Source organism: Eptesicus fuscus, chromosome 9, assembly GCF_027574615.1.
Source record: "Eptesicus fuscus isolate TK198812 chromosome 9, DD_ASM_mEF_20220401, whole genome shotgun sequence".
In the NCBI taxonomy this organism is placed as follows: Eukaryota; Metazoa; Chordata; class Mammalia; order Chiroptera; family Vespertilionidae; genus Eptesicus; species Eptesicus fuscus.
Window position 1 is genome coordinate 25,756,298 of NC_072481.1, and position 142,776 is coordinate 25,899,073.

At 47.4% G+C, this 142,776-nt stretch overlaps 5 protein-coding genes, 1 long non-coding RNA gene and 3 other non-coding genes across 12 annotated transcripts; 2 read left to right on the forward strand and 7 right to left on the reverse strand.

The window, feature by feature from the left end:
• Window positions 1–5,554: 5,554 nt before the first annotated feature.
• LOC103294892 (non-histone chromosomal protein HMG-17-like) lies at window positions 5,555–5,827 on the reverse strand. Its single transcript, XM_054721040.1, has one exon. It carries the CDS (start codon window positions 5,825–5,827, stop codon window positions 5,555–5,557), a length of 273 nt encoding a protein of 90 aa, XP_054577015.1.
• A 7,207-nt stretch (window positions 5,828–13,034) lies between these two features.
• Window positions 13,035–27,070, forward strand: PPIE (peptidylprolyl isomerase E). Of its 4 annotated transcripts, none has more exons than XM_008151176.3 (10): window positions 13,035–13,083; window positions 14,085–14,183; window positions 15,498–15,541; window positions 16,012–16,038; window positions 17,212–17,293; window positions 18,018–18,118; window positions 20,089–20,212; window positions 24,894–25,079; window positions 25,905–26,047; window positions 26,245–27,070. In XM_008151176.3, the coding sequence occupies exons 1-10, from the start codon at window positions 13,053–13,055 to the stop codon at window positions 26,311–26,313; spliced, it is 906 nt and encodes a 301-aa protein (XP_008149398.1). In that variant the 5' UTR covers window positions 13,035–13,052; the 3' UTR covers window positions 26,314–27,070. The 4 variants fall into 4 exon arrangements, with proteins under 4 accessions (XP_008149398.1, XP_054576595.1, XP_054576596.1 ...); XM_054720620.1 differs by having other exon boundaries at window positions 26,251–27,070; XM_054720621.1 differs by lacking the exon at window positions 13,035–13,083 and adding an exon at window positions 13,094–13,248 and having other exon boundaries at window positions 16,012–16,135.
• Window positions 27,071–29,509: 2,439 nt separating this feature from the next.
• BMP8B (bone morphogenetic protein 8b) lies at window positions 29,510–57,347 on the reverse strand. The gene is made up of 7 exons (XM_054720619.1): window positions 56,636–57,347; window positions 45,514–45,703; window positions 44,986–45,134; window positions 36,736–36,936; window positions 35,942–36,021; window positions 35,294–35,404; window positions 29,510–33,082 (listed from the first exon to the last, which is right to left on the reverse strand). The coding sequence occupies exons 1-7, from the start codon at window positions 56,967–56,969 to the stop codon at window positions 32,933–32,935; spliced, it is 1,215 nt and encodes a 404-aa protein (XP_054576594.1). The 5' UTR covers window positions 56,970–57,347; the 3' UTR covers window positions 29,510–32,932.
• On the reverse strand, window positions 41,637–42,656 carry OXCT2 (3-oxoacid CoA-transferase 2; the record flags this gene model as incomplete). The annotated part of the gene is given in 8 exon segments (XM_054720641.1): window positions 41,637–41,758; window positions 41,761–41,856; window positions 41,859–41,891; window positions 41,894–41,991; window positions 41,993–42,218; window positions 42,221–42,532; window positions 42,535–42,584; window positions 42,586–42,656. Coding segments are annotated over 8 exon segments (1,008 nt in total), but the record flags the coding sequence as incomplete, so codon positions are not given.
• A 35,757-nt stretch (window positions 57,348–93,104) lies between the features above and the next one.
• On the reverse strand, window positions 93,105–137,080 carry TRIT1 (tRNA isopentenyltransferase 1). Its single transcript, XM_054720805.1, is given in 12 exon segments — window positions 93,105–94,806; window positions 97,049–97,166; window positions 97,490–97,599; window positions 100,624–100,701; window positions 100,952–101,064; window positions 101,437–101,548; window positions 103,836–103,978; window positions 106,012–106,157; window positions 106,859–106,950; window positions 111,479–111,560; window positions 111,562–111,738; window positions 136,907–137,080. Coding segments are annotated over 12 exon segments (1,515 nt in total). The 3' UTR covers window positions 93,105–94,636.
• LOC129150402 (U6 spliceosomal RNA) lies at window positions 110,477–110,587 on the reverse strand. Its single transcript, XR_008557153.1, has one exon. It is a non-coding gene; the product is annotated as a U6 spliceosomal RNA (small nuclear RNA).
• On the forward strand, window positions 124,530–124,636 carry LOC129150425 (U6 spliceosomal RNA). Its single transcript, XR_008557168.1, has one exon. It is a non-coding gene; the product is annotated as a U6 spliceosomal RNA (small nuclear RNA).
• Window positions 128,540–136,739, reverse strand: LOC129150215 (uncharacterized). Its single transcript, XR_008556939.1, has 2 exons — window positions 136,678–136,739; window positions 128,540–128,846 (listed from the first exon to the last, which is right to left on the reverse strand). It is a non-coding gene; the product is annotated as an uncharacterized LOC129150215 (long non-coding RNA).
• A 5,177-nt stretch (window positions 137,081–142,257) lies between the features above and the next one.
• On the reverse strand, window positions 142,258–142,361 carry LOC114235068 (U6 spliceosomal RNA). The gene has a single exon (XR_003621249.1). It is a non-coding gene; the product is annotated as a U6 spliceosomal RNA (small nuclear RNA).
• Between the last annotated feature and the right edge of the window lie 415 nt (window positions 142,362–142,776).

Genomic DNA, 142,776 nt, shown 5'->3' on the forward strand with positions numbered 1-142,776 from the left:
AAAAATCATTCTAGTATTTCAAAGAAGGAATTTAATACAAGAGATGGGACGCAAAGCTGGTAAAGGGGCTAAAAAAACACACACACAAAACACAGGGAGGTTACCCAGATATTTCTCATCGGAGGAAGCCACTACCACCCCTAGGCTGGAGGGGCAAAAGGGACAAGGACACATCCGGAGCCCATGCTCATTGCATTGCTAACTCGATTGGAGCACCTGCTGCCTCCACAAGAACCGCCAACCGCCGCCACTGCTGCCCTGCAGGAAGCCGGGCGCTCCCACTCTTGCTGCAGTCTGGAAGTCTGAAGTCACGTGGGCCTGTTGTTGTCACCGCCAGAGCTGGAGTTCATGAGTGCCATGCTGCTGAGGTTGCTATAGTAACTGTCATGGCTCCTACTCTGGAAGAGTACTGCTTGGGCAGGAACCCAGGAGTCTGCACTCACCCATTGTTTCTGCTTTTACCACTTCGGGGAAAAAGGGAAAAAGGCTTCTCCCTCTGCCTTCCAAAGTCCCACCAGGGCCTCTCATTGGCAAAACCTAATGGGAAGCCAACGGACAAAGAAATCCGAGAAAAGCCTCCAGCCCCTTGCTATACAGAGGACAGCATAATAGGATGAGAATAGAGTTGAGAACAAGCAGGTAAGTGACTGGTACTGTACATTCAGAGCACTGAAGGTTGTAGTTTCAGCCACCTTTCTGCAGAGTTTGCTGAAAAAGGCTCAAATTCAGAACTAGCTCAATCTCTACTCTCCCACTAGATTTCTATAAAGAGGATGGAGACAGGAAGAATACCACGACTGTAAAGGGAGATGTATTATCCTTGCCCCTCATTATCTCTGGGTGTATTCAAATGGTTCCCTTCCCCAAAGCTCTCCCCTAGGAATTAGCTCATTAAGTTTTGAGGGATCCCCAGAAAGGGGAGTCTGACTCCTATTTCCCAGTTCGATCTCAGCGGACCCATGAGGTATGCTGATCTGCTTTGGTGCTGCCATAGCAGGGGTTGCACAGGGTAGGAAAAAGCATTGGGTAGAGAAGATGTGGTGGCAATGCCAACTGGAGAGAGGGTAAAGATTGTGCCCTTGAGTGGTCAATGCCTGAGAGCTGCAGGAGATAGATCCTACAGTCCAGCACTGACCAACAGCACTTTTTGCAGTGATTGACATGTACTACATCCAGGCTACCCCATAGGACAGCTACTATCGCTTATAGATATTGAGCACTGAAATGTGGCTCGTGTGCACAAAGAACTGAATTTTACATTTTCATTCATTTTCATTTAGATAATCACCTATAAGTTGTGCTTATTAGACTGGACAGCACAGGTATAGACCCTGAAGTTGGGGGTAAAGAGGCTAGAGAAGATCAGGAGCTATAGGCTTGCTGGGTCCACCAAAAAGGAGCATAGCATGCTGCCACATGGAAGCAGTTTCCCAACGCCTAGAAAAAAATCCTAGTTTCTGGCCTAGACTAGAGGGAGATGGGGCTGAGAGATCTGGGCTGGGTCTGCAGCCTCACTCACCCCCTGATTTGCAGATAGAGCTGGTTGCGTTGGGCCATCTGGTCCTAATGAGTGGGCTGGAGACTGTGGTTCCAGAGCTGGAAGGCAGAAGTAGCCTGGGGCCGGGGAAGGGTGCAGCTCACAGTGCCCTGGAGAATATCACACTGTCTCAAAACTGGGAGCTCTGGGGTGTCTAACTAGAAATCTGCATGTTGTGTACATTGAAGTTGGAGGACTACTGACTTCTCCATCTTATTTTAAGTTCAGGGAAACTGGAGGCCAAAAAAGGAGAAGTAAAAGCAGGGTAGTGGGTGCACTTGGGTGGGAAAGAAAGGGTCCCCAGAAAAGTACCCACTTCCAGTTGTACTATCAATGTCATGGGCTGTCATGTACCGCATGGTGTCTATAGGTAATAGTACTGTATTACATATTTGAAAGTGGCTAAAAGAATAAATTTTAGCCCTAGCCGGTTTGGCTCAGTGGATAGAGTGTCGGCCTGTGGACCAAAGGGTCCCAGGTTTGGGCATGTACCTTGGTTGCATGCTCCTCCCCAGCTTGGGCCCTGGCCAGGGCTCGTGCAGGAGGCAACCAATCGATGTATCTCTCTGTTTTTCCCTCTCCCTTCCATTCTCCCTAAAAATCAATGGAAAAATATCCTCAGGTGAGGATTAACCAAAATAAAAAAGAATACATTTTAGGAGTTCTTATCACAAGAAAAAAAATTCTGTAACTATGTGTGGTCATTTTGCAGTGTATATAAATATTGACTCATGCTGTACACATGAAACTAATAGAATGCTGAATATCATTTACACCTCAATTAATATACATATATATGGATTTTAAAAAAGAGAAAGGACCCCAGAATGAGGACACAGGGTTTGGCTGCCTAAGGAAAATGTGTTGTTTTTTTTTCCTGTTTAAAAGAACAAACAAAACACTTCTACAATTTGAATTCTGAGAGGAAAATTTGCAGGTAGGGAAAGACCTCTCACTAAATCACCCAACTGGTCCCACCTTCCACCCCCAGGCACTGTAGTACACAGGCCTGCTAAACGGGTGGGCATGCATCGTTAGGATGGGGACGGTTGATGAAATATTGACGTAGGGGTATACTAGTAGGCAAATGGCACATAGCAACTGCAATCAATAGTACAATTAATTATTTAGAAATATGTTATAATTTAAACTCATTAGTTCACTGGATGCCGTTGTGAACATTGATACAGGGCCTCCTAAAATAGCCTCTCCCGAAGAGCGCGGAGGACACTGCCTGCTACGTCCCCCACGTCTCTGCAGACAGCGCACACTGCATTGCTCATTCTTTATGAAGCACTCTTTGCTTTAGAGGAATCATCAGTTTATCTTTGTCCACTTAGTTGGTGCCTCTAAATAGTGTACCTTTTAGCCCTAACCGGTTTGGCTCAGTGGATAGAGCGTCAGCCTGCAGACTCAAGGGTCCCAGGTTCGATTCCGGTCAAGGGTAAGTACCTTGGTTGCAGGCACATACCTAGTAGGGAGTGTGCAGGAGGCAGCTGATCGATGTTTCTAGCTCTCTATCCCTCTCCCTTCCTCTCTGTAAAAAATCAATAAAATATATTTTAAAAAATATAGTGTACCCTTTAGTTTGGTTTATCATTGGTGTATTAGAATATTTGTATAAGTAGTAAATGGGCAGGGTTTTGTTTTCATAAAATATCCAGAACTGACAGAAAAAAAAAATTTAATGATGAATACTCAAGATAAAGAGACAATGATGTTGGGATAGTGTTTCTTTTAAATATCAGAAATGAAAACCTCCTGAACCTGGGAGAGACATTTAAAAATATTATATAATAAAAGGGTAATATGCAGGTAGACGAACGGCAGAACAACCAATCAAAGTGTAATATGCTAATGATATGCTAAGACTGCTCAACTGCTCGCTATGACATGCACTGACTACCAGGGGGCAGATGCTCCGACCAGTAGGTTAGCTTGCTGCTGGGGTCTGGCAGATCAGGACTGAGTGAGATGGGCCAGACATGCCCTGGAGCCCTCCTGCGGTCCCTCCCCGGCCCAGTCATGCACCGGTGGGGTCCCTCAGCCTGGTCTGTGCCCTCTCACAATCTGGGATACCTTGGGGGATGTCGGAGAGCCAGTTTCAGCCTGATCCCGCAGGCCACTCCCCTGAAGAGGGTGCCAGACGCAGGGCTCATGGCTGGCGAGCACTGCTATGGCAGCACGAGCCTCTCCCGATCAGGACTGATTGGGCGCGAGCCCGCGGCAGGCACAGTGGAACCAGGATGAGCGGGAGCGGCAGGTAGGAGCTGCAGGCAGCATTGGACTGCGGATTTCGGCCCAATCCCTGCAGGCCACCCAGAGGGACTCCACCCGTGCACGGATTCGTGCACCGGGCCTCTAGTATATTAATATTTGAAGGTGCTTAACTTGTGTGGCACTTGTACCATCCAGAATGGCAATTATGTCCTGTTAAAGTTCATGGTTTATAGCAGTTAGGGTTGGATCAGACAAGCAGAAACACTATGAATAATATAGAAAGGAGGAATTATCAAGGGATTAGAATTTATGTAATTGTAGGGATTCCTTCAGGGCATAGCGGGGGCAGCTTATCTCTGTTCCTCGATGTCTGGGCTTCACCTGGGAAAATTTGACAGCTGAGGAAGTCTCTTCTGGAGACTTCTTTACACACACGTCAGGTGCTTAATGCTGGTGTTGGTGGGGACCTCAGCTGGGGCTCTCGAGGTGTAGACAACAGAATGTGATATGGACCTCCTCCAGCCTGGCCATACCAAGCTCCCATGCATGATCATGCATGATCCGTTCTCTTCTCCGTGTGTCAGCTGAATGAAGAGGACTTCCTGGACCTAGAAGAAGGCGAACCGTAAGGTGGAAGAAGTCTGAGTCTGGGAATGACTGCAGAGAGCAAAGCCCTCACCAACCTGCATCAGACTGTGACATGAGTGAGAAATTACTTTTATTAAGTTAAGCCAGCCATTTACATTTTTGAGTTGTTTGCTATAGCAGCTCATGTTAATTGTCCTAAGTAATAACCATTTCTGGTCATTACTGAAGTTACAAATCACTAGAGATATTCACCTGGTAAGATCTGGAGTTGCAAACATCTGTGGTGATTCTTCTCACCATCACAACTGTTTCATACGCCCTTTTTATGGTTACGATGTCAAGGGTTGGTCTTGTAGCTCATATTGCCTACAGTGTGTTGGATGGGCCTTCCCCCCTCCCCAACCCAAACTGTATCCAGCTTTATTAAAGATACTTTTCATAAACAATCATGGTATTTCAGGCAGGACATGGGCAGACGATCGTTAACAGTATACAACTTTCACACTCCCTTCTTCAATGAACTACCAAAATCAGAAAGCCACTATAAAACCCAGTGAAGTCTTCATCTGATGCTCTGAACAGGGAACGTTCAGAGTGAGGGTTGACGTTTCACATTGAGCATGTTAACAACTTTTCACAAGCCGGCCCTGACTTTCAGGAAATGAAATGAAAACGACAGAGAATATCCATCGGTCGATCCACAATCTAAAAAGGAACTGCTGCTCTTTTGAGGGATGCCATCTCAGTGGTGACACTGGAAAGTCCAGATTGCCCAGCATACTGGAAATCAACTTTTTGGGGTCAGGTCCCAATAGGTCTCTGGGCTTAAGACAGCCAAAGTCTATGCTTAAAGTGGTGAGGGAGGAAAGGACATAAAAACGAATTTTAGTTTTCCCACACGACAAGGTGTTTGTGCCAAGATGGCTAATGTGGGTCAACATCAAGAGATCCCTCCTCCCAGGAACCAAGAGGAAGTTTCTCAAAACTAGAAGGGAAAGGTATTCCCCCCATGTCAGTCCAGCTTTGGAGACATTCTATTAGTACTATATGTCCTTCCCCCAAAAAATAACAATGAAGTGTTCTGTGTGCTAACTACATAGCTTTTTAAAAAGTAAAATAAAATTCTGCATTTTTATAAAACTTGATAAAAAATAGTATTTCAAACTGTACAGTCACCAGAAACACACAGTTATCAAAAATGCACACACTTCACTCGGCATCTCCAGCACCTTCGGCTTGCTGTGCCTGGGCTGTTTTGGGGTTTCCATTTTCTGCAGGGTTATTCCCATCTTTGCCAGCATCAGCTTTCCCCTTTTTCCCTTTCGGTACCTTCTCTCCCTCCTTTGCAGGGGCCTTCTTAGGCTTGGGCTCTGGCTCTGGAGGAGCAGGTTTAGCTGATAACCTGGCAGATCTTCTCTGTGGTTCGTCCTTCACCTTGGCTTTATCTCCTTTAGCATCCCCTTCAGCCTTTCTCTTGGGCATGACGGCCACGGTGGCGGGACGACCGAGCGGGGATGCAGCAGCGCGCGGGCTTTGCTCAGTGCTGGGTCGATCTCGTCTCCTCTCTCTGCTCTGGATGGACTTTTGATGATCTCATATGTCCTTCTTGACTAGTGGTCATAACTCATGAGGTCATTTTATTGACATTTTGTGAGAAAAAAAGAACTTCATTGTCTTTCTATCACCAAGTTTACAAACCACTCGTGTCTGAATCCATCTCTCCTGCCCCCATGAAAATGGAGAAGTGTTCATCTCCTACCTAAAGGCAGCTTCCTGCAAGCCCCCCACTGGGGATCAAGCCTGCAACCTGGGCGTGTGCCCTTGACTGGAATTGAACCTGGGACCCTTCAGTCCGAAGGCCAATGCTCTATCCACTGAGCCAAACTGGCTAGGGTGCAAGTTGACTTTAGAGGCACATTTAACGACTTTGCTATAATTCATTCATGGAAAAGAAATTAGGGGGGAGGAAGAGGAGGAGGAGGGGGAGGGAGGCTGAGAATATAGTGTTTTAAGATCTAGGTTAAAATCCCAGATTTGCCTTATGCTACTTACAGCTACCATGAACTAAGCAAGTTTCACGAGAACTAAGGCTCAGTTTCATCATCTGTGAAGTGTGAAAATAATACATATCTAAATGGGCACTCCTTTAATATACTTTAGGTTATGGTTTTTAAAATAGCATGTCTATTTATGATCCAAGACTGCCGCCCAGAGGTAAAATAAGTTAAATACAATCCCCCAAAGCCTTTTTCTTCTCAAACTGTCCAGCCAAAAACTCAGTATTTGGAAAATCAAATGGCCTGATAACAACTGATCTTTAGTGTCTCCGATGTCTTTGAGTCACAAGATCAGGCTTCCTCAAAGGGAACCAGGAAGGCGTGGCCCAGTTGGTTATTACAGGGCCAAATGGCACCAATGAATTGGTTCCCGGGAAAGGCAAGTTTCTCACCACCACCAATAACACACACACACACACACACACACACACACACACACACACACACACGGAAACCCAAATAGCTTTACAAATAAGTTTTCCACATTTTAAGAAAACAAATTATCCCCTATATTATGCAAACTACTTCAAATAACAAGGTGGGGGGAGGGAAAGCTGATCAATTCATTTTATTAGGTTAACATAGGTTCACAGTCCTTTATCTTAAGCATTTTGGGGGTTTGGGAGTTTAGAAAGATTATGCTGTGTGTAAATTGTATATAGCGTCCCCTCCCCAGCACAGCCTGGACCAGCCTCCGCAATCAAACATGTTAATATTTCTGCAGCAAAACATACTAAGTGGGATAAATAAAAACTGGGGATAACTTCATATCAGTTTAGATGAGGTTTTGCTTCCAAATGAGTTTACTCCACCCCTAGAAAAACCCTATTGCTAGTTGTCAGCACCTTCTAAAGTTTTGGAATTACAGATAAGGATTGTGGGCCTATTAACCAATGCCAAACGAATCTCGGATGCTGATATGAGAAAACAAAATTTACCTCAAACTCGTGAGAATATTTGCAAAAACCCTAAAATAAAATACTAGCAAACAGAATCCAGCAGTGTATAAAAATTACGTCATGACCACTGGAACAGAAGGTGCAGTGCCACGGCTGTGATTACGGATTCAAGTTGGCAATCAGACCCATGAGACACAAGTGAGTTAAGGAGGAGATAAGGCAGATGCTGTATTTTCATCTCACTGGGAGGTCCAGCAGCTTCTCAAGTAGACAAGCTCTTTTGTCACTCACCCGCAGGACGTGTACAGCTACCAGGGGGAAAGCATAGGTGTTGGGGCGGGGGGCGGGGTCACCTTGACTTACAGAAGCTGCGGCCTCTATTTCCCACCAATATTTTATATGATTCTGGCTGTGTAGGCCCACAGCCTATGTGCCCCTTGACAACTCCTCTAAACCCAGGCACACAACAAAGGAGCCACACACAATATCCCCCATTTCTCTTCACTCTGCAGTTTCCAAGGAAGCAGTATTGTGGAAGACCAAGGTCAGTGTCAGGCAGGCATGCATCATCCAGGGCTGAAATTAATTTTCCCTGGACTCACAGAAGGAAAATTTAACATTAGTTAATCTATCACTGTGATTTGGTGATTACTATCACTGGTAAAGGAGAAAAATCATATGATCCTTTCAAAAAGCAGAAGTACAAAAGTAAAGTGGGCTCATAATAAAAATTATGAAGTTAGGAATAGGAGGAAAAATTTAAATTCATTAAAGGCTATCTACCCCAAATCTAACCTTTATACTTAAAAGGAAAGTTTGAAAGTGTTTCCAATAAGTCAGGAACAAGGTAAGATTGCTCTGTATCACTACTGTTCACCATTATTCTAGAGTTCCTGGCCAATGTAATAAGAGAAATAAATAAGAGGCATAAGAATTAGAAAGAAACAACAGTGTCTGTATTTTCAAGTTATATTACTGTCAATTTGGAAAAATTCAAGAAAATCTAGAGAAAAAGTATTTGAACTAATAAGAGAGTTTGGCAGAGCCAGTAGGTACAAGGTCAATGTACAAAAATCAACAGATTACTGTATAAAGAAATAAGAAACTAGGATATACCATTCTCAGTGTCAATTAAAACTATAAGGTATCTAGGGATATAGCTTATAAAAGATGTGCTAGACCTTACGAAGGAAAATACAAAATATTTGTAAAATATAAAAAGAATATTAAAGAATAAATGGAGAGGTATAACATGTGTATGCATGGGAATACTCACTGTCATAAAGATGTCACTTCTTGCCCATCCAGTGTGGCTCAGTGTTTGAGCACTGACCTATGAACAGGAGGTCATGGTTTGATTCCTGGTCTGGGCACATGCCCCGGGTTGTGGACTCAATCCCCAGTAGGGGGCGTGCAGGAGGCAGCAGATCAATGATTCTCATCATTGATGTTTCTATCTCACTCTCCCTCTCCCTGCCTCTCTGAAATAAATAAAAATATATTTAAAACCTCACTGCAGAAAAAAAGATAACTTGGAAAAGAAAAATTACATGCAAAAGAAAAATCACATATGCTTAAAATATATATATATATATATATATATATATATATATATATATATTTATTTATGCTACTTAAATGCAGGAATCTGTAGTAACAGAAGGGTTAAACACAAATTGTGCCCAAACTGAGTTTGAAGGAGCTCAAACCATTCTGAACCACCAAGAACTTCCTCTCCAAATATTTGTATGTAGTGAGTCTAAGTGCGTTGGGGACTGACTGCATAAATAGAGTCCAAAATTAGCTTTTATAGAGGATACAATATTTATAAAGGCTAAGTGATAAAAATCTGCTAATTTGAACCATATTCAAGAGTAGTCACAGGACTTATTTCAACTTAGACCATTGAAAGTTTTTTTCCAGGAAGGGTATTTTGTAATTCATATTGTTCAGAGTTGCCTGCACATGATGATGATGATATAATATGATCAATTTTCTAGTTGTCTTATTATTGCTTGGAAAATTTTTTACAGACAACACACCTCTTTATTGTTTGTACCCATAATACATTGCCTATACTGCCCTGATCTTTTTTTTTTTTTTTTTTAGATTTTTAAAATGTTTGTTTTTTTAAAATTGATTTCAAAAAGGAAGGGAAAGATAGAAATACCAATGATGAGAAAAAATCATTGATTGGCTGCTTCCTGCACTCCCCCCAAACTGGCAATCAAGCTGGCAACCCAGGCATGTGCCCTGACAGGGAATTGAACTGTGACCTCCTGGTTTATGGGTTGATGCTCAACCACTGAGCAACACTGTCCTGGCTATACTGATATGTCATAACTTTTCTTGGAAAAAGTGGTTCTCAAAGTGTGCCTCCCCAGCCAGAAGCTTGTGTCACTAGTTCCCAGTTCCACCCTGGACCTACTAAATCAGCAACTCTGGGAGTGGAGGCCAGAAATCTGTGTTTTAATAAGCCCACCAGATGACTCTGATGCTTGCTCAAGTTCAGAGCCACTGTCTGAGAATTTGGAACCTGCCATAGCTAGGGCTGGAGTCTAGGTCATTGGTGAATCCAGTGCTATGATAAGATGATAGTGAAAGGCAGGAAAAGTGACCACAGGCTCTAGGTCCTGGCACACCTGGACATCACTTTCTCCTGTTACCAGTGAAGAAAAGTGTCCCTGGCCAGCAGAGAGAATGTCTTACCTTCTAGCCCCTCAAACAGTCTCCAGGGTTCAACCACTGAATCAAAGGGAGGAGGACTCCTGGAGGCTGTGGTTGCCGAGTGATGGATGGGCTTTAATTTGGCTCGTTCTTTTCTTCAGGGGGTTCCACTGCTTGCAGCACTTAGCACCTGCTCATGCTCCTTGGGCTGCTCCCCACATAAATGCACCTCCAGGGGTGGCAGCCCACGCCCTGTGATTCAGCCTCGGCAAAGGAGGATCAGGCACCCAATGTGCTATTAATAGAATTTTCCATTTCAACATTATTTGAAAGGAGCTTTTCTCGGCTTCATTCATCAGATATTAACACTCCACTAAATGCCAAGGGATTGTGCCGTGTGGGCTGGAGCTACAGTGGTAAACACATTGACAAGGTCTCTGCTCTCAAAATGCTTCCTCTAGCAGGAGAGAAGGGGGTTTTTAAAAATAGATACAAATTGTACGAAGTGTGATCATGATGTCTAACTGCTCCCGTCAGAAGCCCATGTGTCCCACTCCCCCACTCCTATCACCTACCTAACAGTCTCTAAAGATGGAATTTCCAAAACTTAATGGATTTTTAAAAATCTTTTCTGTAGCCTCAGGAACCTGCTTTTAGGCTTGAGATCATCACTGACCTCAAAGAATCATCTAGACATTGACGTCTAGGAACATCGAGGGTTTCTAGAACATTTTATGAGAGAGGTAGGATGGTTATAATAATGATAACTGTTTTGCTATGCATCCCCTTTGGACCAGTCACTTTGGGGAATCCCTCTGAAAGGGATAATGCAGTCTTTAGAAAAGAGCTGTGCCACTGAAGTCAGCTATTGCAGTTTTGTATATTCAATAAATAAACTCAATACTCAGTCATTATTTGCTAATGTGAGCAAACTACTTGAGCTCACTGGGCGTGGTGGGTCAAATGGGATGATAATCTGTCCCTGAAAAAGTTCGTGAGGACTACACGTCTGTGAGTAGTTGTCCAGCACTAGTCCTGACACAGAGCAGGTGTTCATTTCACCTCCTCCTTCTGATCATATTGCATTTTATTATATACCTGAATATATACATATGAGGATTTATATGGTTGCTTTATAGTCCCACCACTCCTCTCTCAGAGGACTGAATTTGCTCAGAGACTGTTGCCGCTCCTTCCCCGCCCCTGGCATTCTGAATGGTAGCATTCAGGTATTGAAGGGTTGAACTGTCCTCACTTCGATCAGGTTAGGACTGGAGGGAGACAGCCACCATCAACTCTTCCTTAGTCTACGGCATCAACCTCCTGATCTCCACAGCTCAGCCCTCTCCAGCTGGGCAGTGGTCAGAGAGAGCACATTTTATTATTTATTTATTTATGTTTAAATAATTCTTTATTGACTCACTCCAGAGAGCACATTTTAGAACATAAATGTGACCATGAACTCCCCCAGTTACAACCTTTGGTAGCTTCTTCAGGCTCCCAAATCCTCTGCATGGCTTACAGGGCCCTGCATGGTGTGGCTCCTGCCCACCTTCCCTGCCAGATGCCATGTGCCCCACGTTCTGGCCTTTCGATCCTGAGTGTGCAGACGCTGTCTCCTCTCCCTGAAATCCTTTCCCCTGCTTCCTCCTCTCTCAGGCTCCCCTTCCTCCAGGTTTCAGCTTAAATGGGACTTCAGGGAAGTCATAACCCACTGCTCTGTCTAAAACAGGTGGCCCCATCATTTTCTACCACGTATGTCTATCTGTGACTTATGTACAGTAGGTCCTCGGGTTCCGTCGGAGATCCGTTCCTACGGCGCCACCTAACGCGATTTTCGCCGCAAGTGGGAACCCACCTACATAAGCACCTACGTCACTCACATGGAGCACATACACAGCAGTAATGCAGTGAAACAGTAAAAAAAATTTAAAAGAAAGATAACAATTCCTGACCTTTACTTGTGGTAAGTAAATAATAAAAAACATAAAGCACATATGTACATACGTCGAAATGACGGAACTTTTTAAAAAAAATAAATACTGTAAATGGGAGATGGCGACATAACCACGGAACAACATCCGTGACGTAACCCGAGGACTGCCTGTATTAGCTAGTTTACACCAAGAGTCCACACACTTTTCTCCTAAAGAGCCAAGTGTGGGCCATAGGTCTCTTGCCCTTGTAGTGTGAAAGCAGCCACAGACAACACTTTCAGGAATGAGCACGACTGTGTGCCCATAAGCCTTACTTGTGGACACTGAAAATTGAATTTCATACATTTTCATGTGTCACGGGCCATTCTTGTTTTAATGTTTTTCTCAAGTGTTTGAAAATGTAAAAACCAGCCCTAGCTTGCAGGTTGTCCAGGGTTGGCCCGCGGACCATAGTTTATTTGTAGTAGTTTCGTTACAGGAAACCGGAATAAATCAAGCAATGCTCCGAGAGTTTGGAGTCACACTTTATTCACCGCGGTGGGCTCAGAGAAAATGAATTCAAATTCTAAGCAAAGCTACAAGCAGAACTTCCCTTTTCATTAAAGAGCCAGCCCTATGTGTGCTTAGTGGTCATCTCGCTGCTGGCCTTGAAAACAACACAGTTCTATCCAATTAAAAAATACACCTGGCATGGCATTGAGAGTATGGGCCTATCTAGTCTCTGGCCTACAAGGTCAGGCAGCTAAGTTTATCTTCCTCATTATCCAAGCAGGCTAAAGCGGGCTAGAAAGCAAAGTTATTTTTTTTAGAATAAGAGGCTGTCTAAAAAAATAGCAGAGAATTTCAAACAGTAGTTTTACAAAATGATGGGTTCGCCTTCTCAGTTTATTATTTGCGGACCCGGACGGATTGGGCCCAGGATTGTTTCCAGCAGCACTGAGCACCCGGCGGCCCGGACCACGCAGCTCTCCCACCCGGGTGCACCTGCCAGGGCGCCAGACCTTCCCCAGGAGCCCGAGGCAGCACGGGCGCCCCGCAGTGGGCGGGGCCTGCGAGCGCCGAGACGCGGGGCGGGGCCAAGCGGGGGCGGGGCCTGGGAAGGGGGCGGGCCGGGCGCCGGCTTCCGGGGGAAGAGCGCGGGAGCAAGATGGCCACTACCAAGCGTGTGCTGTACGTGGGTGAGCAGGCGCGGGCACCAGGCAGGGTCTGGGCGCGGGACCAGACGCGGAGGGCGGCGAGGAGCTGTCTAGGAGGGATCTGTGGCGGTTCTGTTTTGCTTCAGGGGTTAGCCCGAGACATAAAGGTCTTTCTGGTTCCCTTCCAAGCCCGCTAACCTCTCACAGGTACCCCTTTACCTCCTGGATCCGGAGGATTGGTAGAGGAATATTATGGGCTTCCAGACCCTTGCGCCCATTTATTTTACCAACTTTCGCTTGCAACGGGGCCTCAACCCAGGCCCCAAAGGAAGGGTCCTCAGACTAGCCAGGTAGAAGTGAGAATCACTTCAGTAGCACAGTTTGGTGGGGACGGACATCGATGACATGGGTCTGGGTGCGGGGAGAAAGGATCCCTCCGTCTGGAGAGGTGAGAGCAAACTTTCAAGATGCTGTGATGCTGGAGCTGATGATCCGGTTTTAGCCAGGTAGTCAAAATAGGGGCAAGGGTATTTACTGAAAGGGAGCAGCAAGAGCAAAAGCCCAAAAGTGTGAAATAGCCTTACACTTTATGAGCAAGTGGGTCTTTTTAGGGAACCCAGAGAATTGGGGAAGCAGAGGGGGGACAGCTGAAGAGGTGGGGAGGGCTCCAGTTATGAAAAGCCTGCAGAAGAGTTTGTACTTTATCCTGAGGACAGTAGGAAACCTTTGAAGGAGTTTAAGCAGGGAAGTGATGGGTTAAAATCTGCACATTCCCAGGATCCGTCCAGTTGACTCTGTGGAGGAGAGGAAAATCAATTAAGCTATTGCAATAATTCTGGGACTCGATGAGGGTCTGCAAGAAGGGTGAAGAGAGCAGTGTAATTTGTAAGTGTGGGTGAAGGAGCAGTTGAGAGGAGTACTTATGTACCCAAAGGACTGGATGGAAGGACCTCTCCCCTTAGCTATAGGATGCTAACTGGGCTGCAGGGACTTCTCGAGAGAATAAAGTTCAGTGGCTCAGAAGGCCCTTGGCTTCTTTGCAGGTGGACTTGCAGAGGAGGTAGACGACAAAGTTCTTCACGCTGCTTTTATTCCTTTTGGAGATATCACAGATATTCAGATTCCTCTGGATTATGAAACAGGTGAGTCCTTTTAGTGTCTCTGACGGTCAGAATCCTACTGAGAAAATAACTTAAACATTTTTGTAAGTCCTATCACAGTATACGATATGGTTGGTATGTAGGAAAGTTCTGGAGGGTGCCTCAGTAGGGTAGCATGACAGTGATCTTGATGCAGAAGGAATGTTCTGAGGCTGTGGTTGTGAATGGTAACCTAACTCTGCAGAGTCCCATCTATGGGATTTGAGATAAAACTATTTTCAGTAGCCCAGTAGGAGGATAGATTTTGAGTAGGAAGTTAGATTTGGGGCTCTAAGTGGACCTGAATGTTGTTTCAAACTACCTACTGGGGACCCCGCCACAGCTGCTCCCATCTTGGCAGCTGTGCTATAAACAGGGCAGCAGGAAAGCCTGCCCTAACAATGGGGGCTTGGCCTCTGTGCACCTGGGTAAGTTTTCCTTTAATAGGTATCACAGTTACAGTTCACTTTTCTATTTTACCTTTGTTGTCATTTTTAAGATTGGAGTTTTAGGCCCAGCTCTATCATCGACCCTGCATGGTTGTTAAGCAAGGTCTTTAAATCTTCTGGGCATGGGATCTTTATCTGTAAAAAACAATAAGGCTTTATTGATTCTCTAAAGTTAGTTGGTCAGTTAAATTAACCCTGCTATGCTTGGCCTTTCTAGATAGATCAGCATTTTCCTGAGGATAAAGAATTAGTATCCTTATCCAGGTTCATGCTTTATGTACAGTTGATGCTCAAAATGTATATTTGGCCCTAACTGGTTTGGCTCAGTGGATAGGGCGTCGGCCTGTGGACTGAAAGGTCCCAGGTTCGATTCTGGTCGAGGGCATGTACCTTGGTTGTGGGCACATCCCAGTGGGAGGTGTGCAGGAGGCGGCTGATCTATGTTTCTCTCTTATCGATGTTTCTGACTCTGTTCCTCTTTCTTCCTCTCTGTAAAAATCAATAAAATATATATTTTTAAAAATGTATATTTGGAATGAATAGTTTAAATGGCTTCATTTTTCTAGTTGCCTTGCATGCAAAGGTTAAGGTTTTAATTTGTCTTTGGTAGAAAAATTGGAATACTTTACTTGAAAGATTAAAAGTATAGTTCATTATTGAGCTATGTTCACTAAAAAACAACTTGTAACATAGCTTGAAATGTTTAAACTAGGAAAAAATTAAAGAATGAGATTTCTTCTTCTGAAATAGGGATTGGGTAGAATTTCTAATGTCTGGATATGGCTTGTAACTGGCTTCACTTTCCTTGTGATCATCTTCCTCTTGCCCTTCAGGGTAATTACTTGTTTTTGTTTTCCCTTTTTTTCAGAAAAGCACCGAGGATTTGCTTTCGTTGAATTTGAGTTGGCAGAGGTGAGAAAATTCCGTTAACCTGTGTTTCATCTTGGGCACGTGTTAGTGTTATTGCTGATTACAAAGGGACCTGTGCTCCATTTGGTTGGGTTTCTGGGCCTCATGCTGATGCCTCCAGAGGACAGGAAGTGCTGTCTGAAGAAACACTTCAAATCGTAGACTGTGGTTAACGCTGCAGACCAGCCAGGTCCCCCGTCTTGCTCTGCAGAGCTCCTGCAGCCCCGCTCATTGAGCCTCCTCGCCTGGCAGCACTGGTGGTTATTTCCTATGCCTTCCACTAGATGGCAAAAGGCCGCCCACCAGCCCTGAAGCCAGCCAGGAAGCGCTCTGTCAGACACACATGCAACCTAGGCAGGAACTATAGGGGTGACTTTTTCCTGCTGTGATTTTTTGTGGGGGTTATTTTGGCTACTGAGCGTATGTTTAGACACCACAAGAAGCTAAACTTGTACTTTGTCTTTTCTTGGCAGGATGCTGCAGCAGCCATCGACAACATGGTATAGCCCGGAATCTTCATTCTTACTGAAGTTGGCTTTGGTGGCACAGCGGGCTCCTTGTTCATATATTGGTTTGCTGAACCTCCAAAGTTACAAGGTTGCATGGGAAAGTAAAAACGGTCATCATATGAAATATATTCACTGTGAATTAATCACTTATAAGGTTAATCCTCACTCAAATATCTGTCCCCATTAACAATACTATAAATACTAATCATCCTTATTGGCCAATCTTTCACTGACTACCCCATGTCCAGGGAATAAATTGCAAACACTATGCAATCTGATTGCACAGTGAAGTTGCATATTTTGCAAAAGAGGCAGGATTCCATGAAGTGTTAGACCAGTTAACGATGATCAGAGAAATTCAATAAGGATAATGACAGGGTGTGCTACTGATGCAAATGATTTGAATGTCCTGGAGAGGTCCTTGGGGAAAATGATGAAGTTCTGGAGTTTTTGTGCCCTCTTTGAGATCCCTGTGCTTTTAATGTCAGATACACAGTGCGAAGGTGTCCTATCATCCTGTGGTTTAGAATTTTGTTGGAAAATATACTGCAAATTAATCAGCACCCGCTGCATATGTGTCCTGCAAATCCGTGCATAGTTAAACCTGAATTTGAACTATAAGAAATTTATTTTCATTTTTAGTTTCATCACAGGAAAGTCCGAGTCAAACCTTTTTTTCTTTACTTTTTATGATAAATTTTTCTTCACTGCTTTAAATGGATTCATGTTAAGTGTCCTTTCCTGGGACCAGTTATCTTTGGATGTAAGATTCTCCTCTATTCCTGGTCTCTGTTCGCCGAACATATTCCTCAATTACCAGAGAGCGATCATTTCTCACCATTTCAAAGCTGATCTTGACTTTTGAAGGTGAACTCGGGTACTTGGGAACCGCATTTACCCTCATAACTCTGAACCCGGAGGTACTATTGGTAGCACAGTTCTTTGCTGGCGTTGAAAGGAAGGAGGTGTGTGACGGCTCCAGGGAGACGTCTCCCTGCACCCCAAGGGCTGCTTTGTGGTGGGTGCAGAGCTTGCTGTTAGGAGCTCAGGGATTCAGGGAGAACAAATTGGAGCACGCCTCTGGTATCTGAAGTACATGGAAAACCTGTCTGACTCTCTGTCACCCTAACAGAGTTTAAGCAGCTGAATTTTCCATCTTTTCAGAATGAATCTGAGCTCTTTGGACGGACAATTCGAGTCAATTTGGCCAAACCAATGAGGATTAAGGAAGGCTCTTCCAGACCAGGTGAGTGGGGCCACCACAGGCTCCCCATCATGTCTCCAGTGTGGCCTTAGTTGCATTTCTGTCCCTATTACCTGGAAGTGGGTGCTGAGTGCCACTCCTGGTGAACAGGAGTAGACGAAGGGCACGCGCCACCTTTGTGGGGAATAAGAAGAGTTTGAGCTTCTCAGGGCAATTGTTTCCTTTATGGAGAAACCCTGCCTGCTCCCTTACCTTTCCCAGTTTTCTCGTTCCTGGGGAGTTCCACCAAGGGCAGAACTGGCAAGACTACACTTTTCCCTTTGACGTGGCTTTGTCCCTTAGCCCTGCTGAGCGCTGGACCTCAGGGCTGACACTCCCGGTGGGAACTGGCCTTACCTTGGGAGTTCCCCAGGCGGAATCTGTGGCTGAGAGGGCCACAGAGTATGTCCCACTTTGCTGACCAAAGAGCTACTTAGCAGTGGGCTCATCGCTGGGATCTCTGTTGTTGTTGTTAACTTCTCCCGAAGACATTTCCCATTGGCTTTAGAGTGGAAGGGAGGGGGAGAAAGAGAGAGAAACATCAATGTGAGAGAGGCACATTGGTCGGTTGCCTCCTGCATGTGCCCCAATCAGGGCCGGGAATCAAGCCCTTGACCGGAATCAAACCTGGGACCCTTCGGTCTGTGAGCTGACGCTCTATCCACTGAGCCAAACCGGCTAGGACAAGCTTGAGTCTCTCGACATTTGTTTGCTTCTTTCCCTTCAGTTTGGTCAGATGACGACTGGTTGAAGAGGTTCTCTGGGAAGACTCTGGAAGAGAATAAAGAGGAAGAGGGGTCGGAGCCCCCCAAAGCGGAAGCTCAGGAGGTGAGAGGGAGGCTCTCTTCTGGAGGAGAGGCTGGCGCTTCCACAGGAGACTTCTCAAAGTTTTATGGGAACTTGAAAATATGTATACACAAGTAGAGAGGGTGAAAGGGACCTCTAGTGCTTTGGTGAGGGCGCTATGAGGGAACTACGAGAGAGGCTTTAAGCCTCTCGTCCTTGTGCTCTGGGCAATGAACTTGTCCGCTTCTTAGCTCAGCTTAGGTACTGATTTGTGATTGGCAGCTGAGGAGGAGGAGGCCCCCCCCCCCCCCCCGTGAGGAAGAGTAGTGAGTGCTCCTCCTGGTCCTCCCTCCTCCTCCAAAGGCCCACGGTATTCCTGGTCCTGTCCCGACAGGAGAGTGCGGACGGGGTCGTGGTACCATCCCTGCAGCCTCTACACAGGTCTGAGGCTCTCGCTCCCTCGGAGACCCGCCTAGGCCCTTGCTCCTGGTTCTCAGCATACCTCTCTCTCTGAGCATTGCTTCTCAGGCCTTTCCCTCCCTCGTGAATGCTGCTTCTCTCTTGGCTCATGGCCTCGCTCTCTTCCTTCGATCAAAATAGTGGCAGCCAGTCTGATTTTCACAGCCTCTCCTGTGCTACTGCCTCCACGGTCTATTTCTAGTGTTGAGCTTTAGACGTTGTGCTGCAAAGCTCACAGGCAGCTTCAAATTGCTGGAAACTAGCTCCCTAACTAGTCTTCTGCCTAGAATCTTGCTCTCCTCCAGTCTTTCCTAAAGACGGCTAGACTGATCTTTTTAAAGCACAAGGCCAATCATGTGACTCTCCTACTGATAACTTTTCTGACTCCCCATCACCTGTCCCTCGAGATAAAGGTCAAGAGGGACTCTCTAAGTTCTTGACCCTGCCCCCTCCCCTCTCCACATTGCAGCCCCCACTTGGTAAAACCAGGCTTTGTATTTCCCTCTGTGTCTCTGCTTTTGTACAGGCTACTCAAGTGCTTGTTGCCTTTCTCTTTCTAAGCAGCAAACTCTGTGAGGATAGGGGCCTTGTATTATGCATCTTGTTAATTAATAAAAATATCAGATGGGGTGATGTGATTAAGAGCAAGGACTGGGTGTGTTGTGTGTTTAGGTTTGAATTCCAGCTTTACTGCTTACCACCTCTGTGATCTTGGGCAAGTGACTGAACTTCAATGTGCCTCGGTTTCCCCATCTATAAAATGGGGATAGTAGTGGTCCTGACCTAGGGTGGTTCTGAGGATTAAATGAGCTAATATACGTAAGACGTTTAGAATAGTATTCTGTGCATGGCAAGTGCTATGTGAGTATTTGCTGCTACTGCTGTTGTTAGCAGCAAATGATAGAAATAGTATCTTCAGTACATTTGTTAAACTGAACCACGGACATGTTATGAATCTTTGACTTTTCTCTTTGGAACAAATATGATGGCTGTATTAAATGTCTCCTTGTCCTCTGCTTAGCTTTGTCTACTTGGGGATAAGGCAAGGCCCCCTCCACCTCTTCCATTGTCTCTGAGCACTTAGGCCCAAGCCAGAGGGCTGCCCTCCTTGCTTCCACGGTAGCCAGCCTTTGGATGCACATAACTAAGCATAGAAGGAGGGGATGGTGCTACATAAAAGGGTCCGTTTAACTGGAGTAAGGTGAGTGGGCTTGAGCTGGTGTTTGAAGGTGTTGAGAGTTGTGTTGGGCCAGAACAGTGTTGTTCCGTGACTGCAGGGAGGGTGGAGTAAGCCTGTGTCTGAGGCCCAATGTGATGAGATAACGTGCCTGTGGGCTGGAGTTAGACAACGCTGAGGTCTGCTGTCACTGATGTCCAACTCCATGCTGGCCATGGCCTCTGCCTCCTGCAGCCCCCGCGGGGCCCAGGCCGCCCCTGTCGGCACCTCACTCCAGCCTGCTCCCTGCATTTGGGTTCTGGGTGTATATGCAGAAGACTACTCGCTGCCCTGCTCAGGGAGTTCTCTCTAACCTAGTGATTTCTTCTTCACCCAGGGAGAGCGCACTGCCAAAAAGGCCCGGTCAAACCCTCAGGTGTACATGGACATCAAGATTGGGAACAAGCCAGCCGGCCGCATCCAGATACTCCTGCGCTCAGACGTCGTTCCCATGACGGCAGGTGAGCAGGCTCCAGTCGGTTCTCCAGGGCCTCAGTTCTGGTGCCCTTGACATTGTTTCTGACCTGAGTAGTGGATCCGGAAATCTAGTAACAGATAGTGTGAGCAAACGTTTTAAAGCTTTATGAGTGCTGGTTTACTATTATTTAATACTTTTAAAAAAATATTTATTAGTAAACATAGCCCTGGCCAGATTGCTCAGTTGGTTGGAGCATCGTCCCATACACCAAAAGGTGATGGGTTCGAAGCCCAGTCAGGACACATATGGGAGGCAACCTATTGATGTTTCTCTCTCACATCCATGTGTGTGTTTTTTCTCTCTCTCCTCCTTTCCTCTCTCTCTAAAAGCAATAAAAACATTTAAAAATGAAAATAAGTCCTAACCGGTTTGGCTCAGTGGATAGAGCGTCGGCCTGCAAACTCAAGGGTCCCAGGTTCGATTCAGGTCAAGGGCATGTACCTTGGTTGAGGGCACATCCTCAGTAGGGGGTGTGCAGGAGGCAGCTGATTGATGTTTCTCTCTCATCAATGTTTCTAACTCTCCCTCTCCCTTCCTCTCTGTAAAAAATCAATAAAATATATATATTTTTAAATAAAATAAAATCATCTTTCCTCTTTGTCTTTATATAGTTACCATAATTTTGGTTAGGTCTTGGGTTATTTTAACTATGTAAGTAAGCATCAAGCCGTATAACTTCTTTTATACATAACCTTTTGGTTTTCCCGCAATTCAGAATTGTCTTGCTTTCTCATTTGCTTAGTCTTCTATGCATTTCTTCCTGATTGTGTCCCAGATTCTCCTGCCTTTATAAATCTCTCATGTTCAGACACATCAGATATTCTGTCAATTTCGCTTTCTCGTAGTAGCTCCACCTTGAGCCCTGTGGCTGCTCTAGCCTGGACCGGCTGCTCTCCAGGCCTTCTCACAGCAATTGTTGTGGGATCTCCTGTTTCATCTCTTATGTTGCCACCTCTGTTGTCTTCTTTTTTGGTTACTCCCTCGTCTCAGTAGAGGACATACTTTTGTAGCTTCTGCAGAAAAGTACTTGGGAGGTAACTTCTTGGAGACTGATGTCTGAAAAAATGTGCCTTCCCACTTGATTGATAGGTAGGGTGTAGGATTCTAGAGAGGGCTAATGCCATTCTGATGCTTGGTCCTTTGTACAAAACCTCTTTTTTTCTTTTTTCTATCTAGAGCTGTGCTGTTCAATATGGAGGCCGCTAGCCACATGTGACCATTTAAATTAAATTACACTAGCCAAGTGCTGAATAACTGTTAGATAATGCTGGTCTAGCGCCTTGGAGGGTCTGTTTATCCTGTTTTCAGAAACAATGTGCTTTCGGATTTATTTCCTTTTATCCGTCATGCTGACTTTTTGGTGGGTCCTACTGTATTAGTTTTCTTTTGCTGCTGCAACAACTCAGCACAGACTTAGCAGCTTACAAGAACACCGAAGTACTGGCGTACAGAAGTCCGACGTGGGTCTCACTGGGCTAAACCAAAGGTGGCAGCCGGGTTGCTGCCTTCCTTACTGGAATCTCTAGGGGAGGAGCTGTTTCCAGGGACATCAGGTTGTTGGCAGGATTTAGTGTCCTGCATCTGTAGGACGGAGGTGCCCGCTTCCCAGCTGGCCGTCCGCTGGGGCTGTCTCCGGCTTCTAGAGGCTGGCGGCCCCTTCCTCCACCTTCAGAGCCAGCGGTGGTGGATCGGTCGGTCTCACGGTGAGCTTTGGGTGTTTCTCTCTTTCTTCGTGACTTCAGCTGGGAAAGCTTCAGTTATAGGCTCATAATTTATTAGGCCCATCACTGTCCCCATCTCAAGGTCCATAACCGTAGTCCCATCTGCAGAGTGCCTCTGCCCTAGCGTACCTCCGGTTCCAGCGACTGGGGCACGGACATCCTTGGGGAGAATTGTTCTGCATCCCACACTTATCAGTCAGGACAGTCTGTTTTATCCTTTGGTTTGGGAATATTTCCTTGAATTTTCTTTGCTTTTGTCCCCTCTGGTTTCTCTCATTTCTCTCTGTAACATTTCTAAATGTTCTTTTTTTATAGCACCCTGTGATTATGTCATGCAGGTAATAAGTTTCGGGTTTACAGTTCTATAATACATCTGTAGATTGCGTTGTGTGCTCACCCCAAGTCAAGTCTCCTTCCATCACCATTTATATGCCCCCCTTTATGCTGTTCATACTCACCCGACCCTCTTACCCTCTGGTAACCTTATACTGTTATCTGTGTCTGTGAGTTTGTTTGTTTTGTTTTTATGTTTGTTCCTTTTTTATATCCCACATATGAGTAAAATCTTATGGTTCTTGCCTTTTCTGTCTAACTTACTTCACTTAGCATGATACTTTCAAGATCTATCCATGTTGTCACAAATGGTAATATTTCATCACTTTTTATGGCCACATCTTTATCTAGTCATCTATCAAAAGATACTTAGGTTGTTTCCATGTCTGGGCTATTTAAACAGGCTTTCAACAAGACTTACTGCTTTTATAGCTACTTTTGCCCTCTTATCTGAGCTTTTGGTGTTTGTGCAACATAAACTGAGTTGCTTCTTGGCTTGACCAGCTTAAAATTCAATTTTCTTAGGTCTGTTATATCAGTTATGACTCTTCTATTTGTTTTTAAGTTTTCAAAAGTTTTTGTTGCTGTTGTCTCCTTTTTTTCCTTCACTTTATCCATTTTTAAGTGTATAATTCAGTGTCATTACTTGTATTCACAGTGTATACAACCATCACTAGTATTTATTTTCAATTTTTTTATTACCCCAAACAGCAGCTCTGTACTCACTAGACAATAACTCTCCATGCACTTTTCCCCCAGCTCCTGGAAACCTCTGATCTACTTTCTGTCTTTCTGCATTTGCCTACCTGAGATATTTTATATAAATAGAATCATATGCCCTAACCGGTTTGGCTCAGTGGATAGAGTGTCGGCCTGCGGACTGAAGGGTCCCAGGTTCGATTCCAGTCAAGGGCATGTACCTTGGTTGCGGGCACATCCCCAGTAGGGGGTGTGCAGGAGGCGGCTGATTGATGTTTCTCTTTCATCAATGTTTCTAACTCTCTATCCCTCTCTTTTCCTCTCTGTAAAAATCAATAAAATATATTTTAAAAAATAATAATAAATAAATAAATAAATAAATAGAATCATATAATAGTTGTCCTTTATGTCTGGCTTATTCCACTGAGCATAACATTTCCAAATGTCATCTGGGTCATAGCACAGATCAGTACTTCATTTTTATGACCAAACAATATTCCCTCGTGTGGATAGACCACATTCTGTTTATCCATTCATTTTTTGTTGGACACTTGATCATTGCTTTCACTTTCTGGCTATTGAGAATAATGCTGCTATGAACATCCATAACAACATACGTGTTTAAATCCTTGTTTTCAGTTCTCTTGGGTATACACCTAAGAGTAGAAATGCTGGGTCATAAGGGAATTTTATGTTTAACTTTTTGAGGAACTTCAGGCTGTCTTCCGTAGCAGCTGCACCATTTACATTTCACCAGCAGTGTATAAGGATTCCAATTCCCCCATATCCTCGCCAGCATTTGCTATTTTTGTTTATCACAGCCATCCTAGTAGATGTAAAGTGGGGTCTCATTATGGTTTTGTTTATGTTTTTAATCCTCACCTGAGGATATTTTTCCATTGATTTTAGAGAGAGTGGAAGAACTAGGGAAAGAGAGAAACATCGATGTGAGACAAACACATTGATTGGTTGCCTCCTGCACGCGCCCTGACCAGGGCCTGGGCCAGGGCGGAGCCTGCAGCTGAGGTATGTGCCCTTGACCGAAATTGAACCCAGGACCTTTCTGTCCATAGGCCGACTCTATCCACTGAAGCAAACTGCCTAGGGCTCATTATGGTTTTTAAAATATTTATACTTTTATTGATTTCAGAGAGGAGTGGAAAGGGAGAGAGAGATAGAAATATCAATGATGAGAGAGAATCATTGATGGGCTGCCTCCTGCACACCCCCTCCTGGGGATTGAGCCTGCAACCTGGGCATGTGCCCTGACTGGGAATCGAACCATGACCTCCTGGTTCATAGGCCAGCGTTCAACCACTGAGCCATGCCGGCCAGGCCATCTCATATGGTTTTGATCTACATTTCCCTAATGACTAATGTTGAGCATCTTTTCATGTGCTTTGTTGGCTATTTGTATATCTTCTTTGGAGAAATGTCTATTCCAGTCTTTTGTTGAGTTGTAGGAATTTGTTATATATACTGAATATTAAACCCTTATCAGATATGATTTGCAAATATTTTCTCCCATTTTATGAATGGCCTTTTCACTCTTAAGAGTGTCCTTTGATGCATATAAGTTTTTAATTTTGATGAAGTTCTAATTCATATATTTTTTTCTTTTATCAATGCTTTTGGTGTCGTATTTAAGAAACAGTTGCCAAATCCAAAGTCACAAAGATTTGCCCCTCTGTTTTCTTCTAAGATCCTGTTTGGTTTTTCTTTTTAAAAATTACTTTACCAACGGTTTAGTGTGGAATGGAGCTAGAATGCATGTACTCCTCCCTCTGGTTAGAATCCCCTGTAGTCCTTTAAGATGTCAGTATCACAAAACAGAGTGGACAGAGTCTCGTTACAGGGAGGTTTTGTTTGCTTGTGTTTTAACCTGAGCACCTTTTCCTGTCTCAACCCCAGAGAATTTCCGTTGCCTGTGCACCCACGAGAAGGGCTTTGGCTTCAAGGGGAGCAGCTTCCACCGCATCATCCCCCAGTTCATGTGCCAGGGCGGCGATTTCACCAACCACAACGGCACCGGGGGCAAGTCCATCTACGGGAGGAAGTTCGATGATGAGAACTTCATCCTCAAGCACACGGGACCAGGTGGGACCTGATGAGTGGGTGTGCGGAGGGGCCCGGGCCTGGCGGGATGCCTGTGCGGGATGGGGTGTCGCTGTGGTTCTGGCCAGGGGTCGGTGCAGGAGGAGACCCTGCTAGTGAAGAGGGGAAAGGGTTCGCCTGGCTAGAGCGGGCTTTCTTTTCACCACCGTGTCTGGAAAGCAGCTGACACATCAGAAACACACGGTAAGGACGTGAATATTTAAAACACTCGCAGGCTGGCCTGTTCGGTGTCCGACACCCTGCTCTGCTCTGCACTGAGAGTGGAGCGGGACATGCATGGTCCATCCACAGGGCACCGTGCCGAGGCCCAGCGGGCAGAGCGGCTTTCTCACCACCACGCCCCAGCCGCAGCGCCTCGTGCCACACGCCCGCAGCCCACCGACCTGGGCCTTCGACACACTCAGATGGCCCCTCCCCCAGAGAGCCTTCCATGTAGTGCACCAGCGCACGTCACACACACGGTCCCTATGTGGCTGCCTCCGCGTCCGTCCCTGCGCAGGTGTCTGTGTGCCTGGCCTCGCTCTGTCATGGCCGTCGGCACAGCTCTCTCTTCGTGACTCTTTCCCACGGGGCTGAGCTCCCCCAGAGCTGGGACCGTGTCCCCAGGCTGAGCACGGGCCTGGTTACAAAGGAGATAGGAAGTGCTTGTTGAGTGAATGGAAGGTTGAATCCGGCTAAAGTGATTGAACCTGCTCACCGTGTCACTGCCGTCAGTTGAGGGGGAGAGACATCGCATGGTCTGTCCGTCCCCGCGTGGGCCTGGCTGAGGGAGCCGGGTGGAGGGACTGACTGCTCGTTCCCCCCCAGGCCTGCTCTCCATGGCCAACTCCGGCCCAAACACCAACGGCTCCCAGTTCTTCCTGACGTGTGACAAGACGGACTGGCTGGACGGCAAGCACGTGGTGTTCGGGGAGGTCACGGAAGGCCTGGATGTCTTGCGGCAGATCGAGGTGGGTGCCGCCCGGGCCCTCGGTGCACAGCCCATGGGACAGCGGAGTGGCGGCCTGTGGCCTGGGGGGGGAGAGGGGGGCGGCTGCTCCAGGAGGAGGCGGCTCTGCTCAGCCTGGGATTGGGGGGGATGGGTGTCCCTGAGCCCCTTTAATCCTCACCCTCCCTCCCCTTTTTCTCTTCTGTTCCGCCCGCAAAGGCGCAGGGCAGCAAGGACGGGAAGCCGAAGGAGAAGGTGATCATCTCCGGCTGTGGGGAGTACGTGTGAGCCGCTTTCTCCGCACAGCCCGCCATCCGGGACCCGGCCGCCCGGGACCCGCACTTGTGACACGGGGTCTGTGCCGGGGCCTCGGGGTCAGCGTGGAGCAGCTCCTCTGTGGGCGCGGCCTGGCCTTCCTCTGGCTCTTCCCCAGTGAGGCCGCGGGCCGGAGCCCGCACAGGCGCCACCCTCCCCACCGGGACGGCTGCGTGTGGCTTTCTAGGCCTTTGCTGCCAGGGCCTCTCCTGGGCCCAGCAGTGTGGCTCTGGGCGTTTCTTCTGGTAAAATAAACCCGAGTTCCTGTATTGCTGCCTCCAGCTTGTCCCTGGGAGACTGCACCTATGGCTGAGCTGTCACGCTGAGGTAGGCGGGCGAGGAAGTAGGGCATAGTGTCTCCCCCACAGCTTGTCCTTCCTTTCTTGGGCATAGTTCCTGAGATGCCAGGTGATGTATCTTCAAGCCAGATATTCTTGTCAGACCCTTGTCAGGACAAAGGACGTCAGGGACCGTGGAAAAGTTCCCATCTGTTGCCGCTGCTGCTAAACTGAAGCTGGCTAGTCATAGCCAACACGCGTACTTACGAGTCTCAGTGATTCATTTATTTGTTCACTTCTGTTCTACAGAATTTAAAAAATGACATTTATAACTCAACGTGCCTTTTCCATGCCAGATACTATGCTTATTTGTCAGGAGACAGGAGGTCAGCGCATACCTGAGCCTAATCCAGCCTGCTGCCTATTTTTATGAATAAAGTTTTATTGGAGCACAGCCACATCATTTGTTTACTTGGTGTCTATGGCTGCTTTCTCACTGCAGCAGCATTGTTGAATGTTCCCAATATTAGAGTTCTCCAGAGAAACAGAACCAAGAGGACGCTGTAGATCTGCATATGTAAAGAGAGATTTATTTTAAGAATTGTTCTGTGATTGTGGGAGTTGGCAAGTCGGAAATCTGCGGGCAGACCAACAGGCTGGAGACCAGGGGAGAGCTGAGTTGCAGTTCAAGTCCAAAGGCCGTCTGGAAGCAGGATTCCTCCTCCCCTGGGCGAGGCCTTTGCTGCTAGGGCTTCTCCTGGGCCCACCAGCGTGGCTCCTGGGTGTTTCTTCTGGTAAAATCAGTCGGTTTATTTTACCAAGTTCAATAAGTTCTAGAAAGAAATGGGCGGCCGCAGTCCTTTCTCTCTTGAGGCCTTCAATTGATTGTGTGAGGCCTACCCACATTATGGAGGGTAACTGCTTTATTTCAGCTGTGCTGGTTTAAATGTTCATCACATCCGAAATGTACCTTCACAGCATCATCTGGGCTGGTGTTTAACCAAATATTGGAATACATGACCTAACCAAGTTGACACACAAAGTTAACCAGCACAGTCCCCCAAAATTTACTACCTGAACCTTTACAGAAAGTGCTGACCCTGAAGGAGACAAAACCGTCCCACCTCCATGCTGAGCTCACAGTCTGGTCCTACTATGCGCAGCCACTGCTTGGAGCCGAGGTGGGCTAGCTTCTCTCCACTCCCCGCCCATGTTCTGGTTGACCAGGTGGTTTTAAAGGTCCCGCCCCTGTGAAGGCTCTGAGCAGGGACTGAGCTCTGTGGCCACACCACTCAGAATCCACTGCCCTGGTTTTGTTTATTATTGATTTCAGAGAGGGAGGGAGAGGGAGAGATAGAAACATCAGTGAGGAAAGAGAATCATTGATTGCCTCCTGTACACCCCCTACTGGGTACCCAGCCCGAAACCCTGGCATGTGCCCTTGACCAGAATCGAACCCGGGACCCTTCAGTCCGCAGGCCAATGCTCTATCCACTGAGCCAAACCAGCTAGGACAGCGCCCTGGGTTTTTCAATCTTGAGATGTGGCTGCGCCAGGAGGCAGGAGAGGCCTGCTGCTCCCTGGCCCTGTGATCCCGAGGTAGTGCCTCCTGAGGGGCGATGGCATTCTGGCTTCTCCCTCCCATCTACCAAATGGACTCCGGCCTTTGGCTGAGCTCCCTCTGCTGTAACTGGCCAGATTCCTGTCTCCCTGTGGCTGAGGTGAGCTCCCGAAAGAGACCCTCCAAGCAGAGGGCCCGTCAGTGTATACTGACAGCCACCGAGGTCAGTCACAGGGCGGGCAGGCTTTAGTGAAGGGATGATGGCAGCAACTTCAGGGCTTTTACAAGAGCCAGGAAAGGATGTGTGTGAAGAATGTGGCACAGCCAGCCTCCAGAGGAAGGACTGACTCCTGTGAGGATGCCCCTGCCACTTCCTGCTCTTCCCTGAGGCCTAAGGACGTTGAGACCAATTTTCCTAAGTTCGGGAAGCTTAGCAGGTGTGGAGTCATTGGGTGCCACTGCCCCTCCCAGGGTGTCCACGGGTGTTACCTCACTGTGTCCACACTGGGACCCTCTACAGAGGCAAACCAAGGCTCAGGACATGACTGCAGAAGTCACCCAGGACAGCGTGGCAGAGCTGGGGCCAGAAGCTCGGCCTGTCCCCCACCCCCGTCATAACGACGTCCTGGGAGGTTTACCGGGCTCTGGGCTCAGTCCAGGGCAGGGGAGCCCAAGGACCCGACTGCCAGGCAGGAGGAAGACCTCAGCCTGGAGCAGCAACCTGGCTGCCGCGTCAGCTTCTGGGCACAGCACTGACCGGTTGCTCTGCAGGGTCTGGCCTGTGGGAAGAGGACCCCAGGGCACTGTGGGGCCTTTGCTGCAGCCTGAAGGTCAAAGCTGCTTCCCTGGGGCTGCCTGGCTCCATCTAAGGCGCCTCCCTGCCCACGTTCCTGTTGCTCCAGCACCAGGACTGCGGACATGGGGCTGGGTTCTGCCAATTCACTCCCTCACTAGCTCCGTGCGGGCTGGGCCCTGTCCTAGTCCTGGTCTCGACAGCTGCACCGAGGAAGAGCCCCAGGCTGCAGCCCGGATCAGTCCTGTGGCTTCCGGAGTTTCCTCTAGTGCCACACGTGCCTCCAGATGCTGCTGGCATAGACCTTTGTCACAGTCACGGCCTCGCACAACCTCTGGGCGGGACTGTGGGACCTGCCTTTTTAGAGGTGAAACCTGAGTCTTGTAGAGTTCACGGGATAGAAAACTAGAAAGCCATGTTTTTAAAAAATATTTATTAACAGGGAAATTCTCACCATATAAGAAAGTGGGAAAAGCATATATCAAAGTACTTTAATATAGTACTTCGTAAAAAATACCAATTTTGTAAAAATACCTATCTATAATATGTAAACATCTATATTTATATGTATATCCTAAGGGGGAAAAACTAGAAATAAATTCACAAAATATTAAGTGTATTTATCTGAGTCGTAGGACTATGGTGATTTGAATTGTATTTTTTGTTTTTATTTAAACTTCCCTCCAAAACGACATTATGTGTGTAGTAAATGAAAAATATATTTTTTTAAAGGTCAAGTGCTTGCATAAGGTCTTTGCATAAGTAGGAAAACCTGGGATGGACCATCCCTTTCCAAGGCTCAGGGGCAATTGGTGGGTGCTGAGCACCTTCTACAGGACAGTGGGATCCCTGTGTCAGGGAACACAGCCAAGTTCCACAGCCCTGGCCATTGCCAGCAAAACCCAGCACTTGCCTCGGGCCTTCCAAGCAGGTGAGAATTCAAGTCCTGCCCTCAAAGTAGTGCAGTATGTAGTTATTTTAATGGAAAAACCCAGCTCTGAAGTAAATACACTATCACCCCTGGGACACATTCTGGGAGGAGGCTTAGTGGGCAAGCATGGAAGGGGCTCAAAACTAGCAAATTCATTTGTAATAATATCAGCAGGTACCAGTTGTTAAGCATCGATAGGCCAGACATTGTCCTAAATGTTTATGTACGTATCTGGTCCTCGTAACAGCCTGGGAGGGAAAAGCCAGGATCCTGCTGTAGAGAGGAGGAAGAACCAGGATTCACATCTATTTGGTCCCAAAACCTACACTCTTGCTATGCTGCCTCTTTCCGATTTCCTAGGGATTTTTCCAGAACACGAGACTTCCCTGCCTTAGTTAGAAGACCGTGAGCACTAACCTTGTGACCACTGGGTCTCAAGGCCAGGACTGCACTGCACACACCAAGGCTGCCCGCGTCTCTCCTTAGTCTACGTCTCCCCGTGTCCTCCCTTCCCGCCAACTGTCCCCGATTCCTCACTGCTGTCGGTGGGTATGCACGGACCACCCTTATGTATCCTCCTGGTCTGTGACCAGATAACAAGCCCTGCCCCGAGCAAGAGAAAGGGAAGCAGTGGCATCGGGCTGTGCTCCTGCCAGCCTGGCCACCCACCGCAGCTGCCATGCTCGGCTCAGAAATAGATAACTCCTGGAATAAAATGCATGGGCTTCGTGTCCACAGTTATTCCACTGCTTGGGGCTTTTTCTATTTGATTCCATTTGGTGACTCAGAAGTTGGTCTCAGAAGTTGCTGGAAGTCAACGGCCAGGTGGGGAAGCAGTGACTTACTGTTTTTCAATTGTTCCGCACAAAAACAGATTGCAACTCCTATCCATTCCTGCTGTGCACAGCTTGGTTGATAGGGAAGGGATACTCCGTATCTACAAACCTTTGGGTAATTTGACAGGCATTTCTGCTGCACCCCTACCCGCACCAGGTCATTGCTGGGCACTAAAGATACCAGGGGAAGTAAAAAAGTAGTTGCCAAAATAATTGGCTAATTTAGAATTTACAGTTACTTAAAAGACAAACCTTGATGTTGGGAAGAGAGAACCTTTACATAAGGACTAGAATAGCCAATAGGTTCCATGTTATGTACCCATTCGTGACGGCCACCTGGTTCATAGCTCGGATTTGTGATGGCCACCGGCTCCAGTTTCAGGTTATGAGGGTGTATCTGGGCTCAGCACTCAGACACAGATTCCATGACTGAAGGCCCTCTCATGTTAGGGATGGGAAATGGCCCAGAAGAGGAAGCCACCCACAAGTCAGGTCTCCTAACGGCTAGGCCAAAGCTCAGGTCCCTACACTGGCTGATGGGGAACTCAATATCTTCAAGATAGTCTGGGCCCCTGGTAGGGCCTCTTCCTCGGCACTCACTCCCGGAATCCCTCCAAGTCCTGCAGCCTCGCCCAGCCTCCACCCCTGCCCCAGACCTGCTCTCCCGGGGCCCGTCCTCAGGGTGCAGAGTGGACCCCAGGGATGCGCGTCCTTGGGCACACGGGTCGTTCTGCCTCTGTGGGCTTTGCCTGTGGGTTGGGGTGGGCCCAGGATCTGCTATTAACGACACAGTATTTCAGGGTTCAGGCAGCTGGACTGTCTGCTCCAGCAGGTAAATTACAGGGTTAGCAAGTCAGAAATCAAATAAACACTCCCACTGCCTCGGCTGCTCCAAGGAGAACAGTGGTTTCCGGGAACCTTCCCACCCAGCTCACCCTAATTACTGCCTGTCACTCCCCTGGGACAGGGGCCTTTTCTTTGGCTCACAGGCCCCAAGAAACAGGACGGGGCTCCTGAGCAGACAGGGTGACGCAGACTTTGGTGACCAGCCTGTGTTTTGACAACTTCTGGACACAACGGGTGCTGACAAGGCCCTACCGTGGCCCACACCTGGCCACAGGCTGCCCGGTGTTGCAGACACATTGCTCTGGGTGGAATAGATTGCTCCTTAGCAGGAGACGGCACGGTTTCAATTCACATGCCAACGCTAATGTGCTGGAAATGGCTGCCTGGAGTTCTGTGCTGATCACTTGAAATTCTATCCAGATTTGGTAGAAAACAGCGTCAAGGTTGATTATTGATGCCTGACATGCAGAAGAGAAAGGAACGCTAAGTCACCTGTGCTGGGCACTGTCACCCTGGGCTACACCATGTATGCTTGGCTCAGTAAAAAGGTACTTCCCCACAGAGCTGAACTCCCGACGTTCAACACGACGACAGACAGATGGGTCAGTGAAGCCCCAAGATTTTTGTTTCTCCAAAGGTAAAATTTCAATGCGCTGCATGCTGAGAAAGTACACACAGATCCAGGGCAGGAAGACAGAAGAAAAATGCCATTGGCCTGAGCCCTTAACCATGCTGCTCATTCAGCTCTTTCTGGAGTTGCCCCACATGCCTCCCCGTGGCCAGCAGTTTGGTAATTCAGATCCGAAAATATAGAACACACAAGGCAAGCCCATGCTCTTTAACAAGTACCCAGAAATGCCTACTTTTGCCCCTGAGAAGGGTAGGCAACCGGAGGTGGGCCAAACCCTGTCTACACACCCCCAAACCCTGCAATGGAGAGGGAGGACCTGAGCTGGTCACCTTGGGCTCCAGGTGCCTCTCGGGTCATTGCATATCTGCCCACAGCCCAAGCCAGCAAGGAGCAAGGGCAGGTCCTCAGATAGGACTTTTGTGCTGACCCCAAAGACCCAGTCAGCACGTGCCACTGGGGGACAGGGCTGGGGCAGAACCCTGCCTGATGACTCCGCCCACCAGAACTGAACGCCAGAATCTATCACAACCTCAGGCAGGGGAGGGGTGGTGGGGCCTGAAAGGACCCTGCCCTGGCAGGAAGGAGGAAGGGGCATGGACATGTTGATCTGAGGACTCTCTGTGCCAGTCCTATCTGTGGTCTGGCTGGGTTTGAGGGTCTCAGCCTCTGGAGCGGGGCTGACCCCGGCGGGAGGTGCTGCAGCGGCCGGCAGGGCCTCAGTGGCAGCCGCAGGCCTTGACCACCATGTTGCGGTGTTTGCGCAGGATGACGTTGTTGCTGCTGTCATAGTAGAGCACGGAGGTGGCGCTCAGCTTGGTGGGCGCGCAGCACGCCTTGGGCACGGCGTCTGGCTTCATCAGGTGCACCTGGCCAGGGAGGGGGCGGCAGGCAGAGCGTGAGCACTGGGGCCTTCTCCAGGACCCGCCCAGCGCCTGGCCTCCCGACCCTCCCACCTCCAGCCATAGCCAGGGCAGGTGTGATGTGGAAATCTGCTCTCCTTGACCCCTTCCCTGCCCTGGGCCCTTAGGGCACAGCCTGGGCACCTGTCAGCTCCCTGCCATGCCCACTCCCCTCAGACCTGAGGGCCCTGCTGGTCCCCAGCACACAATGCACCTGATGGCAGGTCCCTATGCCTGAGGCCCCTGCAGCACCGCCCCCCCCCCGCCCCAGGACTCCCCTCCACTCTTCCCTCTTCTTGGCTTCTTTAAAAAAAAAAAATGTTTTTATTGATTTCAAAGAGGAAGGGAGAGGGAGAGAGAGGTAGGCACATCAATGATGAGAGAGAATCATTGATCAGCTGCCTCCTGCACGTCCCCTACTGGGGATCGATCCCTCAACCGAGGCACATGCCCTGACCAAGAATCAAACTGTGACCTCCTGGTTCCTGGGTCGATGCTCAACCTCTGAGCCACACTGACCGGGCTTCTCTGGGCTTCTGCAATGACCCTGATCATGCCTTGTCCACGCCCTTGTCTGTGGCCTGTCTCCCCTCCTGGCTGATCCCAAGAGTGTTCATGGAGCAACTGGATAAAGCCTCGGATTCTAGGTTCACCCCTGGGGGTTCACCCCTCCTGACAGCTTCTCGGGCGAGTGTGACTCTGGGAGATGAAGGAACAGCGCACACAGGCCACGGGGCTGGGGCAGGACTCGGACCAGGGGCGGTGAGCCTGCTCCCTCTGCCTGAGCCGCTCCCCCACCAAGAAAGAGCCTGATTGTGGAGCTACTTCGGCCTCCACACAAATATTTATCCTGCGACTTGGCAGGATGAGCTGAGTTAGCACTGGGCTCCGGGTCAGGGCCCCACACCGACGGGCCCCGGGCTCTGGGGCAGGAGAGGAAGGACACCGGCTTCCACCCGTGGGTGTGGGGGCCGCTCCGAGGGCCCAGGCGCGGGTGAAGCCCAGCCCTACGGGGGCTGCAGAACCGGGTGAAGCTTTCTGATGGGGACCCATCCGGCAGTCTGGTCCCTGTTCCCCAAACCCACTTGTCCCGGGAGCCCCAGCTCTGAGCCAGCCTGCCAGGAGCACTGTCAGCGGGCACTGGGCTGGCTTGGGGCCCAGAGCCTCTCTGCAGCCACTGGGGAAGCCGAGGCCTCGGCAGGGATGTCGGCCAGACTGGACAGGGGGCCACTGCTCCCCAACTTCCCAGCCTCCACATGAGGTGTCTGGGCTTGGCATTCAAAGGCCCACGTGAAAGGAACCAGGCAACACCGCCCGGGGGTGCCGGCCATGGGCTCTAAGTGGGGAAGCGGGGAGGGCCTGTCCTGACTTGGGAGCCGGGAGAGAAGCCGGGCATAATAGGAACTAGGAGTCCAGGTAAATGTTCTAGAAAGAAGTGTACACACACACACACACACACACACACACACACACTTAAAACACTGAGCAATAAGCAGCAACGATAGTCCTCAAAGAAACTATTTTTCGGCATTAAAGTTACCCCAAACACCAGCGCATCAAAAGCCACAGCATCTGTGGAAACGTAAGAGCTGAGAGGACCAGGAGGAAGAGCCAGCGGGAAGCACGCGGAAGGGGGAGCCCAAGCCCAGAAGAGCCCTGTGCACAAGGGCTCAGGGGTGACTCTCCCGACTCACCATGAAGAGGGTGGTGAGCACACACGCCTGTCTCTCACCCCGTGTGCACCTGTTGCAGGAGATCGAACAATCCCATGCACATGGGCACACGTGTTCAGAGCACACAGGCACCCAGGTGGGATGCACGTCTGTTCTGTATGTGTGTGCATGTGACCACAAGCAGGCTGACTTTATGGGTCCCACCACATACCTGCAGGTCCCCACGTGCATGTGTGTGTGTAAGTGTGTGTGTGTGTGTGTGGGTGGGTGGGTGTAAGTGTGTGTGTGTGCGTGTGCACCAGCAGTGAGTCTGCAGACGCAGGCTGGCCACACAGGGACCAGCTCCTGCACAGTGTGGGGGTTGAACGACACATGCACTCTGCCGAGGTTCCACGTGAGAACCTCCGAGAGACCGAGCAGGCGCCCCCATTCCCCTCCAGGCTGCCCGAGCCCCTCTCCTCAGCACACCCTCCCCGGGGCCGGGCAGCACAGGCTGGGTACTGACCAGGGACTGCACGATGGCGTGGTTGGTGGCGTTCATGCAGGAGTCCAGCGGGAAGGAGCACTCCCCCTCACAGTAATAGGCTGAGTAGCCTTGGGGGGCGATGACCCAGTCCTGGGTGGGGAATGGAAGAAGGTGAGTCCCACCATGTGGCCCCTCCCACTAGCACCTGTCACAGGAGGATTCAGGGCGGCCCCTCACCCTCCCTCCCTCCGCCTCAGGGACCTGTCACTCACCCTCAGCCCCTCCTGAGCAGCCCCCCGCCCCCGAAGCCTGGCATCCACCCCAAGACCCTCAGCGGACAGGGCTGGGAACAGCTCTGTGGTCCTCGGGGTGGTCCTCCTGCTGCCCCGCCCCACGCCTCCCGCAGCTGCTGTCCCGCAAAGGCACAGAGGCTCGGCCAGCCTGGCCTCGGGGTCCTTTGTAGCCCTGACATTTTATGGCTCAGGAGGCAGGTTGTCTCCATTTTCAGTTTTTACCAAAAAGCACCTTTTCACCAAAAAGTAACACATTCTCCTTTTAGAACACTTGGAAAACCCAGAAGAAAATAATACATGAAAAAACCCAAAAAACCCAAGTCTACCCCCTCCCGGAGACACACTTGACCTTCAGGCGGGGTCGTCATTTAAGAGAGGGGAGAGCAGACATTACCAGCCAGCCGAGGTCCTGGAAGCTGACATAGAGCTCGTGCCGACGGCACACCTGCCGACCGTGGGAGCCGTGGGCGCCATCTGCGGGGACAGACGGTGTGAGGTCTCTCCTGGGCCTGCTCTGTGCTGGGTCCCACAGAGCCCGTCCCTGCGGCTCTGCTGGTGTCGGCCAACTCAAGAGCCTTCGATGCTCCCAGGGGCTCCCGAGGAAGCCCTGCCCGCCCAGCCGCCCGACTGCAGCCTGTGGGCCTCCTGATGCTCAATGAACAGCCGGGGCCTTTCTGCCACCAGGCGGTGGCATCCCCTCCTTCCCTCCCGAGACGCTCCTGCCCTCCCCCCACCGTCCTCCACGCCCTGCACAGGTCCGGTGGCTCATGCTGAGGCCAAACAGGGGGCTGACTCCCATGAAAGGAACAGAGGCACAGGGCCGGGTGAGGCCCGTTCCCCCATTCCGAGGGTCTCGCCTGGTGGGGAGACCTTCGCCTACAATTGTGCATCCCGAAGGGAGCCTGGGAGAGAGCCGCGGGCACGGGGCGGTGCTGCCCGGAGGAAGGGCACCTGATTCTGACGGGGCTCGGGGAGGGCCTGGGGAGCCGGGGGAGGCACGGAAGGGACCTCGGAGGCAGGGAGGCCTGAGAGACAGGGCATGGCCGGTCCACCGGGGGCAGGGGGCAAGGGAGGTGTCAGGAGGGGGCTGGAGGGTGACCACTGGCCTGGCCCCTTGTGAGGGCCAGAAGGTTCTGCCACCACCACTGGTGCTGGGCCTACAGCCTCGGGCCGGCGCCCGGACCTCACCAAAGATCCCCGGGAGCTTGTTGGGCTGCGGCAGCTCGTTGGTCTTCTTCAGCAGCCGCCTCCTCAGGGGCCTCACTGCCCGAGGGGCCCGGATGGGGCTGGGGCTGGGGCTCGCCCTGAAAAACGTGACCATGAAAGGCTGTTTGGCGCGCGGTGCCCGTCGCCCCAGCAGACCGGCCAGGCCAGGATCCACGCTGCGCCCTGAGACAGAGAGGAGAGAGGGGTCACCGAGGGCACGGCTCTGCAGAGGGCACAGCAGCAGCTCTGCCGGGGCCCGGGCGGCCCGAGAGCATGAAGGCTGAGGACCTGAGGCGGCCCGGGCCTGGCTCCCCTCATCCGAAGGCCGGAGTCCACGTCCCGCCCCAGCCCCGGCCGCGCGTCTGAGGAGGCCGCGGAGGAGGCCTCGCGAACCAGGGTCAGCGTGAGTGACGTCAGAGCCACATGGCGGCCTCCCACCTCGGTCTGAGGACTCCTGGGCCTGAGGCCTCCCTTCCCGCCTCCTCCCGGGGATGTCCCGGGACTGAGGACCCCCGGCCGACGGGCGCAGCTGCCAGGCGTGGCCGTGCTCACCTGCCCGAGAGCAGGCCTCCCTGCGTCCTGACGCCGCAGACGGACAGGTCAGTGGGCGGAGACACTGGACCAAAGTCCCGGAGCCCGGCTTTAGCCCGGGCCGGTCTGATCCAGAGCCCAGGTTCTTGTCCACAGGCCCGGGTCGTGGTTAAGAAAGAAGGGTCTGCGGGCAGGGACGTGACTGGGGCCTCCGCCCGCGGAATGGCGAGTCTAGAAACATGGATTTTACCCACGGCCTCCAAGACTGAGGCCGCTGTGAAAAACGCTCCTCAGCCCTGCCCTGTCCACTCCACCGGGACCCCTCTTCCTGGCCTCTTCCTGTCCCTCGTGACCTCGCGATGCTTTCACCGTCGCAGCAATGGAACAGCTGTGGGGAGCCTTTTGAGGAAAACTGTCCCTCACACACCAGAATTCACTTAGAGATTAGCTTATCGCCAGACGTTTAGGTGACTTCCTTGTCTTTGTTACAAAGAAGAGAATGAGATAGAAGCTCTTCATTTTCTTTTCCTGTGGAATGTTAGCAGGAGCGTGAGCACCAACTCATGTTTGTTTCTCAAACACAGTGACCACCCTTCCACTTCCGTGTGCATTCCCCTCAATGCTGCAACACGGACACACACATACATGCACACCCATGTCTGTACATAAACACACATGCATGCACACCCATGTCTGTACATAAACACACATGCATGCACACCCATGTCTGTACATAAACACACATGCATGCATTTACATATACAGTGTGCAGCATTTACATTACAGTGTGCAGATGCACACACACGTAGGTACATACACTTGTCCCATTAGCAGGTCTAACATGACCCTCCGTTAGACACACAGGCCAAGGACATTGCCTGCCCCACCCACACTCCTGCTCAAAGGTCAGCTCTTAAACAGCTGTGCTTTAGACCTGTGTCCAGGGGCCTTAGTGAATCGAACACCTAATGAATCCTAAGACCAACCTTTGACCTATGACATCAGAGGCTCCAGGCAGGACTGAACCTGCTAAGACAGGAGGCTGAAGCTGCCGGCGCTGTTGCTGGAAGGAGCCCAGACAGAAGCATTTGGGAGAGTTTGGGTCATGGCAAGTGGCAGTCAGGGGGACACAGGGGAACCACGAGGACACAGGACACAGGACACATGGAAGCTCTGCGAGCAGAGGGGACAGGCCAGTGAGGCCAGGACAAGGCGGCCACGGAGCCACGAGCAGATGGGCGCCTGTCATCAGGTGGCTCTGGAGTGAGCGCCACGGCCTGGCCGACTCAGGGGGCGCCTGGGGCCCAGCAGCCCTCCAGCCTGTGTGTGCCGCTGCCGGGTCCCTGTTCCCTGGACAGCCCTGCCCACTGGGGCCCGGAGGACATGCCTGGGGCTGTGCTCACTGTTTGCGTTTCTTTGTGCAACTGTCTGTTCGAGGATCTCATTGGGGTGTCCTGGGTGCAGGGAGGAGGACATAGTAGATCAACTAGGCAACGCCACTGAGGCAGCGCGTCACGGAGGCAGCCTGTGTGGGCACGGGGAGCCTGACTGCGGATCCTGAAGCAGCTGATCCTAGTTCCCATTCCACAGAAGCAGACACTAAGGCCCAGTGAGCAGCACCTGTCCAAGGTCCCAAGCAAGCTGCAACCAGCCAGGACAATCCTACCCACCCCCGCACACCCCGCAGAGGCAGGTCTGGGGCAGGGGGGCCGGACTAGGGGACTGACCCCAGTTTTTCAGACGGCCTAACCTGGGAGGCCTGGGAATGGACCCCCGGCCCTCCTTCCAGAGCCCAGAGCTCCCCTCCCATCCATCTTGAGCAGGGCTCCCTGCCTTCTCCTGGCTGTCTTCTTGGTGGGCCCCTCGGCTGCCCAGCTCTGACAGGCCCCTTTCCAGAAAGGCGGAGATGGGCGCTTAGGAGCCTCTGGGGCCCAGGTGCCGCCTCTAGACCTGACCTTGTGAGGTGCCGGCAGGCATGCTGTCCCCTTTGCAGGTGAGGGGGTGGCGTGGCCATGCCTGGAGCTGTGGGCCACGCAGGATGGGAGATGCTGCTGCTCTGAGCAGGTGGCCCCAGGGGACCGCTAGCCTCACCCATTTCTGAGCCTGCCCGTCAGAGCCCGATGTCTGGGCAGCTCACCTGCCCTGTCCTGTCCTCATTCAGGCGCCTCCCCAACTGTGCCAGGCCAAGCTCTCCCCCAGGCTTCCTTCTGCTCTGGGTGCCACCTGCAGCCCCTGCTCCACCTCAGCCTGAAGTCATGGATGTGACCCTGGTGCCACGTTGAAGGTCACTGGGGATGCCTGGTGGAAACCTTGGAGGGAATCCCAGCTGTGGACCTGGTCTGCTTTGGTCCCTTAGGTGACGTCATCGCGTGAGGATGGGAAACTCAGTCCTTTTCCTCCTTTCTACTGCTCAACAGCCTGGAACTTGTCGGCCCCTGGGAACCTCGGCCTGTTCCACACTGCGGCTGGGACGTTCCCCACTCCCAGGGCACATCTGCCCAGAAGCCCCCAAGGTGTCTACTCCATCCCACCCACCCCATCTGGCCATGGTCCCTGGCCTCTTCCCCCCAACCCCGCAGGCTGTGCCCTCAGTGAGCACTGCCTCCCACCTCTCCATCCCAGGACCTGTCCCTTCTGGGGATGAGGCCCTACGAGGCCTCCCTGAAAGGCCTTCCTTGACCAGCTGGAACTTCCTGCTCTTACCCAGGGGCTCATGTTGGTTGTGCGCCCCCTAGAGCCATGCTTAGGAAGTTCAAGTTCCATGTGGGGGGGCGGGTTTAAAGCTGCCGCCAGATTCCCCCTTCTCCCCCTCCAAACACACACATACAAACTCACTTTTTTCTAAGTCTTTGAGACTAAGGAGTCAGGATGAAATACCTCAAGCCCCTCTTGGATTACGGAGAATATTAAGAGGCCGGCCCAGGCTCCACAACAGGGAGGGAGGACAGAGTGTCTGCTCAGGACACAGGAGCACCGTGAGTCAAGGTGAGAAAGCCCACCTGAGTCCATCGGTAGCTTTCTAGAACTCCTCCCATCATCAGCCACAGCCCTTGGTGGACTATTTAAGGAGGAAACCCCGGTGGCACCAACAGCCTCTCCCCGTCAGCACTCCATGACCAGTCTGCCCACCGCGGTGGTCTTCCTCTCCTTCTGGAGGCATCCACTTAGCTACGAGGAGGAGGCGTGTGGGGAAGAGGAGGTGAGGCTACGGGAAACTAAATTTAGCAACAAAATGAAAGGCCCAGCAGAAAAGTCAGAAGGGCCAAAGGAGAAAATCTTTCCTTTAGACAGCATGTCTTCCTGTCACAAACTGACATTTTTTGGGGGGATTGTAATGCCCTGGCCCCGTGGTCGGCAAACTGTGGCTCGCGAGCCACATGCAGCTCTTTGGCCCCTTGAGTGTGGCTCTTCCACAAAATACCACGGCCTGGGCGAGTCTATTTTGAAGCAGTGGCATTAGAAGAAGTTTAAGTTTGAAAAAATTTGGCTCTCAAAAGAAATTTCAATCGTTGTACTGTTGATATTTGGCTCTGTTGACTAATGAGTTTGCTGACCACTGCCCTAGCCGGTTTATAAATTGCATTATTATTACTGTTATTATTATTTCAATCCTCACGTGAGGATGTGTTTTTATGGATTTTAGAGAGAGGAATGGAGGCAGAGAGAGAGAAACATCGATGTGAGGGAAACACTGATCACTTGCTTCCCACAAGCGCCTGGACCTGGGTACGTGCCCTGACCAGGAATCAAACCCGCTGCCCTTCCGTCATGGGAAGACGCTCCAACCAGCGGAGCCACGGCAGCAGGGCGGACCTTCACACTGTGTATCTCCATGGGATATAAAGTGGCGCCTCTGCCCTCCTCTGGGTGGTCACTCCCTCCCTGGACATCTCCCCACGTTCATGGGGGAAGAAACCTTCCTGTGGGTCACCGCCCGCTGCACAGCTTTCATGGAGAATCACAGTGAAGAGGTCTGAGTCCCGGACGCCTGCAGCAGCGCTTTCTGAGGCCACAGAGCACACGGATCAACGCCTGCTTTCCTTCGGTTTTGTTGAAGTCACTTCCCTCTTGAGAGAACCGTCTTTCTGTGGCAGAAAGCCTGAGGGGCCAGGAGGACACGGTCAGGCTGCCTGTGAAATGGACGCTTGTGATCCCGGACTTCCTCCTCCTCGGGATGAGACCCGGAGGCTAAAGTGAAAGACCAGCCTCTGTGAGCAGCTCCTCCCGGTGGGCTGGGAGCTGCTGCAGGGCCTGGCCTGGGGTCACAGGGCGAGGCGCTCCCCGCGCTCTTCCTGATGTCCTCGGTGAGGCCTTCCCAGAGCGCAACCGCGCCAGTCCTCCCTCTGTGCACGTCACCCGGCCTTTTCCATGAGGACTGCGTCCACGCACCCTTCCCAGGCGGGGTATCGAGAACTTCTCCAAGATTTGGGGTTTGTTGGCCTTGGGCAGTGCTCCATGGAGAGCACTACTTCATCTTGATCCTGGACACCAAGTCCACCGCACCCCCATTCCCTGCACCTTCTTTCCGGGGTCATCCGGGTAGCCGGTCACCATACTTGGAAACCTGCGTGGTCCTAGCACAGTTAGGTGGATGTGTCCCCCTCGATCATAGCAGATGAGTCATCGCTGGAGAGAAAACAGCTCCTGGGAAGGATGATGGCGGTTTGCTTGCCAGCACTGATGAGATCTGCATCCACCTCCTCCCAGTGGACATGGAGCCGCGCCTGGGACTCCATCTTCGCTGTGAAGGTGAACAGCTACATTGGGACAGATGTAGTTGCTGGCCAGAAGGGTTCCTATGCCCACGCTGGCATACATGCCATCCTCAAATCCCAGATCGTCCCGCTTGATGATTTGAGCTGTTACATCATCCGAAGACTTAGCTTTTCCATCTTTCTCTTTCCGGATTGTTAACCACTCAACTCTTTTCTCAGACTTTCCCCCTGTACCATGTGACCTACATGAATGTCTTCTGGGGCAAATGACCCCACACCCACCATTTCCTCAACCTCCACCACGGGGGTTCCGGCAGCTCTGCACGTGGGCAGGTTGAACTTCCTGGCGCTCCCCCTGGAGACAGCCTTCCCCCCTTTCACCGAAGCAACATCCGGGTGATGGCCGCTCCAAGGACAGAGCTCCCGTGACGCGCCTCCCCTCGCTGGGCTGACTCCTGACGGCCACTGCCTCCTGGTCGTACCTGATGGGGCGCCTCCTTCCTGAACCAGAGTCCCGCTGGCCCTGGGCGTGTCCAAGGCGGCACCCCAGCCCCGCCTGCATGGATGCGCTCAGCCAAAGGGCCCTGGGGTCACCTCCAGCTCCAGCTCACCCGCCAAGTGGTGCTCATAGAGCGCGTTCCGGCCCACGCGGAGCAGACCACGCGATGCGGGTCATCTGCTTGGCCGCCAGGAAAGGCCCAGCCCCAAGTGGTCCTCGCCCACGTTGCTGCTGATCACAGTCAAGTGCTCACTGGGGTCTGAGCAGCGCCCCTAACGTTCTCCGGAATCGCACCGAGCCCAAAGCCCCAACCATGATTCTCACCCCATCAGAGATGCCCTCCACGGGTCCCTGAGAACTTGGCGCGGGCACAAGCGCTGATGGTGAAGCCGCACAGGCAGCCCTTGGCCCGTGAGGACCCTGAGCAGCCGGTGGGGACACAGCCCCTGAGCACTGCGGCCAGGAGCCCCCAGGAACGGCCCCGCCAGGGACAGGCAGCGGCTGGCCATGTGCGCCCCAGGCCACGCGTCAGAGCAGGGAGGGCTCGGGCTGGGGCCGCCACTCCGCCCAGCCTCCCTCTCTGACCCAAGGCGCCACGCCTCCCCACCCCCTCCCCACTTCATCCCCAAAGGTGGACAGCCGCAGGGCCTGGCCTGGGACTAGCTCCAGGGCCCAGGAAGGTCCCCAGGGGGCGCCCCTCAGGGGAAGACTCAGTCACAGGTCCCTTTCCGGCTCCATCGCTGAACTCCTTTCCCAGGTGCCGGCCCAGTTTCAAGGCTCTAACCCCACGTTTATATTTCACTGGTTCCCTAACCTGTGTCCCCAGCATGCACCTCTCCTGGAGCGACATTTTTATGGACCTCAGCCAGGGCTATCAGTGATATCAGGGCCAGAGAGACCTCTTCATCCCCCACCTCAAACCTGCCCCTCTGCTATTTCCCCAACTCAGGGGAGGAAAAAAGGATATATTTTAAAAACCCACTGGCACACAGAGAGCAGACTGATGGTTGCCAGAGGGGAGGGGAATTGGGGGCTGGGGGCTGGGTGAAAGGGGAGGGATTAAGAAGTGCAGACTGGTAGTTACAGCCCCTGACTGGGTGGCTCCGCTGGTTAGAGCATTGTCCCCATCGGCCAAGGCTTCCCTCCCATCGTCAGGGCACATAGAAGAGGCAACCAATGAATGCATAAATAAGGGAAACAACACACTGATGTCTCTATCCAATGGCTCCGTCCACTTTATTCCTGATCCCTCTACCCACTTGTCTCCATTTCCTCTGCCACCAGCCCATCCCCCCACCCCCCCACCCCCCAGTTCTCCCCGGGACACCGGCTGCCGGGCCTCTCTGGCTTCCCTTCACTCTGCCCCACAGCTTACACCTCTCGCTGAGGTCAGGGTGCTCACTTTATGCAGACAGTAAATAAAGCTTTTACTTCACAATAGTTGAGATGTACAAAAATTGCAAAGGTACTTATACAGAGAATTCCCCTATACCCAGACGCAGTGTCCCCTGGGAAATGTTAAATTTCAATTACTATGGCACATTTGTCACAACTAATGAGCCAATATTGATATCTTCGTACCTAAACAGCATGATTTATTCAGATTTCACTTATTCCGCTTTCCCCAAAGTCCTTTTTCTCTCCAGGATCCCATCCGGGATCCCACAGGGCACTGAGCCATTACAACGCCTCAGGCACCTCTGGGCTGTGGCAATTCTCAGGCTGCCCTTGTTTTTGATGACCTTGCCCGTTCAGGCATTCTGCAGGCTGCCCTTCAATACGGGTTTGTCTGATGTTTTTCTCATGGCGACACTGGGGTCATGAGTTTGGGGAGAAGACCCCCGAGCAGAGCCCTCCCATCCCCTCATATCCAGGGCACACGAGAGCCCCATGAGCTTCCATAGGAGCCTTGATGGCCTGGCGGAGGGGGTGCTGGTCAGCTTTTCCCACCGTCCAGTTACCTCCCCTCCCCCGACACACTGCCCTCAGGGAAGCCCGTCACTAGGGGCTGCCCACACTAAGGGGTGGGAGTGATGCCACACCTCCTGGAGGGATCTTCCATGGAAAGCTAACTCAGACCCTCCGTCCTCCACTGCTGTGACATTCAAGCAGCTCCCTAAACACTCCACCCCTTACGCTGGTTTCCCCTGACGCAGAATGCCTGCTGCCTGCCTCTCTCAGCTCCTCTCCTTCCCACCTCTCCTTCACCTCTCTGCTCCCGCCACGCACGCGGCCCCTGACGTAGTCACACACAGGATCTGGGGCCCACCTTCGGGCTCTCTACGCCCACTGCCTGGGATGAAGGAGGCTCCGCCCCTAAACACCTGTGGATGAGAGAATGCCTGAATGCTCCTCCCACAGGTGAGAAAACGGGCTTGGGGGGTAAGGAACCTGCGAGGTCACAGGTAGAAAGCTGCAGAGCTGGGATGCAACCCGGCCCCTCTGATCGGAGCCGCGGAGAAGGTGCGCGGCCTGGCCCGTCCTTACCGTCCTCTGTCTCCATGTAGAGGCGGAGTCCCAGGTCCTTGCTGCGGTTCAACAACCAGTGGTCACTGGCTGCTGTCACGTCCAGCACCAGCCAGCCCTCGTCCTCAGCTCGGAGCGTCTGAAGATCCAAAAAGAACAAGTCAGACTCCCTGTGGATACGAAAGAACAATTAACCGAAGCCGGCACAGCTGCCTTCGTGCTTCCTGTGCCCACCTGGGACCGCTCCTGGGGCGTCGACCCTCCTGGCCCTGAGCTGGGCGCCTCACTGCCTATCTCACTGGATCTACTATAGGAAGGTGCTGCTGCCCCCGGGGACAGATGGGGAAACTGAGGCTTGGGAGCTCAGTGACCCGTCCAAGGTCCCACAGCCAGGACAGCAGGGAGGGGATTGAAGCCAGGGTGCCAGGGCCTTGGTCCAAGCATCCTTCCTCTCTTTGGGGGTGCTCCCAGGAAACCCCTGTCTGTCCCCCAGGGCTGGGCCGGACACACCCACAGAGTTTGACCGGGAGGCGGGGTGGGGGCAGGCACCTGTTGGCCCGCTCTCTGACCACCTCGAACATGCTGACGTGGAGGGTCCTGTTGAGCAGGTGGGTGCTGGGCAGCTTGTAAATCCGGAACTCAGCAGCTGTGACTGCCTCCCCCGCCGGGATCTGGGTCAGGTCAAAGCGGAACTCCTTCCAGTGGGGCTCCTGGTGGCCCGGGGAGCGGTCGAGCTCCACTGCAAGACAAAGCGGGCTGTTCGCTCCTGGCTCGGGCTCCTGGGTGGCAGGGCCCGGGGAGCCAGGGGCCTGGGCAGCCTGGGAGAGGCATTTCCTCCCTGGGGAATGGGCCTGCCCACAGGCTCTGCCCCCAGTGCTGAGGGCCCGCAGCCCTGCAGGGAGGTGCCCAGCACAGCACCTGATGCACAGGGGGGCCAACAAGGAAGCTCCCATTTCTGGCCCCCAAGCCTCCACCCAGCAGGTCCGGCCCAGCCCCCTCTGTCTCTGGGCCCACAGATGAGGCAGAGAGGACAGGTCCCTCCTTGGAAATGGACTTCAGAGCCAAGGAGAAGGGCCGAGTGGCGGTGGGGGCATGACTGAGTGCACTTCAGAGCCACCCAGGTATGCGGATGGGATGTGGGACGGTGAGCGCTCACAGCTGACATCGGAGCTGGGCCTTGAGGGGTGACAGTGAATTCACCCCGAGGTCATGGGACAAAGATGCTGCAGAGGAAGGGACCACTGTGAGCAAAGGCCTGGAGCTGAGAGCTGACAGCACAGACAGGGAGACAACAGCCATAAAACACAGCGAAGGGCGCACGGGTGCAGGGTCCTCTTGGAGCAAGGTGGAGGAGGAGGGAGGGCAGAGGGAGAGATGGGAGGAACAAGAGGCAAGGTGGGAGTGACAGCTGCTGGGAGGCCCAGTCCGTGCTGGGGAGTCGGAGGTCCTGTGTGGTGGGATCTGAGTGGGCTTCTTGGAGGAGGTGACATCTGAACTGGCCTCAGAGGGTGGGATGACATCTGGGCAGGTGGGGAGGTGGCAGGGAGGGCCTTCTAGGCAGAGGGGACATCGAATGCACAGGCTGAGTGGGCCAGGGCCACCCACAGATCAGAGGGGTGGGGTACGGGCTGTGAGGCTGGCGGTGGCCTGACTGAGGAGCGTTGGAGTTCCGGCCTAGGAGCATGGCTGTGCCTCTGGCCAGTGGGGGGCCAGGGTTCCGGGGCAGCAGGGAGCAGGGTGTGGTGTGGAAGCTGTGCGTGGAGGTGGGGTGAAGCACGGGCTGGAGGGGGACCGGAGGTGGCTCTGTTGTGGGGCCTGGTCCAATACTTTGGGCGAGAGGCCGCTTGTGCCGAATTGATCCCACATCGCCCAGCTGCCGGAAATGCCCAGGACAGTGTATTTAGGGCCGTCTCACTTTAGCCTTCTGTGACTTTCAAACACTAAAAATCTGTGTTTCCGGAAAGCAGGGGCGGGAGCCGCCCAGCACCTTCCCCCAAACCCAACACTGAGATTTTAATTACACGTCTGCGAGTCTTTTTAAAAAGTCTCTCTCTGGCTACTGGGCTCAGCGACCACAAGTCACCAGGCTGGTGGCAGAGGCGGATGTGGGGAGCACGTCCTGTGCTCGTGGCGGGAACCTGGTCCAGGGATGGCCGGGCAAACAGCTGTGCTGGGTGGGGCCAGCAGACACACATGTTTGGGCAGGAGATGAGTGTTTCATTCCCAGACCGGGAGGAGAGGAAAGAGAATGTCCATCGTCCGACAGGAAGCTGGACACGCAGCGAGTGCCCCCGGGAGCCAGGCGGTTTCAGAGACACGGGTGGCACCGGGGTCCTCCCGCACAGGCAGAGGGCGTGGAGGGCAGGTCCCTCCGCAGACACATGCACACGCACGACTTTGGTGACAATTCCCCGATTCAGGGACCGCACAGCCCGTGTCCATGACGTGGCCGTGTAAGAATCCAGGTCCGCGGGGTGGAATGGGCCCCGGCTGTTGGCCGTCACAGGGTGTGGCACAGAGTGAAGGCGTGTCGTTCCTTCACACCCTCCATCGGACCCTCTCCAAGCATCGCTCTGTGCACCCATCCCCAGGCACGGGGGGCGGGGGGGGGGGGACTGACGGGTGGGTCACTGGGACTCTGTCTGCAGGCCGGAGGCTGATTTCCATGTCGGATCCGGGGACTGAGGGAACAGACGCCAACCTGCAGCCCCACGGGGCACCACGCCGCGCGGCCTCCCTCCCTCGCTGGGCGGGGAGCACCTTGTTCACCCGAACGGCCTCTCGTTCCGAACGTCCGGCCTGTGTTGTGATAAACCACCAGTAGCTCCAGCACAGGAAACTGCCCCCTGGCTGCTCCCGGCAAGCCCCGGAAGATGGGACATTGTTACAAAAATGCTTTCATCAAAAGTTGGAGAAATTTCCTGACGTATGGAACTGGGTAAAGAGAGCAGCTCGTTTACCTGACGGTCAGCGGGGAGGGTGGGAGAGGACCCGTGGATTGGCAGCTTTTTCAGCTGCTTAGAGTTAGGAGAGATATTGCCCCAAGGTGGTCTTCTGAGAAAGCATTTTCTGGCCTCGATTCCCTCCTTGTTAACTGTGCAGATCCAGCTGCTTCCACCAGGGAGGCAGCTTCGGCAGCTTGGCGTGCAGGCCTGACCTTGCCCCACCAGGCATGCACTTCCCTCTGGGCTTGCCTCCTCCTCTGTGCACCGGGAAAAAAGATGCTGCCCAGCTTTCCTCGTGGGCCATGGAAGGGCTTTGTAAAGAAGCCATGGGCTGGGCGGAGTGACCACTCCACAGGAGTTTAGGATGAACCTGACGTGAAATCTCCCAACTTTGTGCCAAGATGCGATACTGCCCGGAGGCCACGTCAGAGAGCCCAGAGCCGTGGGGTGGAGGGAAAGGGAGACTCTGAATGACGTTTTTCTGTACTCATTTGCTCATTTATTTATTCATTAATTTATCAAGTTCAATTTATCAGCAAATATATCAAATTCTTACTGTATGGCTCTGGCAGTGTGGCTCAGCTGGTTGGAGCGCATCCCACGCACCAAAGGGTGGTGGGTTCAATTCCCGGTCGGAGCACACACCTCAGTAGCAGGTATGATTGCTGGTCAGGGCCCATGGGGGAGGCAGCCAATCAACATTTCTCTCTCTCTCTCTCTCTCTCCTCCCTCCCTCTCTCTCTCTCTCTCCCTCCCTTCCTCTTTCTCTAAAACCAATAAACATATCCTCGGGTGAGGATTTTTAAAAATTCTTATTGTAGATAAGAGTCTGTCTGGACATGGAATACAGCAGTAAACAAGACAGAAGTCAGGTCTCTGCCCTCACGTACTTTACGGTCTAATGGGGAGGGAATATAAACAACAAAACAAGTAAAAGAGGGGAGGCCATCTATTGTAAGTGGAATGTAGAGGGTTGTGGGGTCAGGAGTAATGGGAAAGGGGTGGGCAGTGCTTTTCTTAGGGTAGTCAGAATGGCATTCCTTTGAGTAATAGGTAAGAGCAGACGTAAACCTTTACACACGTTACTGGTAGGAATGCTGTGGACAGGAACCTGGCAATACCCTCTTGCAATACCTTAGCAAAATTACATACGAATTTATCCTTGGACACATCGATCCCAAGGACAAGAAGGCAAAGGATGGATGAGAGCCATGTGCACAAAGCTATGCGTTGGGCACGAGAGACAGACAAAGCTACGCCTGGCTCAATAGGGACCTCTAAATGTTTATTTTCCACAAAATTACAAAGGCTGCCCAAAATGTTCAAACACTGAACCAGCTTCTGTCTGGGGAAGCAGCACACACATTTAGTTTCTGAATTGCCTTCATGTGGCTTCCAGAACAACAACAGTCATGAGTCACCATGCGCTAATGGGACCCTGGGCCTTCTCCGCCAGCCCAGTTACACAATCCCGGGTCCCACGTTTGCCGGAAGGGCCCCCGTGAGCAGGAGGCAGCCTCCACAGCCACAACCACCGTCAACATTCTGAGGCCCTGCACCTGCCACTCGCAGATGCCACACCCTGCACCCACCAGCCCGACACCAGCAAAGGCTTCAGCTATTTTCGTGCCTGGGAGAAAACTGAGTCACCCAGATGACCTAAGTCTATCTTGTTTCTGTCCAAAAAGTAAGACTGCAAAAGACCCCGTCTTGCTCCAGCCCGGAGAGGCTGTTAAGAGAGCAGAATCTTCCGACCTGCCCGCCAGTCCTTCCTGCCCTCAAACCCTTCCCCAAGCCTGGCAGGGCCCCCAGGAGGGGCGTAAGCTCAGCTCTGTGTTCCAGGACCTTCCTGGGCTGACCCAGCCCGTCCACAGGGCCTCCGGGGCTTTCCAGTTCCCAACACCCTCCCAAACCTCCCGGAAGCCACGGTCTTCTGGGTGGCCCACCCCGTGTCTGAAGGCTGCTCTCCTCTCAGTCCAGCTGTAAAGGCCCCTTGTCCTCCTCTGACCCCACGCAGATCAGCCTGCTGGTCTCGCCCGTTCCCCCATCCCAGGGGCCCCTGTGCCTGGTTCATCTGCCCCCACGGACAGTGAGCAACTCGAGGACAGGGACCAAGCAGTGTGAAGTGGAAGCAGGAGGCTCCGTCCCCTTCTTCCCAAGAGCTCCTGGTCCCCAGGACAGTGGCTCGGGGCCCAGCACCCGGGCTGTGGGCTAGGGCACTGCTGCTGGTCTGGGAGAGGCTTCCTGTCACGGCGTCTCCATCAGAGGCCACGCACGTGTTTCACTTTCCTGTGGGACTTGCTGGCCCCGAGGCAGAGGGCAGGCCCCCCCCACAGGGTCCCGGAGGCGGACAGGCTGGGCCTGTCTGGCTGGTCCTATCGGTAATGGAGGCCTAGGGGCCCACTCCAGACCCGGGTCCCCACGAGGAGCCGAGGAAGTGATCACCTATCGATTCTGCATCCTGAAGGGCTTCCCCCCACCAGAAATCTCAGCGCTGCCGAGAGGAGGCCCAAGGTTGCATGGCTGCGGTATTTTTAGTCAGTTCTCATTACTGACTTTTTTCAGAGCTCTTTCCATAAACGGCTCTGCACACATAATTACCCATCCGGACCTCAGCCGGCTTCAGACCCCAAATTAAAGGGGACACCGCACACTCCACCACATCAAGCCTGCCAAGGCCAAAAATAGGCCCAAGGAGATGGGAGCCAGGGGTGCGAGCCCTCCGGTGCAGACGGGGAAAGCACGGAACTGTGGGCGTTTCCCAGAAAGATGTGGTCTCGGGGACACAGCCTCTCTCCTGTGGGAACGTGTTCCCTGAGGAGGTGGCCGCCTGTGCCCCCACTCTGCGCTCGCCCCTGGAGCAGCCCCCGTCGGGAGGCAGGTGGTGGGCACCTTCTTTGGTCAGAGCTGCAAAAGCCTTCAGGGCAGCCCTGCATCGATGGGGAAACTGAGGCCCAGAAGGGGCAGAGACTCGCCAGGTGCCGCATGTCACATGGACTCTCAGACTCCAGCTGATATAAAAAGAGTGGCCTAGGGTTCCTCTGGGCGGCAACATGGGACGGGGGTCACCTGTCTTCAAGGTTCTTCCGTCAACAGGTGCCCTGAGATGCCGGCTGCAGCCACCCCCCTCCAAGCAGGCCCTGCAGGGACTCAGGACCCAGGACCCGGGACATGCTGCACCCATTGTCAGTGTCTGAAAAGGCAGAGAGGGCGGCCCTGCTCTCCCCACCGGCCAGGCCAGGCTCCTTCACCTGGTCCCGGCCCTGCCCCCCGCTGAATTCCTCTCCTTCAACTTTGCCCACAGAGATGGGTGCATGGCAGAGGGGGCAGGAGGGAACATGAAGAGTCAGTCAGATTTGGTCCCTGCTCTCAGGTGGTTCATGGTCTCCTGGGGAGGAGGATAAAGAGGGTAGACACACCCCTGAATCTACAGGCAGAAAGTGACCAACAACCAGGAAGCATGGGGGCTCTAACCATGGAAGGAGCCTGGCTCTTTGGGAGGAGTGGGGGGTGGAGAGTCAGGTTTATGGAAACCCCTGCCTACCCCCTTTAAAAACAGACATGGAGGTGAGTGTAGTCTATGCAGAGGGTATAACACGAGCAAAGGCACTGAAGTAGGATGTAATGTGTCAACCAGCTCCCATCTATGAAGTTCCGACCATGAGATGGGCATCCAGCTGGCCTCACTGCACATTTCGCTTAGTCCTACTCAACCCGGGAAGGTAGGCCTCGTGCACCTTAAAGGTGTCTTAAGAGTGAGGAAGTGCCCTAGCCGGTTTGGCTCAGTGAAAAGAGCGTTGGCCTGCGGAGTTAAGGGTCCAGGGTTTGATTCCGGTCAAGGTCACGTAACTTGGTTGCAGGCTCCTCCCTGCCCGTGCCCTGGTCAGGGCTCATGCAAGAGGCAACCAATCGATGTGTTTCTCTCACATCGATATTTCTTTTGGTCTTTCCCTCTCTCTCCCACTCTCTCTAAAACTCAAGGGGGGAAATGGATTAAAAAAAAAAAAAGAGTGAGGAAGGGAGGGTCGGAGACTCTAAAAGGAACCTGTGTAAAGTCTCACGGCTCCCAAGTGGCAGAGTTGGGATGAGCACCCCATGGTTTGATATAGCCACGGAGGGATGAGTCCAAGGATGCTCAGAGCAGCTTTATTCATAACCCCAAACCAGAAACAAGCCACGTGTCCATCAGTAAGAATGGGTCCATGTGGTGTGGTCATGCAACGCAATATAATTCATTTGTAAAAAATAACTACAGCCCTGGCCGGTTTGGCTCAGTGGATAGAGCATCGGGCTGCGGACTGAAGGGTCCCAGGTTCGATTCTGGTCGGGGGCATGTACCTTGGTTGCGGGCACATACCCAGTAGGGAGTGTGCAGGAGTCTCTCATCGATGTTTCTAACTCTCTATCCCTCTCCCTTCCTCTCTGTAAAAAATCAATAAAATATATTTCAAAAGAAATAACTACAGATACAACATCGTGGGTGAATCTCAACAATATTATGTTGAGTGAAAAACCACACACAAGACTATGTACCGTATGATTCCATTCACATGAACTTCAAATGAACGTGTGGTGACAGAAATGACAAAGTGGCTGCCTGAGGGGATTGGCTGGTAGGACTCCCAGGGGCACTCATGTCCTATGTGCCTGTGTGGTCTGAATTCTGTGTAATGAGCATGTGTTTTTTCTGTAAGCCCCCAAACAATAGACACTTTAAAAACAGGATTCTCAGTTTACAACATGTACTCAGTCCAGTCCAGGTCAGAGGCCCTTACTGGACCTAATGATGGGCCAGGCCTCGGGGTGGGTGGAGAGGCAGCTTCTATGTAGGAGAAGAGCAGAGGATGTACAGGCAGGGAGACCACCTGCTGTGTGGCCTTGGGAAAATCAAGGACCGTCTCTGAGCCTTATTCTTCTCCTTCACAAACATATGACAGTATCTATGAGAGGGCAGTGAAGGAACAGATGTGGAGGTCTGGGCTGAGGTCATCCCTGGGTGTCATCTCACATGATCCCTGAGCAGCCCCTTATGGTGGGTACCGTGAGCTTCTCGGTTTTACACAAGAGGAAACTGAGGCTCTGAGAGGTGGACTGGAAAGTCCAGGTCACACTAAGAGTAGGCAGCATGCAAATTCTGTCTGGGTCCCAGGTCAGAACCCTGAGCCCAGCCCTGTCTCCTCCCCGCTGTCCACCCCACCCCCTCCTGTGTCCAGATGGGGTGTCACTGTCTAGACATGACAGTCACCCCTGTGGCTCCTGTGTTTGTCATTTGTCTTCCCCACTACAGGACAGGTCCACCAGGGCGGGGGCTTTGCTTTGTTCACTGTCGTATCTCAGTAACTACAACTGTGCCTGGCACACAGCAGGTGCCACATGACCATTTGCTCAGCGAATTAGTGGAAAAAATGAAAGAATTCCCTAGCGAAGAACCAAAGAAAGTGGCCTGGGGCTCATGGAGGTAAAGAGTCAGCCCTTCAAGGTCACAGGGCTGAGCAGGACCTGGGCCAGATCCCTCACTCCCAGCAAGCCCCGCCTCTCCCAAATACCACAGCCTCAGTTTGTCAACACCTCTGTCCTCTGTCGCCAGAGACCCAGGAAGAAATCGGTCTGGTGCAGGGAAGGGTCAGGACAAAAGTGAAGATGGCTTCATTCATTTCTGGTGGACTTCTGCCTACAGTGCCATTCATGCCTCAGTTTCCCAGTGGAAGATGAGCACGGGTCACCTGCTCACATGAGGTGAAAAAGGATTCTGGGAACAAGCAGAGTTGGTCCTTCCTGCCTCTTTGCTCCCTCAGGAGGGGCTGGGCCGACCTGCAGTGCCTGAGGTGCAGCCAGTCACACCTGTGCTTGGAGGAGAATGTGAGAAGGTCTGACCAACAGAGCCATGGGGTCAGAGCTGGGAGGCCCCTGTTTTTCTGACACCATCGCCTTAGATTGGATGGGAGACCAGAGGCCCAGAGAAGAGGAGTCTGAACCTGGGGGTTGCTCAGCTCAGGCTGTCTCCTCCCTAAGCCCAGGGACACCAGGGGAGGTTCTGTCTTCTCCACCTGGGTATCGGCTCCCATTACTGTGTTCTGGCCATAGGAAGCCAAGTTTCTACATGCATGAGATTGCCAGGCAGGCCAGGCTGGGCCGCCATTTCTGGCCACAGAAGTCTAGGAGAGGCCTATGGCCACTGGGTCCCACAAACTGCCACTGATGGCAATTTGGCTTCTCAGGAGCCAGATGAGGCTGAGAGGGAAGGTGGAGCAGGAAGCAGAAGGTGTGGGAGCCAGGGCGTGGGAGCTGATAGCACAGCGACTCTGCTATTAGACTCCATGTGGCTCAGGAGCCTGGGGCCTGGGCCTCCAAACAAGAAAAGAGTCCTGCTAGGTGTCTAATCCCCACATCAGTCTAAGTAATTACCAGTTAAAACCACTCTCACTGAGAGTTCTACTGGTGCAATTAGTATGTCAGAATAAAGAAGTCCCTCTGACAGCTGGCTGAGCCCGCCCACAGCTGGGCTTCCACTGAACAAGGACCAGCTTGTTGCTCCCACAGGCCTTAGATCTTATGAAACACACAGAGATGGTGGAGGAAGAAGCTGGGGTTTGGAATCCTCAGCCTAGATAATGACATGGACATGTTGTGTGGCCTGGGCTGGCGATTCAACCTCTCTGAGCCCATGAAATGAGGCTGGTAAAACAGCTTCGCGTGGTGCTGCATGGATGAAACAAGGAGCTCTAGAGCTATGGATGTTCAAATGTTGGTTTTTATTCTAAAAATTGGTGGAAACACCTTTGCCTGGCTTTTAAAATCTGTTTCTGGGTTTCACATGTGTATAACACACATGGGGACGTTCCTGTCACATCTGAACCAGCGCTGGGCAGTAGTTGGGAGGGACCAGAGTCAGTGGCGAAGCTCAGGTTCACCCTCAAAGAGGGAGCTGACTTTCTGCTCCTCCCAAGTATCAACCAATCACACCACAACTCTGAGGATGCACTGATCACTAGGGGTCCCGTGTATAAGGAGGGGCCTGAGGCTCGGAGAGGGGGGGGGGCTTGCCTAAGATCACACAGCAGTCAGGAGGGGAGCCAGGTCTTCCTGAGCTCAGGGCACTGCTCGATTCACAGCAGCAGCTCCCATTAGGGCTGTGCACGCCTTGACCCAGGGGATGCTGGCTGAAGCAGGACATGGGCTGGGCGGTGACTCACTCTGGTAGATGGCTCCCTGGGGGGCATTTTCCCGGTGACTCCATCCACAGCTCTTCTTGGTCCCGAGCCCTGGGTCAGCTTGTCCCAAGTACAGAGCTCCAGCCTCAGTTCCACATACTCTCTGTCCCTGGTCCCCACCCTGCCCTCTAACCAGGAAGGCAGCATCCAGAACCAGTGACCCAAGTCCTGTGCCTGGCACTGGGCTCTCTGCAGAAGTGAACAGCTGCCTCCTACTGCTCATTGCCCCACCTCAGCCCACCACCAGCCCTCCTTGGCTGTCCCCTCTGCCTGCCCTCCTGCAGGAAGCAAGTGGCTGAGGACCTCACAATTCCCGCTGCTGCTCCATCCCCTGGGTTCCTCTGCCTGGACCACTCGGAAAGCTCCCTCCACCCTGAGAGCCTGGTGCCCTTAAGGACCAGAAGTACCAACCTGGGCCTGCCCTGGCTGGGCACGGAGAGGCCCTGCTGTCCTGGGTGTGACAATGCCTCTCCCAGCCTCACTGTCCTCATCTGGGATGAATATCATGGCTGTTAACTGGGCTCTTGGGAGGACTGGGTGAGGCTGAAGGTGGAGGGAGGCTGGTGGCCTTGGCAAGGGTCCTCTCCCTGCTCTCAGCCCCTCAGCTCTCCCCACCTCGAGCTGAGCTATAGTTCTTGGGTCCCCAGGTCCAGTCTGGTGTCTTTCTGAGCCCAGGCCCCTGCCCATCACTGGCCACAGACAGGAGGCAGAGGGGACGGGGGACAAATAGTCATGACTGTACATTAAGGAGAGTTTAGTAATGGGAAAGGATATTTCTAAGAACTTTAAAAGTAAATGGCTCCAGATTTGGCTGCGGAGAGGAAAGCTGGGCTTTGCCTGGGAGAACAATGAGGGTCCAAGCTGCCCATCGGGCCACTCCACAGGCCTGGACACTCGCTGCATGTGAAGCCGTGTCCCAGGCTCTGGGCGTGGTGACAGGACCAGAGACAGACCCACTGAGCTGAGCCCACGCCTTCCCACCGGACCCTGCAGCCACAGCCCCGCCTACAGGCTGCCAGAGGCTGCCGTGGACTCAGGACACCGGGTTCCCCGCTCCGCTGTCATTTTGGTGATGTGACGGGCGTTCTACCGTGAACTTTGCCCTATCTCAGTGACAGCATCACAGCCTGTTTACTCATCGTCTCCCCAGGACCAGACTGTCTTCCGGGCACTGCCCAGTCCACCTGACGCTACATGATTCCTACCTTTGGGTGTGTTTGGGGGCGGGTGACTGTACTTGCCCTGGGACTCCAATTCCTGCGTCTGCCCCGCCCGACCCACAGCTCACGGACCCGCCCACCTCAGACCTGGCCCCGCTGACCCGGCAGCTCCCACTCCCCTGCGGGGCCCTGTCCTCCACACGGTCACTCCTGGCTCACCGCCGGGCACCCACTGTCCCAGGTGGTGCCCTGTCCCCCGCAGCCCGTGTTCCCGCCGAGGGGCCCCCATGGGAGGGCGCGGACCCGGCTCGCGGTCCCCGCGGATCCCCGCCGCCCACGCGGAGCCCGCACTCACCCATGTTGACGAAGCTCATGACCAGGTCGGCGCGGCCCAGGCGCCGCTCGCGAGGGCCCCCGTCGTCGTCGTCGTCGCCGGCCATGGCGTGGTAGAGGTCCAGCATGAAGAGCGGCGCGGACGCGGGCAGCCGGGCGGCGGCGGGCGGCGCGCGGGGCCGGGGGCGCCCGGGCAGCCCGAGCACCGCCAGGATCTCGCGCTGCAGGTCGCGGCGCTCGCGCGGGCCCAGGCGGCGGGGCGGGCCGCCGGTTGGGGGGCGTGGGCCGGGGCCGCCGCCGCTCAGCGCGCACAGCGCCAGCCCCAGGAGCCACAGCGGCCCGGGGCGCGCGGCCATGGCGGGCGGGACGCCGCGCTCACCCGACGCGCATCCGCTTCGCCGCGGCCCGGGGCTGAGGCTCCCCCGACGGCGCGCGGCGGGCCGCGCTGGGGGTCGCGGGACGGGACGGGCGGGAGTTGCCCGCGGCGGCAGCGCGGTCCCCAGAGAACCCGCGCGGCACCTGTCGCGGCTCTGGGTCGGGTGGCGTGGACGCCAACACCTGAGGCAGAAGCTACTCGGGGACTGCGGACCGCGGCTAACGTGTCTGCCGCCGCCGTGCCCTGCAGTCGGGCTGCGGACGACGCCGTGCAGTCCAGGCGCTCGGGGAGGTGCGGACCCACGAGCTCCGCTCAGCACAACCCGCGGGCTCTGCCGCGCGCCCGTCGGCTGCCGGGTCCAGCGTCCGGCCTTCGGGCCCCGCCCCCTCCGGGCCTGACCAATGGGGGCGCGGGGCGGGGGCGGGGCCACGGCCCCAGAACCCACCTTCCCGGTGCGAGCTGAGCGTTGTAATTGATGTTGTGGGCGGTGCGCCCGGGAGATGCGACCTGGTGGGTGGTGGGCAGATCCGACCAGGGGCACAAGGATCAGCTGTCGGGGTCGTCGCTGGCCACGCCATCGGGGGGTTCGGGGCCGCTGTCCGAGGGCTCCAGGGTAGCGGCCGGGACAGGAGAAACCAAGAACCTGCGCTCCCGCAGGGCGTGTCCCTGAGCGCCCTCCGCGGGCGGGAATCCCGAGTCTAGGTCTGGCCAGCGGGTGACCCGGCAGCCCCGCCTTGGTGCGCTGTGTAGCCCCAGAACCCGAAACGAGGCCTCAGTCTCGTCTGGAAAGGCTCCGTGGGTGCCAGCCAGGCCCGGAGAGTGGGCGCCTGCTTCCGCCAGCACAGCTGGGCCCAGGATCCCCGCCCCCACAGCTCCTGGCCGGCCTCCCGGCGCCTTTCCGCCGTCCCCTTGCATATATTCCTGGGGGCTTTTCCCTCCTTGAGGACAGCTCAGTCTCTGCTCCCAGTGCGCCCACCCACTTGGCTCCCGCGTACCCCAGCCAGCGTCCCAGAAGGGCCGCCTCCGCTGGTCCAGCGGCTGCGCGGTCACCGCCAGCTGTGCCCTCTGAGGATCCCGTGATGATAGAACCAGGAGAGGCGCACCTGCCTCCACCCCTGCGGCGGCGCTCTGGGGCCCTTCCTCGGCGCCTGGGAACAGCCTTTGCGCATCTTAACTGCGAAGGCCCTTGGCGTCTTCCACCCTTGGCAACACTGGGCATTATTGTTAAGTATATAATTGAATAAACCTCTGCCAACATGCAGCTAACACAGCTCCCTGCTGTTGTGATGTGCACGTGGGGGCACTGCTGCCTGCTCTCTTCTTGAACCCTCCCTCCCTCGGCTCCCAGGACACCGCTCGCCTGCTTCTCTTCCTTCCCCCTCCTGCCCGCTTCTTCCGCACTGACATCCCTTGGGCTCTGTCCACAGTCCCGTTCTCCCTGAGACTTTCATCCTGGTGACGCGCCCATCCACCTGAGGCTTCAGTGCCATTAGAGGTCGTGCCCGACTCCCCAATACATCCCAGCACAGACGCCACTCCCGGAGGTTAGACGTTACCTCCAGTCACTGGTTACACATGAGCAGAGCCAGAAACCTGGGAGCCCATGCGGGCGCCTCCCTCCTGGTGGCAGTTTGTCTACCGACTCTACCTTCTAATCATCATGCTTCGTAAATCCCGAGCCTTCCCACGCCCTCCTACACCACGTGGTTCACGTAGCATCTTCTCCACCGGGGAGGGCTGACAGGCTTCCCACTGGCCTCCTTGGTTCTCATCTTATTCCCCATCTCTCCCTCCTTCCTCCCCAGAATGTATTTCTCAATAAAAAATCGGATGTCCATGATCTTTCACTGCTACCAGCAGTTTCCCAAACTGGGGTTTTTGAGGGGTTTCCTACAAAAAGGGGTTTGGTAAACACTGTTTGCCCTTTTCCCCCAGGACAGCCTAATGCAATCAACATTCTGTAAGCTAGGAGAAATCCTGCAGTAAAGAAACCTGCTTAGCTTTAACTCGGTGTCTTCCAAATGCATTTGACTATGACTTTGGGGGTTTTTGAAGATCACATCTTGGGGACCAGGAGGGCACTATGTGGTCAAGTGCCCAGTACTCAGTGGCCTGGCATCCGCCAGCTGGTCCTTGCTGATGACCCCTGTTTACAATCTTTTTGTTTTGTTTTGTTTTGATAATTATTTATTGTTGAAAGTATTACACGTGTCCCCTTTCCCCGCCTTGACCCCCTCCAGCCCACACCCGCCCCCCGCCCCCTGCCTTCACCACCCTATTGTCTGTGTCCATGGGCCATGCATATATATGCATACAAGGTCTTTGGTTGATTACCTCTCCCCCATCTTCCCTCTGAGATTCCGCACTCTGTTCCATGCTTCCATGTCTCTGGATCCACTCTGTTCATTGGTTAATTTTGTTACTTCGATTCCACATATGAGTGAAATAATGTGATTGTCTTTCTCTGACTGACTTATTTCAGGGTGCTAATGTTTTCTTTGTGATGTAAGTATTTATTTCACTTTATGGCTGTGTGTGTGTTTTCATTTTCTCCCATCCACAGATCCTGTTCATAATAAGAGAAGCCATCGTTGATCACTTTAGCAAGTTCGGATTAATTTTTGCCTGAGACATGTGGTTGCTTGTTCAATCTCCTCCAGGATGTTTTCTCACGTAAGGTGGTGTCGGAGTTACAATCAAAATCTTGTTTAAATCCTGGTCATCGATTTCATACTCTGAATCATTACCAGACCAATCAACAAATGTGTGTGTTTTTGTTCTTCTCTTTGTTCCATCTCTTCATCAAATAAAAAACCAAGTTCTTCTTGTTCTTGTTCATCTGAAGGATAGAGTTGATTTCCCTCTTCAGTCTTGTCCAGCCACTAAAGGTGTACACTTTGCTTCAGCCACATGGGATTACCTGGGACCCCTCACCTATCCCGCTGTTGACATTTCTGTTCATCAGCACATGTGGTTTCCTTTACGGAGATCGTCCAGGTCCCCTTTGCCTCCCTGGCCCAGTATTCCCTCTCTAAGAGGCAGTTGAAGCAACAACTTGTCTTCTCAGTGCTGTCTCTAGCTTCATGGGTAATTAAATCTCCCCTCCTCTCCCAACTCTCTCATTTTATCAAACTGAAGGGCATTTATTTGTTCACGTGCTTGCTCCCTCCACTTCCTCTCCCTGCTGTGAACTTCTTGAAGCAATGATTGACCTTTGGACCCAGAGTCAGACTCATGTTTAGGGTCTCAATAAATATTCGCTGAATTTACTCATCTCTGAGAAAGGAGTAGCCTCCAACTGTATGCGTATTTCCGTTGAGAATGTTCATTATTGAGTGGGAGCACTGAGCTGAAGCAGGGAGCTGGGTTGGCGTGTGGGGGTCAGTGGCCAGCCAGGCTCAGTCTCTTAGCTATGTGACTGGTTTTCTTGCATACCAGCCACAAATGCAAATCCACAAATTGTCACTACTGAAACCACAAGGTTACATTCATAATCTCCAAGATCTATTCTATATAGAATATAAAAATGAAACAGCGATTTAAAATAATAGAACAGTTTTCCATAAGAAAGGTACTACAGGAATGGAGATTATCCGATATTATTACTGACAGCTTTATCTGCATCTTGTGATCTGAGGACCTGTTTAATACTATCACAGGATCCTGTCCTGGGTTCCTTTGTGGTTGTTGTTATTGTTCATCCTCACCTGAGGATATTTTTTCCATTTGGTTTTCTTTATTTAAATATGTTTGTATTGATTTTAGGGGGAGAGGAATAGAGAGATAGAAACATTGATGAGAGAGGAACATCATCAACCGGATGCCTCCCGCACGCCTTCTTCTGGGGACTAAGCCCACAGCCCGGGCATGTGCCCCAGGAATAGAACCAGTGACTTCTTGGTTTCTGGGTTATCACTCAACCACTGAACCACACTAGCCGGGCTTTCCATTGATTTTAGAGAGAGTGGACAGGAGGGGGAGAGACAGAGAGAAACATCCATGTGAGAGAGGCACATCGATTGGTTGCCTCCCGCACTCTTCCCGACCCGGGCCGGGAATCAAGCCAGTAAACGAGGTACATGCCCTTGACTGGAATCAAACCCGAGACCTTTCAGTCCAAGATCCGATGCTCTAACCACTGAGAAAATCGGATAAGTTCCTGTCTTAACTATGTCAGACCCAGAGGCCACCATGGGGTAGACGCACAATAATGCCTCATTAAATGACTGCCAAGGGACCTAAAGGGTGACTCAGTTACTTACCTGGCTGGATGTACCTAGGATGTTGGGAAAATCCAGCTCACCATGTTCCCAAGGTGTGCTTACATGGTAAGAAGAAACAAATAAATATAATAAGGTTGTTCTGTCTTCATGGGGAATCTACACCAATGGGTCATGTCTCCTTCTATTAAAGGACTAAATGCTCCAATTAAAAGTCAGAGATTACCCTGTTGGCATGGCTCAGTGGTTGAGCGTATACCTATGAACCAGGAGGTCATAGTTTGATTCCCAGTCAGAGCACATGCCCAGGCTGCAAGCTCATTCCCAATGTGGGGCATGCAGGAGGCAGCCAATCAATAATTCTCTCTCATCATTGATGTTTCTAACTCTCTCTTTCTCCCTTCCTCTCTGAAATCAATAAAAATATATTTAAATATATATATATTTTTTCAAAGTCAGAGATTGTCTGATGAGTTAGGGAGAAAAAAAGAAAGCAAGAATAAATGACTAGCTGTCTGTAAGAAATGCACTGTAAATATAAAAACACAGGCTGAGTAAGAGGGCTGGAGAGGCTATATTAATATCAGATAAAGTAGTCTTCAAGATAAAGAATGCTAGCAACAGAGTAAAAAGGCAACCCACAGAATGGGAGAAGATATTTGCAAATCATATATCTGAGAATATATAAAGAACTCCTACAACTCAACAACAATAAAACAACCAATTTGTAGATGCACAAAGGACTTAAATAGACATTTCTCAAAGAATCTGTATGGATAGCCAATTTGCACATGAACAGATGCTTAACATTAGGGAAATGCAAATCAAAATCACAATGGGATACCACTTTGTACCCTTTAGGATATTATAACAACAACAACAACACAGAAACTAAGAAGTGTTGGTAAGGATGTGGAAAATAGGAACCCTTCTGTATTTCTGGTGGGAATGTAAAATGGTGCTGCTGATGTGGAAAACAGTATGGTGGCTCCTCAAAAAGTTAAACATAGAATTACCATATGATCCAGCAGTTCCACTACTGGGTATCTATCCAAAATGACTGAAAGCAAGGAGTTGCCTAGATATTTGCACACCAATGTTCACAGCAGCATATCGAAAAGATGAAAACCATCCAGATATCCATCACAGATAAATGAATAAGCAAAATGTGTGATGCACACACAATGGAGTATTATTCAGCCCTAAAAAGGAAAAAAATTCTGGCACATGCTACAACATGGATGAATCTTGAAGATGTGCTAAGTTAAAGAAGCCAGATACAAAAGGACAAATATTGTATGATTTCATTTATATGAGATACCCAGAGTAGTTGAATTCAGACAGAAAATAGAATGGTGGTTGCTAGGGGCTGGAGGAGCAGGCAATGGAGAGTTATTGTTTAATGGGTACAGAATTTCCGTTTGGGATGATGAAAAGAGTTATGGAGATGGATGGTAATGGTGGCTGCACAGCAATGTGAATATACTTAATGCTACTAATTATACATTTTTAAATGATTTAAATGTTAATTTTTGTTATGTATATTTTACAACAGTAAAAGTGACCAAGAGTGATGTCTAGACATTTTTACTGAAACCACATTCTGGAATAAGCAGCGTGCAGGAGACAGGTATAGAGCACCTCTAACGTCGTATAGTCCAATGACACACCCTAATGACAGAAAGCCTGCATTGATAACTTTACACACTCCTGCAGGGAGGGCAGTGGAGGAGGGCAAGATAACAGTAAAAAGCACAGGCTCTGAAATCAGACAGAGGGGAGTTCTTATCAAAATTTCACACCAGCCGTGTGACATTTAACTTCTCTCAGCCTCTGACTTCTCGTGTATAAGACAAGATCATAATTGTACCAACCTAGAGAGCTGTGGAAATGGCATGACAGCTGCCCTCATTCACTACAGGGCCTAGCGCCTGGAGTACCAGGACCTACCACTCTCTGGCTGTGGAACTCTCTGAGCCTCATTTCCTCCTCATTAGAACAGGCATAAATGACACATGCCTCCACTGGTTGTTGGGCAACTTGCTATCTATGTATATAAAAGCCTAATATGCAAATTGTCCCTTTGGGAGTTCAACCAGGAGACCAGGAGTTCAATCGCTTGCTATGACATGCACTGACCACGAGGGGGGGTGGTTCGGAATGAAGGAAGGCCCTGGCCAGCAGCCAGAAGGCCCCGATCTGCCCTGGCCACTGGCTAGGCCTAGGGACGCTACCTGTGCATGAATTTTGTGCACCAGGTCTCTAGTTAATAATAAAATAGCAACAACAACAATTATTGAGAACTTCCTCTGCATTGGGTGATTTGCACAAATCCTCACAATAGTCCTATGAGGGAGGTGCTCTTCCCACTTTACAAGAACTTAGTCATGACTTAGGGATCATAAGCCTTGCTCAGGAAATGGCAGCTATATCCTTTCTGTGTGCAGGGCAGCATGGCCTGTGTGAGGCCACTGGTGTGTGTAGAATTCACAGTGGGGGCCATAGCCCAGCCAAAATTCAGAATTCATGCCCACCATGTCTCCCCACAGGTGCTGAGGGCCACCTGAGTGTAGGGCTGGGGTCCAAGCAACTGGGAAGTTGGAGTCTTGGGCCCTGGTTCCACTTCTGCACCTGGGTGGGTCACTCTCCCTGACCTCAGTTTACCCTATCGTAAAGTGAGAAACAAGAGTCATATCCCTCCATCACTAAGATCTCTGACAAAGAAAGGCTAAGGGGAAATTCAAGAAAACATGGAGCCTTTTCTAAATTACCAGATTCTCTCTGCCCCCTGGTGGACACCTAGGGGAAAAGGACAATCTGCATACCGTGAATCCCAGGACTTGGGAACTTTTTAAAAAATATCTATTTTTTTATTGATTTCAGAGAGGAAGGGAAAGAGAAAGAGAGCTGGAAACATCAATGATGAGAATCGTTATTGGCTGCGTCCTGCACACCCCCCACTGGGGATCGAGCCTGCAACCCAGGCATAAGTGGATCCGTGACCTCCTGGTTCATAGGTCCACATTCAACCACTGAGCCACGCTGGCCAGGCAGGACTTGAGGACTAACTTTTTTACTTCTGCCAAGGTTCCCATTCCTCTGAGCCCCAATCCCCATCTTTACATGTGGATAATAATACCTACCTCTTTGGGTTGTTGTGAGGATGCAAAGAGATAACACATGAGAAGTCCTTGGACAGGGGCAGATACAGAAGCCAGATCCTACGATTGAGATGGCAGTCAGCCCTGTCATTAGTGAAGAATGTAATGACTGCAAGCTTATAAAACATGCTTGTTATTGGACTCCAAAGTTGTTTGCCTAAGCTGTAAATGGCTTCATGGTGCCCGTGATAATTAACCCACCACTGGATAAATAAACTCAACAGCCTCATTTCATTCATTATTTTCAAAATACCAAGTTTTACATACTTTTCCTTCTTTTGTTCTCTTTCCTTGGTTTCTGACTTTCTCTTTATTGTTTCATTCCTTCTTGTTTTTAGGGGTTTGTTTTATAGCTTTTTTTCACCATCCTATCTAATAAAGACGGAATATGCAAATTGACCATCACTCCACAACAAAGATGGCAGTGCCCACAGTCAATAAGGAGGGAATATGCAAATTTATGTGACAAAAATGGTGGCAGCTGGGCCTGGACACTTGCTTCGTCGCCATGCCAATGACACAGGCATTCCGCCCCGCCCCATCCGCTCCAAGCCTCTGGGCAGCACGCGTGTGCAGGTGCAGAGTGGCCAGGGTGGGGCGGGACACCTGCTATGAGGGGAGTGCAGGGGGTGGAGGTAGCTACAGGAGGGCGGCAGGGCCAGAGCGAAGGCGGAAGGTGGCTCCGGCCAGAGCGAAGGCAGAAGGCAGCGACCAGAGTGAAGGCCTGGGTCCCGGATGCCGGAGGGAAGCCGGTGCCAGCAGCCAGGGGAAGGAAGGCCTATTCTTGCAAGAATCTTAGTGCATCAGGCCTCTAGTATTAAATAAAAGGTTTGCCTTATTTATTTATTTATTTTTTTATATTTTTTTATTGATTTTTTACAGAGAGGAAGGGAAAGGGACAGAGTCAGAAACATCGATGAGAGAGAAACATCGATCAGCTGCCTACTGCACACCTCCTACTGGGGATGTGCCTGCAACCAAGGTACATGCCCTTGACCGGAATCGAACCTGGGACCCTTAAGTCCGCAGGCCGACGCTCTATCCACTGAGTCAAACCGGTTAGGGCTGCCTTATTTATTTTTAACGCTTTATTGAGGTATGATTTATCCTATATAATAAAGAGGTAATATGCAAATTGACCCTCATGACATCACAAGATGACTGTGCCCACAGCGGAGGCGGGGTTCCCATAATGAGCCATAACGAGTGATCAGCAGGGACCTGAGGCTGTGTGGCGCCGGGCCGGGGCTTGACAGGGGACCTCAGGCCATGCCCCCCTGCTTGGTGGGGCTTGATGGGGGACCTCAAGTTGTGCCCCCGACCCTGGCGCTGGGCCGAGGGACCTCAGGCTGCACCACCCGCCCTCAGGCCGTGCCCCCTTCCCAGCAGGGCTTGACAGGGGACCTCAGGCTGCGCCCCCCACCTGGCAGGGCTTGACAGGGGACCTCAAGGCACGCCCCCTGCCCCAGTGTCGGGCTGGGGGACCTGAGGGTGCAACAGGGGACCTGAGGCTGCACCCCTCGCCTGGCGGGGCTTGACGGGGGACCTGAGGCTGTGCCCCGCCACCCGGTGGGGCTTGACAGGGGTGGGGCTGGCCAGGTCTGGATCTCACCCAATGGGGGTGGGGCCAGCTGGGGCTGGGTCTCCTGCGTTTTTGAAGCATGCCCAGGTGGACTTGACTCTAGGTCCCGCAGTGTGCCCCAGACTCTGACAGGAGGGAGATTTTCATATACATTTTACTAATTTTCTTTCATCTCTGACACTTCTATTATAGAGAAAGGGCAAATAGCAATATTAAAATATTTTCTCTAATTAATTCCCTTTTAATGTTCATGAATTTTGTGCACTGGGCCACTAGTACAACATAAAATTTTCATGTTAAGTGTACAGTTGAATGATTTTTAGTACAGTTACAGAGTTGTACAACCATCACACAATATAATTTTATATTTCCATAACCCCCAAAAGAAAGAAACATCATATCCCTTTGTAGGTTATCCCCACTCCTAGCACTAGGCAACCACTAATCTACTTTCTTTCTTTATACATTTGCCTTTTCTGAATATTTCACAAAAATGGAATCATGCAATATATGACATTTTATGTCTGGTTTCTCCCACTTATATAATTTTTTGAGGTTTATCTATGTTGTAGCATTAGCGCATTCACTCTTTTTTATTGTTGAATAATATTCCATTGTATGGACATAGCACATCTTGTTTATTCATTCACCAGTTGATCGACATTTGTACTGTTTTCATTTGGGGGCTATTTAAATGTCTGTGTCTTTAACTCCAATATCTGAATCCTCTGAGGGTGTGTTTTTCTTGTCTATTAGTTCTACTGGTTTTGTTCATGTTAACTCCTTATGTGCCTGTTTTGTGTGTGTATGCATGCAGGTGCATGTGCTGGCCACTATACACTGAGTGGCCAGATTATTATGATCTCTGAACACATAATAATCTGGCCACTCAGTGTATATCCTATATAATAAAAGGCTAATATGCAAATTGTCCCCTCGACCAGGAGTTCGACCAGCAGGCAGGCTGGCCAACCACCCATGACCCCTCCCCTTGGCCAGGCTGGCCAGACCCCACCCATGCACGAATTCATGCACCGGGCCTCTAATCCTCTAATATATATATCTATATATCTATATCTATCTATATAGATATATATATTAGAGGATAGATATAGATATAGATATAGATATAGATATATAGATATAGATATATAGATATAGATATATAGATATATAGATATATATATATAGATATATAGATATATAGATATATATACTGAGTGGCCAGATTATTAGATTATTATGCGTTCAGAGATCATAATAATCTGGCCATTCAGTGTATATGTATTTTCAAAATTCTTCATAGAAACAATCTCAGGCTTCGGGTAGTGTTACTTTCCTCCAGAGAGGAAGTCCAGAGAGGACTTACTTTTGCTCTGCCCAGCACCTGGAGGGACTTGCAATCTGTGGTCACCCGAATGCAACTCCAGGGGCTGTGATGGTGTGGAGCTGAGATGCTTTCTTTGTGAGGACCTGTCTTCTTCCCATTTATTCATACATAATCCCAAAGTTAAGCCTTTAGGGTCCTCGCTCAAAGTGAAGGGGTTCCACCAAGGAACCTTCTTCATGATCCTTGACTCCAAATCCTGTCCCACTTCCCCTGAACATTTCTGGAAGAATTGCAGGTCCTTGATAACATCGTTTTGTTCAATGTTGTTTTGTTGTAGTGTTGATGAGATGCCATAGGAACTTAACTCTTGCTTATGTCAATCAGCCTATGGTAAAAACGGGTTTCATTATACATTGTTTTGCTCAAAGTTCCAGACCTACTGACAATGTTAAATAAGTACTAGTCAGGCTGTCAGGAAACAACAGGCCCAATCACAAGGCTCACCTCTCTGAGCCTCTATACTTCCAAGAGACTTGCCCCACTTGGTAATTCTTTAACTTGTTAACACATCACTGCCTGTATACTAGTTATCTCTGTTTTTTAAACCTTCACTCAAAGAGATGCTTAGAAAGAGGAAGGAAAGAGAAACATCAATGTGAGAGAGAAATATTGATTGGTTGCCTTCCATACACGCCCCGACCAGGCATCGAACCCAAAACCCCGGTGTGTGCCCTGACCGAGAATCAAACCTCAACCCTTCAGTGCACAGGACGATGCCCAACTAACTGGGCCACTCGGCCGGGCATGTTACTTATCGATTGCTGAATAACAAATTACTACTAAATTTAGTGGCTTCAAATGTTAAATTAAAATGTACTACTTTATACAGTTTCTGAGAGTCAGGGTCCAGTCATGGCTTAGCTGGGTGGTCCTGGCTCAGAGTTGCTCCTGAGCTGCAATAAGGCTGTCAGCGGGAGCGGCAGACATCTGAAAGCTTGACTGGGGTGGGAGAGCCCACTTCCAAGATGGCGCACTCACACCTGGGAAGATTAGTGCTGGCTGCTGGCAGGAGGCCCCAGTTTCTTCACCTTGTGGACCTCTGCATAGGGATGCTTGTGTGTCCTCATTTTAGGGAAGTTGGCTTCTCCCAGAGTGAATAATCCAGGAGGAAACCTCAATGATCTGGACACTCACTGTCATTTCCACTTTATCCTGGTCACTAGAAGTAAGTTGTGAAGTCTGAACCATACCCCAGGACTCTACCTTTTGAGAAGAGGAGTACCATACATTTATGGACATGCTTTAAACCTGTCATGGCTGTTAAGTAGAGTGATTTTTAAGTGATTTTGTCCAGCTTTTCTAGTTGTTCTCAGGAATAAGGTTGCTCAGAATTCTCCATCTATCATAACCTGAAATACAAGTCTATAAATTTGTCTTTTATCCCAGAAATATAAATTACTTGTTTTACTGTGTACTGATTCTTGCCTGCTAATAAATATTCTAGGCTCTTCAGATTTTGCATAATTATAAAAGATATTCCAGGCTATGAGTGATTACTATTGTTAATTCTTCTTTCTTCTTCCTCCCAGGAACGTAAGAGTCATACTTAAGAGATTAAAGACAAAAACAAACAAACAAAAAACATTAAGAAAGATCCATCACTTCTTGTCTCTTCATTTTGGTGATTGTTTTTCATGTTTTATTATAAATCTTAAATTTGCAAATATCAAAGCACTGCATTCATCCAAATTAACAATATTAAAATGAACCAATAAAAGTTCAATAAAAACTAAAATATTGCCCTAGCCCCGTGGTCGGCAAACTGTGGCTCACGAGCCAAATGCGGCTCTTTGGCCCCTTGAGTGTGGCTCTTCCACCAAATACCACAGCCTGGGTGAAGAATGTGGCGTGAGAAGAAGTTTAAGTTTAAAAATTTTGGCTCTATTTTGAAGAAGTGGCGTTAGAAGAAGTTTAAGTTTAAAAAATTTGGCTCTCAAAAGAAATTTCAATCGTTGTACTGTTGATATTTGGCTCTGTTGACTAATGAGTTTGCCGACCACTGCCCTAGCCGGTTTGGCTCAGCGGATAGAGTGTTGGCCTGCAGACTGAAAGGTTGAGGATTTGATTCTGGTCAGGGGCACATGCCTGAGTTGCAGGACATCCAAAAGAAGGCCCAAGGCCCCACAGCAGCTTGCATTGCTTCACAGCTGGGACTCATCTGGGCACTTCCAAAACACAAACAAAGAAGAGGAATCTGCAGATCTCTCCATAGCTCCTGCTGGGTGGCCTCAGGCAGAGGCTAAATTAGCACCTCCTTGGAGATCCAAGAGCCAGTGTACCCAGGGGTCAGAGTAGGACCATCCAGATTACAACTCCTCAGATCCATAAGGGACACACTCAGGGGGCAGACTCAGTGAGAACCAAAGCCCCACTGAAGCAAGTCTTGCCTCATAAGGGTGTCTCCAGCACAGAAGTTCTCCCATCGTAGACATAGCTGATCCTCACAGCCAGTCGGCCTGGAGTCAATTCCTCCCAGTGATACCAACAACAATTAAGGCTTAACTACAACAAGTCTGTACACACAGCCCACAAAGGGGTGCACCAAGAGTGTCCACCTCAGGTAATTGGGGAGGCTGAGCCTCTGGGCCCTATAGGACATCTAGCACACAAAGCCACTCTATCAACTCAGGGAAGCAGCCAAAATGTGGAGACAAAGAAACATCACAAATGAAAGAAATGGCCCTAGCTGATTTGGTTCAGTGGATAGAGCGTCAGCCTGCAGACTGAAGGGTCCTGGGTTCGATTCCGGTCAAGGGCACATGCCTGGGTTGCAGGCTTGATCCCCAATAATGGATGTGCAGAAGGCAGCCAATCAATGATTCTCTCTCATCATTGATGTTTCTATCTCTCTCTCCCTCTTCCTTCCTCTCTGAAATCAATAAAAATATGTTTTAAAAAAAAGAATTGGAGGAAAGCAAACTACTGGATATAGAGTTCAAAACCACGGTTATATGGTTTTTCAAGAATTTTCTAGAAAAGGCTGATAAATTTAGTGAGACCTTCGAGGATATGAAAAAGGACCAACTAGAAATTAAGCATACACTGACTGAAATAAAAAATAATATACAGAGATCCAACAGCAGACTAGAGGATCGCAAGAATCAAGTCAAAGATTTGGAATACCAAGAAGCAAAAAACACTCCTCCGGAAAAGAAAAAAGAAAAAGAATCCAAAAAGTTGAAGATAGTGTAAGGAGCCTCTGGGACAACTTCAAGCATACCAACATCCGAATTATGGGGGTCCCAGAAGAAGAGAGAGAGCAAGATACTGAAAACCTATTTGAAGAAATAATGACAGAAAACTTCCCCCACCTGGTGAAAGAAATAGACTTACAAGTCCAGGAAGCACACAGAACCCCAAACAAAAGGAATCCAAAGAGGATCACACCATGACACATCATAATTAAAATGCCAAGAGCAAAAGACAAAGAGAAAATATTAAAAGCAGCAAGAGAAAAACAGTTAGTTACCTACAAGGAAGCACCCATACAATTGTCAGCTGATTTCTCAACAGAAACTATGCAGGCCAGACGGGAGTGGCAAGAAATATTCAAAGTGATGACCAGCAAGAATCTATAACCAAGATTACTCTACCCAGCAAAGCTATCATTCAGAATTGAAGGTCAGATAAAGAGCTTCACAAATAAGAAAAAGCTAAAGGAGTTCATCACTGCCAAACCAGTATTATATGAAATGCTGAAAGGTATTCTTTAAGAAGAGGAAGAAGAAGAAAAAGGTAAAGATAAAAATTATGAACAACAAATACATATCTATCAACAAGTGAATCTAAAAATCAAGTGAATAAAAAATCTGATGAACAGAATAATCTGGTGAATATAATAGAATCAGGGGCATAGAAAGGGAGTGGACTGACAATCCTCGGGGGGGAAGGGGTGTGGGGAGTGCGGGAAGAGACTGGACAAAAATCATACACCTATGGATGAGGACAGTGTGTGGGGGGGTAAGGGCAGAGGGTGGGGTGGGATCTGGGTGGAGGGGAGCTATGGGGGTAAAAAAGAGGAACACTGTAATAATCTGAACAATAAAGACTTTTTTTAAAATAAAATAAAATAAAGTAAAAAAAAGAAATGCAAACAAAAAAGGATACATAAGAAATCAATAAAATTGATTATTTATAAGGGATGGAAGAGGTAGAAGGCAGATACATGTAGCAGAGAGACTACTTAGAGCATATCATTTTATATATGGTTTCTTGAACGTTGTAGATATATTTCTTAGCCGAAACATTAAAAAGAATTTTAAAAGGGTTGAATTGCCCTGGCCAGCATAGCTCAGTTGGTTGGAGTGTTTTCCCATAAACAGAAAGGTGAAGGATTCGATTCAAGTCAGGGAACATACCTAGGTTGCGGGTTTGATCCCCCATTGGGGCGTGTATGGAAGCAACCAATACATGCTTTTCTCTCTCTCTCTCTCTCTCTCTCTCTCTCTCTCTCTCTCTCTCTCTCCCCCTCTAAAATCAATAAGCATGTCCTTGGGTGAGGACTAAAATAAAAAAGTTGAATTAATGAATGCTCTAAGCAACCCTAAGAAAGTTATTTCCCCTAATAATCTTTTTATTTTAATATATTTTTTAATTGATTTCAGAGAGGAAGAGAGAGATAGAAACATCAATGATGAGAGAGAATCATTGATCAGCTGCCTCCTGCATGCCCCACACTGGGGATCGAGCCCACAACCCAGGCATGTGCTCTGATTGGGAATCCAACCATGACTTCCTGGTTCATAGGTCAACACTCAACCACTGAGCCACACCAGCCAGGCTCCCTAATAATCTTGACCTCAGTTTCCCCCAATGGCCTGGGGACTTCTGAGGGCCTCCCTTCCCTGGCTGCCTTACTTTCTGGACTTTTGTAGGACTCTAGTCCACTGCTCTGGCCTCAGCCCTGCCAGGGGGTTGGAAGGGATCTCCCTCCTTTTAAAATAGGGTCAGGGCTTTAGCGCTTCTGTCGCCTTGCTCCTTACTCTCTGGGGCCACTGAGTCAGAGGGCCTGCTCTCCGCCTGGTCCTGCGGCAGACTGGGACAGGGAGGTCACTCTGAAGAACCAAACAAGCGTGCTCTGCCTGGGGCTTCACCTGCACTCACTGGTCAGTGTGCCTCGGAGCTCTCATCACATCCCACGCCTCCCCCGACCCCAAATGGCAGATGACCTCCCACTGCACTGATGACAGAACCCTCCCTCCCAATTGTAGGCACCTTTCTGCGGAGTGGCTAGTGTGAGCCAAATACTTCAGTATATATTCTCCTTCATCCTCACAACCATCTGATTGGCAGGTAAGGAAACTGAGACCTGGAGAGGGTTTGGGGTAAAGGTGGGGAAGGGGAAGAAAAGACTGGTAAAGTAGCCTTTCAATGAGGGAGGCAGGACCTCTGGGCCTGAGTGGAGGGATGCCTGGAGCTGCGTGTTGTCAGAATATCGGGAACAGAAAGGTGCAGGCTGCAGAGGTAGGCAGGCTCCCTAAGGGCCACATGAGGGATTTGGACAACTGTCCCAGATGAGGCATTTGCAGGTCTGGCCTTGTGATGTGGGCATCTGGGGTCAGTGCGGGGAGGTGCAGGAGTACTGGAGGGGTGTGTATGTGTGTGTGTTGGGGGGGGAGGGCGCTATTGAAGGAATCCAGGAGAGAGATGATGCGGCCTGATCTATAGGATGGAGAGGATGCAAGAGAGGTGAAAATCAGCTGGCTTGGTGACTGCCTATGGAGGTGGAGGAGGAGTGATGAAAATGATGATTAACATTTATTGGGCACATTCTATATGTGTGGCTCAAGTGTTTCACACTCATTATTATACTTAATCCTCACAACAGCCTGATGGTGTTGATACTATCCTAATCCCCATTTAATAGATGGGAATTGGGGCTCTGAGTAGTGGGAACCTTTGCAGAAGTCACAAAGCTAATCCCCAGGTCCTGGGAGTCACTATGCACCCAGCAGCCAAGCCCCGAGTGCTAGGCTGCTGGTGTCCACTAGGGGGCAGCGAGAAGTCAGGAATTCAGAAACAGGCTCCCGATTTTCCTGAACTTCCCCTCAGCCTTTCTTTGTGGTCAGAGATCTTGGTGATCAGGGGATCCAACCCCTAGTTCTCATTTTACAATAGGATAAACTGAGACCAGGGAGGGAGAGTGATCCCCAGGTGGCAGTGCCTCTCAGGAGCAGAAGTGGGACCCGGGCCCAAGACTCCAACCTCCCAGCAGTTTCCTGGCCCCAGACTCAGGCGGCCCTCAGCACCTGTGGAGAGACACAGCAGCCATGAATTCTGGACTGAGGCCGGGCTCCGACCCCGGCTGTGAACTCCACACACACAGGTGGCCTCACACAGGCCACGCTGCCCCACACAGGCCACACAGAAAGGATATGGCTGCCATTTCCTGAGCAAGGCTAAGTCATGACTAAGTTCTTGTAAAGTGGGGAGAGCACCTCCCACACAGGACTATTGTGAGGATTCATGCAAAGCACCCAAGGCAGAGGAAGTTCTCAAGAAGTGGTGGCTATATAATGGTTGTTGTTGCTATTTTATTATTAATAGCAAGTTGCCCAACAACCAACGGAGGCGTGTGTCACGTATGCCTGTTCTAAGGAGGAGGAAGTGAGGCTCAGAGAGTCCCACAGCCAGCGAGTGGTGGAGCTGGGGTCCTGGGACTCCAGGCCTCTTCCTTTGGACAGCTCTTTACTCATTCAGCTGCCAAGGATTCGTGCAAAATGCAGTCTGAGCCTGGCCCTGTAGTGGGCACGGGGTGCTAGGCCCTGGGCCCCGAGCAAATGGTGGGGAGTGGAAGGAGCAGAGACGGAGGTTGGCCGGGCCCCGAGCATCTGGGTCCAGGCACGGAGCAGTGAAGCTGGGCTGCAGAAAGCCAGGCCAGAGGGCGCAGCCTCAGAGCACCTCTGCCTGGCCAGGCGTGCTTGTCTTCCACACACGGGAGGTCAGCGGGCCCTGGCGGCCGTGGTCACTAAAGCACAGGCTTGGGGTGAGACTTGATGCTGGCCTGGGGCTGGGAGTTGGGCTGGGGGCTTGGGCCCGTCCCTATTTGGATGAAAGAACTGCGGTGAGGTGGCCTCTTGTCCAGATCCATAGCCCTGAGGTCTGGCTCCTGAGGAAAAGGGAAGGAAGGAGAAGGAACTGCTCAGAGTCCCCTGAGTTTCTGTGCCACACCACACCCTCGGCACGGAGTCTTCTCTACTTCTCGTTCTCCCAGGCCCCAGGACCACACTTACTCCCCCAGGGCCTGCTGTTGGTTACACCCAAACCCTGTGCAGGGCCCTTGGTTATCCACCGCCGACACAGGCTACCCCTCTGACAAGCCATTGCTACAAGACGGACCTCCTGGCTGGGGGAGCCCAGGCCCTGGAGCTGTGAAACCACCTGCTCTGGACACCCTGGTGAGGGGGCGGGAACAGGAAGTTCAGGCGCCCAGCAGAGCCCCTGAGACCCGCCTGGAACCCAGGCAGGCGTGGTGTGTGTGTGTGGGCGGGGGGAGAGATGAGGGCCTCCCTCTGGGATGCCCACCATCCAGGGCAGCTAGGAAGGTGGTGCAGGCCGGGTAGGGAGCCTCTCCGCCGCCGCCTGAGGCCATGTAAGGACCAGACCTGACCTGGCCCAGAGGTCAGATTTGTCAGCTGAGGAGCTCCAGGCACAAGGAGAGGCGGCCAGTGGCGGGAGGACGCCTTTGTTCCAGGTATTTTCTCAACTGTGTGGCTGGGCTGCCTGCCAGGTGCCAGGGCGCGGCTCTGGCCTCCCGCCGAACAAGCAGCTTTGCCGCCAAGCCCTGTACCTGGCTCAGCAGCTCCTTCCCGCGCTTCCCCTGCCAGGCCCGGGAAGGTGAGAGGCAGGACCTGTGGGCCCACAGCGGGCCGGCTCCCAGCCGCTGAGAGGAGGGACTCACTCGGAGCTCCTCTGGGCGTCTGGCACTTAGAACTGCTACCTCTTCCAGGAGAATGGGCTAAAAACATAAAAATACAAACTTTGGTTCAACAAAATAGGATAAACCCTGGCTCCATCGCTGACTAGCTGTATGACCACAGCAAATTACTTAACCTCTCTGTGCCTCAGTTTCTTCATCTGAAAACTGGAGACTGTAGTTGTACCTGCCTCACGGGAGTGTTAGGAGGATCTCACAAGTAATTGCACGCGAAGCTCTCAGAACAAAGCCTGTGACAGCTGAGGACGTGTTTGCGGTGATCACCGTGGTGACATCAATGAGGATGTCAGCCAGGACTCCTGGTCACGCAGAACAGAAACCACCCAGGGAAGCTCAAGCAAAGGAGAGGAATCTAACACCAGTCATCGGGGGTGTCACATGGAAGCCAGGGGAGGGTGCAACCAGCCTCAAGAGGCTGAGAGCTAAGACCTTAGAAGCCACTGAGCAGCGGGAAGCTCTCCCTCCGGGTCTCGGCGTCCTGTGTCTCTGCACACAGGGCCAAGTATGAGCAGCTTTGCTTCTCGGGTCAGGGGGCAGCAGCAATGGCCTGGCATCTCTGAATATCAACAGCAAAGTCATTGTGGGAGGGTGCTCATTGCCAATCTGGGTCACGCACTAAAAGCCCATCAACGATGGCTGAGGGGTCTGCCAGCGCCCCAGTCCAGGGGGCGGCCGGTTGCCCGGAGAGAGCAGCGTGGGCTGGGCAGACGCTCCCAAGAGCATCCACCTGCTGCAGCGGCGCTCTGGAGTGCAGGCGAGACGGTGCGCCGGTCCTGCCGCTGCCTCGGGAAATCCGTGTCTCTGGTGCCTCTTCCCCTTGGGTTCACTCAGCGCTTTCTAGTCTTTATCACAGCACTGGGTTGTGCTGTAGTATGTGCGTACCCCTCTTCCTCACTAGACTCTGATTTTCATTCATTCTTTCCATATATTATCTCCCCCCGCCAGCCGTGTGTTAGGGACACAGAGATGGCTCCAACCAACTGCCCTCCAACCAACTGCCCTCCCGGAGGCTGTGTGAAGCAGGGCAGCATCACTGTCCAGTCCCGCTCAAGGGCAGGTGCTGGGACTTTCCCTCTCACACCCATTGGTCCTCAGTGTCAAGATCTCACCCTTTGTGCTGGGAGGCTTTTAAGGTTCCTGAGCTGTTAGGAAAAGTGGGCGTTCACCGAAAACGGCTCACGTGGGCCATGACACGGGTGGGCACCACTTCTGTGGGGTGAATTGAGGCGGCTGACGAGAGAAGGACTTCACCAGCAAGCGAGGAGAGCAGGGGGCGCTGTGCTGACGCGGGGGCCGTGGGTGGGCACCCAAGCGGCTTGGCTGCCAGACCGGCCCTCTGCGGGGCAGTTTCTTGATGCCGACTCTGCTCCTCTCCACGTGAGCTTGACACCTGCTCCTACAGGACCACCCATGTGGGCTCTCAAATCCCTTCTCTCCAGAAGGCCCACCACGTAGCTTTTAATACTATTCACGGAGGTGTCCACCTTGGAGTCTAGTTGGTCGCTGAAAAACTCAAACCTCGCTGTTTCCCTTTCTCTTTGCATTCTTGCTTTTAAAGGACTAATTCTTGAAGGCACTGTGAATGCCCCTGGCTGACTAGGGGGAGGGCCACATACAAGGAAAGGTGAGGGGGGAGTACAAATATTAGTATTTCAATATCTTTTCCTCCTACCCCCATAATTGTAAAGACATTGGGATAGGGTCTCTAGTTGTGTGTGAAGAGATCCCAGAACTCTGGCTGGGGTGGAGGTGACAGCTGGGAGGCCTGTGCAGTGGAGGTGCTACTGAGCTGCGCCTTGAAGGGATGGGTCAGAATTCCCAGGGAAACAGTGGTCTCGGAGAGCATTCCAGACAGCATCAACAGGACTGAAAGGACATGGAATGATGGAGGAAGAGCTAACCGTGTGCCGCACACTGTTTTAGTAAGGACTTAAACAATATTAATTTAATCATCACAACAACCCCTTGAGCACCAAGTTTTTGAAAACATGAGAGGCACGGAGTGGTCACGTTCTTGGCCCAAGAGTAAGGTGACCAGACGTCCCGCTTTTGGCGGGACAGTCCCGATTTTTAACCATTTGTCCCGCGTCCCGCGGCGTTTTAAAAAAGTCCCGATTTTTGGAAAGAATGCACGACAAGCTAGGGAACGGCGGGAGAACGGGAAGGGAATAGACGGTTTTCGGCGGCCATGTGGCTATTTAGCCAGGATATGAGTTTTATATTATTTTTGTTAATTTTATAATGTTAAACTTTAATAATAACAAATAGCTGTTGAGAGCTGATTATCGAGAACTGCTTATCAAAGTTCGCATTGTTGGTCAGTTGTTAGAATTCGACCACCATTGTTTGGACTTAATGAACAATGGCATTTTTTGGGATTGGCAACGACGAAAACATTTTGTAACTGTCTCTCAGACAATACACATCGTACTGCGTGCTAGTAAGCTAGTTAAACAAGTGATGTCATTACAAATCAGCTATTCAGATAATTTAGGTAAGTAATTTATTTATTTCATAAATACATAAATGTTCTTGAATTTAGCAGACAGTACTCGTGTTATTTATATTTTATAGTGGCGGCAAAAAGTCTAGCGCTGGCCTTGAAAGTGACACTTATGACTTATGTTACGGCAAATTCATGACCTTTTAAACAACGACAGCAATCTACTAAAAAAAAATTCACTCAAATGAGAAATATGCCAAAGAATAAAATAATACTACATAATTTCTTATTTATTATATTTGTAAATTGTACTTATGTTGAAATTTAAAAAATATATATTACAATACTATTTTTGCGTTCTATGAAAATTTTTGTTGCTCCATATAGACCAAATTTTTAATCAAGAACCCCCCCCCCCCCTGGTCAATGGTGTCCCGCTTTACCAATGTTAAAATCTGGTCACCTTACCCAAGAGCTCATATGTGGCAAGTGGGATGCAAGCCTGAAAAGCTTGGCTCCGGAAGCTCTAAAGCCCACACTGTTCTGTCTCGGGATTTGCAAGTAGCTTTGTATGGCTGGTAGGGGTTCCGGCTGAAGGAGTGAGCAGAAAGACCACAGAAGACCTTGTGCGCCATCTCAGGAGCTCAGAGTTTATCCTGATAGTAAAGGGAAATCAGTCAAAACTTAACCAAGAGAGAGACAAAGAAGATGCAATTAGAAAGATAATGGATTGGAGGGGCAGGACCAGAAGCAGAGACCAATTAGGAGGTTGTTTAACGGCCTCCGTGAGAGACAGTGTGACTCTCTAAGCAGTGACAGTTGGCACAGATGGATTCCAGGAATGCTAAGTGGGTAGGATGGTGTGAAAGATATCCACATCCTAATGACTGGAATCTGCAAATGTCACCTTACATGGCAAAAAGGGACTTGCAGATGTGATTAAGGATCCAGAGATGGGAGATTATCATGGGTTATCTGGAAGGGCCCTATGTAAATCACAAGGGTCCTTATAAAAGGACTAGTAGCCCCGCACACAAATCCGTGCGCCAGTAGCTCTCCAGTAGCTCGCTGCTGCCCGCCTGTAGCTCCCCCTTCCCCTCCCCCCTTCCCCCCGCCCCCTCTACCCGCCCTCACAGCTTGCTGCCCTGCCCCCTCCTGTAGCTCTCTGCCGCCTGCTTGTAGCTCGCTGCCCCACCCTCCTGCTGATCCGTGATCCAGTCATTACGCAGTCAGTCATTATGCTTCACAGCATAACGACCATTTGCATATTACATCTTTATTATATAGGATGATAGATCAGAGTAGTAGGAAGAAGGCAACGTGACGATGGGAGCAGAGAGGGAAGTGATGCAGCTGTAAGCTGAGGAATGTAGGCAGCCCTTAGAAGCTGAGACAACGCATGGATTTCCCCTAGAGACCCCAGAAGGAACCAGCCTTCCTGACACCTTGATTTTAGCCCCATAAAACTCATTTCAGACTTCTGACCTCCACAACTGTCAGAGAACAAACTTGTGTTGTGTTAAGCCAGAAGTTTGTAGTTATTTATTATATCAGCAACGGGAAACAAATTTAGGGTGGGGCAAATGTAGGCTTACAGTTGTGAGTATACAAACGCTTATTCTTGTATTACTATTTATTAATTATTGTATCATTTTCCATGCAAACAACTGTAAACCACTTTTGCCCCACCCTGTACAGATGGTAAGACCTGCTGACCAGGTAGTTATGAAAAAAGGAAAAGGAGGGGCCACAGGGAGGGTTGAGGATGACAGCCAGGATTTTGACTTGTTTGATGGGACTGGGAGTGAAATCATGATCATCAGGACTGGGAATAGTGAGGAGGGGACAGTTTGGGGAACAGTGGGGGGGCAGTGTGTTCAGTCTTGCATATAGCGAGTTTGAAATGCCCCTGGGACACCCAGATGTCCAGGGAGGTCTTGAGTCTGGGATGGAACTTGGGTGCCATCTGTGTGCACAGGTTTGGTCTGAAAGTTGGCAGACCCTGTGGCCAGAGAGAGAGGTTTCCTTTCCTAGCTCATACTCTGGGGTGTGGGCTCCAAAGTCTCCCCGAGATGGCTGCTATTGAGCACTTCATCCCCAGTCTGAGCATCCCCCTCAGGCCCCTCTTCGGACTGGGTGGCAGCCTTGTTCCAGATGGCAGCCTCCAAACTGACTCTCCCAAGGAGGTGCCCAGGATGTCACCTCCAGTGGCACCGGGAGCCTCGCACCTGCCAGGGCCTTGCAGGGCAGCCCATAAGGCAAAGGTCCAAGTAGACCCGCTATTCCAGGTGAGCTCCGTTAGCTCCTGAAGGGCCACCTGTCCCACTGGTCCATTTGAAGATGCAGATTGGTGTATAAGCCACTCTAACTCCAGCTACACCTGTGGGCAGCACCAAGCTGTGACCGTGACAGAAATATCTCAGGGAGTTTCCCGTGGTTAAACTAAACAGAATACAGAGTGTCTGGGGTAAAAGTCACATATCATTGAAAAAACAAAGTCTGCTCATCCTGCAGAACAGGTGGGAGCAAAGGCCGAGAGAAGGCGAGATCATTCAAGGAGACTGTGGCCGAGGAGAGGAGACCCGGGGGAACCAACTTCTGAGGGTGGGCCAAAGAACGGAAGGGGGAACCCAGGGCTGACTTACAGGGGGAATTCAAAGGGTTCTTGATGAATAGGTCCTTTTGTATTTTATCTTCTGTAGAATGTAAAAAGGAAAGAAAGAGACTGTGGAAAAATATGTGTATCAATAAAAAAAAAAGATATATTTATTATCCAAATAACTGAATTACGTGTGAAAGTGGATTCTACTCAGAAAGGGCTTAAAATGTAAATAGTATGAATATAATGTTACCTTAGGAAAATGAGGGTCTTATCAGTGAATAAAACAAATGCAAATTCAATTACCTTAAAGTAACACTATAGGCCCTGGCTGGGTAGCTCAGCTGGGTAGTGACACCAAGGTTGAGGGTTCGATCTGCAGTCAGGGCACATACAAGAATCAACCAATGAATGCATAAACAAGCGGAACAACAAATCGATGTTTCTCTCTGTCTCTCCCTCTCTCTTAAAATCCTATATAATAAAGAGGTAATATGCAAATTAACCCTCACACCCTCACAAGATGGCTGCTTATGACCAAGCCGGCAGGGGGGTTAGTGAGGGACAACCAAACAACTGAACAGCAGGCGCGTGGGGCAACCAGGCTGGCAGGGGGGCTGTGAGGGGTGACCAGGCCAGCAGGGTGGGGGGCAGTTGAGGGCGACCAGGTCCACAGGGGTGGGACAGTTAGGGGCAACCAGGTCGGCAGAGGGGGGCAGTTGGGGGCGACCAGGCCAGCAGGGGGGCAGTAAGAGGTGACCAGGCCGGGGGGGGAGGGCAGTTAGGGGTGACTAGGCCGGCAGGGGGGGCAGTTGAGGGTGACCTGGCTGGCAGCGGGGGGGCAGTTAGGGTCGACCAGGCTGGCAGGGGGAGGCAGTTAGGGGTGATTAGGCAGGCAGGCAGGCAGGTGAGCGATTAGGAGCCAGAGGTCCAGGATTGTGAGAGGGATGTCCAACTGCCAGTTTGGGATCGGGCCTAAATCAGCAGTTGAACATCCCCCAAGGGGTCCCGGATTGGAGAGGGTGCAGGCTGGGCTGAGGGGACCCCCCCCTCCGTGTACGAATTTCATGCACCGTGCCTCTAGTCAATAAATAAATAGAAAATAAAAGAAAAAGGAAGATTTTTTTTAAAAATAAATAACATAGGCAGGAGCATTTGATATCTTGCTTCCTGCATATATCATCAGTTTGGCTCAAATAAACTCTTATAAAAATTCTTTAAAAAAAACAAAAAGATAACATTATAGCCCCATAAAACTAGAAACAAAACCAGGCAGCAAAGCCCTCAGTTGGTGAGGCCTCGGGAAACAAGGGCACCACCAACCTCAGAAGACAGCAGCAGTGGCCACCAAGGACAGGAGCTCTAATGAAGTGCTTACCCTGAAACGGGGTCCTGGGTTGCCCATGAAAGAGATCCACGTAAGCAAAAACGGGGGTTTTGATCAGGAAACAGAGGTATCTCAGAAGCACCTTCGGCCTCAGGAGGATCAGAAACCAGAAAGTCCGAAGGAACCTCTTTCTCTCTCTCCTCCTTGTCTGGACATACCTCACACGTGGCCTTCTTCTCTCCTTCTCTGCAGTCTTTCTGCCATGCACCCACATTCACACAACAAATATTTATTTTGTGTATGTGCCCAGACAGCAACGCGTACCCAGCAAAGACTGAGTTGCAATATGAAATACTCATCCTGGGTCTTCCACTGGTCTAATCTGCAAGGACCCAGCAAGGCAAGGTAGCTCTGACCTCCAAGGGGGTTGGAACCTGATCCTTGTCCCTCCACCAGAGGACCTTCATCTTTATGTAAATTTGGGAGTGTGATTAGATAAACAGGAGGAAGTGCCCCAGGGTGGAGATCAGAGATCATTAACCTACCTAAAACTTCTGAGCTCCAGGCCCTGAGTCCAGCCAGAACATCCGGTTAAACTTTTTCCTGCTTCCACATTCCACATCCTCATTATGCCTCACAGTCCGTTCTGCACCTAGCAGCCAGACTTATCTCTTCATGTAAATCAGATTATATTCTACCCCTGCTAAACACACACACACACACACACACACACACACACACACACACACCAATAAAACCCTCTTCCGTTGCAATTAGAATAAAATCCAAAATCCTTATCTTGGTCTATCAGCCCTACCTGACCCAGCCCAAGGCTACTTCTCTGACTTTATCTTTTACATCTCAGCGATGTTTCTTTTTTATTTATTTTTAAATATTTTATTGATTTTTTACAGAGAGGAAGGGAAGGGATAGAGAGTTAGAAACATCGATGAGAGAGAAACATCGATCAGCTGCCTCCTGCACACCTCCTGCTGGGGATGTGCCCGCAACCAAGTTACATGCCCTTGACCGGAATCGAACCTGGGACCTTCCAGTCCGCAGGCCGACGCTCTATCCACTGAGCCAAACCGGTTAGGGCAGCGATGTTTCTTTTTTAATGAATTTTTTAAATTGATTTCAGAGAGGAAAGGAAAGGGAGAAATAGAAACATCAATGATGAGCATCATCGATCTACTGCCTACTAGGGATCGAACCCATCACCTGGGCTTATATCCTGACCAGGAATCAAACCAGCAACTTCTTGGTACGTGGATAATGCTCAGCCAACTGAACCACACCAGCTGGGCACTCTCACCAATGTTTCTCTCTCTCTTTCCCTCTCCCTTTCTCTCTTTAAAATCAATAAAACATTTTTTTAGAAGTATTTGTTTCAGTCTCCCCATGTGCAAAATGGGGAGAAAAGCACCCATGATATTGTTGGAGAATTAAATGAGTTCACACATGTAAAGGGCTTACAAAATGCTTGTCACAGAGTAAGCACTCAGCATTTTTTCACTCATCATTATTATTGCTAGTCCATTCATTTGAATTTTTTTACATATGTTTTTATTTATTTCAGAGAGGAAGGGAGAGGGAGAGAGAGATAGAAACATCAATGATGAGAGAGAATAATTGATCAGCTGCCTCCTGCACACCGCACACTGGGATCGAGCCCGAAACCTGGGCATGTGCCCTGACTGGGAATCGAACCGTGACCTCCTGGTTCATAGGTCGACACTCAACCTCTGAGCCACGCTGGCCGGGCTCATTTGAGTTCTTAAAACTAATCTTTCACTCTTCTGCCCTCCATATCTCCTTTTATCTTCAGACCTCTATCTGTCTGTGCTCTGAGAGTCCATCTGTAATTTGCTTTCTTTGCTAAATTTACCCCTGGTGCTCACCCTGGCATTTGTTGCTTCCCTGCAGTTTTTATTTTAATTTTTTAAAATACGTTTTTACTGATTTTAAAGAGGAAGGAAGAACGAGAGATAGAAACATCATTGATCAGCTGCCTCCTGCCCACCCCCTACTGGGGATTGAGACCAAAACCCGGGCATGTGCCCTGACTGGAATCAACCTGCCACCCTCTTGGTTCATAGGTCGACACTCAACCACTGAGCCACACCCGCTGGGCTCTATGCAGTTTTTAATTTAACAGCCACATTTTAAGCTCCTCCACATTTCCTTATCTCAGATTATTGCATTGGCAGGGTTGCTGGTTGTAAATTAAATAGGTACCATCTTTCTGAAGCCTATTGCTACATCAATCAGGTATTGCCTACACTTCCTTCTGTTCCTTGCAATAGGTCTTTTTCTGAGGCAGGCAGCTCCTCTCAATCTTCAGGGAGATGATAAATTGCCTTCTGCAACGGTAGACTATTTCGTACTCATCCTTATGGAGGAAGTCTACAGATGTAGACAAACCACTCTGGTTTGCCTGGACTGAGAGGCTGCCCAGGACAGGGGACCCCGAGTGCTAGAATCAGGAACGTCCCAGACAAAACCAGACGAGTGGTCACCCTCCCTCCGGCTCTAGACAACATCAAGGAGGAGCGCGGCCATATTGGCACAGACGTTCCTCCAAACCTGTCACAAGAGGAGGAAGCCATTTTCTAGTATTGAGCACTACCAGCCCTTCCAAGTGGCAGTTAAACATGTGCAGTCTCTCAGAAATAAAACAACTTCCTTCAACCCCACGCTTCCCTTTGGCAACCACCCTCTTTCCTTTTGTAATTTAAAGAGCAGACCACGCTCACTGTGACTACCTTCCTCCCTCCCACTCCCTCTTCAAACCACTGAGACGTGACTTCCATTTGCTACCCACCAACTGGGCCTCCCCCTACCAAGGCTACCACGATGCTCTCGTCACTAAAATCCACGGAATGTGTCTCCTTCCTTATGGACATGGCCTCTCTGCACATCCTCCCCTGCTGCTTACTAAAGCTCTTCCCACTCAGCTTCATGATCCCAGCAGCCTCCCGGCCGCTCCCCGCTCTCGCTCCTCAGTTTCGGATGCAAGCTCCTCTTCCACAATTGTTGGATGCTCCTCAAGTTCTGCGCTAGACCTTTGCTCTTCTCACTGCACCCCCTGCTCAAGTGACCTCATCCTCCACAGCTTCGAATGCCATCAACACTGATGACTTAGAGATCCCTATCTCCAGCCCAGATTCTCTCTGGGCTCAACCTGAATACCCAGTTCCTCACTGTACTCCCCATCAGGATTCTTCAGACACTTCAAGCTCAACCACTCCCCAAGTGAACTCATCCTCTGCCCTCAGCCCACTTCTGCTCTTTCTCCAGTGCTCCCCATCTTGGCCAAAGAAATCACCATCAGTCAATTGCCCAAGTGAGAAACCTGAGCCTATTCTTTTTTTTAATTTTTTATTGGTTTTCCACAGAGAGGAAGGGAGAGGGACAGAGAGCTAGAAACATCAATGAGAAACATCGATCAGCTGCCTCCTGCACACCCCCTCCTGGAGATGTGCCCGCAACCAAGGTACATGCCCTTGACCGGAATCGAACCTGGGACCCCTCAGTCCACAGGCCGACGCTCTATCCACTGAGCCAAACCCGTCAGGGCCCTGAGCCTATTCTTAACCCATTATTCTCCCTCACCATCAATATCTAACCAATCATTAAGTCCTGTAAATTCTACCTCCCAAACACTTCAACCACCGCCCCCCTGCCTCGAGTCTGTTTCAGCCAATTCATTCTCCACATTGCAGTAGTGATCTCTCCAGCAAACACATCTGCGGTTGTTACCTTGGGGTTAATGGTTTGCAAGGCCCTCTATGACCTGGTTCCTGCAGACCTCTCCAGCCTTTCTCCTAACACTCCCCTACCTGACTCACTCCTGTTTCTTCTAGTGTTTTCTTACTAGTAGATGCCGTTTCTTCAAAAACTCTATCCAGACTTCCCTGAACCGGGTCAGGAACAACTGCGCACGTTCCCCTCTCTGTTACAGTATCATCACATGGAAGACTTGGAACGCTCTGAGGACAGGAATGGTCTTGTTCACTGATACGTATCTCTAGCACCTAGCATGGTGAATAGTAAGCACTCATTAAGTCTGCTGAATAAATTAACAAACGCTCCTAATTATAAAGCTCTTAAATGTTTATTAGATTAGGCTCCCAAAGTCCTCTAGTTGCCTTCATGTTAGTCCAGTTCAAACTATGATGGACCTGAAGAAAAATGATGACGTGATCATTCAAAATAGCTAAAAGCTATTGATACAATAGAAAGAACACAGCTCTGAGGCCAGGAGACCAGGGCTAGGACACAGCTCTGATATTCTTCGTGCTGTGAACCACTCAACCTCTCTGGGCCTCAATTTCTCCATCTGTGAAATGAAATGGCTGATCTAGATCAGTGCCTTTCAGAGGGGAGGAGACCATCCAGAAGGCCCAGAGACCCCTGTGACCCACCCAAACCCCACGCTACTCTGTCTCAATCTATATTATAGATTGGAATTCAGGTAAGATTTTATTTGGAGGGAGGAAAAAAAAAAAGATCCGCAGCTAAAACAAGTTGGGAAACTGCCCGGCCGGCATGGATCAGTAGTTGAGCGTTGACCTATGAACTAGGAGGTCACGGTTCGATTTCCAGTCAGGGCACATGCCCAGGTTTCGGGCTTGATCCCCAGTGTGGGGCGTGCAGGAAGCGGCCGATTGATGGTTCTCTTATCATTGATGTTTCTATCTCTCTCTCGCTCTCCTTTCCTCTCTGAAATCAATACAAATATATTTTAAAAATAAATAAATACAAATAAAACAAGTTGGAAAACAACTGAACCAGATGATCACTGAATTCTCTGCACGTGCTGACATTTAAAACAACTGAAAGCCAGGTGTGCCACTATCAAGGGAATTCCTAAAAAGCATGTGAAGATTCTGACTGTGAAAGTTTGGCGAGGTGGGCTGGCACCTCCATCTGCCATCAGGAACCCACTGGTTTTCATGGGATTCTACCTCACTGTGCAGGTCTAGTAGGACACAGAGACATTGCTGAGTCCACAATAACATTTACATAAAGGTCTTCACCCCTCAGTCCTCTTGATATCAACAAGGAAGCTCAGGAAGAAGGCATCGCCTAAATGATTTTAAGTCTCACTTTCAGGTGGCTCATCACCCCCTACCTGGTGATTCAAAGCCTGAATGAGGTCACACCTGAGAATGCACTGTCCCGGGGCTTTGCACAGACGCGGCCTTCCTTTTGTGTGGGAAGTACTCAGTAGTTACCATACGCCACTCAGGGGTGTAGTGGGAAGACCTGGGCTTCCCTCTTAGTCTGCCATGTGATGGCTGTGTCACTGCTTTGGATGTATATTGTTTGGTCTACTCAGCATCAATCCCACACCCACCCTCTCTGGAAACAGTTTTTAACCTCAGCCACGTTCTAGTCATATGGCTCTATAAGAATTGCCATGTTCTTAGCCAACCAGCTTTTCTGCTTACTCCAGGGGGAGCGACAATGGAATCAGCTCTGCACGGAGTCCTTCCTTGAGATTTTAAAATTTGGGACACAGGCTCACTTCGCAGTGGGGAGAAGCTATGAGAAGTGAGGTGTGGAAAATGCCAATGAGCATTTGAAGAAAACCGGTGTGCATGGAGACGCATGGGGTCAGCACGGAGGAGAGCAAGGAGGGAGAGGCAGTGCTGGTGGTGTGAGGCCTGGTGCCCAGCTGCACCTGCCCTGCCCTTTTGTAAACTGTGGTACAACACACCTAACAAAATTTATGATCTTAACCATTTCGAAGTGTAAAGTTCAGTAGTGTTAAACATTGCACAGTGTTGTGCAACCCATCTCCAGAACTTTTTGTCTTGCAAAATTGAAACTGTATACCCATTGAACAACTCCCCATTTCCTCCTCTCTCCTGGCAACCTCTATTCTACTTCCTGCCTCTATGAAATTGGTAACTTTAAAAAAGTGGAATCGTCCAGTAATTGTTGTTTTTCTTTTACTGGCTTATGTTATTTAGCATATCCTAAGGGTTCATCCATGTTGCAGGATATGTCAGAATTTCCTTCCTGAAGACTGAATAATATTGCATTGTACATATAGATCACATTACGTTTATCCATTCATCTGTCGAAGGACACCTGGGGATTATTTCCACCTTTTGGCTATTGTGAATAATGCTATGAACATGGGTGTACAAGGCCTCCACCACCCTCCTAGTTCTTCTGGATATGTACCCAGAGGTGGAATTACTGGATCATATGGCAATCCTACTTTTAATTTTTTGACGAATCTCCATACTGGTTTTTTGTTTTGTTTGTTTGTTTGTTAATCCTCACCTGAGGATATTTTTTTCTATTGATTTTTAGAGGGAATGGAAGGGAGGGGAAGAGACTAACATCAATGTGAGAGAGACACATCAATTGGTTGCCTCCTGCACGCACCTAGACCGGGGCCGGGGATCGTGCCCTTGACTGGAATCAAACCCAGGACCCTTCAGTCTGAGGGCTGACACTCCAACCACTGAGCCAAACCGGCTAGAGCTCCATACGGTTTTTCACAGTGGCTGTAGCATTTTACATTTCCACCCAAAATGCACACACATTCCAATTTCTCCACCTCTTCATCAACATTTATTACTTCCTGGTTTCTTAATAGGTAGGAGCCATCGTAATGGGTGTGAGATGTCCTTGTACTTTTGAACTTAGAACCAGAAAAAGCATCACACAATCTTTCGGATGTAAAAGCTGTAAGAGGTAAGGGTTCCGTGCTACTGGCAGCCCTGTCTCCTACCCTCTACAGGAAGTCTGTCTGAGGGAAGGGAGAGAGGAAACTCCACAGCATCAGATTAGGCAGTACTGGTTGTACGTGGGACCTTGATGCCCTCTCATCCTTGAAGTTGATGAAACAGCCTATTATCAACTCACCTTTCTGCTTGAGTTTGATGTTTCACGTGTGAGCTTGGGTCTTCACTAACATAACCATCTTAGAAGAGCTAATTCTTCAGAAATCTTTTAATTTTTTATCTTGATTCCTTCTTATAAGGAGATGGACTATAAATACCTCCTATCTTTCCTCCCCACCACCTTTAGAGTGTTAGCACTGGCCCTAAGTCTCCATCAGTCTCACATTGCCTATAATGTTTTTTAAATTCTCCTCTTTAAGATCTCATCAGACAAGATTTTGTCAATTGAAACATATCACAGGGCAGCTCCGACAACTCCCTGATTTCGCAGCTGGGGAAGTGGAGAGATTTGCCCCTAGCAAGCAATTGGAGCTAATTGGTTAAAACAGCCTAGAATTCGGTGTTCTTTCCATCTTTCCACGTTACTAATTTAGTGGAGTCTGCAAGTTGCCCACCAAGATCTGCTCTCCCATTCTTTCCTGGCACATGGCTAGCCTACATTTCTCAGCCTCCTCTGCAGGTAGGTGCCATCTGGCTGAATTCTTGCCAACAGAAAGTGAGCAGCACCCACAGGCCGGCAGGGTCTGGGCAGTAAGGCATCAGGTGTGCCTCCTCCATGCTGTTCCCTTCCCACTGGCTGGAACCACTGATGACCCAGCTTCAACCGTGCAGGTTATGACAATGCCCCCAAGAGACTGGAGGCAACATGATATAAGGAACCTGTGTCCCTGAATGACCGCTTGGAGCAAAGCTGCCCCACTGACCTGGACTGCTCACTTCAGAAATGTTAACTCCCCTCAGAGTTGTTATGTGAGAAACAAACCTCTTTGTTTTTTAAGCCACTGCATTGTTGAGTCTGTTAGAGCAGCTTAGCTTTTTACCCTAACACAACCATGCAACTTCCTTTGTGTATTCAGAATAGCTTTACAAATGACCAGTTAACCATCTTTTTAGAAAAGAGCCCTAACCTCCCAAGTATGTGATAATCAAATAATGACATTCCTTCCTGTGGCTACTACCCCAGAATGTCTTCATCTGGTTAAATGCTATTTAACAATTGAAACGGATCATTTATGGAGAGACTTACTTGGTATTTATGCAATTCAACAAATACTTGACTTTCTAGACGCTGGGGATATATAGAAAGGTTCCTATGTTTATAAAAGCTTGCTTTCTAGTGAGTAGTGTTGTTTTTGTTTTTAATGTTGTATTGTTTTGTTTTAAGCAAAAAATCTTCTTTGTGGAATGTGGAACTGAGGCTAAGAATACAAATAATGACTGCAAGTTACAAAGGATCAAACCATGTACCTATATTTCAACTGTTTTCTTGTTTAGCCCTAAAAATCAATCAAAATATTTTAAGGACTAAGAATCCAGTTTTCTTTTCAAAGTATTTCCTAACTGCTTAGAACGGCATTGTCTGAACTGTAAGTGTCCAAAGCCTAGTCAAGATTTTTACTTTACTCAGTAAGACTGGGAAAAAGACTTTACTGACAGGTAGATGGACCTAACAGCTTGCTGGAATTAATTACCCAAGCCATTCAGACAGCACTGCTGCGACTGGAGACCCTGGGTACCTGGACTTGCCTGGGGATTAGCTAAGGCCAGATGGTGTGAGATGGCGCTCATCCTCACGGTAGGCTGAAATAGCCCAAAGCTGGTCTTTCCCTTGCCCATTGTCAAGTGAGATTTGCTGAGATTTAGTAGTTGAGTGAGGGGTCTGTCCTGGCTTTGCCACAACTTGCTCCCCGACTACAGAACATTCATGTTTTGGGCCTCAGTTTTCCCATCTGTACAAGGCGATGTGGCTCCTTCCATCTCGACATTTATGACAACCACTAGAACCACTTCCCTTCCCTCCACTCGACAGCCATGCCTTTCAGAGGGAGCAGGCAGAGAAGGGAAAGTCTACCTGAGGGCAGTGCCTCGGACCCGGGACCGGCAGACCTCTGGTGTCCGGCTTCCCCAGGTTCTGCTGCTGGGGGCGAAATTCCATTGACAATTTGTAAGAACAGGGGCACTGGACACAATCACAGTGCCTTACCCTTTGTAGGCGCTTCCTTAATATTAGGCACGTTGTTGTTTTTTCTCTAAAGAAATTCCTCATTTCCAATTGCCACGAGCAGCAATTTTCAACTGATGTGCCACAAGAATTTTTAAAACATGCAATACCTAGTCAGGGACACTGACCTCTTTTCCCCTCGACTGTCAAATTAAAAAGTTACAAAAGCCAACGCAATAACCACCCGGTGTGAATGAATCAACATCATACCCTTCTTTTGGTCACACTGGAAAAAAAAAAAATGTATCTGGCATGTTGCAGGATTTTAGTAACTGGTTTGTGCGCCACGAGATGAAAAAGGTTGAAAATCGCAGCCAGAGATAGCGAGGAGTTGAATGGGAAGTTGCTGCACCAGGTATTTCAGATGGAAGGATTAAAGGCTTTTTGAGGTAGGATTGTTAAAACTAGTTTTTCCTGCTTGTCCACTGAAGCTTTTTAAAAGCTTTAAAACACATTTGGCAACTCGAGTGAAGAGCATTTCAGAAAGACTAAGGTCCCCCCTAAAAACAGCCAGCTTCACACAGTGCTCCACCGCCGAGCACTGGAGTCTGCCCGCTTCGCCTCAACGCCAGCTCTGCCGCTTACTAGCTGCACTCTGCGGGGCCTCTTCCCCTCGGTTAACAGGAACAGAAACAGCATCTCCCTCCCAGAGCGGTGTGAGAACATAATGTATACGAACTGTTGGTCCTGCTTGACTCACAGTAAATACACCTCCACTTCCAGTGGGAAGATGTGGCTTCCCACAATAAACTGCGAAAATTATGCCATGTTTTTTTAAAAATATTTTTAATTGATTTCAGAGAGGAAGGGAGAGATTGAAACATCAATGAGGAGAGAGAATCACTGATTGGCTGCCTCCTGCATGTCCCCTACTGGAGGGGATCAAACCCCCAACCCAGGCATGTGCCCCTGGCTGGAATCAAACCTGGGACCCTTTAGTCGGCAGGCCAACGCTCTACCCACTGAGCCCAACTGGCTAGGGCTATGCCATGTTTAATGTAAAGGCCAACATGGGGTGAATACAATGCTAATTTCATCTTTGACCAGAGAAAAATTTATTCTTGAGATTCAAATCAGATAAAGTGGGGGTGGGAGGTAAGCTGCAATAAAACTCAAGGGAGCCAGGACACCCCACAGACTGGGAAAGAGGGAGAAGAGAAGCCACTGATGTCAAGTTGCAAAACCCAGCTTCCCAGGTCACATGGTAGCATACCTGCTGCCCTGGGCCCGACTCCTGCCTTGGCATCATGCCGGGCCACATCAGGTGCCTCGACGCAAGCCCTCCCCAACACAGGCACTCACTCCCACACACAAAGGTGAGGCAGCTGCTCACACTGCCTGCTCTTGCAGCAAATGTCCTTCCTTTGCAGCCCTTATCACAGATATAATTCTATAATTATGTGATCAATGTGGACTTTTTTGATCACCATGTATTCCCAGAGCCTAGCATAGCACATGGCACATAATTTCTAAAATATTCGCTAGCTGAATGAATGGGCTGGCCATAGCTTGAGATTTTATCAGAGGCTGCTTTTAGCCTAAACTCTGGCATCAGAATAAAGATCAGTATACAGCCGAAACCGGTTTGGCTCAGTGGAAAGAGCGTCAGCCTGCGGACTGAAAGGTCCCAGGTTCGATTCCGGTCAAGGGCATGTACCTTGGTTGAGGGCACATCCCCAGTAGGGGGTATGCAGGAGGCAGCTGATCGATGTTTCTCTCTCATCGATATCTCTAACTATCTATCTCTCTCCCTTCTTCTCTGTGGAAAATCAATAAAATATATTAAAAAAAAAAAAAAAAAGATCAGTATACAATGTTGAGTACACTGGGGGACCCTAGGGTGGTGGTCAGGGCCAAAAACAGGAGAACTGACAGAGGTGGCAGGAGAAATCCATGTATACATAGGTATTGCCAATAGGTAAGGTGACAGATGAACACAGTATGTGCTATATGGCATCTTTGGGGTAAGGGAAAAAATAAAAAATATATATATTTCTATTTGTTTGGTTTTGCTTAAAAATGTTTGAGATATGTAAAAAATTAATAAGTGATTATCTATGGGGCAGAAGGGCATGGAGGTGGGAGTGAGATTTCTCAATGAATGTCTTTATATCATTTTGATTTCTGAACTATGTAAAAAAAAGTCTGGTAAAAAATAAAACTTTAAAAATATTCGAAGAAAAAGAAAGGAGTGAAGCTATGGAATTCAGCACTGTTTAAAAGCTCAATCAAGTTTGATAGTTCCTTTACTTTACCCTCTCCTTATATGCACAGCTAACAATACATTTACCAAGAATTGCTTTTTAAGGTCTAGCAGAAGTGCTTTCTTCCACAATCCCTTCCCCTCCCTCCAAAGTGAAATTCTACACTGTTCTTAGAGCCTTTGATATTCTCTTATCTAGGTCGGTTGTCTGTGTATATACATGATATTGATAAGCTTCCTGAAAGCAAGAATCACCTCATTTAAAAAAAATATTTTTAAAAAATATTTTTTTATTGATTTCAGAGAGGAAAGGAGAGAGAGGGAGAGAGAGATAGAAACATCAATGATGAGAGAAAAATCATTGATCGGCTGCTTCCTGCACGCCCCACACTGGGGATCGAGCCTGCAATCTGGGCATGTGCCCTTCACCGGAATCAAACATGAAACCCTTCAGTCCGCAAGCCGATGTTCTATCCATTGAACCACACCAGCTAGGGCAAGAATCACCTCATTTTATCTCTATATTCCCTCTTGCCTAGTTCAGGGACTCTCATATAATAGGCTCTGAACAAATAAAATATTACTTGAGAAGAGAGTTATTGCTTAATGGGTACAGAGTTTCTGCTTGGGATGATGAAAATGTTTTGGAAATAGTGGTGATGGTTGCACAACACTAAGAATGTAATTAATATAAACTTAAAAATTCTTAACTTTCTGTTATATGCATACATACATGTACGTAACATTGTTGGCAGCTCAGGTCATTCCAAAAAGAGATCTTCAACTGGAGATAACTTAAATCTCTAATAAAATGAATAGACAGTGTGATCACATGAAGAATGTCAAATTTGAGAAAAAGCCATCTGTTGATAACAAATCATATGTATATAAACTAGATATAGACATATATATCTTTTTAAGGACTAAAGAGGCTCTTTCAAACTTTCTTTATTTAAAATGTAGATTCCGCCCTAAACTGGTTTGGCTCAGTGGATAGAGAGTCGGCCTGCGGAATGAAGGGTCCCAGGTTCGATTCTGGTCAAGGGCATGTACCTTGGTTGCAGGCACATCCCCAGTAGGGGGTGTGCAGGAGGCAGCTGATCGATGTTTCTAACTCTCTATCCCTCTCCCTTCCTCTCTGTAAAAACCAATAAAATATATTTTAAAAATAAAAATAGAATAAATAAAATGTAGATTCCTTAGAAACAAACAAAAAAAATAGATAAAATGTAGATTCCAAACTCAATAGAAACAGTAGTCACGGTAATTGTCACACAACAAATGTCGATGTCTTTAGTTTTTCAAATCCCATGTCACAGCCACCTTGGTCTGATTCTCTCCTCTATGGAATTCCAAGAACTGGTTTGGTTCACCTAACCATCTAACTGGGGCCAGTCCTCTCCTGCCATTCACTCAAATCCAGAACTCCTGATTGGTGGGGCGCACAATCCTTTGGTCATCTATAAAAGTGTCTGGAAATTATCGATATTTTTAGCCAAAGTCAGGGACATAAAACTCCTTTTTTAAGGGATATAGTGAACCCTGGTATTCATCACCAAAAAGATCCCCTCAAGTGTGAAAAAGTGCAATCTGTGCCTCTTTTAAAAATAGAACCTTTAAGGTTAAAAGAAAAAAATCCCTTCCCGAACTCACATTGCCAGACACATCAGCCACACAGGAGCTGACAAGACCTGCTGTTTCCATGACAGAGAACATGACACTTTAAAACCACACCACTGAAAAAGAAAATGGCAGGAGCTTTCTGCATAGCGCTCCTCCACCCAGACTGGGGCACAGACATAACCCTCCCTCCTGAATAGATCCCCGCCACTTTTGCCAAGGCCACTGGACATGTCCCTTAAACACTGGATTTCAGGTCTTCATCATTCCGCCCTACGGATCTGTTCTCTTCAAGCTCTTTGTCACGGTCTGGGGAAATACTCTGACTTCCTATGGTGGTGAAGGCATCTGAGTCCAATCGTCTTCTTTTCTTCAGTTGGTGTAAGTGGGATTTGGATTTCATATGTGCTAAAATAAAATAAAACAACAACAAACACAAAAAAGTAATTAGGCTTTTCTAGAATTAATCCTAGCAGCATATAAAATTAGCTATGCAACCCTTCTGTTTAATAATAACAAGAACAACACATGTATTGGTATAGCTGCTTAGCAATTTTAAAGGAAGAATAAGTTATATGGCCAGTGAGCTAGCAAACTATAGCAAGCTACCATGTATCACACGCACCCTGCTAGGTGCTTTACATCACTAATCCTCCCAAAAATCTTGCAGACAGTACTATGCAGCTCCTTTTATACAGGAGGAAACTGAAGTTCACAGAGGTCTTACATTTTGTCCAAGACCACACAGCAGGTGAGCTCCTCAGCTTACCTATAGTTCTAAAAAGGGGCCAAATTTTCCAGAATCAGGACTCTTAACTCAATTTTTTGGTATAGGGCTTCCCTGTTACAGATACATTTCAACTCACATGACTAAAAAGGTACAAATTCAAATCCTTGTCTGTATTGCAGGACAGCTGTCCTGCCTGCCACAGGCCTGCGGCACCCAGAGATGCCCTTCCTACTTCTTCCCTGCTCTACAGGTTGCCCCTCCTGCACTGACATCCCTCTGCCTGGGTCAGATAAGCCATCTGAATGACTAACCCACAAGGCTCACATTGTGCAGACACACAATGCTCCGGGCAGATAACAAGAAACCTTCTCTGACATCCCTTCTGAGGGTCCACAGAGGCAGTAAAGCTACTGCTGCCTGATATCAATTTCTGACCTCTCACTCCAGACAGTTCCCACCCTCTGACTAACTCACACAAGCTCCTTTTCACTAGCCTGTTCTTTTTCAAGGAAATCTTATTTGGGAACACCTAAAAAAAATAAACAGCTAGATTAAATTCTATTTCTACACATTTAAATAATTATTTTTAAGGGTTTAGAAGCAAAAATAAATAAGGAAGAGGTTAGAAGTCAAAGAAAAAAGTTTACTTGGGAGAAAAAGTCAGCTTTGTTCTCTAGCTAGAGGCTAAGGCAAAAAAAGGGGGGGCGGGCGGGAGGGACACTCTGGATTGGCTCTCCATGGTAGCAGGAGATAGGAGCAAGGACTTGACAGATGGCACTATAGAAGAGCTTATACAAGCTCAGCTCACAAAGGCTCACAAATGTTGCTTCTCTAAGGCTACCCCTGAAGGACAGTGGACAAATCGAACCACTAAGTTTCCTTTAGAAAAAACAATCAGACACTCTCTCTCTCTTCCCCTTTCATCATTATAAACCAATGACAATCGAGGCTTCTTCTGCTGCTTGGGCAGTCGCAGCCGTCCCCAGTCTCTGACAATGGAGTTCATTTTGCCAGAGTTACCAGTTAATAGAACTAATCATTCTACTGGTTGGTATGGGGAGAAAAACCAACTTCTATAAGAATCCCATGCAAAGCAGTACTCTGAACAGAAGGATTCCAGCCATTAGGTAGTCCGGCTGTGCAGAAAAGGAGTGAGCCTTAAACAAGTTTCTAAATGCGATATAAATTCAAGGCTTGGAGGCTAAGGCCCTCTGGGATCTGACTGGGTGACTACAGAAATCCGACAGGGAGTGCAGTGTGACTCTGGCAGAGGCAGATCTAGGCTCTAAAACAGAGCGGAGCCTTCACACAGGGCCGATCCCTGGTTGGTCAGAAGTACCTTATAAAGGAGACATTATCCATAACCACCTTCTTTATACATGACTGACAGCCCTGCTGTCACACTTTGCTAGCTTGAATGTTAAGTTTCCCTTAACACTTTTCATCAGTTTTAACAACCACCACCATTTCAACATTACCTTAAAAATTACTGAAGAGACACCACTTCTGAAGAATGTCCTCAGGAAGAGTGACTGCACTTCCTGCTCCTTCCCAGCCATTTCTGCTTGTTTGGGTGAGTTACCTGGCATCCCTTAAAATCTTACCCCATCCCACTGAGGTCTAAACATGAAAGGCCAAGGAACTCGTATAAGGCAGGACCACAAAAATCAAAGGACCCTTCGGTATAAAATATCTACTCTAGCTGAGGGCATATGATCTTCCTTTGAAATTCAGAATACAGAGATAACTGTCCAATTTGGGAAGATAGCCATGAAATTTGAGTACAGGCTCTCAGAGGAATCTGGCCCTCCCTTTACAAATACGCAAACTCTAGCATTCAACCTAGCAAAGACCTTGAATTTCATGAAGTTAGTGTGACACACCCTTACAGATTTCTCTGTGCCATTCCCCAGACTCTACCTGCCCATTCACGGTCCCCAATGATGATTCGACCACAGAGGTCACACATGTGAGAACTTCTCTTGTTCTCAGTTTTACTGCATGGCATCTTTACTGGAGCAGCATCAGGCTTACGGCCCTGAAATAACAAAGGGGGTGGGGTGGCAGAGAAGCATTCAATTCAGAGAGACTGGGATATCATTCTCTGATATTAAGGATAGTGGGACAGTCCCAAGATTCTTTTTTCTCACCCCAGAGAGCAGGTAGACTGTGAACAGACTTTAGCAACAACCTTTCTGAATGTGAAAGTAGAAACACAGCCTCCAGGGATCTAAAAGCAGCCAGCCCTTCTGCTCTATTCCACGGAAAAGAAGGCTTGGTTCCCAATGCAGCAACAAAGGTATAAGCTAAGGAAAGCTGTCTGAAAACCAGACAATAGGCAGTACCATGATTAATAATCACCTGGATGAAACTTTGCACAATTTCAAAAGCAGGTTCAAGAACAGACTCCTCCCACTTCGAGATATCAGATACTTCTAAGCCATATATTGGGGGGACACCGGGACCAGGTCCTAAAGATGACAAAGAAAAGCTGTGAGAGGTCAGCCCCCCAAGACCTAATCTATTCTGCTTCCAGGACTTCAATTCAACAAAGACCTAGAAGGTTGACTGGTCTGCAGCCAACAAGTCTAGCTCTATAATCCAGAGTCTCGAGGGTGGGATCTTCCAAATCAGAAAGGAAAACAATATAGAGTAACAGCTCTACTAACCACTGTGTGGGCTATAATGTAAAGATAGCACACCATAGGAGGAAATAAACTAATAGCTTGAAGTACTTCTGAATGGAGAGAAGACTGGAGGTAGCCAAGAATATAGCTATAGGCATTTCATCCATCTGAGCCAACCATGTTTGGTCTCTGCTGGTAGTTTCCCCAGTCTGTGGATACACTAAATTGCCTTCCACAGCTAGGTTAAGTCAGTTGCCTAAAGGCAAAGAGCATTGCCCCATGGACAAAAACATCAAAGTCCTCAGGATGCCAACGGCAGGCAGGTGCTAGCCTTTTGATTGTGCCAACCACAAATAAGATTCTTCTTAAAATGGACTGGGCTGCACCTGCCACCACACGGAAAGGTGAGACTGGGAGGGTGCAGGCAGCATCCACAGCACACCTGGCCTTGGCTAAGCTCTGCACCTGTTTCCAGGCCACTCTATATTTTCCTTTCCCTCTAAGTCCTTTGTTGGGCTTCTGTGCCCTGTCTAAGCACCTTTCAACAAGTTCTCGGCTCCCAGCTGCTATTCCTGGCTTGAGTCCAAGGCCAAGCTGGGGTGGGGAAGTCCCTCTGGCTTCTTGCCAGAACCATATCCCAGCAGACCAGCCCTGGCCAATCAAACACAGCTCCTGATTTACAGGGCAGCTGTGCCTTTCACACTAGCACCAGGACTGTGTGGGCATATGCATGAATGAGGAATGGGCATATGATGCACTGTGCCATCAACCCCTCCTGACTTGGAGATGGGGGAGTTATTGTGGCTTTACCACAGAAGGAAGCTCCAAATCATTACAAAAAAAACATCTTTTGTTACAGACTAATTGTAGCCCTGGGGAGAAGAGAAGCTGCATTAGAAATTCATAGTAGTGAACTTCAATTTCAGCTGACTCAGGCTTCCTCTATCTAACAGGACATGCAAAGAAAGCAGGATAAGTAGAAGAAAGTGTCAAGAGCCTCTTGGCACCAGAACAACAATGGAGAGCTCTGTCAGAGAGTGAGAGCTGGGAGAGAGAACTTCAGCAATCTGGTGGTCAACAACATGAATCAAGGTGTTTATGTTCAGAGGCACTGAGGAGCAGAGTGGACGGCCTCGCTGCCCTTATCTGTAACTGAAAGCCAAAGTAAAAGGTAAACAGGGGGTGATTCAGAAGCATATTTTATAAGTGCCCACAAGATGAAATTGGGGTTTCACTTATGCTTAATATATATATAGAAGGCTAACATGCAAAGTGTCCCCTCAGGAGTTTGAACAGGAGACCGCGAGTTCGAGTGCTCGCTATGACATGCGCTGACCACCAGGGGGTGGTGCAGAACAAAGGAAGGCCCTGGCTGGCAGCCGGAAGGCTGGCCCTGATCGCCAGCCAGGCCTAGGGACCCTGCCCATGCGCGAATTTCTTGCACTGGGCCTCTAGTATCTTAACAAGCACACAATTTCTTACCCGAGGCCAATACAAATGCTGTCTAGCTAAAGCTATAGCTAAGACTGGTGGAAAGCAGAGCATGGACGTCAGAATCAGGCCTGCATTCAATACTCTAGTGCCGTGGTCAATAAACTGCGGCTCAAGAGCCACATGCAGCTCTTTGGCCCCTTGAGTGTGGCTCTTCCACAAAATACCAAGACCTGGGTGAGTCTATTTTGAAGAAGTGGCGTTAGAAGAAGTTTAAGTTTAAAAAATTTGGCTCTAAAAAGAAATTTCAATCGTTGTACTGTTGATATTTGGCTCTGTTGACTAATGAGTTTGCCGACCACTGCTCTATTGCTTAATAGCTAGGGGATTCCTAGCAAGTTATTTAACCTGTCTGAACCTCCATTTTCTTACCTGCAAAAATGAAAGAAGAACACCTGGAAGACAGAATAATTTATGTATAGCACCAAATTTAGTACCAAGGATCAAATGAGATTTCCCTTTCCTTTTCCTTAAAAGTGCTATCCAGCCCTGGCCCATGTATTCAGTGGTTGAGCATCATGGGTTCAATTTCTAGTCAAGGGCATGTACCGGGGTTGCAGGCTCAATCCTGGGCCCCAGTCAGGGGGCAGGTGGGAGGCAACCAGTCATGTGTTTCTCTTGCATGGATGTTTCTGTCTCTCCCCTCCCTGCCCACCTCCCTCCCTTCCACTCTCTCCAAAAAAATTAATGAAAAAAATATCCTCGGGTGAGTATTAACAACAACAAGAAAGTGCTATCTAGGAGGCGGGTGTAGGGGGTCAATGGGGAAAAAAAGGGGGGGGGGGCATCTATAATACTTTCAACAATAAAGTTTAAAAAAAAAATAGTGCTATCCAACTAAAATTAAAGGTGAAGCAGTTTGAAGCACCACATATCTGAACACAAAACACTATGGTGAATATTTTGTCTTTTTATACTGCTCATCTGGCCCCAAAACCGTTTTAATTAGGAAAGGCTTCCTACAGAAATTTGATTGCTCTTCAAAATTAGAAGCTAAAATCAACCCTGAGCACCAACTCCGCTAAAATGTTGCTATTTTGCTCTTCCCAGTTTGCAGCCAGCATGCATGTGTTCAAGGCATAGGGCAGACTTCTCATTGGAAAGGTTTGTTTTCTGAGACATCACAAGAAAATATCCCTGGACAATCAATTATGCAATAGACACCTACCCAGGTCATGTCTCCAATCTTAACCCTTTGCACTCGCTTGCTTTTTTCTCGAGCTGCTACCGATGCTAACCGTGTTGAGTCACACTCGACATCCTAGTGCAAAAGGTTAATACAGGTCCAGAAACTGAAGTTCATTTTCTGGGTGAGCTGAGGGCATCTATACTCTATTGAAAGCATACCCTGGGGATAAGGAAAAACATAAGACTTACTGCTCAAAAAACGATTTTTAATCCATCGGTTTTGCTTCCGGGCATATCTCTTAGTCACTTGTTTCAGGGCCTCAATACCTGAAAGATAAAAGTAGACATAAGGACCTCTAAGTACTTTTCACCCTGCCAAAAGGAAGGCCCATCCAGCCCAGCGTAAGAGAAAATTAGCCACAGCAGCACTCTAGTGGACACTTGGTCGACAAAAATCTTAATTCTGAGCTGCCGGCTATTTGGGACTCTTCTACCTTAGCTCTTTCTCAGACCATACCAGCAGGGAACTCTGTCACCCAAGGATGTCCATGGCTAGGTTAGATGGAGAAATTCACACCTTTCTTTAGGAGCTGGTTACTAGTCTCTGGTGTGCATTTTCCCTCAGTGATCAGGTACTCGTGAAATTCCTTGAAGCCAATTGATTGGAAGATACCATGTTGATAGTCCTGGCTGGGAATAGGAGAGCATCAGCAGATGAGCCATTGCATCTGAGCACTAGCAGGGGCCTTGGAGATGATCTAGCTGAGCCATTCCATCCCTCAGATGAGGAAATTGAGATCCTGAGCAGTTATTTCCTCTCTGAACTCCTTCCTCCACCACCCCCACCAGCTGCCAGGTTACTTCCCTTAAAAATTAACTCCTGAGAATGCTTGACAGATTAGAAAACTGCAACTGTAACAAGTACACCAAACCTCCTCCAACAAGCCTTGCCAAGGACAAAGGCTAACAAACAAAAAGATCCAAAGCCAGTATTATGTTTGTAGTCTTTTGACCATAAGCAAGGGATGGAGAGTAGGTTAAAGTAATAAGTCAAATCCTCACCTATTTTCTTCAACTTTCTTCTGATTATAGCGTCTGTGAAAATCTCTTAGTTCATCCAAGAGCCCAGCAGCAAGCATGTCATCCACCCTTTTATCCAAGCGCTCATCTAGAACTTGAATCAAATTAACCCATCACCAGTAAGCCTGTTGTAGGTGTGTACTATACACTTACATGATGAATGGACATGCTGCGCAAAGAAGAGAATTTGTTCAAATGGAAGAAAGGGTTCAAAATCCAAAGATCTCTAATAATAAAAGGGGAATATGCTAATTAGACCGGCCGTCCTTCCAGGCATCCTTCCGGACGAAGCCGGGGCTGTGAGGGAACCCCAGGTCCCGGGTGCCTGCCAGCGGCTGGAGGGAAACCCGGGTCCCGAGTGCCAGAGGGAAGCCAGTGCCAGCAGCCAGGGGAAGGAAGGCCTACTCTTGCATGAATTTTGTGCATTGGGCCTCTAGTTATATAATAATTCATATGACATTTAGTCACACTAAGACTCTGCAATTCCAATGAAACAGCCAGAATGAAACATACATCTTATTATTATATAAAGAGAAAGCATACAATTGCACCTTTTAGGGAGAACAAGTATTTTTTATTTTATTTCATTTATTATTTTTTTAAATCCTCACCCGAGGATATTTTTCCATTGATTTTTAGAGAATGGAAGAGAGAGGAAAAGACAGAGAAATATCAGTGTGAGAGAAACACATGAATTGGTTGCCTCCTCCATATGCCCTGGCCAGGGCCAGGGAGGAGCCTGCAACTGAGGTACATGCCCTTGACCAAATCAAACCCAGACCCTTTGGTCCATAGGCCGACACTCTATCCACAAATATTTTATTCTCACATGGAATGTGTTTCCATTGTTTATTTTAGAGGCAGCTGAGAGCCCCCTGGTTTACCCTTCTTACTTTTTTCTATCATATTTGTTACTCTAACTTTGTGTTATTTCACATTTAAGAATTCTCAGATGACTCCTTCGATAGAAACAAGGAACTTTAGTCCAAAGCCATCCTTGGTGTATTCTGAACAATTGAACAAAGAGTGAGATGCAGTGGTCAAATACAACTTTATTATAAATCAGATACCATTATATTATGCTAAATTACAGGACATATTTTTATTTACAAAAATTTAATTATGGCCCTAGTCAGTGTGGCTCAGTTGGTTGGGCATTGTCCCATGCACCAAAAGATTCAATTCCCAATCAGGGCACATGGTGGGGGATTCAAGCTTGATCCCCCGCAGAGGGAGTGCAGGAGGCAGCCCATGGATATTTCACTACCGCATCAATGTTTCACTCTCTCTCCTTTCCACTCTCTAAAAATCAATTTTTTTAAAAAATCCCTTTAAAATTTTTTCCATTATGAAAACATTATCTTTTTCTATAAACTTATAACTAAAATTAATAACAAATTTTCACCATTTCAGTCATGCTCTTCTACATCTCTGCCACTGCTATTTCATTGCCTGCAATGGAACTAACCCATGTTTCTGTCTTCCTAAAAAGTTTGCATTTATTGAGGACTCTAGATGTGTCAGGCCCATTCTCAGTGCTTTATATTATTAACTCAACTAATCCTCAATGAAGCGGTGAGATATGTACTGAAACATTATCTCCATTTTGCAGGAGAGAAAATGAGGGGCACAGAAAATAAAGTAACTTGCCTTAACCCTTTGCACTCGCTTGCTTTTTTCTCGATTCTTTTATTCTAATGCTAACCGTGTCGAGTCACACTCGACATCCGAGTGCAAAAGGTTAAAACTCACATAGCTAGAAGATGATGGGTCAGGAGTCTGAATCCCAAACAGTCCGGCTCTTAATAACCACACTATACTGCCTATTCTCAAAATAATCTCACCTTTCCAGACCTAGCTCATAGGTTACCTATACAGACTGGTCCCTGACTCCCCCGCACAGAACACTCATCACTTTCTAGCCAACATTTATCACAATGTAGTATCTATCTCATTATTTGTCGCCCCACCAGACTAAGAGCAGGCACTGTGTCTCATATTCATCTCTGAAATCCAAGTACCATGCAGAATACTTGACACTTCAACCTCTTCCACAGGAGCCTCCCTTCTCTTTAGCTTTCTCCTTTGGATCTTCCCTGGATAGCAATCCCTCTTCCACCCCACTCATCCCATCTTATCCCACCCTTGATATCTTATCCTAGTGCCACCGCTGCCCTTACTCCCTCTTCAGACAGACACTTAGGAGAATGGCACTGTGCCTTACTAAGTCAACAAATAATGGTAAATGAAAAGAAAATTAATAACTAATACTTATTTAGTGTTTATTATGAGCCACTCATGGTTGTAAGCATGTTATATATAGTAATATGTTACTATAAGATCTAACTCGAATGAACTCTAGGGCATCAAAAGGCTTTTACCTGTCTGGTCAGCATGAAGCCAGAGGATGCAAGGGTTAGGGAACTTCAGAGGGCCTCCAAGGGGACCACCACCTTCCTCTGCATGTTGACGATGAAGAAATTCGCTGTGAGAGATTCCCGTTTCTTCAAACACTTGCAAACTCCTAAGTCATTTGGGGGTGGGGGTAAAGAAGGGGGCAAAAGTCATAAAAACTATTAGGAAATATTAATTCTCAAGGAGAGAGGGTGTTTATTATAAAACATCTCATTCTCACTTTCACTGCATAAGCCCGTGAAGACATGAAAGTCCAGGTTACTACGATTCTATAGCTATTCAGAAAGGGGTCCTAAGAAAACTTTAGCTAAAGTAAGAAATAATACTATTCCTTTAAACACATATCAATTTTTCTGAAATCAGTTAAACAGGTTCAGAAACAACAGTTTCTTCTATACAGACAGAATGGGACTTACTTTCAGGTAAGCAGTAAAAGAACTTGTTTGGGACACTTTGTTACAAGCCAACAAGTCTAGTCTCGCTAGAATGCCTTTCCCACAGTAGAAAAGTATGTTGTATAGCCAGCTCATCAACTTTCTTTTTAAATATGTCTAAAATTCTGACTAATTCAGTATTCTACTAGCACAAAGACCAATGAAAAAAGAACTCACATACTTACTCTTAAGCCACCATATACTCTGTCAGTATCTGTTATGTTACGCAGCACTAGGTAATTTAACTCCCAATTCTATACTCTACCACTCTGGGTGATTGTAATTTATCAGCGTGAAAGTGATCTTTCCCTTCCTGACCCAATTCTACTTCCTGAAACCCTAGCACAAGAGTAAAGACCCCTTGTTATTTCACTTTACTGGTCATTCAAAGAGGACCTATGAGGAAAAAATGTATAGTGACAATATCTCCCTTTTCTAAAGGTTAGACTACAGGCTCAAACTAAAAGAAAGATGAAAAAGTCCTCCAATCCTCTGTAAAGACTCTAGAGCTCTTACTTAGACTTGATTGACTCTTACGAAGACACAGTTCTCAACTCATAAGTAGTTTAGAAGTAGAAAATGAGGCGAGGTGATAAGAGAGAACTACTTGATAAAAGGAGAGGATAATATAGACCAAGCTCCAGAATCATAACATAAAACAATATAAAAATGAATGCTCATCATAATGTTCCTGAGTTTTCAAAAAAATTTTTAAAGATTTTTATTAAAATGTTTAAATAAAATGTTTGGATACTAGAAAATATAACCTTCATTTATCTAGACTATGCATTATCACCAAGGTGATATTGCCCTCAAGGAGGCAAAAACAACCCTTACCTACTATAAGGTGTGTGTCCCTCCAAAGGTCAACCATACCAAAAAAAAAACAAAAAAAAACCACCATTATTCTCCAGTATTAAAACTTCATTGGTGTGAAGAAGGAAGGGGGCATAATTAGGAAAAACAATTCTAAAAAGGTTCCTAGGTGGGGTGGGAGACAATAATGAAAAAAGAATTCAGTAACATGACTTAGAACATTCATTTGAATGGAACACTTCATAATCCCTATCAATACCACATGTTGCTATATTTTATCTTTATAACCATCCACATAGTAGATACTTCATTAGATCTTCTACTCTGCCAGATACTCCCAACACAGAAAAATACAGCCAACACATGAGGCTGCAATTTCAAAACAACCTAAGAAAACATGACCTTATGAGTTCATGCACCACCTCTCTCTTCCCTTCAAGAAAATCTCCATGTGTAAAGGTGAGCTGATCTATGAGACAGTTTATAACATCTACCTCCCACTGGGAAAGCTGTTGGGGCAGAGCTCAGCATTGCACAATCAATTATGAAACCCAAGTCACAATGTAAACCTACTGCATGCCAGAAAAATTTATATGAAAACTGTTATACAAGCAAAGATCAAACAGAAAATGAAGCAAGATTACATAGGCCCTAGGGAAAAACTATATTGTATAAGCATTTTAAATGTAACAACAAAGTAGGGTACAACTATTTATTGAGGGAGTTGGTCTGCGGCAGTAACTCAGGGCCTCCTAACCTTCTAAGCTGTAATACATCAATCTCCACTAAATACTATTATCAAACCTCTCTCTCATCACCCAGACACACTGAAGAACTGACTATCCTCTAACTCTAAAGGAACTCAGGGGTCAGTGGGCCGGGGTTTTCTTACCTGGCCACTTTGCGCTTGTCATGTGGGTGCAGCTTCGCAGCCATTTCTGGGTCCACCTGGCTTAGGCGCTTGTGAAGTACATGGCCATCTTCCTTTTCAAGCTCTACTCTCCGGTCAATCTCTTTCTCAGTGCCCATCTCCTGGGGCTATTAAGTGAAAGTTTAGAAGTAAATTTAACTCAACAATTCAATAAGCACCAAGACAGTGTATGTACCAGGCACTCAGCTAAATGTTAGGAATACAGAATAGAGATGATTCAGAAGGTCTTGCCATACAGTGAGAGACAGATCATAAACAGAAAATTCCAATACATCATGGTAGTGCTGTGAGGCCACAACAAATAAAAGAGGAAGGGGGACAAACTCAGGTACCCTGCTTCCTTGTCAGGAACACAAATAGGTACCAGGGCTAACATGTCTATATTAAGACATCCAGAAGTCTAGTGTTCTCAGCAAGTGTGACCAAAGAGTAGATCAGAATGGCCAGCACACTATAGTTTGCGAAGTCCCACCCTATGCAATAGCATCTCTGTAAGAAAGGTTAGTATTGGATATCTCCCTGACACATAGATTGTCACAGCCAGGAAATGCTGAATCAGACTAGTGCGCTGCTAACTATATGGAGATGCTAATTAATCCACAGAGGAGCATTTTCCCCACACACAGCCCCTGCCCTTAGGCCTGCCTGGAGGAGCACACTTCACATATGGAGGTGGCATTTGCTTCAGAATATTAAGTTGGAAAATTACAGTTGCTGAGGTAAGAAATAGGCAAGAGCCCTTCCACTAAAATTAGCTGGTAAGAAAAAGAACCCATTTCCTTGTGAGTTACAAGTGAACTGAACATACCTTAGCACTGATAAGAACTTTCCAGAGTAGAGACTCAATGTAGTAATTGGTTCCTCCCACGACAATAGGAATTCTGTGTCGGGCAAATATATCTTCAATGTGAATATTAAGGAAGACATCACAATATTTAGTATCAGAAGAGAATCCTGACTCACTCAGAAAGGAGGGTATTAGCAAAAAACCCACATTCACTTGGAATTGATACTAGTCTTCACTGTTTCCCATGAGTTCTCGCAATTATTTCCTATCAGTTCTGGAGGGACTTTCATAAACCAGAAACAGATAAATGACTAATTACTTCCAATTCTAGAACTTTCTAGGCCTTGCTGTTAAAATTCAAGGCTTGCGTGGTATTCCAATCAGCTTAATGAGCACAAGTCCAAGGACTCTCACAGAACCAAGTGTCAGCTGCTCAGGAGCCACCAAGGTGACATCTGACTTTGCTTTCTAAAGCAAAATACAAACCGGTTCTCTAAGATGTGGTTTAGACTCAGTCTTCCCACGATGTGGTAGGAGTGCACATTTCAGCCACCTGAGACTCCCCTAGATAAACTGAGAAGCACTGGTTCCAGCGACAGATTTCAATGACCAGTTCCAGTTCTTGGGCATGTTATTCAACCTGAGCTTCGGTTTTCTCACCTGTAAAATCCTCATGAGTTCTTACGAGCATTAAATGTGACAATGCAAATAAGTCCCCAATCACAATGCCTAAAATATCTTTTCCATTGAGTAAGCGTTCAATTTATAATTTACTTTAGTCACTATTGTTTTTATGTCTCTGCTACTTTGAATTCTTTTCTTTAGAACTCTGTTGAACAGATAATTATCTGCTTTAGGAAGGCTTTGCTTCTGGGGATAATTGATAAAAAGAGACTTTCAACCCAAACAAAGACGCATTTACACACTTCTTTCCCTTGCCAGCCAGTCAGAGTGCACAAAGATGATCTCTTTTCTATCAGAAGCCCACTAACCTTTAAGAAGTTGGGGCGGGGTGGAAAGATGTTAGCAATCAAGGATCATATAGAAAAATCATTGTTGTTGTTTTTTTAACATAAATTCTATATTGCCCTCCTTAAATTAAGTACAGGAAGTATACAATTACACAGTAGTTGTAATAATACTTCAAATATATAATTAATAAAGGGAAAAAGGACAAGGAAAACAAAAAGGGAAGGCTAAAAACAGTGAGATACCAAAAGTGGGGAGGAGAGTGGAGAAGAGGGAGGGAAGTAGATAGTAGGAGACATGGAGTGAAAAAGTTTAACTTGTTTGCACAAGCCATGAAACTACTGTGATCCTGGGCAAAACCCTTCTGTCTGGGCCTCGGTATCTAATACCTTCATCTGTCTAATCAAGAAGGCTGACTGGCTACTTCTTAAGGTACTTTCAATTTTGAATTCTGCTTGTAGGTTACCTAAATTCACTACATCGCCAATCCTATAAATGACCTGATTAAATCATCCCTATTGTTGCTGCCCTTTGGAAATTTTAATTAGCTCTCCATTTTCTTTAAGTTCTTCCTGAACAACCAAATTGTTCTATAGCAACAATGTACTTTGGTGATTTATTTTAATTTCCAAAGGGCTTTCATATACATTATCTCATCTGATAAACTGCCTTGTAAAACAGGTAGGGCAAGAATTATTATCCACATTTAAATCTCTGCCCTTTGAGAGGCAAAAAAAAATCTCATTATTTTTATTTGCATGGCCCTGATTAACAAGGACAAACCCTTTTTCATGTTTATCACCATTTCTATTTCTTCCTTTGTGAATTAGTACTCATGACCTTTAATTTTTGTACTGATTCATAAGAGTTCTTCATATTTAAGTATATTAACATTTTACCTTTCCTTGTTACAATATTTTCCCCGATTTGTAGTCTGTTTTTTAATTTTGTTTATGGTGGGCTGTTTCCCCCATTTTAAAATACACACACACACACACACACACACACACACACACACACTAGAGGCCCAGTGCATGAAATTTGTACACTTGGGGGGAGGGGTCTGTCAGCCCAGCCTGTGCCCTCTTGCAGTCCAGGCCCTCTTGCAGTCCGGGAGTGGGGAGCAGGCCTAAGCCAGCAGTCGGACATCCTTAGTGCTGCAGCGGAGATGGGAGAGACTCACACCACCGCCGCTGTGCTCGCCAGCCATGAGCCCAGCTTCTGGCTGAGCGGTGCTCCCCCTGTGGGAGTGCACTGACCACCAGGGGGCAGCTCCTGCATTGAGCGTCTGCCCCCTGGTGGTCAGTGCGTCATAGCGACCGGTCATTCTGCAGTTTGGTCAATTTGCATATTAGCCTTTTATTATATAGGATATATATTTTTTATTGACTTCAGAGAGGAAGGAAGAGGGAGAGAGATAGAAACAGCAACAATGAGAACCATTGATCAGCTGCCTCTGCACCACCCCCACTGGGGATCAAGCCCGCAACCCAGGCATGTGCCCTTGACCAGAATTGAACCGGGGACCCTTCAAGTCCACAGGCTAATGCCCTATCTACTGAGCCAAACCGGCTAGGGCTCCCCCCTTTTTTTTTTTAATTATAAAATATCCAATATATACACAAGAACATTTTGACATATGTAAATTATGAAGCCCAGTAATAAAACAAATACTAATGAACCCAATGTATAGAAAAGGAGTTAGTCATTCCTTTGAAGTTTCTGTGTATTCATTCCCATCTCAACCCCCAATTTCTCTCTCTGAGGGAACCACTAACTTGAGTTATTTCAGGGGAAGGGAGGGTATTTGTTTTTCATCATTCCCTTGTTTTTCTTTACATTACTACTGATGTGTATATATTAATACATTAATATATAAAATACATACAATCGATATGTAATATATAATTATATGATTAGCTTTGCTTGCCTTTTAACCTTTATAATAAATGGTATGAACATGTATGTATCCTTCTATAATTTCTCATATTTTATGTTATTTTTGAGATTCTTCCACACTGATTGATGCATGTAGCTATAATTTATTCATTTTCACTGTTGAAAAAGTAAACTTAAATGAACAAAGCAAATGTTACACATTCTTCTGTAAGTAGGAATTTCAGTGTTTATGTGTTTTTGCTGCTTAGAGGAATGCTATTATAGAATGAGATCTACCACACATCTCTGGGTATACTTGTGACAAGGTTTATCTAAGTAGATACCTAGGAGTTCTGGTTGATACACATTCTTGCCAATACCAATTCTTAATTCCTACATATTTAACTCTAACAATTTTCCTTTTCTGCCCGGCTGGTGTGGCTCAATGATTGAGCCTCAACCCATGAACCAGGAGGTCATGGTTCAATTCCCAGTCAGGGCACATGCCAGGGTTATGGGCTCAATCCCCCAGGAGGGGGCTTGCAGGAGGCAGTCAATCAATGATTCTCTCTCATCATTGATGTTCCATCTCTCTCTCTCTCTCTCTCTCTCCTCTCCCTTCCTCTCTCTGAAATAAGAATATATCTAAAAATATATATATACATATATTTAACTCTGAAATCTGAAATCATGTCATATATAAAGAGGACTTGGTTTTATTTTTTTCCAAAACAATGAACTGTCTCAGGAATAATTATTAACTACTGCATTATTTCTTCATTTACTTTATTTTATTAGATATAAACTTTCACAAATTTGCATGTCATCTTTGTGCAGGGGTCATGCTAATCTTCTCTGTATCGTTCTAATTTCAGTACCTATATATGCTGCCAAAGTGAGCACTCTTCACTATTTTTACGCTATCTTAATAAGCTAAATATATATGTCCATTTGAATTTGTATCTGAATTTTCTATTCTGTGCCATAAGTTTGTATAGTATATAATTTCCATGCTATTATAATTATTATGAATTTTTTAAATATATTTTATTGATTTTTTACAGAGAGGAAGGGAGAGGAATAGAGAGTTAGAAACATCGATGAGAGAGAAACATCGATCAGCTGCCTCTTGCACACTCCCCACTAGGTATGTGCCGGCAACCAAGGTACATGTCCTTGACCGGAATCGAACCTGGGACCCTTCAGTCCACAGGCTGATGCTCTATCCACTAAGCCAAACCGGCCAGGGCTTATTATGAATTTTTAATGTCTTAGTATCTGGCACTCCAGATATTAAATGCAATCTGGACATTAAAATATATGGATAGCCCCCTTTATACTTTTTTTTTTCCTTCAAAAATTGCTGGTATTACCCAGAACAATTTTTTTCCTGTCCCATCATCCCTATTCCAAATATCCCTTTGAAATTCTAACTGGAAGTCCATTATATTTATAAATTAATTAAGGATGGAAAACTGAAGCTCAGTGGGGTAAATACTTTAGCCAATAAAATTCACATGATCAAAAGAGGTGGCTCTAAGACTGGAACACAGATTTTCTGGTCCTAAATCAATGTTCTCGCCACTAAAACAGTGCTTCTCAAATTTTAATGTGCATGTAAATCACCTGGTACTCTTGTTAAATGCAGATTCTGATTCATATGAAGTGAGGCCCAAATCCAGCATTTCTAACAAGCTCCCAAGGGATGCTGATGTTGCAGTCTGAGGACAAGACTTTGAGTAGCAAGGACACCATATCTTACAATCCACATAGTGCTGATGGGATGCTCCCTATTGGTAGTTAGGTCATGTGTGCCCTGCTTAGAAGAAACTGTCACTAGAAAGAAAACTTCTTTCTTGGCTTGGGCTGCCTTGCCATCCATCAAGCCTAGCTGCCGTCTTTCCTAAGGATATCACAGCAGTTGCCTTGTTCCTGAAGTCCGTCACTGTGTAATTTGTCACAAGAGGATCCACAAAGCTGATCATGTGATGCTGGCATAGTCTCTGCTCTTGGGTAGAAACCTTGTTGGTGATGATGTCTAGGCCTTCATAAACCTAGAAGAAAGAAAATTAGCATGAGAATGTCATAGGCCTCCTTTACTGTACACTTGATGGGTGGAAATGGTGATCTGTTCCTCCCTCCAGCCAAACACTTGACTGGCCTAAAGCACCAGAGTAGATGTGATCTAACCAGAGCATACCCAGATTCACAAAACCCAAGGCAAAGGAAGCAGAATATAGAACACCAGCTTTCTTATCAAATACTAGTGGCCCAGTGCATGAAATTCATGCACGGGGGTGAGGGGTGTCCCTCAGCCTGGTCTGCACCTTCTCCAATCTGGGACCCCTGTGGGATTGGGCCTAAACCGGCAGTTGGACATCCCTCTCACAATCTGGGACTGCTGGCTCCTAACCCAGTCGTCAGCAAACCACAACTCGCGAGCCACATGTGGCTCTTTGGCCCCTTGAGTGTGGCTCTTCCACAAAATACCACGTGCAGGCGCACACGTACAGTGCAATTGAAACTTCGTGGCCCATGCGCAGAAGTTGGTTTTCGTCCTGGGCGAGTCTATTTTGAAGAAGTGGTTCTAACGCCGAGCCACACTCAAGGGGCCAAAGAGCCGCATGTGGCTCGCGAGCCACGGTTTGCCGACCACTGTCCTAACTGCTCACCTGCCTGCCTGCTTGATTGCCCCTAACCACTCTGCCTACTGGCCTACTCACCGCCAACTGCCCCCCCGCCGCCAGCCTGCTCACCCCCAACTCCCCCCCCCTACTAGCCTGCTCGTCCCCAACTGCCCCCCCGTCGGCCTGCTCACCCCCATCTGCCCTCCCTGCCAGCTTGCTCACCCCTAACTGCCCCCCTGCCAGGCTGCTCACCCCCAACTGTGCCTCCCCGCCGGCCTGCTCACCCCCAACTGACCCTCACAGATGGCCTGCTTGCCCCAATCTACCCCCTCCCCTGCTAGCCTGATCACCCCCAACAGCACCCCCCACCGGCCTGATCACCCACAACTGCCCTCCCCTCTTGGCCCCTAACCACCTCTACCTCGGCCCTGCCACCATGGCTTTGTCCAGAAGAATGTCGGGAAGGTCTCCTAGAAGGTCTCCCAGTCTAATTAGCATATTACCCTTTTATTAGTATAGATAGGTTTTCCCCACTTTCCCAAAGTACAGTGTTCCTGCAAAACTTTCCATAAGATAAAATGGGGTCAAGCAAAGAAGCAATTATCATTAATTTATATGAGAACAATTTTCATCTTTCCCAGACCCCAAATTCAATCTATGTACAATGTCTTTATTTTGTTCACCACAACTGAAATGCTTACTTGCATCCAGTTTTACACTAAGCATAACACCCTTACAAGATCTTTTAGGCTTTGCTGACACCTTAGGACACATCTTACTAATGGATACACAAAATAAATCGAGATAAAGCACAGATGCTCACAGACACTGTTCAAAGCTATGAGGGCTTGACGCTGAACTGATGGGTGTAGTTCCCAGGGAAAGAGCTGGTGCTGTCTTTATAACAACTTGCTGCAAAACAAATGATGAACGCTATTTTCACTTTTTTCACAAAAACAAAAATTCCCTTCGGATTTCTTACAGTAATCAAAAACAGTACAGGTTTCCCACACTATCCGAAAGAAGAACACTTCTATGAAGCCTTTCATAAAATTAAATGGTATAAGGCAAAGAAGCAATTACCATTAATTAAAAAACCTCTTAATTTAAAATCCTCTTCAGATTTCTTTTAGTTACCCAAAACAGGTATCAATGGAGATCTTACTTGTAAAAGTGAAGTGGCTTTACTGAAAACTTCTGAAAAGCAGGAATACCTGTCGTGGCTATTAACTCAGACTTAAACATGAAAAGGTTATGTAAATCAGTGCCCAAATGAGAATTAATTCTGCAAGATTAACCAGAGTTTCTTTGGCCTGAACTTTAAACATCTAAACATGGATAGGCTGTTTTATTTATTCTACTTATCTCTAAGTCTCCAGAAAGGTAACATTTTGCATTGCCTGTAGTTCCACTTCAAATGCTTACACATCTTGGGATTTAAGTGGCTCTAAAAGGTTTTTAGAATTTGTATTAGATTGGCTCCATTTGTGGAGAAGTGGCCTATCTACAAGAATATATATAAAACAAACAAAGTCAACTATTCTTTAATAATAAATAAATAAATCACATAAACACTTTGAAGTCAGACCCCTAATACTTCTGTACTCCGTTGAAAACAGTGATATCCAAATTACTGCTTGGCACACTGTAAATGCTACATAAGAGTTCTTATATAACAGTCTAAATACTCAGAGGTAAGCCCAGCAAGTGTGGCTCAGTGGTTGAGCATTGACCCATGCATGACCCAGGAGGTCACATTTCCATTCCCAGTCAGGGCACATGTCCAGGTTGCGGGCTCAATCCCCAGTAGGAGGCAGTCGATCAATGATTCTCTCTCATCATTGACATTTCTATCTTTCTCTCCCTCTCCATTCCTCTCTCTGAAATCAATACATATTTTTTAATTAAATAAATAAATACTCAAAGGCAATATATCCTATCTGCAAGCTCTTGATCTGCCAATTGAACTAAAAGGTTCAAGTGTACTTCTTCTAAATGCAAGTTCCCAGATGGAGAACAAACTTGAAAATACTAGTTTGAAAGGAGGGATGAATGCTTTGAAATTAAATGTTCTCTCTGTAATCACTGATTCTACAGGGAGCATTGAATGAACAAATAATAAGTTCCATAGAGCCCACAATGATGTTAAAAGCATTTTTTATCTCACATTTCCCTTTACTTATATGGGTATCATGTAAGTACAGTACAGTAAAATAGTTAGGAAAGACCCTGGAGCCAGACTGCCTCAGATCAATTCCTAGCCCGGCCATTTACTAGTTATTTGTACTTGAGTGGTCACTTACTAACCTCTCTGTGATTCAATCCCTCATCAATAAAATGAGGATGATAATATCTATCTCGTAGGGTTGTTATGTAGATTAAATGAGTTAATACATGTAAAACACTTAGTTTTTGCTTGGCACACCATAAATGCTACATAAGAGTAATTATATAACTACTTATATTAGGACCACTACCACTACTATTATCACAACAGCATAGGGAGAATGGGAAATAATTTTAGTGTCACTATTTATTGAACTGTACAGTTATGAATTAACTATTCATGTTATGGTATACATTATCTATCAATTAAAATCAATGCCCAGCCAAAAAGCAAAAACACAGCAACATTTTACACATTTGCACCAAGAGTTAATATGTAAACCAACAAAAAAAAAAACCCCAATCAATTTTGTAAATGTTACTTTTGGTCTATAAAGACACTTATATTGTAGATGCCACAACTGGGCTTATAATTTTACTAGAGGTCCAGTGCACGAAACTCGTACACGGTAGGGTCCCAAGGCCTGGCCGGCAATCAGGGCCGATAGGGGCCTTCTGGCTGCCGGCCAGGGCCTTCCTTCCCCTGGATGCCTGCTGCCAGCAGGGACCTTCCTTCATCCTGTGCCGCCCCCTGGTGGTCAGTGCACGTCATAGCGAATGGTTGAACTCCCAGTTGGTTGAACTCCCGTGGGGACAATTTGCATATTAGCCTTTTATTATATAGGATTATGTGCCTAGAAAACATTCATCCAACAAAACAGGTTAGATTTGTAGCTGATTGTTGTACATTTACCCTATTTTCCAGCTTCAATTATATATGTATTTTAAAATATATTTTTATTGATTTCAGAAAGGAAGAGAGAGAGAGATAGAAACATCAATGATGAGAGAGAATCATGGATCGGCTGCCTCCTGCATGCCCCCCACTGGAGATTGAGCCCACAACCCGGACATGTGCCCTTGACCAGAATCGAACCTAGGACCCTTCAGTCCACAGGCCGACACTATCCACTGAGCCAAACCGGCTAGGGCTTCAATTATATTTTTCAGTGTGACTCTACCTATAGAACAGTCAGCCCTGGGTGCCAGGTAGAGCTAAAAGGATCTGTGGTATCTTTCAAAAGGCAGCAAGTCATTCTATTCCATTTCCCATTTTTTCAGAAGATACCTGAGATCTGTGTACATAGAAATTACTGGATAAAATTATTCTCTCTGCACAAATCAGAATTTGACAATATTAAGGGAACTCTGGCCTCTTTGTGAGGCCTGATAACTGAGACACTCTGAAAAATTACAGGTTTAACCTACTTAGCTAATTATCAAAATAACTGACATTTCAGCAAACATTTACTGAGAATCTACTATGTGCCAGGTACTCTGCAAGATGTTTGGCATGCAAAGATTAAGAAAGGCTCCCTGTCCTCAAGGAGTCCAGGCTAGTAAGAAACACAGATACAAATAACTGTACTACAAGGAGATAAGAGATATAAAAGTTTATGAGAGATATTAAAGTTTGACTATACACTCTTTTCTAAATACCATAACCCCAAAACATTTAATGGTTTAAGTAGCTAACTGGCTACTAATAGGGAAATGTACCTCTTTGTCTCACCTCTAGTGAGGGTTTATTTCGACTGAAAATTTTTGGGGAAAAGGCCATAAGCTGAAATAACTGAACTCTCCAAGCCAACAGAGCTGAAGGGCCTAGAGGGGCTAATGAAGGTGAGGGAAATCTGTAAAAGACCTAGAGGAAAACCAGAAGAATGTGATTGTAAACCAGAAGTGAATCTGTCCACCAGGGGATATCTGCAATGTCTGGAAACATTCCTGGCTGTCACAACTACGGAGGTGGGGGCGCTGCTGGCATCCAATGGGTAGAGGTCAGGGATGCTACTCAACATCCTACAATGCACAGGACAACTCCTCATGCCCACAACAAATAATTATCCAGCCCAATCCTGTCAACAGGCCCAAAGTTAAGAAACCCTGATCCAAAGAAATTTCACCCTGGAGAAACTCACCAAAATTTTTATATATACAGCCAAAGATCCAACTCATGCTGTAGGGTGGCCCTAATGTGTGCTAATTAACAGTATCCTGGCCACTGGGCAGATCAGAGCTCTTGAGTGTGCTGGCTGGCTCTGATATCCCAACACAGCCTTTTACAAGCAAGAGTACATTCAAACCTCGTTTCTTGAACGTCTCCCATCTCGAACAATTGGGTTCTCGACCAAGTGGTTCACAGAAAAAATGTCTCGGTTGTTGACCAAAACTTGTTTTCGACCTGACAACCCAATCGTTTCATGTTGATATCTCAGCATCACAAAAAGCATCTCTCAGGCAACAAAGGAGAGAATGCTTTTGTTGCTGGCTAACTCAATGATTAGCACAATTTTAAGACATAATGTTGCTAAGGGTGTGAAAGTGCTCACAAAACAACGATAGGCAAATGAATAGGTAGAAAAACTGTTGTTTGGATAAACAAAAAGTAGTTAGCCAGTGATAGCATTTCAGAGGCAGTGATATATTAAAAATTAATTTAAGGCTAGCAGGGGATGGTTCTATAAATTTAAGAAGTTTTTATTTAGAGACTAAACAGTACATTAGATATGTACTATATATAAGAAAAGTTAAAACAGGGAATCATTTGGGGGTCTGGAATGGATTAATTCAATTTATATTATTTCTAATGGGGAAAATTATTCAGTTTTAGAACAAATCACTTCTCGACCAGCCTTTCTGAACGAATTAAGTTCGAGAACCAAGGTACCACTATAAAAGCAGCCTCCCCCCAGTTTGGTCCCTTCCCTCCAAGTTTTCTTCCTCTTTTGACTTCATTTTCTTCCCAACCAAATTAGATCCTGAAGTTCATCAATCACTTTCTTACCTCTATGGATTACAGCTGCATTCAAACCACAATCTCGGATTATGAATCAATACAATCACAGCTGCCCACCCCTACCCCCAGCTCCATTGATATCACACTCTCTGAGATCACCAATGAACCTGACTGCCAAATATAACACTTTTCCACTAAGCTCCCAAAACATGTCCTGAAAAGGAAAACACAACCTGATACTATTGAGCCCCTCTCCTTCATAAATCCTTCTCCTTTGGGGCTTCAACTGCACTAATCTCTCTGGCTTTTCCTCCTATCTCACTAGCCCTTCCTCAGTTTCCTTTACTGAGGCCAGCCACTGCTCTATTAGCAATGTCTGTCATGGGAACAATACGCATTAACGGGTGCCCTACGGGTAGTAACACAATCTCATATGAAGTAACCTTAGCCATCATTCTCTTACCAATTTTACTTATAAACAGCTCCTTTACATTATCAACACTGATCACTACTCAAGAACATATCTGACTAAAATTTAGGGCATCTACCTGCTGTTTCTATACTATAAACTTTCTCTGGGTGACATTCATGGCTTCTACTAGTATATAATCATTTTTGTGCTGGTAACTCCCCAAATCCATATCTGCAACCTAGTTCTCTTTCATGTTGCCATGCCAGGCCTGGATACTTAACTGCCTAGTGAACATTCCCATCATCAATGAGAGGCATATAATATATTGAAGTGGTTAACAGTAAGGATTCAAGAACCAGGTTTCCTGGATTTAAGTTCTGGCTAAACCATTTATTAGCTATGGAAACTTGGTCAAGTTATATCATCTCTGTGCCTCAGATTTCTTATTTATAAAGTGAGGATAATCTTAAATATAACCTCAAAAGGTAACTGTGAAAATTAAATAATTAATACATGCAAAGCATATGGAATAGGGCCTGTCCTATAAGAAGCAGTCAATAAAAGTTAGCTAGCTAGCACCATTATATCATCATCACTCCAAACAGGCATCTGAAACCTGGTATGTCCAAAACTGAATTCCTTACCTTCCCAGCCATACTTGAGTGAACCACCTAGATAATCAAACTAAATACTTTGAAGTGATCCTAGTATCTGTCTCCCTCACCCCAGTTCCAATCTGTCTCAACTTCTACCTGTACTAGTTCCTAAAACTACCTCAAAGCTTATCACCATTACCACATTTCCCACTGCCATTAAATCAATTGAAGGCTTCATGATTTCTCAACTAGACTATCCTAACAGCTTCGTCATTGATCTTACCTTTGGAGTATAACCGCTCAAATTTATGTCCACTGCAGCCTGATCTCAACCAGCCCCACACTCTTTAGCATTACATCCCAACGAAAGCCTGCCTTGAGATAACTCCCCAGCTGTACTTGTCTTCTGTCTGCCACAGTAGCCTGCATTTACCTCTATCACAGAACGTACTGTACAAAACTTTAAAGTATTTCTATCTCCCCCACTAGACTACAAATTCTGAAAGAAGAAATGGTGTACTTTATCTCTAGCCTCAGCACAGAGCCTCATACAGAGAATATACTCAATGAATACTGGGTACAGATTGCTAGATCCTATGCTAAGAGTTTCACATCCTATGAAGTTACATTGCCCTCGTTTTATCAATGAGGAAATAGAAATTAGACACATTAGGTAACCTGCCCAAAGTCACACAGCTGGTTAGAGGAAAAGGCAAACTTTGAATTGATTTTACAGTCAGTGTTCTTTTTCCACTATATTGCTTATCTCTGTTCTGTACAAATCAGCTTTGTGACTTTGGGAAGTCAACTTTCTCTCCTGAAACCTCAATGTCCTCACATCTAACATCCTTTCTAATAGTCCAAGCTTCAGAAAAAAAGTTTTGGCAAAGGAGGGTAAAAGAAAAAATTATTTGTTTAAAGGATGTTGGCACTTCCCAGAAGGTTGATTTTCCTTTTTGATTAAAGGAATTTGAATTTGATTATTCAACTGAAGAGAGATTGAAGGGTAGGGAAAAGGTCAGTGTCTTGGCTTTTATTTCTTAATGTAAGGATAAAGTTTTGTAAAAATTTACACTTTACTATGTTAGAAAAAATGAATTAGCTGCAGGAACATCATGGCAAGCAACTACTCCTTTTTAGTTTTGTTTGGGAAAAATTCAACTGCAGACTTGCTGAATATATCAGACAGATTAAGATGCTCAATAAGTGGGAGAACCTGTACTTGACTTGTTCAGGCAGTCTGGTGAGAGGAGTGGTTTGGAATTCATAGTGCAGATCATGGCCTATATTCTTCCTATGCCTGTCTCTCTTTAAGGGGAAAAGGACTAATAATAAAATTATAAGGCCATGCTTCTCAAACTGAGAAGTGCATACCTAAGATGTATGTGATGCATTCTTCCCGAGCATCAATCTTACCAAGTGGTAAAAGGAATTTGCAACATTTTTACATCTAAATAAGATGTAGGGCAGAGAATGCAAAATTGGCAGATTTTTCAGAAATTCAGAAATCATCCATCTAGTCCAATCCCCTGAAATTTTATACTTGATAATACTAAGGCTGAGTGGGCTCCCCTCCCCATATAATTGGCTGGTGGTAGAGACAGGACTAAAGCCTGGATGCTCAGGCTATAATACAAACTGTTTCAGCAGCCTCTTACCAATAGAATTTATACCTCTTTTACTCTGGTCTATTTGCTTGCTTGAAGTACTGAATTCCTACTAAGATGAAATTAAATTCCAGAGACTGAGAAGACAGTTACCATACACTGAACCCCTTTTTAAGGTTCTCAAGAGTTAGTATGACAAAAGACAAAACAAACACAAACTCATAGTCACAGACAAAAGTAAGGTAGTTACTAGCGGGAAGGAGGGTGAGGGTGGTGTAGTCAAGGGTAAAGGGCATCAAATATACAGTGACGGAAGGTCTGAGTGTCTGAGGTACAGATTGCTAGATCCGATGCTAAGGATAACAATATACAGATGATGTATCATACAACTTGAAACCTTTATAATTTTATTAACCAATGTTACCCCAATAAGTTTAATAAAAAAGAGTAAATGTAATAGAAAGATGGAAATATAGACATAGACAATGCTGTGTCCAATGAATGCATAAATAAGTAGAACAAATCAATGTTTCTCTGTTTCTCTCTCTCTTTCTCCCCCCTTCCTCTATCTAAAAATAAAAGGTTTTAAAATTTTTAAATGATAATAATGTTTCTATTCTACGGCCATCTTTACAGCCTCATGATTGCCCATTTTTTATCGTTTCAGTGATATTTTATCTTACAATACCTATGATAGAGTATAATAGCTAAGGTGCTCCATTATTTGGAGGTATACATCTAAGTTAGGGAGAGGCAGTAGAGTATAATGGAGGCAGAATGCCTGGGTTCAAATTCTAGCTCTACTATCCAGCTATAGCCATTATTTGGCAAGTTATTTATCTAATTTTTCTTCGCCTCAAGTTTTCTCATCTGTAAATGGAAGTAATAATAGCATCTATACTCTTCCCTGGGTTCCTCTGAGACTTACGGCTTTTAGAATAGTGTCAGGCAGATGGTAAGCACTATATGAGTGCTTGATATTATCTATATTTAATTGGTGGAGGCTAACCAAGATTTTCCTTGGCTCTTTGTATTGAGACCCCTACCTAGGGTTTAAAAGAGAACCACAAAATACCAGAGTTGAAAGGAGCTTTAGACACAGTGACAAGACAGTGTATGGCCCACAAAGTCTAAATTATTTACTACCTGCACCTTAACAGAAAGTCTGCCCATCCCTGGACTAATCTAATCAGTTTCCCCTATCTAATATATCCGAAGAGGGAACTAAAGCCCAGAGAAGGTAATCTGTCCACAGTTTTATATTCGGTGAGTCAGTGGCAAAGCTGGGACTAAAACCCAGTAAATAAGAATAAAGATTAACTATTAGTTAGGGAAAATAATGGCAGTAAATAAGAATAAAGATTAACTATTAGTTAGGGAAAATAATGGCAGTTAAATAAATCATCTATTTCTAATGGATGTTTACCGAATACTATAAGCCTAGGCATCAGTGTGTGTGTGTGTGTGTGTGTGTGTGTGTGTGTGTATATTTACATCAGTGTTTATTAATGCCCTCCAGGTGAATCCAATGTGCAGCTGGAGGCATGAGAACCACTGTGACGAGTATTGTGCTATGCAACAAGATATAATAAACTAACTGCCTTCCCCCCTCAAAAAAATCAAGGAAACTGACTGGGTAGTTAACCAGAGGTATCCATACCTATAGAATCCCATATTTCACCTGAAATTATCTACATGAATGTGTAAGGAACTCCACAAAGAAGAACAACAGGAATGCACAATGAAGACAAAGAGGCCCTGGGTATATCTTCACTTACACTAGAGAATCAACATCATTTTTTATTTACATCTGTAAGTTCCAACAGTTAAATCAATTATAAATTTCAGACAAGAACTCTTTCTGAATGTTAAAATAACTTGTACTCCTAAAAAGTGTACAAGAATATATTAAAACTTTTATATGGCAAAAATAATCATAAAAGTCAAAAGACAACTAAAAAAATACTTCCAATACATGAGACTATACAAAGGGTTATTACTTGCAATACACAATAAGCTCTTCCAAAATCAATAAATATAAGAATAAAAACGATTATATAGAAGTGGACACAACAGGAATGAACAGGAAATTCAAAACCTAAAAACATAAATGGTCAAGGTACCCTTAAAAAACAACCTGAGAAATGAAATCCATTTCTTGTTTACCAGACTGACAACAATGAAAGAGACAGGTAATACACAAATTGCAAGGGTGAGGGGAACAGACATACAGCTGGTTCAAACCTTTTTTAAAGCAGTCTGGCAATATGTATCAAAATATAATGTGTGCAACTCAACAACAAAAAAAAACAACCCAGTTTAAAAATGAGCAAAGGACCTAGTCTCCAAAGAAAATATACATATGGCCAACAAACACATGAAAAGATGCCCAAGATCATTAGTCATTAAGGAAATGTAAATCAAAACCACAATGAGACACCACTTTCACACCCAATAGGATGGTTATAATTTTTTTTCAAAGGAAAGTAAGTGTTGGAAAAGATGTGGAGAAATTGGTATCTTCATACATTGCTGGTGGGGATGTAAAATGGTGTAGCCACTGTGTAAAAAGAGTTTGGCAGTTTCTCAAAAAGTTAAACATAGAATTATCTTATGACCCAGCAATTCCATTCCTAGGCATAGGCCCAAAAATAACTGAAAAGAAATACATGTACACATGTTCACAGCAGCACTATGCACAACAGCCTAAAGGTGTTAATCTCCATCATTACATGGACAAATTGTGTTCTATATACAATGAAATATTCAACCATAAAAGGGAATGAAGTACAAATAACTACAAGTGAAGAAGCCAGATAAAAAGGTTGCATATTGTGCCGAAACCGGTTTGGCTCAATGGATAGAGCGTCGGCCTGCGGACTGAAAGGTCCCAGGTTCGATTCCGGTCAAGGGCATGTACATTGGCTGCGGGCACATCCCCAGTGGGGGGTGTGCAGGAGGCAGCTGGTCGATGATTCTCTCTCATCGATGTTTCTAGCTCTCTATCCCTCTCCCTTCCTCTCTGTAAAAAAATTAAAAAAAAAAAGGTTGCATATTGTATGATCCCATTTATATTAAACTAGAGGCCCAGCGTGCTGCGCGAGGAGGCGCCCTGCCTCCCCTGCAAGGAGGCACCCCGCGGGGGGCCAGCCGAGTTGTGTCCGCTGGGTTGGGGGCAGGCGCTCCTGTGTGTTGTCTCCGCTCAGGCCTGCCCCCAGGCCCAGCCTCCCCGTGTGTTGTGTCTCCACTCCGGCCCGCCCCCAGCCCCAGGGGGCCCGCGGCACGCAGTCCCCTCCAGCCCATCTGCGTGAGCCGCTTCTCCTGAGCAGTCATGATGTCCAGCTAATTAGCATATTCCCTGTTTATATATATAGATATATTATATATATAGATATCCAAAATAGGTAAAAAAAAAAAAAACAAAAAAAAAAACAGAAAGCAGACTGGTGGTTGTTAAGAGGCTGAAGAGAAAGGGGAATAGGGAGTAACTGCTTAATAGCTAAAGGGTTTTCTTTTGGGGTGATGGACACATTTTGGAACTAGATAGAGGTAGTGGTTGTACAATATTGTGAATGCACTAAATGCCACTGAATTGTTCATTTAAAAATGGTTATGTGGAACACTTCCAGCACCAGGTAGATGGGAACCATAAAGTTCCATCCTTTGGTCACCTCCGACTGCAGCAAAAACTGCAAGCACGCTTCAATGTCCCCACACACATGCACTAGAAATCTAGTGACTATCAGGGGTCCTCAAACTGCAGCCCGCCGAGGACATTTATCCGGCCCGCCGGGTGTTTTTGCCGCCGCTGCCTGTCCTGCTTAGCAGCCAACTTAGCAGTGTGCATAGGAATTTGTTCATAGTTTTTTTTTTTAAACTATAGTCCGGCCCTCCAACGGTCTGAGGGACAGTGAACTGGCCCCATTTAAAAAGTTTGAGGACCCCTGGACTAGATGATCACGTTATCCCCGCTCTCCAAGGAGCTGCGGCAGAAGTACAACGTCCGCTCCCTGCCCATCCACAAGGATGAGGAGGTCCAGGTGGTCTGAGGACACTACAAAGGTCAGCCAAGGTAGTAAGGGTGTACGGAAAGAAATATGTCATCTACATCGAGCAGGTGCAGCGTGAGAAGGCTAGCGACACAACTGTCCACATGGGTATTCATCTGAGCAAGGTGGTTATCACCAGACTAAAACTGGACAAAAATCAGGAAAAAGTTCTTGACAGCAAAACCAAATCTCGACAAGTTGGAAAAGAGAAAGGCAAATATTAGAAAGAACTCATTTAGAAAATGCAGGAATAAATATAACCTGTTGTACAACCACAGTTTAGCCGTAGATTTTTAGCCTGGTGTGTATTCCTTTGAGACTTTTCAAGATGTCTCTAGAATATTTCATTTCCTTCCTGTTCTGTTATTGATATGTACCTCTGTAAACCTACTGATGCTGTTTTAATTTTATGAATAAAAATTGGAAATGGTGCTCGCTTCGGCAGCACATATACTAAAATTGGAACGATACAGAGAAGATTAGCATGGCCCCTGCGCAAGGATGACACGCAAATTCGTGAAGCGTTCCATATTTTTTTGCTGTAAAAAAAAGAAAGAATAGGAAGCAAAGAAGGTACACAGGGGTATAGAATAAAAATGGCGTCAAATAAGTACCTATCAATAATAACTTTAAATGTAAATGGATTGAATGCCCCAATCAAAAGACACAGGGTAACAGACTGGATAATAAAAATTGGAAATGTTTAATTCCTAAAAAATAAAAAAGTTAGCCCTGGCCTGTGTAGTGGTTAGAGCATTGACCTGCGTACCAGAGTTGAGGTTTGATTCCCGGGCGAGAGCACATATCTGGGTTGCAGATTTGATCCCAAGTGCAGGATGTTTCTCTCACATCAATGTTTCTCTCTCACATCGATCTTTCTCTCTCTCTCTCCCCCTTCCTCCCTCCCTTCCACTCTATCAATGAAAAAATATCCTCAGGTGAGGATTTATAAAAAAAAAAAGTCCTGCCGAAGCCGGTTTAGCTCAGTGGATGGAGCATCAGCCTGCGGACTGAAGGGTCCCAGGTTCGGTTCCCGTCAAGGGCATGTACCTTGGTTGCAGGCACATCCCCAGTGAGGGGGTGTGCAGGAGGCAGTTGATCGATGTTTCTCTCTCATTGATGTTTCTGGCTCTTATCCCGCTCCCTTCCTCTCTGTAAAAAAATCAATAAAATATTAAGGAAAAAAAAAGTATACCCTCTAATAAATGCCTTAGAAAATTGGAAGAAGAAAAAATAATGTATACATCCTCTCATCCTATGAATTTACCCTGAAGAGAATCACACAAAAAGATGTATGTGCAAAGATGTTCATCTTAGCATCATTTATTACAGCAAAAAATAGAACCCTCTAAATGTCCTCCAGTAGAAATCTGGTTACATGAATTATAATACACCTGAATTCTACACAAAAATTAAAAACAATGATGTAGACAGCTTTGCTATCCAATTTTAAGACTTACTATACAGCTATAGTAATCAAGAAAATGTGATATTGGCAAAAGAATAGACACATGTCAATGGAACAGAAGAGAAATAGCCCCACACAAATACAGTCAATTGGTTTTTAACAAAGGTGCAAAGGTAATTCAATGAAAAAGGATAGTCTTTCAAAAACAGTGCTGGTACGCCCTGGCCAGGTAGCTCAGTTGGTTAGAGAATCATCCTGATTCACCAAAGTTGTGGGTTCGATCTAAGTGTTCCCCCTGAATGGCAAAATTAACCCAAATTGAGGCCACTGATATAGACTTGTATACATTAATACATAAAGATATCTATAGCATACTGCTAAGAGGGGAAAAAATAAACAAGACACAGAACAGCATGAAATGTATGCATCAATTTACATGAAAGCACATACACATGGACGAAACTTAGGGACATTATGCTAAGTGAAATAAGCCAGTCATAAAAGAGACAAATACTGTATCATTCCACTTACATGAAGAACTTCAGAGTAGTTAAAATCATAGACACAGAAAGTTGTATGGTGGTTGCCAAGGGCTAAAAGAAAGGAAAATGGGGAGTTATCCTATATAATAAAAGGCTAACATGCAAGTAGACCAAACGGCAGAACAACGGAACAACTGCTCGCTATGACTTGCAATGACCACCAGGGGGCCCGCACGGAACATGGCGGGCGTCAGCCATGGCAGGATGGTGGAGCAGATGAGCGAAGGCGCCAGACCAAGGCGGGGTGCTGTTCGCTGTCATCAGGGCGAGCCTTTGGTGGTTACGAAAAATTCTTTGCTCCTGCACGCCGCTGTCCCGCCCGGCACTTGCACCCACTGCCAGCACTGGCCCCGCTCGCACCCACAGCTGTTGCCCAGTGCTGGTCCCGATAGCTCGGAGCCCTGACGGCAGCTGCCGGTCCTGATGGCCCCTGAGGGCTTCTCCACCTCCCCCTACTCCTGAGGGGCAATCAGGGCAGCAGCCACCGCTCGCACCCACTGCTGGCGCTGGCCCCAATTGCTCCACGCTGTCAGCAGGTGCGAGCGGGGCCGGCCCCGTCAGAGCGTGGGAGCAATGGCAGCGGGAGCAGGACTGCTGGCAGAGAGGGGAGCAGGGGCTGCAGCAGGAGGGGCCGGGCGGGGGCGCAGAGGATGGGCCAAGACCCGCCCCTGTGCCCACCGCAGCCTCACAGCCCACAGTTCCTTTCAAGGTGCACAAATTCATGCACTGGGCCCCTAGTTGTTTAATAAGTATAGAGTTTCAGTTTTACAACATGAAAAAAGTCATGAAGATGGATGGTGGAGATGGTTACACAACATTATGAATGCATTTAATACCATTGACCTGAACACTTAAAAATAGTAAGATAGTAAATTTTATGTGTATATTTCAATTTAAAAATTAGGGAAAAAAACACATACACATGTGCATATAAATACATAGATAAATGCCTGGAAGGATGTGCATCAAAATATTAGAATGATTATCTCTGGATGCAAAGACTATGGTAATATTTCCTTTGTACTTTTTGGTGTTATTTGGATTTTTTCCAATAAGCATTTATCCTTTTTTCCAAACATAAAAAAAAGCTTTTGTGCCCAGTCGGTGTGGCTCAGTGGTTGAACATCAACCTATAAATCAGGAAGTCATCATTAGATTCCCGGTCAGGGCACATGCCCGGGTTGCAGACTCGATCCCCAGTGTGAGGCGTGCAGGAGGCAGCAGATTGATGATTCTCTTTCATCATTGACATTTCTATCCCTCTCTCCCTCTCCCTTCCTCTCTGAACTCAATAAAAATAATTTTAAAAGGCTTTTGTTCTCTATCATTTTGTTTCAAAATGCTCCCATTTCAATAACCAAAATCCTATTAGTCTGTCTCCAAAATGACAAAATGGTTACCTGTTATCCTCAGCCACAACCCTACTCCAGCCTCTTTCACACCCAGGCTAATATAACAGAATCCTAAACTCTTCATCTCTCCATCCAGCCATTAGTTACCTTATGAGATAGATTTACTATCACTTCCCTATTTAAAACACAAAATTCCATAGCATGCCTTTCAGTGGCCTCTAAAATTTGTTCCCAGAGTCTATATTTTTAGTTTGACCTCCTACAGCTGTCTCTCAAGTATCCTAGATGCCAGATAGTTGCTGGTCACTCCTTGAAAACATACCATGGATTTTTTTACTCTTCCTTTACTTTGCTCATGCTGTTCTTCTGTCAAGAGTATTCTCCCGCCCTAGCTGGTTTGGCTCAGTAGATGGGGCATTGGCTGGGAACTGATGGGTCCGGGCTCGATCTTCGGCCCCAGTCGAGCATGTGCGGAAGGCAACCAATTGATATCTCTCTCTCACATTGATGTTTCTCTCTTTCTGCTCTCCCCCTCCCTTCCACTCTCTCTAAAATGGAAAGATATCTTCGGGTGAGGATTAACCAAAAAAAAAAAAAAAAAAAGGAGAGAGAGAGAGAGAATAGTCTTCTTCCTTCTCTGCCTGATGAAATGTATACAGTTGAATAAAGGAAAAGAATGGGATGAAGGATGAATGGATAAATAAATAAATAAATAAATAGGAGGTGGAGAAAAAAACATAGAATAGTATGGAGATGACAGCACAAGAAAGCAATTTTTGGTAGGGATGAGATTATTATAGTGCCTACCTCATAAGGTTCTGGTGAAAATATTAAATGAGATAATATATGTCAAACTTTCAGAAAAGTGTCGGTTATCCAAAATAATGAAAGTGTAATGTGTTAAATTAGACTGGCCGTCCTTCCGGACAAAGCCACAGCAGGGGCCGGGCCCCTTGCACAAATTTCATGCATCGGGCCTCATATATATATATGTGTGTGTAATTGCTATTTTCAGTATTATTATCATTCATGGTATGGTGCTAAGAGCTTGAACTCCTGCTGCCACAATGAGGAGGGAGCAGTGGTGAGGCTCCAGCAGAGCTCCAAAGGTAACCAAAGAGACAAACGGGGCCCTGGTCTGATTCAAATTTATTCAACAAACTACACACACGAAACCAAAACCAACTGGGTTAAGCCGCACTAGAAGAGTACATACAGAGCATGTAGGTGAATTCCCATACACCTCAAATAACTTTTACTCCTCAAACGTATATCCTTTTCTGAAGTGGAGCTGTTTCAAGTGAAACATCAGGACAGCACTCATGCTCGCAAATATGAATCTGCAAGTCTTATCTATGCTCCCCAATGGTTTTCCATTTGGCCAGTAGTCATTTCTCCTTCCTTACATAACACAGGAGGCTTGACTACAAAGTTCTTCCCATAGCTGCAAAAAAAAAGTGAATATATATGTAAAACCCACCCACACTTAATACTGTAGCAAAGGAAAATTAAATTCACTCACAACAGAGGTGAGTTAAGAAACCTTAGAAAACTATACATATATAATTTTAGATGAGTCAAAAATTTGAGATTTCTTTTTTTGCTTCTTATCAGGCTCAGTCCTTTTAAAAGATTGCCTTCAGATAGCCCCCATCTCTTCTGGTTAACAGGTTTTCATGACTTTTATTTCATATCCTAGTAATAAGCCACTGTGATTCACTACCCCATCTCTCCTTCATATCCCTCCCCCATCATCCCAGATCTCCCTTGAGCACTATCAGACAGTAGGCCTTCAGTAAAAAGAAAAAAAGCACAACACTGCTCCTAAATTATGACCCAAAGCAGACAAAAAGAACGCAGAACTCCGCATCTATTAAATGGCACACAGCCTGCTTACTAGTCAGACTGCCACAAATCATTTGCTTCTCCTCTTGTAGGTTTAGACAAACACAAAGGGAACTATGCTCCTATGTATGACTACTACTTCTCCACAGGACTTGAAGGACTAAGGCATTAGAGATACTTCCTCTCTATAAACCCAAATAGAACACTGTTTATTTTCTCTTGGCATACAGTTAGTAGCCTGTATTTCCAGGCAGTCATTGTACATCTTTTGGCAAGTGCCTTCAAGTTTCTCAGTACAATGTTTCATCCAGTCACTGAAGGCAATGCATTGTACCTTGAATTTACATGCCAAGAAAAGACAGACTGAAAAGAAGACCTTCAGTATCACCTTCCTGCAATATATGAGACACTACAGGAGTTAGAAGGCCCAGATCCAATTCCCAGGTGTGCAAGTGTCTTGCAGTATGATCTCCAGTCTGCTCTTTAATCTTTCTGTACTTCAGTTTTTCCATCCTGGAAAACAGGGATTGTATTACCTTCCCCTCCCTGAATTTAGACTCTTACTGCTGACTGAGAATATTTGTGTTTCTATAATTTGTGAAACTGGGGTTTGGAAAACTCAGAAAATTAAGCACAAATGTCATTTCTCACTTTTGTCAGATCTACCTGACTTTTGTCAGATCTACCATGCAGAATCCACAGAACCTAGCAGGAGTCTCTAAATAAGTAATCCCTCAGAGAGCAGTTCTGACTTCCCACTCAACAAGTAACACACATGAGAATGGGAGGCAAGAGGCCAGATGCTACATAGCTAGCTACAGAAGCAAGTCATTATACGTCAGGCTCCATTACAATATTATCACCTAGACATACTATCCTTAACACTCCATTGTACTTTTACCTCAAAGAAGCTACCTCAATATTTAAAGCACTTACTTAATTCAATGTTTACCAAAAACAAGCACTTTCCCTGGATGGTAACTGCCCTGGTAGGGTTTACCTTGGGGTGACCCTACAGTTAAGGCAGGACAAAGGGATGACACCACAAGTATGAGGTGCAAGACAATTTAAGATTTAAGGCAGGATTTTACAGTCCTTTTTGAGTTACTAGTATACTTTTTTTTAACTGTTAAGTGACTTTTTTAAATTTTACTGTTGAAAGTATTCCATATGTCCCCCTTTTTTCCCCATTGACTCCTTATAGCCCGCCCCCATGCCTTCACCTATGGTCTGACAAGTACACTTTTGAAATACAAAATTCTGGACAGGATTCCAAAAAATTATTAAAATGCAAATGTTGGCTTTTAAAAAGATAAACTTGGACCCTAGCCAGTGTCTCTTGGTTGATTTTCCCGTGTACCGAAGGGTTGCCAGTTTAATTCCAGGGTGAGCAGGAAGCATCCAATTGATGTTTAGCTCTCACATCCATGTTTCTCTCTCTCTCTCTCCTTCTCCCTTCCTCCCCTCTAAAAAAACAACAACAAAAAAAAAAACAATAAAAAAGATTTTAAAAAAAATTTTTTTTTAGCCCTAGCCAGTTTGGCTCAGTGGGCAGAGTGTCAGCTTCGGACTGAAGGGTCCCGGGTTCAATTCTAGTCAAGGGCACATGTCCAGATTGCAGGCTCAACCCCCAGTAGGGGACATGCAGGAGGCAGCAATCAATGATTCTCTCGCATCATTGATGTTTCAATCTCTCTCTCCCTCTCCCTTCCTCTCTGAATGAATAAAAATATATATATTTTTAAAAAGGAATGTTTTAAAGAAAAAAAAGGAATGTTTAAAAAAATTTATTTAAAGATCTGTGCCGCGCCAGCACAGCCAAGGGTTCGGGGAGCCTGAGTGGGGGCGACGAAGGATGGAGAAATGATAGACAAAGAGAAAAAGCTGGGTCTAGGTGGATCTTCTGTGCCTTGATGAGGCCACAGACAGATCCAGATTGCAAAGCTGAGGCTTTATTTATTGTCAGGGACAAACAATTGACAATGTTCTTGTAAGTTTTACTTGTTTTGGCAGCACTTGCTGCCCCTCCCACAGCCCACTAGCTACCCAGGAAAGATCTAGGGAACAGTTACAAGATCAAGCTTAATTATGCTTAGAGGACTGTGCCCTCCAAGCTGGGACTTGTTTGTGACTTTGCCAGCAGGTCAGTCCGAGGCTTAAACCTATGACTGCTTCCTACAAAGATCAACTTGAGCCGAAACCGGTTTGGCTCAGTGGACAGAGCGTTGGCCTGCGGACTGAAAGGTCCCAGGTTCGATTCCAGTCAAGGGCATGTACCTTGGTTGCGGGCACATCCCCGGTGGGGGGCGTGCAGGAGGCAGCTGATCGATGTTTCTAGCTCTCTATCCCTCTCCTTTCCTCTCTGTAAAAAATCAATAAAAATATATTTTTAAAAAAATGATCAACTTGAAAAAACTTTCTAATTATCACACTTTCCACTTGGTCAACCTTTGGTCTGTGTAGCTATTTCAACAAAGAAGTTTACTGTTCTGGCCGAAACCGGTTTGGATCAGTGGATGGAGCGTCGGATGGAGCGTCGGTCTGCGGACTGAGGGGTCCCAGGTTCAATTCCAGTCAGGGGCATGTACATTGGTTGCGGGCACATCCCCAGTGGGGGGTGTGCTAGGAGGCAGCTGGTCGATGTTTCTCTCTCATTGATGTTTCTAGCTCTCTGTCCCTCTCCGTTCCTCTCTGTAAAAAATCAATAAAATATATTTTTTAAAAAAAAAAAAAAAAGAAGTTTACTGTTCTGTATAGGTTCTCCACAAGGCCAAATTTCCCCCTTTGTTCCAGTAAACATTCTCAATCTTTGCTATCATTTGAATTATTCTTTTTTAAATATTTTTATTGATTTCAGAGAGGAAGGGAGAGGGAGAGAGATAGAAACATCAATGAGAATCACTGATAGGCTGCCCCCTGTATGCCCCACACTAGGGATCGAGCCCACAAACTGGGCATACATGTGCCCTGACCAGGAATCAAACCATGACCTCCTGGTTCATAGGTCGATGCTTAACCACTGAACCACGCTGGCTGGGCTATCTGCCGGAAACCAATCTTGTTTCACTAATAGAAAGATGTGGACAGGAAACCCAGAAGGCTGGTCAACAACCCTTATTGCTCTAACCACTCACCCTTTAGTTGAAACATTGTTAGCTGAAGCAGCCTCCACCTCTGTTTGTCTTATGTAAATTTCTGTTATTTCCTGCCTAAGGGCTATGGGTGTTTCCCATAGCCTCAATAAAAGGGATAGCAAGGCCAGAGCAGTGTGTAGTCCTCCCACTAGAGGTGGGCTCCCGCCTGGCCCCCAATATCGCCAAATTAATACTTTTCTAGTCTCTTTTCATTTGTGTGCGGCCTTCTCCAGAACCCGAACCCTGAACCGGAACCCTGAACCACGCGGGACGTGAAAGGGGTTCCCACAGCTATCACTGAATTATTGACTAAATTATATCTCTATCTAGTTATAGCACATTTTATCCCCCTAAGCAATGCATCATGTGGCCGACACTCAGCTCAACAACACTTTATTTGACAAAGATCACTATGAATTCACATTACGATTCACAATATGAATCCTAAAATACAATTTATATCCTGATCAAAGTGCAGTACACCCTTGTGAAAGAAAAGTGGCATACAAGTTAAATTCTCTAGCCTGGTCGGTGTGGCTCCACGGTTGAGCGTCAACACATGAACCAAGAGGTCACGGGATCAATTCCCAGTCAGAGCACATGCCTGGGGTTGCGGGCTTGATCCCCCAATAAGGGGCGTGCAGGAGGCAGCCAATCAACATCAATATTTCTATCTCTCTATCCCTCTCCCTTCCTCTCTCTAAAATCAATAAAAATTTTTAAAATGTTTAATATTATTTTTAGCCTTGGCCCCGTGGCTCAGTGGTTGCGTATCGACCTATGAAGAAGAAGTCACAATTCGATTTCCAGTTGGGGCACATGCCAGGATTTTGGGCTTGATCAATGATTCTCTCTCATCACTGATGTTTCTAGCTCTCTCCTTCCCCCTTCCTTTCTGAAATCAATAAAAAAATATTTTTTTTTTCTTTTCTTACTGACTTAAGAGAGAAACATCAATTTGCTGTTCCACCCACCCATGCATTCATTGGTTGCTTCCTGCATGCACTGCCACCGGAGATTGAGCCTGCAATCCTGGTGCACTGGGATAGCACCCCAACCAACTGGACAGCGCGAGCCTCTTTTCTTATCTGTGAAATAATATCTACTTTACAAGGTCATTGTGAGGATAAACCGCGCTATACAAATTTAAGCTATTATTATTTTGCCTGTAGATTTTTCGAAATTGAAATTGAAAATGTTCATTCAAGGAACTGATGATCCAACCTTAAGAACGTCACTTTGTGCCCTAGCGGGTTTTGACTCAGTTGGATAGAGTATTGGCCCAAGGACTGAAGGGTCCCCGGTTCGATTCCGGTCAAGGGCACAGCCCTGGTCCAAGTGTGTACGGGAGGCAACCAATGGATATGTCTTTCTCACATTGATGTTTCTCTCTCACTGTCTTTCCCCATATCTTTCACTCTTTCTAAGAATCACTGGAAAAGTATCCTCAGGATAGGATTAATAAATAACAAGAAATAAAAAAAAGAATGTCACTTTGCTCACATGTTTACCAAAAATTTTCTGACTCAACCTCAAGTCACTGAAAAGCATCACCTCCTTCCTTCCATTAGCTAAGAAACAAGCAAAGCAGCACTACCCTAACAGGGGGCATGGTAAGCAGATATAGAAATGAAGAACTGAATATTCACAGTGAATGGGGCAGAGATACTTTATTTTATTATTTGGACTGAAAAGTAAAATCAAAGGTCAAAGTTTTTCAATGGGACTAAGAGGAAATGTTACGAATATCCAAGATTTAATCACAACCTATACCCAATTCAGAAAGCTCAAATCACTAAAGTATTTTTCATATACAGTAGGTCCCCGGGTTATGTCGGAGATCTGTTCCTACGCAATTTTCGCAGTAAGTCGGAACCCACCTACATAAGCACCCACGTCACTCACATGGAGCACATACACAGCAGTAATGAAGTGAAACAGTAAAAAAAATTTAAGATAACAATTCCTGACCTTTACTTGTAAAAAAAATGATAAAAAAACAAAGCACATATGTACATACGTCGAAATGACGGAACTTTTTTTTAATAAATAAATGGGAGATGGCGATGTAACCATGAAACGACATACGTAACCACAAAACGAGGTCCATCGAGTCCGACGTAACCCGAGGACTGCCTGTATTAATTAATCCTCATGGTATTTCAAAGAAGTTTGATTCTCATATTTATTACTTATAACCACAGGAAAAATCTGAATGGACCAAAATGCACCATTTAATAAAACAAGTCAACAAATATTTTCTTCTTTCTTATCTATCCAAACTTCACCTACCTTTCAAGTCCCTTTTCAGAGAGCTTTCCATGACTATGCCATCCTTCACTGATTTCTCCCATCTCAGGAATTCTTTGGTTTATAATAAAATCTAACACTTGTAGCCTCTCTTCTCCCTACCTGTCCACCTTGCAAAGCATCATTAATATCTCAGTTCAAACACTTAACTCTATTTTGTTTCATGTTTAGCTGAACTAAAACTTCTTGAGGACAAGGATTATGATTTTGTCTCTCCAAAAGGGCATTTCAGAATAGTACCTACTAGCCCTAGCTGGTTTGGCTCAGTGGATAGAGAGTGTCAGCCTGTGGACTGAAGGGTCCCAGGTTCAATTCTGGTCAAGGGCACATGCCCGGGTTGCGGGCTCGATCCCCAGTTGTGGGGTGTGCAGGAGGCAGCCAATCAATCATTCTCTCATCATTGATGTTTCTCTCTCTTCCTCTCCCTCTCCCTTCCTTTCTGAAATCAATAAAAATATGTTTTTTAAAAAAGCATACCATATTTTTACCACTTACTATGTGCCATATGTTACATTAAGTGCTTTACGTACTTAATCTCACTTAATCAGTATAATAATGTTGTGTTGTTGTTATTATTCTCCCTATTTTACAGAAGAAAAAAACAACAGAATGAAGAGGTTAGGCTGAAGTTGCATATCTTAGAAAAGATAGGGCTGAGATTTGAGTCTCAGCCCTAAAGTCTGTCTCTAGAAGTTGACACAAAGTAGAGATCACAAACAAATATTTGCTAAATTATCCTAATCATTTCATGTGTGTTGATGGTTGTATCACCCCAAATGAACTAAGGAGGGTAGAAACCTTGCCCAGAGGTTCATAAGGTACAGTGGGGAGCGCTGCCCCTCCAGGCCCTGAACCTACGTGGAATTTCACATCAAGCATCTCATTTACTCCATAAAAACTTCTATTTGTAAGTCCTCTTCAACAAACAGCACCTGTAATTCTTCCATCAGAGATTTACCCAAAAAGTCACCCTCTCTCAATCCGAACACAAATGCTCCCAGGTGCCATGTGTGCTACATTCCTTCTGGGCCTCCCTCCGACTCGGGAAGAGGACAAAGCCTCCTGCTTCCCAACTGCCAGGAACTTGGAAAGTTCAGCTTTTGCCCAGCCAGCGGGGCTCAGGGGCTGAGCAGCGACCTATGAACCAGGAGGTTCCCCTGTGTGGGCCATTTGGGAGGCAGCTGACCAATGATTCTCTCATCACTGATGTTTCTCTCTCTCCCTCTCCCTTCCTCTCTGAAATCAATAAAAAAATGTATATTTTTTAAGTCTCAGCTTTTTAAAACAAGCATTTACCAAGTGCCTGGTCTTCTTCAGAAAAGGCCACCCCGCTCTTCATTCTAACTCTATTTTAATCCCAGTTATTAATCACTACAGCCTTGTGAGGTAGGTAGGTGTTTTCTCCACTTTACAGATAAATAATGTCCCCAAAAAACGACATTATGAAGGTCACGAGGCCGGTGGCCGATTAGGGGCTGGAATCTAGGTCTCCTGACTATATCCAGTCTGTTCCATTCCTCCGGCAGAAACTCATGGATGGTAACCGATTTATCTTGGTGTCGCTGGGCACTCTAAATAGCAAAAGCTCTAGAATAATTTTCATTCAAAAAAGCTTCTTATCGGCACTAACCGGTTTGGCTCAGTGGATAGAGCATCAGCCTGCGGACTGAAGGGTCCCAGGTTCGATTCCGGTCAAGGGCATGTACCTTGGTGGCGGGCACATCCCAGTAGCGGGTGTGCAGGAGGCAGCTGGTCCATGTTTCTCTCTCATCGACGTTTCTAACTCTCTGTCCCTCTCCCTTCCTCTCTGTAAAAAAAATCAATAAAATATATTTTCTTAAAAAAGCTATGTATCGGACATACATATGTCAACCTTATAGGTTCAAGTACTATCTCCTCCACCTGTTTGCTGTGTGACACGGAGTAAGCGTATTCCACCTCCTGCGGTGAACTCCCTCGTCTATAAATGGAGAGAACAGTACCTACCAAACGGTAAGGTCGTGAGAAGTAAATGAGATGAAAGTGAAACGCCTGGAACTATATCTGACAGACGGTGGGCGGTTAGTCATTATGGTTTCCCTTCCCCTCCCCGCTCCGCCCCGCAAGCTTCGGGGTTCACGCACTGTCCCATGCTCCCGGGGATCACCCTGGCCCGAGGCCTGCACGCGCGCGGCCTCCGGGTCTCACAAGCCGGCGGCCAGCCGCCCTGTCGCACCTGCATGGAGTCCGCGCTGACGATCTCGCCACCAAGCCGCTGGCCGAGCTGCAACGCCAGGGTGGACTTGCCGGTGCCCGTGGCCCCGAGAATCACTACAAGCGGCAGTGTCCGTTGCATGCCCCGGAGCCCAGGGCCCACAGAAACGGCTCGTGCAGCCGCCGCCGCCGCCATCTTGAAGACATCTGCGCTTGCGCGGGAGCAGCTGTCCCCATGACAACCGTCAGTGCGCTTGTGCAAACCTGGGGCTGAGCAGGGAGGGTGAACCGGGAGGAGGGAGCTGCGGAACCCAGGTCCCCACGCTCCCGACGTGAATGCCATCAACTAAGTGGTGTCACAGCTTCAACTACCAGCTCACCCACATAGGGCTGGCAGTCCTATCTAAAGTAGAATGATCCCTATCATTCTTTTCCAGCACCCAGTTATTTTTCTTCATAGCACTGATTACAATATAAAACTGTAAACTGACCTCTTGTCTGTTGTCTGACTTTCCACTCCAGGATGTTAGTTCCGTAAAAGCAAAGAACAGCTCCTGCCTAGGTCATTGCTGTATCTCCAGTACCTAGCACAGTACCTGATACCGAGTAGGCTCCCAATAGTGTTGTCATTGTTTTAAATATATTTGTATTGATTTCAGAGAGGAAGGGAGAGGGAGAGATATAGAAACATCAATGATGAGAGAGAATCATTAATAGGCTGCCTCCCAAAGGCCCCACACTGGGGAGGGAGCCCACAATCAGGGCATGTGTCCTGACCTGGAATCGCCCGGTGACCTCCTGGTTCATAGGTCTACGCTCACCCACTGAGCCAAACCACCACAGTTGGTTGTTTTTTTAATGAAGCACTTTACAAATGTCAGACTTTTTTTAAATAATGAGTCACCCTTTTTTTATGTTATTTTTTTTATTAATGGGGGCGGGGGGGAGGCAGAGAGAGAGAAAAAGAGAAATATCGATTTCTGTTGTTTCACTTGTTTATGCTTCATTAGTTGTTTTCTTATATGTGACCTGACTGGGGCTCAAACTCGGCAACCCTCTAACCAACTGAGCTGCGAGGCCAGGGCCCAATATTGTTAAATGGAGAGGCGAGTGGCTTGCCTATCTCGTGCTGGAGCCAGTCAGCTCAGAGGTGTGGCATTCTCCAGGATCAAATCTGCCCTGTTATCAGGCCAGGGTGGCTGCACTAATGTTTTCATCCCACAATGCAAACTCAGACACAATCAGAAGGCAGGGCAAAACGTTCCATCCCTTTGAGGAGAAGATGCAAGAGATGGAGTGAGAAAAAAGAAAAACAAGCAAACTACCCACAAAATATGAAGAAGAAAAGTAAAGCAGGCAGAAAGGATAAAGTAGTATCAATCCTCCCATGTGGCTCAGTGGTTGGAGTGTAGCCCTGTACACTGAAAGGTCAGGGGTTTGATTCCCAGTCAGGGCCCATATCTAGGTTGTGGGTTCGATCCCCAACCTGGTCAGGGCACATGCAGGAGGCAACCGATGGATGTTTCTCTCTCACATCGATCAATGTCTCTCTCTCTCTCTCTCTCTCTCTCTCTCTCTCACTCTCTCTCTCACACACACACACACACAAAAAAAAATCAATGAAAATCTCCTTGGATGAGGATTAAAAAAAAAAAAAAAAAAAGTAGGTGAGGAGAATTAGGACAAGAGAAGACCAAAATCCAGGGGACTCCACAATCTTGAAGAACGGGCTTTGGAATCAGATGGACCTAGGTTCAAATCCTTGCTCTGTCACTTACCATCTGTGTGGCCTCATACAGTTATCCTCAATTTTTAATATCATTAAATACCTCTCAAGATTACCATAGGGAGAAAATGAAGTAATGTCTGAAAAGTGTCAGCTACAATGCCTGGCACATAACAGCCACCATTTTTTGAATACTTTGGAGTGTTATTATAAAAGTAACACTCCATCTGCCTCACTAAAGAGGTAAGAGCAGCCGCCTAAAGGTCCAAAATTTTCAGTAATGTGTAAAAGTGTCTAAATACCTACTGTGCTAACCCCTTGTTAGCCAATTTAAGAGTTAATTTTTTTCTCCCTGAGATTACTTGTCTCTGCCTGGCTCTCAAATCATGTCACCAGGATCCCCTGGGCCACAGGAATTACTCCTGGAAGTTTAGAGTATATGTGAGAATATCCGCCAATATGTGGCCTGCCTGGGATAACTATGAATACATTTCTCAATCACTTGGATCACCCTGGCATAATGGCCACTCCTGTAGCCACATGTATTGTTTGGAAAACACCAGATCCCAGGGTCCCCATACCTCCCTTTCTCAATCCAATCTGCTTTGATCAAAAGCCTTGTTCTCTCCAATTTGTGGTACCTGCCTGGGGCTGGTATTAAAATCAAGATGTGAGGCCACATATTGGCAGACACTCTCAACATGATGGTTGTTAACTGTAGAGCCTTTGCCTGGAGACTTTCAGAGGGTACAGTTACCATGACAACCAACAGAAAGATGACAGGCTGGAGAAATGATGCAAATAAAGCAAAAGGGAGGCTAATTTCATGATGACAATCTGACCATGACAGAGTATGCTCAATCACAGATGGGAAAGCATTGTCCAAGTCATGACCAGGTGACTGTTACTAGAGAGAGGAAAAGAGGGGGGTGGAATTTACCACCGAGAGACCAGAAGAGGGAGAGGCTGGTTGCCAAGGCAACTGGGAAGAAAGGAATGAAAAAATGGAGCTTTACCACAGCAGCAGAAAATTGCTTCTAGCCAAGCAACACAGGACTGTTGCTATAGAAACAAAGAGAACAGGGATCCTGTAGACCATGGGGAGAATTATCACTAAAATGCTGAGCAGGGAAGACTCCTAAATCAGAATGGAGCCCAGGGTCCAAAACAAATGAGAAGTGAGAAAAACACTGTGCCATTTCCACTCATTGTAATTCTACCAGCCCTACCACAAGAGAATGGGAACGTATTTTGTAATACCTTTATAGTATTTTATTTGTACCTCTGTCTCCCTAATGATCCTCTAAACTCGACTAAGAATAGTTCCTGCAGGTAATCTGTAACTTGAAATCCTAATCGGAGAGATTAAGTTCAAGGGAAAATTGGGACATTGAAGTCTATGACCAAGAGCTAATAAGTATTTCTGAAAACAACATAAAACCCTCTAGGGAGAAGCTTTGCAGAATAACAAGGAGACAAAAGGTGACAAAAGGAAGTCAGAAAAGCTATATGTAGTCATGCCCAGGTATTAGCTTCAGCCCTCTCTCCACCTTTTATGAGGCCAGATGGGATGTAGCTCAATCTTCTCTGTAAGATAGCTCACGAGGAAAGGGAGCCTTTCATTTAAAGTATATGTATATATGTAGAGGTGAAGGATGCAGAGCCCATCTCCAACATACTCCACTGCTTACAGGTTATTTAGGGTAAATACATTCTATTTTAAAAGGCAAAAATGGTCCAGCTGGTTGAGCATCGACCTATGAACCAGGAAGGAAGTTACAGTTCGATTCCCAGTCAGAGGGGCCCAGCCTGACTATACAGAGCACATGCCCGGCTTGCGGGCTCCAACCCGTTGGAAGGGTGCAGGAGGCAGCCAATCGATGATTCTCTCTCATCATTCATGTTTCTATCTCTTTCTCCCTCTCCCTTCCTCTCTGAAATCAATTAAAAGAATACTTTTTTTTTTAGAAGACAAAAATGTTGGGATAGGTTCAGTCTGGAAGGGCATATCTAAAATGTAGGAATGAGGTACTAGGGATGCTCAAGTTACTTGGAGGGTAATAATTCCTTGTCTGCACTTCTGAAAGTCCACAGCATCCACCTAACTGTCACCCACAGTGTGTGAGTGTTGTACCCTAAGGAGCCGATGTATAGTCAGGCTGGGCCCCTCTGCACCTACCTCCTGTTCTTTAGGAAACTGAGAGCAGAACATTGGGTTGGATGCACAAGGGAACATGGCAGAAAAGGAGAAAGAGAGAAGTGCAGAAAGATAGAAGGGAAATCTGGGTGGTGACTCATTAGTGTTTATTGTGTTACTTTCTATCCTCTGTATATTTTAAATAATTTATTTTTAAATTTTTTGGAAAAAGAAAGACACTTGAGAAGAAGGCTAAAGGTGAAACCACTAGAGTGGAGGGTCCATTCAAAGTGAAGCATCTAGAATGGGATTCTGGAGGATGCCGTGACAGTCTGGACAGAAGGAAGAATGTGGGAGGACTGAAGCATCTGTTTCCAAGGTAAAAGAAGAAAGTTGGGTCAAAGACAAACACTAGTTTTTTTTGGTAAAACGCAAGGTGCCTTTGCCACCTAACCCCATACTAATTAGGTATCCTAAATAAAAAATACTTCCTGCCGGAGTATTTCATGATGAACTCAGTACTTGTATTAGTTTCCCAGAGCTGCCAGGCTGCCATAACAAATTACCACGGAGGGGGCGGCTTAAAACAAGGGAACTGCATTTCCTCACAGTTCTGGGCCAGAAGTCCAAAATCAAGGGGTAGGCAGGGCCATGCTCCCATGCTTCCATCTATGGAGGAACCCTTCCTTGCCTCTTCTAGCTTCTGGTGATTGCTGGCAATCCTTGGCATTACTTAGTCTGTGGCAACATGACTCCAGTTCTGCCTTTGTCTTCACATGGCCCTCTTGTCTGTCCGAATTTCTTCCCCCCTCCCCCCCCCCTTTTTTTTAAAATTGATTTGAGAGAGAGAAACTTGGGTTTGTTGTTCCACTTACTTGTGCATTCATTGGTTACTTCTTGTATGTGCCGTGACCGGGGACTGAACACACAACCTTGGTGTATCAGGATGATGCTCTAACCAACTGAGCTACCCGGCCAGGTCCTGAATTTCTCTCTCTTTAGGACACCAGTCATTGGATTAGGGCCCAGCCGAATCCAGTATGACCTCATTTTAGCTTGATTACATCTGCAAAGATTCTGTTTCCAAATAAGGTCACATTTACATGTTCTGGATAAACCTGAATTTGGTGGGGAATATTATACAACCCAGTGCAGTGTCTGTCAGTAATCACAACACATTCCATTGGTTTGGTGAATTGTTTTTTCTATTGGTGATTGGTTAATTCAAATTTAGGAGCATCAGAATTGCGCAAAACAGGCAAGAAGAAGAGAGTAGAGCTCACAATGTTGTAGGGTTTATGTTATACCTAAGGAGTTACAGGATTTGCTTTAGAACACACCAGAATATTTTCAAAGGATGCTTCACTTTGGACCTTCTGGGCTCCCTAAGAGAGCCCGCATGTCCACAGGGCATCCCTGAAGGCTGCAAAATCAGAGTGGGGGGAGGGGAGTACAAAAGGAAAAAGATGCAGAGGTCCTTGCCAGTTCTAATCTCAGGGCTCTTTTTTCTTTTAACATGGAATGCTTCATGAATATGTGTGTCATCCTTGCGCAAGGGCGATGCTAATCTCTGTATCGGTCCCATTTTCATTTATTCATTTATTCTCATTTCAAGTTTAGTGTATGTGCTGCCAAAATGAGCACCTCACAGCTCTTTTAAACTTTGTCCCATACTCCTCGGCTCTCCTCTTTCTCATGGCTTGGCATCCTGGACCTTCAACATCTTTATATCTTGAGTTCCAAGCCTGTATCTTCAGTTCAAACCCTTTTCTAAAGCTTCGGTGTCACATTACCCACTTCCTCTGTTTTGGATGACCCCATCACTTCAATCTCTGTGTCCCCAACCACAATCAGTTTCTTTCCCTGACTTCCCTATTTCAAAGAATCACAGAGGATGTTTGCTATTGAAAGGATCCTCTTAGAAATCTAGTGCAAACCCTCTCGTTTTGTAAAAATGAGACCAGTCAACAAAGCACACCAGATTTTTCCCCCTCCCCTAGGTTCCACATCACCTTCCCAATCTCCTTTC

Excerpts from the sequence above, each read along its gene's own strand:
- PPIE (XM_008151176.3), top strand. The coding sequence starts at position 13,053 with ATGGCCACTACCAAGCGTGTGCTGTACGTGG. Across the intron at positions 13,084-14,084 it reads CAAGCGTGTGCTGTACGTGG|GTGGACTTGCAGAGGAGGTA; the intron begins GTGAGCAGGCGC and ends GCTTCTTTGCAG. Across the intron at positions 26,048-26,244 it reads ATGTCTTGCGGCAGATCGAG|GCGCAGGGCAGCAAGGACGG; the intron begins GTGGGTGCCGCC and ends CCGCCCGCAAAG.
- LOC103294892 (XM_054721040.1), bottom strand. The coding sequence starts at position 5,827 with ATGCCCAAGAGAAAGGCTGAAGGGGATGCTAAAGGAGATAAAGCCAAG.
- BMP8B (XM_054720619.1), bottom strand. The coding sequence starts at position 56,969 with ATGGCCGCGCGCCCCGGGCCGCTGTGGCTCCTGGGGCTGGCGCTGTGC. Across the intron at positions 45,704-56,635 it reads CATGAGCTTCGTCAACATGG|TGGAGCTCGACCGCTCCCCG; the intron begins GTGAGTGCGGGC and ends TTTGTCTTGCAG. Across the intron at positions 33,083-35,293 it reads ACGCCATCGTGCAGTCCCTG|GTGCACCTGATGAAGCCAGA; the intron begins GTCAGTACCCAG and ends CTCCCTGGCCAG.